At 43.2% G+C, this 144,179-nt stretch overlaps 6 protein-coding genes across 11 annotated transcripts in view; 1 reads left to right on the top strand and 5 right to left on the bottom strand.

Moving 5' to 3' along the window:
- wdtc1 (WD and tetratricopeptide repeats 1) overlaps positions 1 to 10,590 on the bottom strand; it is a 16,379-nt gene extending 5,789 nt beyond the window's left edge. For 2 of the 3 annotated variants that reach the window (XM_042338771.1, XM_042338773.1), the window contains exons 1-13: positions 10,396 to 10,458; positions 10,089 to 10,278; positions 7,354 to 7,437; positions 6,614 to 6,660; positions 5,750 to 5,861; positions 5,071 to 5,258; positions 3,714 to 3,896; positions 2,835 to 2,929; positions 1,988 to 2,103; positions 1,249 to 1,324; positions 1,058 to 1,154; positions 602 to 775; positions 1 to 31 (exon numbers count right to left, since the gene is read on the bottom strand). The exon at positions 1 to 31 is cut by the window's left edge and continues 205 nt beyond it. In XM_042338771.1, coding sequence (XP_042194705.1) covers positions 1 to 31; positions 602 to 775; positions 1,058 to 1,154; positions 1,249 to 1,324; positions 1,988 to 2,103; positions 2,835 to 2,929; positions 3,714 to 3,896; positions 5,071 to 5,258; positions 5,750 to 5,861; positions 6,614 to 6,660; positions 7,354 to 7,437; positions 10,089 to 10,136 — 1,251 coding nt within the window. In that variant the 5' untranslated portion in view covers positions 10,137 to 10,278; positions 10,396 to 10,458. Of the gene's footprint in view, positions 32 to 601; positions 776 to 1,057; positions 1,155 to 1,248; positions 1,325 to 1,987; positions 2,104 to 2,834; positions 2,930 to 3,713; positions 3,897 to 5,070; positions 5,259 to 5,749; positions 5,862 to 6,613; positions 6,661 to 7,353; positions 7,438 to 10,088; positions 10,279 to 10,395; positions 10,459 to 10,564 lie in introns of those variants that run through there. The other variant, XM_042338772.1, reaches the window with a different exon arrangement.
- A 1,227-nt stretch (positions 10,591 to 11,817) lies between these two features.
- Positions 11,818 to 29,967, bottom strand: LOC103179577 (sodium/hydrogen exchanger 1). The gene is made up of 12 exons (XM_007894944.2): positions 29,718 to 29,967; positions 22,806 to 23,266; positions 21,839 to 22,089; positions 19,660 to 19,877; positions 18,805 to 19,004; positions 17,872 to 17,961; positions 17,644 to 17,714; positions 16,889 to 17,053; positions 16,263 to 16,371; positions 15,178 to 15,279; positions 14,665 to 14,737; positions 11,818 to 13,951 (listed from the first exon to the last, which is right to left on the bottom strand). The coding sequence occupies exons 1-12, from the start codon at positions 29,950 to 29,952 to the stop codon at positions 13,743 to 13,745; spliced, it is 2,184 nt and encodes a 727-aa protein (XP_007893135.2). The 5' UTR covers positions 29,953 to 29,967; the 3' UTR covers positions 11,818 to 13,742.
- Positions 29,968 to 32,440: 2,473 nt separating this feature from the next.
- On the bottom strand, positions 32,441 to 47,334 carry LOC103179578 (synaptotagmin-like protein 1). 4 transcript variants are annotated; one of them, XM_007894947.2, is made up of 15 exons: positions 47,183 to 47,334; positions 45,115 to 45,641; positions 44,251 to 44,396; positions 43,201 to 43,387; positions 42,722 to 42,779; positions 42,417 to 42,462; positions 42,249 to 42,307; positions 41,729 to 41,833; positions 41,190 to 41,356; positions 40,160 to 40,262; positions 39,130 to 39,291; positions 36,627 to 36,705; positions 35,954 to 36,053; positions 35,278 to 35,483; positions 32,441 to 33,897 (listed from the first exon to the last, which is right to left on the bottom strand). In XM_007894947.2, the coding sequence occupies exons 2-15, from the start codon at positions 45,240 to 45,242 to the stop codon at positions 33,758 to 33,760; spliced, it is 1,686 nt and encodes a 561-aa protein (XP_007893138.1). In that variant the 5' UTR covers positions 45,243 to 45,641; positions 47,183 to 47,334; the 3' UTR covers positions 32,441 to 33,757. The 4 variants fall into 4 exon arrangements, with proteins under 4 accessions (XP_007893138.1, XP_007893137.1, XP_007893136.1 ...); XM_007894946.2 differs by lacking the exon at positions 47,183 to 47,334 and adding an exon at positions 46,595 to 46,995; XM_007894945.2 differs by lacking the exon at positions 47,183 to 47,334 and adding an exon at positions 46,101 to 46,995.
- A 1,093-nt stretch (positions 47,335 to 48,427) lies between these two features.
- On the top strand, positions 48,428 to 76,803 carry LOC103179580 (mannosyl-oligosaccharide 1,2-alpha-mannosidase IA). The gene is given in 13 exon segments (XM_007894949.2): positions 48,428 to 49,043; positions 50,005 to 50,074; positions 50,077 to 50,100; positions 52,348 to 52,463; positions 54,100 to 54,180; positions 54,712 to 54,806; positions 56,215 to 56,338; positions 63,946 to 64,039; positions 65,538 to 65,653; positions 66,152 to 66,371; positions 67,091 to 67,263; positions 68,308 to 68,423; positions 70,748 to 76,803. Coding segments are annotated over 13 exon segments (1,878 nt in total). The 5' UTR covers positions 48,428 to 48,506; the 3' UTR covers positions 70,860 to 76,803.
- A 2,901-nt stretch (positions 76,804 to 79,704) lies between these two features.
- LOC103179629 (cytosolic 5'-nucleotidase 1A-like) lies at positions 79,705 to 86,542 on the bottom strand. Its single transcript, XM_042338653.1, has 6 exons — positions 86,241 to 86,542; positions 84,693 to 84,860; positions 83,530 to 83,659; positions 82,885 to 83,007; positions 81,359 to 81,543; positions 79,705 to 81,095 (listed from the first exon to the last, which is right to left on the bottom strand). Exons 1-6 carry the CDS (start codon positions 86,298 to 86,300, stop codon positions 80,766 to 80,768), a joined length of 996 nt encoding a protein of 331 aa, XP_042194587.1. The 5' UTR covers positions 86,301 to 86,542; the 3' UTR covers positions 79,705 to 80,765.
- Positions 86,543 to 113,328: 26,786 nt separating this feature from the next.
- On the bottom strand, positions 113,329 to 125,215 carry LOC103179581 (endoribonuclease ZC3H12A). The gene is made up of 6 exons (XM_007894950.2): positions 125,083 to 125,215; positions 120,992 to 121,592; positions 117,030 to 117,169; positions 115,751 to 115,985; positions 115,321 to 115,427; positions 113,329 to 114,900 (listed from the first exon to the last, which is right to left on the bottom strand). Exons 2-6 carry the CDS (start codon positions 121,267 to 121,269, stop codon positions 113,927 to 113,929), a joined length of 1,734 nt encoding a protein of 577 aa, XP_007893141.2. The 5' UTR covers positions 121,270 to 121,592; positions 125,083 to 125,215; the 3' UTR covers positions 113,329 to 113,926.
- Positions 125,216 to 144,179: the final 18,964 nt, after the last annotated feature.

A 144,179-nucleotide genomic window follows, 5' to 3' on the forward strand; every position in this document is an offset into this window, starting at 1 on the left:
GTCTCTCAGAGCATCATAATGGTCTCCGTCCCTGGAAAACAAGAGGAACAGATCTCAACATCGCTCACATCACTGATCAGGAAGCCGTAATGTATTACTGTACAATACAATGCAATTAACATTAGAAGCTTATGTCGTTGTGAATGTAACACTACAATTCAGCATCAATTCTCATGGTACCTGGTGAAATGTGTCTCACTGCAATTTCATCCCCATGCAGGGCACCGTTTAGATTGTAAATAGGGCAGAAGGGGAGGATCCAGACAGTGAATATTTTAGTTTAATTGTAATCATGACGGCTACCGTGTGTTGCTGATTCATACACAGAGCAATGCAGACATAGCAAAGCAGCTGAACCCATGTGGCATTGTCCTGTGCTAAAAACAGAAGTTGATTCCATTTCACAACCAAAGCAAGTTCTGTCCTGAATGTGCAACATGACGGTCAGCACAACCTGCGTTTCACTACAATCAGAAATAGGCTTCTTTAAATAAAATTTCATCCAGTGCTGTTTATGAGTAACTCAAGCCTCAGGCGCAGTGACCTCACTGACCGGTAACCTCACTGACCGGTCTGGATCTGAAGCATGAATTATTCTTACCACTTGCGTTTCATGAAGGCCGCTGCTCTATTGCCATACAGCATGGCATTCCTGGGCACCTGGTACACAGCCTTGCTGTACAGCTGAATGGCTTGTGTCCACTGCTGTCGGGAGAATGCGTCATTTGCCTGCTGTTTGAGCCTCTCTAAGTATGCTGGAAGTTCACAGGCAGTACTGCAAAGGAACAACAAACAATAGTTCATGTGACTAATGAGCCACACATGAATGGTGAATCATACACTACAGTAGAAGCAAATTATAAGGCACTTCTTTACAACTCTGGCTAGTTACAAGATGAATGCTCATAGGGGGGAAATTGGCAGCGCCTTGAAAGTTGGCTTTTTTTTAAGCCCAGGAAACTGTCGGCTTTCCCCCACCCACACCCACCCAACCACCCACCCACACAGAGTGAGTGCCCCTGTGCTCCAGCCCAGCTCTGTATGTGTCCTGTGGTACCTGCTCTGTGATCGGGTGTCTGCCAGCCGAAATCCATTACTGTGGAGATGAATCCCATTTGTAACTCCATTTGTTGTGGACTTTCCATTCTGCAAATCTGTGGAACAGGAAAGAGATCAGTGAGAACAGAATGTGTCATTCCCAAGCTGCAGATAAGGAGGTAAGAGTGCTACACATGCTGAAACACTCACCACTGGATGAAGGACACTTCTTTGGCAGGAGGAATGTATATGGTTTCTGTTTATTTGTGAGATCAAACAAATAAACCTGAAATGATAAGAACATTTATTTTACTTTCTTGAAATGACTGCAGTTTAAGCATCTGACTCCAAAACAGAAACTGTTTTGTGGAACATTAATAATAATAATAATCTTTGCATTTGATATAGCGCTTTTCACGTCTTCTCGACATCTCAAAGCGCTTCACAGAATAGACTGTAAAGTGAATTGATCGTATATTTGTGGTCGAAAAGCGGCAGCCAATTGCGCACAGCAGTGTCCTACAAACAGTCTTGGATTGAAAATGACCAATTTATTATTTTTTGTTTTGGAGGGATTATTATTAGGCTGTGTGGAGAAAGGAAACTTGCCCAAGGTTTTGCCCTGCCTGGAATTGAACCCAGGTGTCTTGCTTGCAAGGCGAGTGCTCTAACCACTGCGCTACAGTGCCTTATCATGTTGCTGAGATGTCTCAAAGCGCTTCACAGAACAAATAAAAATGGTCATTCAATCCACAACTGTTTTTGGGACATTGCTGTGCGCAATTGGCTGCTGTGTTTCGCCGACATAATGTACAATCAATTCACTTGATAGTATATCCTGTGAAGTGGTTTGAGATGTTTCAATGACATGATAAGGCACTATATCAAATACAGGGATTATTATTATTAGTAGTAAATGGGAATTGATTAACAAACACTGCACCCTCACCTGTTCTCCTCCCATGTTGACTAGGAGCTCTGTGCCATCGGGACTGAAGGCCACATATGTGGCCACAAGCACTCGAAGCCTGTTGTTATAATCGGGCTGTTTTACTGGAAGATGCCCTGAAAAGGAGGAGTATTATCAGGTGTAAGTGTGACAGTGACCCCAATGCATCTCGGTCTTGGAATCCAGAACAAAGGGGCATAATCTTAAAATTAGATCCAGGCCATTTAGCAGTGGAAAGCTGGCATTCTCTCTCTCCCACAAAAGGCTGTGGATGCTGGATCCATTCAAAGTTTCAAGACTGAGGTGGATAGATTTTTGTTAGGTAAGTGTATCAAGGGATATGGGGCAAAGGCGAGTATTTGGAGTTGAGGTACAGATCAGCCATGATCTAATAGAATGGTGGAACAGGCTCTAGGAGCTAAATGGCCTATTCCTGTTCCTAGGTCTTGGAGTGCAACCACCAGCCAAGGTCTCTTGCTCATGTTCAATGACAAACAACATTCCTGTGAAGCTCTGACAGAGAATCAATGCGTTTAAAAAGAACAATTAACCTTTCTATTAAGTGTCACAAACTATTGCTTATCGTGTAAGTAGCTGAGCCGTACAATAGCCTAGGTTCAGTTCCCTGTCTGTGCTGAGTGACACATCTCAGCCAGAGATACAGTGGAGTTCAGTACCTCTGGGTTAGAAAAGAGAAGAAAATTAGCAAGGAATTCTGCTCCCAATTACAATACAGAGACCCCCTGCTGGAAGTTTTAATTTGGCGAACTGTTGTTTTCCCACTTAATTCTACTTGAGAGCCCCCCCCGCCCCTTTTTCCACTGGACACATGAAGACGCAAAGGTACCTGCCACGTAGTACTGGACAGCTCCGTCTGGCACAGACTTATACCGGTCACAAAATGTGTGGACTCCTGCTGTAGAGCTCGGCTTCACTGCCTTCCTACAGAACACAAAGCAGGGAAGATTGTAGAGACTGTAGAGAAAAACACAGTCAGGACCGGAACACAGTGGGGAAGGGGTAAAAGGGAAACCTCGAGGAGGAGAGTCTCTGCTCTGTTCCAACTTCACTTCACAAAATTAATCCCAAATTGTAGTTTACGTGAGGCCTTCACTTTTAAATCTCATTGTAATAATAATAATCCTTGCATTTGGTATAGTGCTTTATCACATCTTCGAGACGTTTCAAAGCGCTTCACATAATATATTGTAAAGTGAATTGACTGTATATTTTGTGGGCGAAACGCGGCAGCCAATTGCGCACAGCAGCGTCCCACAAACAGTCATGGATTGAGTGACCAATTTTTTTTAAAAAAGGAAATATTACCCCTGGCAAAGCGATACCCCAGTCAACTGACAACTGGGTTCCTGCTTATTGCTAGGTAAACAGAGGTGTGCGGAGAAACTCGAAACCATTCTGCACTCAGCGTTCTTGCTGTAGCTGCCACTCTGCATTATCTTACAACATACAGTCGTGGCTGAAATGACAAAGCTCTAACAGGACATGAAAGTGTCATTGTCATACTCTACTAGTGAATGCTCTGCGAAAATTACCAAATTGTGCGAATGCAATATCCCCCTCGAGCCTCAACTCTTCTCATGAAAACATTTAGCCTCTATTGTAGGCATGATATTTTAAACCTTGGGTGGGGGGAACGTTGTCCCCTGATTTCCAGTTTGCTTTGTGACCAACGTAAAAGTTGCAACTTACTCCAGCCACACCTTACCTGTGATTGTGGATCATGCGAACATCATAGACACGGACAAAAGGCCCACTGGCTCCCACAGCCAGGTAATTATTGTCCTGAGGATTGACAGCCAAACACTTGGCTTCCACGTGCTGTCCACAGTACTCGGTCAGGTCCACCAGCACCTCCGAGCGCTTACTGCTTTCTCTCAGGTCATACTGTCTGCAACAGCAAAGCACATGCAGCAGGTTAACAGACAAGGAGTTGCATCTTTATTATCCCTCTGCATTTGTCCGCCTGCTCTCGTCCATTGGAAACTATTCCTTAGCTTTGCACCACTCGTGGTAAATGCTTTACGCCAGACCAGGGTATTCCGAGATTAATCTTATACAGAATAATAATAATTCTTGCATTAATATCACAACTTTCACAATGGGAGGGCCTCTTACACATAGCAAATTTACTGTAAAGTGTAGTGCTGAACCACCTGTACACAACTGTTCCAAGCTCTGCCTGTCAGAAACGAGAATCTTTGATCCAGAGCATTCACTGGCACAATTTGGTAGACAGTTGTTAATAGAGACGAGGAGTAACCAAACTGCATTCCTGAATGCAGAGTGACCGATGCTGAGGAGAAGCAGGAAGTTGTGACCCTGAAAAGCCACCACCTGAGTCTGACTCACAAGTTCACTGCTACCCCCTCCCTCTCTCTCTCTCCAATACACACACACACACACGAAAGGCACTAAAGTAGTACAAGATGTTGTACTGTCTAAACTGGCAGAAACTGTGCAAACAGAAACCAATTAATTCAACTCTCTAGAATTGTTCAAAGTTGATGAATTAAAATCTTTAATTTGTAATTTTCAAACTAGTAGTGTATCCTCCTTATTACCTATCTGCAGCTATGAGCTCCACAGTACGTATAGCTTCGAGATTATCTCTCCATAATACAATTGATATTGACATGCAACATCTTGCACGTCAAAGAAACACCTCAAAACTTCAAAGAATGAGATTCATTAGAAATGAAGTGAACAAAGATGGAAAATCAATACCGAGGTTGGATCCCAGGCCAGTAGACCATTTTATAATTTGTGACATTTCTTATTGGGGTTTCATAAGAAATTCCAGAAAACATAAACTTTGCTCCGGACGTTAATCCTGAGTTTCCGCTAGTTGGTGTGACATACTTCCAGTTACTTCCAATTCCCATTCATGCAACATTGATTTATTTTGAAGCAATCCCATTAAGAAATGCTGCAGTGATACGGACTGAGACTGATCCCCACAGCAACAGGAAGCAGCACCAAGAACCTCGCTCTCGTGCTCTGTCGGGATTTGAACCTTCCTCGGTAAGAATTGGGAGATTCTGGGGCTGTGCCCCATCCCATACCTGACTGTCCCGTCCTCTGCAGCGCTCCAGAAGGTGTTGGGCCACATGGGTGCCGCTGCAATGCGTTTTACTCGATTGGTGTGTTCCCCAAACATGTGAATGGTTTCTTTCACCGTCAGGTCATGGACGTGCACTTTGGAGTCAGCGGCTCCGGTAATGAGGGTGCGATCGCCAGAATGTGGCAGAAACTAGCGGAAAAGCAAAAGCAATTTAGGTGAGAAGAGAGAATAAGTGCAGTAACACGATCAACCCTGACAGCTAGACACTAACTACACTAACCCACAGAGACAGAGCCCCACCCTCAGACAAACACGTATTATTAATTGGCCAAAATGTGGTTCCAATTAGTTTTTATTTCATCACATTCAGGACAGGGTCATTTCAAATTACAGTGGAATTCTAGAATTTAGTCAAACTGATGGTTTAGGGCAAGTGGTTTAGCAATTTGCATTTATAGAGCTCCCTTCACATAGAGTAATGGCGCCATAGCACTTTACACAAACGGTGGCAGCGTTCAAACTCAAGTATTATTATTAAATGAGATGGTGTTTCCACACCGTATCCTCTGCCCCTGGAAATGAAACAGCTATTCCACAATGAACCTCCTTGCACTGAATTTAACAATAATGACCAAAATGACCATGGAGGTACAGAGTTAATGTGAGATCAGTGGTGGTACCTTGACTGAGAAGATGTTAGCTGTGTGTCCAGTGTGCATGGTGAGTAGTTTCTTACAGCTAAAAGGATCCCAAAGAATTGCGTGCTGATCGTCCGAACCAGAGGCCAGCAACCTAACACCAAAGGAAGAAAGAATGAGTGTCTAAATTAAACGGAAATAAAGTGCAGAGCTGAGGCTTTCTGTGCAAACTCTTTGCACCAGAAATAGCACTATGCTGTTTGGTGAAAATCACTGTAATGTTGTACTCGTCTCCGGTCCGTACCAGGTTCTCCCCTGCCTGAGGCTTGTGTCCTGCATTGGGCCCATCCACTGATCTGAGCCACTCTGATCCTGAGTGGCTGTATCCAGAAACCTCTGAATTCTATTACGTTCAGCATCAGTGAATGTACAACACCCTGGGATACCTGGTATTCTTGGGATTACTTCTAAACCCAACCCCAGACACTGTGGAGTTCTGTAGGTCAGTGGTTAGAGCACTTGCCTCACAAGCGAGAGACCTGGGTTTGATTCCCGGCAGGACGAAACCTTGGGCAAGGTTCTTTCCTCCACACGCCTGATAATAATCCCTCAAGAAAGAAAACCCACAATAATAAATTGGTCACTTCATTCCATGACTGTTTGTGGGACACTGCTGTGCTCGATTGGCTGCCGTGTTTTGCCCACAAATATATAGTTAATTCACTTTACAGTATATTCTGTGAAGAGCCTTGAAGACGTGATATATCAAATGTCATATATCAAATGATTGTTGTTATTATTATAGGTATAGTTAGCTTATTAAAACACTAACTGTTTTCTATTTCTTTGGTACTTTACTGCCTTTAAAGTAACAGTCCAGGAGCCGAGTGTAAGACCAATACTTACTGGCCCGTCTCATTCCATTCAAGGCAGTTCACACACCCAGAATGACCCTGTGGCACAGAAAGAGACAGAACGATTCTCATTTAATAAAATTTAAAAGGATTGCAAAGGTTTGTTGAATACAGATTGCCCTGCATTACAATGTCAAATGTGATAAGGGCTATATCAAATACAAGTATTATTATTATGTTGAAATAATAAACACATCAGAAAAAAAGATTTTCTCCACACTAGAGGCCATTCAGCCTATTATGTCTGGCCTACCGGTCTGAAGAAGCTATTCATCGCACACCCTTGCCCTTTGTATTTTTATTCTTAAATATTTATCCAAACCCTTTTGAAAGCCATTACTGATTCTGCTTCAATAAACAATACATTTTCTGTAAATATACAGCAGACCGTGGATTACTTGCTGCTAAATTTGTGTTAATTTACTTTTGGATAAAGCTCCGGTCATTTTACCAGTATGTTAGTGCAATGTGAGCGAGCAGCTGTCATGGGTGTGTAATGCAGGATTTAAACTTACAACCTTCAGAACCAGAGTAAAAGTTCTACCAACTGAGCTAAGCTGATTCTTTGCAATTTAACCTGCAGATTGCAGGGAGTAATAGCAAACAAACAGCTGATATCTCTTCATATCACCAGATATATACAGCAGTGTTTGAATTAGATACCTGATCAGTGCTGCCACAGGAGCAAAGCTACTCTTGAAGATAAAGTTAAAAAATGCTCAAGAATCTCACCTCTAACTCGGACTCCAGGCCAAGACGCTTTATAAACGGATCCATCACATGATAGCGGCGCTCAAACCACAAGGCACTCTTCTCCTGCAAACACAGTCACACAGTCACAAAACCCAGTTAGCCATCAGTCTCTCCGTACATGGATTTTCATTATAAAATTAGCCTCCTGATGTCTGCCAGTGCGTGTTGGTCTGGAAGGGAAAGCGCCACCCTTCAGATGAGATGTTACACCAAGGTCCCGTCTAATCCCATCCTAATCCCTGACTGTTCAGCGCCTTGGGACGTTCCCCCGACATGAAAGGCACTTTTACAAATGTAATTTTGTATGTATTTATCTGCCTGTTCAAATGGACGTTAAAGATCCTATGGCATTTGAAAAGAGGAGTGTTTCTCCCCATGATTATCATTATTGTTGTTGTGATTCTTTGCAACAATAGTGAAAAACAGAACAGGGAAAAGTAATCAAACTCCATTCAACACAGACCAGCTGTGTACAGTGTGTGTCCCTAATTCATGTCTCTGAAACTTACTTTACTGGAACATTCAAATGGGCATCTTAGCCACACATATCTGACTTGTTTCCAATTTTCTTCAGCAGATTAGTCACTAAATGGCACGCAAATCTATGGCAGATGAGGCAACGTCAAGCAGTCCAGTTATCAGGAACCCTACAAGTAGCACAACCACTCTGCATGCTAATAGACTCCTAGTGAAAGCATCTCGAGCAAGTAAGCCCAACACAGATAGGCAGTGTTACAAAGGCAGGGTCAGCGCTTAGACTGGGAGTGTTACTTGGGTAGGAGAGGTAAGCTAGGGCCTATCCCAATTATCCCAACTTCATTCCCAATTTGAACAAACTAGCAGATCAAAGGCTGGTGTCCTGTTTTATTTAAACACATTTATATAGTAAGCTTCACACAAAAAAAATCTTGAAGCCTTAAACAGAATAAGGTTGTAACAGAAGCATTTTTAGGCAAATCTTAGAATGTTGATTGACTTAGAAGGTCGGTGCCCTGTGGATCCCATTGGGTTATATGCTCCCCCTTGGTGACATCATCCGCAGACATGGAGTTAACTTCCACATGTATGCGGATGACACCCAACTCTACCTTTCCTCCTCTACTCTCAACTCCACAACCACCGATGTCCTGACAGCCTGCCTGTCCGACATCGAGTCCTGGACGAGAGACAACTTTCTTCAGCTCAACGTGCGAAAAACCGAGGCCCTCCTGATTGGCTCACGTCAGCGCCTCCGCACCTCAGGCGCTGACACCATCAGCATCCAAGGCTGCACTCTCCACCTCTCAAAGCCAGTCAGGAACCTCGGCGTTTTGTTCGACCCTGAGCTGTCCTTTCTCCCTCACATCCGCACTACAACTGGCACCGCCTTCCATCACCTTCGGAACATCGCCAGACTACGGCACTACCTCACCCCTCACGCTGCTGAAACCCTGGTCCACGCCTTTGTCACCTCAAGGCTGGACTATGGGAACTCTCTCCTCGCCGGCCTTCCCGGCCCTCCCTCCACAGTGCAGGTCATTCAGAACTCTGCAGCTCGTGTACTGTCCCGCACCAGGCTTCGGGACCACATCACTCCCACCCTCGCTCGCCTCCACTGGCTCCCCATCCCCCAGAGGATTGATTTCAAGATCCTCATCCTCACCTACAAGGCCATTCACGGCCTCGCTCCCTCCTACCTCTCCAACCTACTATCCCCCTACCTACCTGCCCGTACCCTCCGTTCCTCTGGCTCTGGTCTGCTCCACGTCCCCCGCCCCAACCGCCCTACCATCGGTGGTCGGGCCTTCAGCCTCTCAGCCCCCAGGCTCTGGAACTCCATCCCCCAGTGCCTTCGCCTTGCTTCCTCCCTTTCCTCCTTCAAGGCCGGTCTCAAAACCTTTCTCTTTGACCGTGCCTTCAGCTCCCCTCTCGACTCTCTTCCCCCTCCTCGCTCCCTCCCTTCCCTCCCCTCACCCTGACCATTTCCCCCTCCTTGCTCCTTCCCTCCCCTCACCCTGACCATTTCCCCCCTGCTCGGGTCATGACCCAACTGTGCAGCGCCTTGGGACGTCCTCCTGACGTGAAAGGCGCTTTATAAATGGAATCTTGTTGTTGTTGTTGTTGTTGTTGTTGTTTTGGTGTCCAGACCGGTTTCGCAGAAGCTAAAAATGGCTGATTTTGGGGGGATAATTGGGCTTCCACCAACATCACTTACTGTGCACTTAACAGCAAACATTGGCATTCCGGTCATATTTACAGGAAACAAAGAAACTGTCCAAATTGAAGAGGGAAGAATGAAGGAAAAAGGGTTTGAAGCAGCAGTCAATGTGTGCCTCGATCAGATACAGTCCATCATAACTTGACCACTCTTTGTCTCATCTTAATTTTTTCTATACTTTTAAGGTGGTGTAGATTCGCTCTCGAGTTTCGTAGAATCTCGCCGCGCAGAACGAGGCCATTCGGACCATCGCGCGCCCGCGCCGGCTCTTTGAGAGAGCAGCTAGCCCAGCTCGTCTCGCTTCCCCCGTCCGGAACCCGGCGGCCCTGCAAAAACGTCTCCTTTTCGAGTACCTGTCCCAATTCCCTTTCGAAAGCGGCATCGAAATTCTTTCCCAGCCCGCGCGCGGGGGGGGGGGGGGGGGGAGGAAATAAAAAAAAAATCGGGGAAAGAAAAAACCCCAAAACAAAACCAAAAAAAAACCCCCGATTTATTTTTACGAGAGTTTCCTGGGCACCTTTATCTGTCGCTTGATGATGTCCTTTGTGATGTTGAGAGCCTCCATGTTGGCCGCACAGATGCTGAACTGCTGGACGGCTCAGGAGGGCATGTCACCACGTTCCCCCTCTGCGCTGAAGCCGCGACGACAGGTCTCCTCCCGGGCGCCGCGTGAGACAGAACGGCTCCGGGAACGCACATCCAATGTCCTGCAAACAATAGCACAGCACAGAGGAAGAATAAAGGCGATGAGGAAGAATCCGGTGCCCGCACCACTTGCTGCGTCCCCCCCCCTCCCCCCCCACACCGGTGAGAGAAATACGTACAGAACAGCCTAGAAACCGCACTGATTCCCCCTCAGAGCAGAGACCGGCCCGCGGGCCGGAGAGCCAGTCACCGGACCCGAGAGGGAGGGGGGGGATGGGGAAGCGGCGAGACCCGGGGGTCAGACTCTCCCTGCGGCCGCCGCCTCCGCAGCTGAACACCGTACCGTACCGTGCGGCGCTGTGCCGAGCCCTGGCAGGGCGGGTGGGCGGGGTGGGCGGGATCGGGCCTGTGTCCGCCGCTCCGCTCCCGGCGAGTCCCCGGCTCTGTCGCAGCCTCTGTTCCGGCGCGCGGCGCACACTGATCGCGTCATCACCCCCACCCAATCACAATGAGAACCTCGCGACCAATGGGAGCGGCGCGGGGGGCGGGGCCTCGCTCTCACTCGCGGCTACATTGTGTTCATGTGTGAGTGTGTCTGAGAGTCTGTGTCTGTCTGTGTGAGTCTGTCTGAGAGTCTGTGTCTGTCTGTCTGAGAGACTGTCTGTCTGTGAGTCTGTCTGTGTGAGTGTGTCTGTGTATCTGTCGTCTGTGTGAGTGTATGTCTGTCTGTCTGTGTGAGTCTGTGTCTGTCTGTGTGAGTGTATCTGTCTGTCTGTGAGTCGTCTGTGTGAGTCTGTCTGTGTGTCTGTCTGTGTGTGTCTGTGTGAGTGTATCTGTGTCTGTCTGTGTGTCTGTGTGAGTGTATCTGTGTCTGTCTGTCTGTGTGAATGTGTCTGTCTGCGTGAGTGTATCTGTGTCTATCTGTGTGTCTATCTTTGTGTCTGTGTGAATGTGTCTGTGTGAATGTGTCTGTCTGTGTGAGTGTATCTGTGGCTGTCTGTGTGAATGTGTGTGTCTGTCTGTCTGTGTGAGTGTGTCTGTGAATGTATCTGTCTCTGTATTTGTCTGTCTATGTGAGTGTATCCATGTGTGTCTGTAGGTGTGCCTGGGTCTGTATGCTGTGTCTCTTCTGTACGCTATCCAGAGAATGCATTTCTGACCCATTGCTTGTCCAGCTGGACCACCTTACCCATTAAGGCTTTGGTTTGCAGGGTTAATAGGAGCCAAGGGAGAAGAATCCCTGTCCCCAGCGACTGGTCTGCTCCTGCAAGTCCTGCTCGCCAGGGTCAGATTTATCATGAGCAGTGGCCTGGAGTACTGTGGACCTGGAATTGGATTACCAAGGCCACCAAAGAGGGCTGCGTTGATTTCAGCATTTCATTACTAAGTAGGTCACCTTGGAGTCAGCTCAGCCTCAAAAAGATCCCGCTTACCGACCCCATCCCAAAAATGGTCATCACTAGCATTTGACACCTGACAATTCAAGGTTTTTATGCTTTGGGAGACAACTGTCTGATTGAACATTGATCATCAGCATCAGTTGATGTCTCAGAATTTTGACACAACTTATAAAATATGTGGAGCTTACTCTTAAAAGAAATAAAAAAGAGAGTTCATGGTTTTATTATATTTTGTAGTGTCTTCTTATATACACAGTATTAAAAATAAGGATTTGCAATAAGGGACACAGTAACTATTTACAATGATTGCAGTGGGAAAACCAGGTGCAATAATCCTAATTCATGGGCAGGCTGATTTGCTGGTAATAAAGGCACAAGAAAAAGACATTTACAAGGTTTCTCAGAATTGACAGGCAACCAAAGGAAGCCCAAGCACAATTAACAGAAACATTTACAAACAAAATCGTAATGAACTCCCAAGAAGATAGAAAGTATAGGATGATTACTCATTGCGTAAACTGTACAAAGTCGCTTTTTATTGCGTGCGTACATGTGTGCGTGTGAGGGAGGGATCACGCTTCACATATTCAGTGTGGCGGTGGGACCACTGCACATTTTATTTATGGTCAGCCGGGCGTCTGACACCTATGGAAACCCATCACCATGCTTATGAGTATCCAAACCAAGAATTCCATTAATTCCACCTATACAAAATGATGATAATAATCCTTGCATTTGATAGCGCTTTATCACATCATTGGGACATCTCATAGCGCTTCACAGAATGTAAAGTGTATTGACTATATTTTGTGGGCAAAACACAAATCAATAAAAAGAATATTACATATTACTCTCAGAACGTAATATGGGAATTGAAATTCCAGAGATAGATTGTTGGGAAGAAATGCGCACTCTCTCCCTGGAGAGACACATCCTGCTTATCTAATTCTGGAAAGTATTAGGGGCATGTTGGTAAGAGCCAAGGCTGAGAGACTCCGGAGGGTGTGTTGAGGTAACTGCTGAAGTCTAATCAGCTAAAAACGCATAGCTTGCCATTAATATTGCTGCCTGGCAAGCTCTCCTGCTGGTTGTCTAGCTACAATCTGTTAAAACTTTGGCTTGCAGAGTTTAACAGGAGTTGAGTGGGATGATTCCCTGCCCCCAGTGATTGGTTTGTCTTTCCAGGTCCTGCCGATGAGCCATGCTGGCTGCGTTATGATAATTCTCAGTATTTGACTACGTTACAAAAATCATTTGGTGAAAGATTGCAGCACTGACAACTATGTTGAGTATTACAGCACACATACCTCTGCCTAAAGTTCTCAAAATACAAGTTTTGGTTCTGCTGAACTGGATAAATTAACATGGTATTATGAAAATAAATACCTTTTACTGAAACTTTGAGATTAACAAAAATGACAAGATCTAAACAAAATGATCTGAGATCCTAGAAATATGTGGAAGAGATATTTGTAGTGCGAAAAGCATTTTTAAAAGGTAATTTGGATTTACTGATTGCAGTGAAAATTCAGAATTTTTACTTGTCCTTTTTGCTCCCATTTTTCCTCCACAAATTTCCCTGACTTGGGAAGGGGATGTGGCTATGAGTCATCAGTGTCCCAAGTCAGTCCCCAACGCTAACTAACCAGCACAGGCACAGCAGTACTGGTACAAAACGTGGCATACAAATAGTAATAGTCTAATGAGGATTTTGCATTTCAATGCTTTTTGCTTAATTGATTTTTGGTGTAACCCAAACTCGGTCTCTGACTAACCCCCCCCACCCCATTCCCTACACCCAACCTCAGCTCCTGACTATCTGTTTTAGAAAGTCTACCCCGAATGAGCAAACAAAAAACTAATAATTAACAAATTGGCAACAGAAATATCATTACACCAGACAACTGCACAAAATTAACACATACAGGTTTTTACAATAAGTGCACTGTCATATTATGGTTTAGCATAAGCCACACCCTGATTTGTATCCTCTGCATATCTGCATCAATTTCCCATTAAGAGTAGATGGCTTCATCCATTAGAGTTGCTTTGTGAAACAAGCTCCTGTCAAACAGAACAATTGAGTAATGCTTAAAGGTGCAGTGGTTCCTGTGCTCTCTGAGCCCCTAGCCATTGGTGGTTAGGAAGACATCGTTCTCAGATTCATTGCTGGGCCCAGGGTCACTCAGGCAGCGAGCAATACATTGCTTGGTCATTTCCGTGTCCAGGGAATCATTTCTCTTCTGGCTGAATTCAGAGCCCTCCCTGTCAGTTAAAGATGCCAAGTCGAAGGTAATTTTTGGCATGTTCTCCAAAGTATCGATCTGTACAGGATCTAAACAGATCGAGCAGTGTTAGCCACAGCTGGTATTATAAGGCACCAGAGAGATACTGCGCGCACACACAAGCTCTTCCTGAAACATTGGACTTGTTACAAAATGGATTCGAATTTGAAAAAACTAATTTTTTCCCCAAAAACCATTTGACTTATTCGTGTTTTACCGAAGTAAATTTCCATACATCCTGGTAGCTTGGTCGGGTGACTATTCTTTGTTTATGAATCAAGACAGGATCTCTGGTTGTGTTTCTCTCCTCAACTGTTGCTGTGACTGACATCAAGTCAATCTCAGGTCTTCCTTCTCTCCTCCACCCTGCTTACGTGATCATATAATCACCCCTTTCTCCAACTAGCTACCTTAACTTCCCTTCCCTCCCCTCACCCTGACCATTTCCCCCCTGCTCGGGTCCTGACCCAACTGTACAGCGCCTTGGACGTCCTCCCGACGTGAAAGGCGCTCTATAAATGGAATCTTGTTGTTGTTGTTAACTTCCTTATTTCTCTTGCAACTGCTACTTGGGTTATTGTACCCTATTCCACTCAATTGTTCATAGTCTCAAATCTTCTCCCTTCTTCCTAACCACTCCTTGTCCACCAATCTCAACAGACCCACCAATCTACTCCCCATTAGGATGCAGTGCCAGGTCTCCGGTGGAGCCAGGCAGTCAGTAGAGCTGAGCCAGACATCAAAGAGATCAGCAAATTCTCACCTGAATAGAGACGAGTTCTGGATACTACGGGCGATCCTTCTTTTGCTGTTGGAACTGTCAAGTACTTTGCCTTCTGTAAAGAACAAGAAGAGGCAGATGGCTAACAGGTCAGGGGTAAAAGGGCACAGGGCAGGCAGAGAAGGGTCCAACATTAGGCGGGGCGGGGAATGGAGCAGGATAGTTTCTGCAGGCTATTTGTCGTGGGGTATTAAAGCAGAACCTGGCCTTATCTTCCAAAGTCTGGGCACAGCGTTTGAGTGCAGTGTGCGAGTGGGGGGGTGGGGGGTCTGCATACTCTGAACGCAACATAAACAGGTTCAAAGTAATTTCTGCGGAAGTTGTGATTTGAGTTGTGGGCTTTCCACCCCTCACAGATCTCCACTGTTGCACTCAGGGTTAGTGAATGTCCCCTTGTGGACAGGACAGGGATTGGAATCTTGTCTGAGCAAATAAACCCGTGGGAAATACATTATGTTCCTCGTCTGGCAATTGTTCGTACGTCACTGCCATTACCTTTTTCTCCATGGCCCAGACCTTCTGCCGTCTCAGAAGAATTTGGTTCCACTGATCTTCCATTGGATCAGCCATTAACGTGTGCCTGTTATAGGACTGCAGCTGGAAACAGAAAGAAAACTCATCAAGTCCCAACCACCAGGAATACTGGAATCGCCATGCCGTCCTTATAAGTAACCAACCCTCACAATCGATCTCTCTTTGACTTATTTTTATTCAGCTGAGCATTCTGTACACACACAAGCCCATCATCAGGGCCAATAGAAACATTCTGAACTATTTGCCAAAAATTGAGGGGAAATTTGGCAAAATTTAGCAGAAAATTGTAGGGGCTTGAATGGTTCTATTGAGAGGCACATTTTATTGCATCTTTTCAAAGCACATAATCAGTTGAGACAGTGGTGCAAGACAAGACAGTAACATTTTCTAAGTGGGGTCCCATTCTTACCTCTACAGATGTCACTTCCAACGATCCCTCTTCCAGCAATGCCCTATTAGGCCAGCCCAGACACTAAAGAGAACATTAGCATTGCTCTCCAGTATCCTGACTGCTGGATTCCAGGAGGTCACCACCTCCTGCTTCTTGGGGCCGACACCACACACAGACACACAGGCACACACCCCCAGAGAAAGAGAGGTAGAGAGACACACACAGACACACTCACAGACAAAGGGGGATATGCACACAGATATCCAGAGGCACACAAGCTTAGAGAGAGAGAAAACACTCACAGACCGAGAGATACACACATACACTCACAGACAGAGACACACACACACATTCACAGACACACTCATAGACAGAGACACGTACACCCACTCACAGATACAGACAGAGATTGCAGGGTTATCAGGAGTCAAGGAGGAACTATCCCAAATCCTGGGGCGTGATTAATTTCTCCAAGTCCTGCAACAAGCCACACCATCTGATCCATTATCAGCAGTGCCTTGGGGTGTGGAGGATTTGCCTGACTCAGAAACTCGAGCTCAGCAGAGTACTTTGGAGTCAAATCAGTCTCAAAGGGACTAATTAGCTCACTCCCAGGGTGGAGAATCTCACGATGCCCTTTAAGTTACAGAATTACCCTTTGTCTTGTTTTCTGGAGATTTTCCCGAAGAACCTTGCGGATTTCCTCCTCTTTCTCCTGGGAAAGTGCTGGAATCAGACGTTCACTTTGGGGTCCATGGATGTTCCTGGCAAAGAGAGTGATGGTTTGAGTCTTTGGTGTTTTCCTCAGTGTGAGGAGTTTCGCAGTACAACAAATCCCATTCTCCATTAATTAATTAATTGTTAGACCCATTCTCCGGTCTAACAGCTACTCCTCTACCTCCAGCATAGCATCATCCCCAACATGCTCTTGCCTTAAGAAACGGAGTGGTTCTTGCATCATTCAGCTTGAGGTGCATTTTACACCCTGAATACCAGATGCCCTCTGTTATATTTTCCCTCCTGTACCTCACAGCTAAAGGGGAGAGACCCACAGCATTTGGTTCCAAGATCTCATCGATGTCTGTCTCGAGTGTGCACCCCCCAAAACATGTCCCCCCCTCCCCCCAACAATACGTCCCCCACCAGGCCTGGCACGTGGCTAATCATTACTTTTGCAGTGCTGAGTCCCCACCCCACCCTCGCCACTTCAGCTATGGTCTCTTAGTCCTTCCCACTGAAATCCCACTTGAGGCTACAACTAGTATCAGACTTTCCACTTACTGAAGAGACACAGATGAGGGTGACTTGGGCAGTCCTCCGCTCACAACCAGATCAATAGCGTTTTTCAATTCCAGCTTATGGTAGAACGCAATCAGGTGAGGCTGTTTCGATCTTTCATTTGTGACCAGTAATTTCCTAATGTACCTTTTATTGAAGCGAGACAGCCTGAAAGTAAAAAGAACATCTCTCAGAGCCTGCAAAGCTGTCTGAAGCTCAGGCTGAAATCCCTGACTGTCCAGCGCCTTGGGATATCCTCCCGAAGTGAAAGGCGCTGTGTAAATGAAAGTTATTGTTGTTGAAGCAGAAGGTGGGTACAGCTGTTGGTAATATCTCCCAATGGTCTTAAGTTTCAAATTACATACCTTACAGACAGAAATGTTACATACATATAATCTCTCTCTATATATATATTATACTCATTTTTATACAGTAAATTTTAACTCATTTTATTTAATATTTATTTTCTTGCGTTGATCTGGGCAGGAGAGGAGAAATCCATTCTTTTTGACATGGTTACTGGAGTAACTAGAGATGTCTCACCGACGACTTGAGGCGCTATGTCAAATGCAAGGATTACTATTAGGTTATTCTATAAAACAACAATGAGATGGAAACGGCGATCACTGCGATGATCAAGTTTGAATGAGTGAAAAGGACCGCTCTTCCTTGGCAACGGTTCATCGCTTAATGCGGGGCAGCAGCATCGGCACGGGGAGGGAATGGAGCACCCATCAGCGGAAGATACTAAAACATACTTTTCTTTCCAGTGATGCTGTCCAGAGTGGCCACACACATCTTCTATTCCAGTCAGGAGATGGTCAAGGAACTGAGAAGGAGAGAACATGCTGTTAGCAATGCCACCATCCACCACTGGGAGATGCTGTAAACTAATGATTCACATTAGCACCAAAATGAGGTGGTGGGAAGGAAGGGAGGTTTGGAGGAGACAGGATGGGTCAGGGAGTTGTGGGTGGATTCAGTACCTGGCTGTGGATTTGTTCATTAATGGAACGTTTTGTTTCCCGTTTCTTTTTCACAGCGAGCAGGTCCACCAAAGGCCGGATGGTCATCCCCTGGAGAAAACATCTTGTTACCATACACCCTCACCCAGGGGCTCACAAACACCACCCACCCCCGTAATACACGCTTATTCCCACTTTACACATTGTAAATATGCAGTCAATTCACTTTACAGTGTATTCTGTGAAGCGCTTTGAGAGGTCTCATTGACATGGTAAGGCACTGTATTATTATTGTTTTGATACGCTCACTGATATACACACGGCCATGTTACACTGATGGGTAAGGATGATTGAAAAAGCTATGGGCAAGAGGATGAAACAATGATCTCACATTTCATGCTAAGTTAAGTTGCTCACCAGAAAGCTTTCGGAGATTTGCCGGTACCACCTAGTGAAAGCTCAAACCTGCCTGTCAAGATGTTCTATCCGGGAGCAGAGTGGTAGGAAGCTAAGCAGAGCCTCCCAGCTGAGTTGATCCCAAGGTGAAGCTCTTGGTAATGGAATATCAGAATTTAGTTCACTCTTTGGCAGTTAGAAACTCAGTTTCTGAACTAAGCATCAGATTCACAGGACTTCAAGGCAATGCTGATGACAGACCAGCCAGCCTGGTTTCAGCTGGTTAAACTCCAGCAGTTAATCCAACAGGCACTCTGGGGTGCCCAAGCATTAGCTCTTGCCAACCTGGGCTTAATACATGGAATTAGGTAAGCAGGGGTACATCCCTCCAAGAAGAGAGCAGGCTTCCATTCCATACATGGAACTCTGTCTGGTTTGGATACTCTTAAGCATGGTGATGGCTTTCTGCACGTGTTAAACACCGGTCTGACCAAGAAACTATCACACACACATACAACACACACACATCACACATATTATTTGAAACAAATTAAATACCTGAACAAACACTGTGAAAAAGATGACGGTTATGATGGCAGTGACAAACAAGTTGCGACGGAAGCAATTAGGATTGAGCAGGTACCCGAGGGAAAAGGCAATGGCACCTCGCAGGCCTCCGTACGAGATTATAAACTGGTCTTTTGGTGTCAGTTTCACGATGCGGAAGTAGTTGATGATCAGAGTGAGCCCCAGGACACCTGAAATCAAATTGTACAGTCATTTGCGTCAGATATACCATGCGACAAGTTCCCTCCTTAGCCTATCCCCTTCCTACATCTGAACAAGAGGGAGGAGTTAATATTTCACACTTGTCATTATAATGGGAGGGAGAGAGGGAGTCGGAAGGATGGGATTGTTAATGTCCACTTGAACATGCAGGTGGAACCTCAGTTTAAAGTCTCGTCCAAAGGACAGCACCTCTGACAATGCAGAGTACCGTCAGCACTGTAGTGTCAGCCTAGACTTTGAGCTCAAAGTCCCGATGTGGGGCTGGAACCCATAACCTGACTCAGAGATGCTCCCAACTGAAGAATTTTACCAACTGAGCCAGGTGGGATTTCTCTCGGGAAATTACAGACACAGAGTGGATAAGGGAATGAGGCAATAAATGTCATTTATCTGGAGTTTAGAGAGAGGCATTTGACACTATTCCACATAACAGAGAGTGAGAAATGTATCACAGCACCAAAATATCTGCTAATTCCTGGTTTACGCTCAAACCTTCAAATCCATCAATGCTCCTGTATTTTGTGGGTTAAACGTGTTCAATGAGTTTGTTTGGTTAAAGCAGAGCTTCTCCACTCCCACCCACTACTGCTATTCCCATTGTTTCTTGGCTGGGTTTGTTCTTACCGAGTACTCGAGCAATGAGACAGAAGAGGAGCGTGCAGGAAACAAACGTCCAGTTCCAATCGTGGGGCCCAACCACCGTGGACACTCCGAGGAAGATGAAGATGAGGGTCTCGCTCACACTGCTCCACATTTTCAGAAAGTATTTGATGGTTGTGTGAGACTTATGGGAGATATTTGCCTCCACGTAGGGTCGCATGACTACACCACATGAAATAAGGCTGCAAAAGACAAGCAGGTTGGACTGAATACATAGAACCCATCGGTTCTCTGTCTCTCTTGCTCCGTTCCTCTGGAGGGAGAATTGCATCTTACAGCAAATTATATACATCGTGTTTTAGGTGTTAAACTACCTGCCACAGGTGTATTCTCCTGATTATTTCAGTGTAATTCAATATCCACATACAGTCAATACCCTGTCCTCAAAAGCAGAGCACCTGCAACACTGACTCTGTAAGAGAGATACACTTTGCCCACTATTTTCATAGTTCCTCTGAGACACACACCTAGGAAAGGACACAACTGAAACGTAACAGTGACCAACAGGGCACTGGAACACTAGGTAATTCACTGCTGAAGTACGGAACATTAGAACAGTTTCCTGTTGAACCCCAATGTAAGCTTCCTTTGATGGGAGGATTGAAGAGAAGACAATTTGCTGGAGTCAGCCGCAACAGCTCTTTGCTGAGATTGGACTGTTTCACACTACTGGAGATCACATTAGAAGATAATATGATTAGTCCTGACTGGGAGGGCACCAGTCGAACTCAGATCATTTTGGCATCAAATAAAGCTAATTCAGCTGGGAGCAGGAAAGCCAGAGAAAGATTTACCAAACCCCAAGAAGCCAATCAAAAACACAAAACGAGATTCTCAAGCTTTGATGGATGTTTATGTACAATGAAGTGTACATTCGCTTGACAGCCCTTTTCCTGTTTTCACAAATTGCAGAACAAGTACTGAATGAAGTCAGACATGAAATAGATGGGAAATACGACATGAAGCAAATCCCCGAGGCCAAGTCCTTTCACCTCTTTAATGACGGAATATCCTTTCACATGGACAATTTAGGAAGTTAGTGATTTCCACTGTGATACGTCAAAAGGTGCTTTAGAAACTCATCTTTGAATGCAGCCTTAAATTAAGATATCTTCACTGGTGTTGGATACAGCAACATGCAATGGGTAATTACACTACCCGTGGTCTGTTAGTCTCCCCCTCCACCAAGCCAGCTGGATTCTGTAGCCCCCAGACTGCTGTTGCCCAACCCATTGCCGGTTTATTTCAGCTCATTCTTCAGATAACTAACATATTTCCAGGGGTCCCAAGTCATTGTCAAACTCCATCCCTGGATTCCCAATGCAACAATCGTTAGACAGGCTCAATGGTGCTGGCTGTCGCCTTGGCCCCAAGGTCTAGTTTTATTAAGGTATGAAGAGATTAAACCTATTGAGTCATATTCAGTTTCCTTTATTAAGGACTCCCACTTAGAGGTGGGTGGATACTGACAGGAGTATACGTCTCTCCTGTTAAGCAGTGCCAAACTGCATTGCCAACATAGTAATTAATCTGAGACCAGATTTGGAAAATAGCCCAGTTGGAGAACATTGTGTATCTCTCACTGAAAGAAACTAAACATCCTCAAAGTGTAATCTATTGACTGATGTACGGCAACAGTGATATCCAGGATATCTTCCAAACTTCAGTGTCAATTGAGGAAAACCTTGTCATTCTCCGATCCTCTCAGATATTATAAAACTATCCTGAAATGCTCATTGTTCCATCAATAGTTCAGACTCTGTCACCTTGTAACAGCTTTAACAGCTAGGAACCAGTGCCTCAAACTATCTAAATCGTATGTAACCTTTATTCACTTTGGCACTTCCTCTCTCCACTGATTAAACTCCACTTTGGTGAATGTCAATGTGTATCAATCATCCTCACAGTAAACATGACATATGATAAAGCAGCCTGGCCTTGCTCTAAGGAGCCACATTATTATTAAATTGAAAATGATTAGTTACTAAAGTTAATAATAACCATTACTAATGGTAATTAATACCATTAATAAAGGTCAGCATCTTCTCACCCACCAACATGCTATCACAATTACCCACATGTAAATCCCCAGGCATGTAACATACAGCATTTCTCTTCCAATGTAACAAGTTAAGATACTTACGCCATAATTCCTGAGACGCGGAAGATCTCAGAGGAGAGATAAGCGAGGTAACTGTACAGGAAAACAAAGAGGGGCTCGATAACTCGAATGTGAGCTGTGAAGCGGGAGGTAAAAGCAGCCAAGAAACCGTAGAGAGCCCCAATGAGAATGCCGCCAAAAGACACCACGAAAAAGGATATAATTCCCAGGAGCACGTCTGTAAAGCTGACAAAGCCAGCGGTGGCCATCTCGTCAAACAGGTAATAGAGAACCTAGGGATTCAAACACACTGATTAACAGAATGATAATGATAATAATAATTTTTGCATTTAATGCAGCACCTTATTACGTTTTCAAGATGTCTCAAAACGCTTCACAGAATATACTGTAATGGGAATTGACTGTATATTTTGTAGGCGAAATACGGCAGCCAATTGCACACAGTAGTGTCCTACAACAGCTGTGGACCAAATTAATATACATTATTTTGAAGAATTTTTAAATTTTATTTTAGATTGAAACATCTTCCAAACTATTAAACACTTAGATCCCTGGAATTAAACCAGGGAGGGAGGACAGCAGATGAAAACAACAGATAAAACAATTAACAAATGATCACAATCACATTCTGCTAAATCTCCAATCTACTGTCTCAAGATTACTAAATCTAATCGGGGGGTGGGATTACTTAATATAATACACAATCCGCTTCGGCTTTTACACAATATTAATCCCAACTTTGGCAATGAGAAGCAATGGTTTACGTAACTGATTATCTACCTATTAGCAAAGAATATTTGACTGTATCAAGCAGTAGAATTTAGTCTCACAGTTGTTGCTATCCTATTCAGGTACTGTGAATGACCACAATATTATTATAGCGCATTTCACTTCAGGAGGAAATGCCCGAGGCACGTATAAATGCATGTAGTGGCTGGCTGTTGTACATACAGAACAGAATGCCAATCCAACCACTGCCGCAACTCACCACAGTCACGGCGTCGTTCAGCAGTGACTCCCCGAATACCAGGATGTGGAGCAATTCGTTGATGTGGATCTCCTCGAATACGGCCAGCACAGCAACCGGATCCACGGCAGAGATGATGCTGCCAAACAGCAGGTTTTGGAGCAGCCCCACGTCCTGCAGCACTCCTCCGCTGAACTGACACACCACGTACAGCAGCGTGCCGATGAAGAATGCATTCCATATCGTCCCGATCACAGCGAAGCTCAGGATGGTTCCCAGATTTTCTACGAAAGGTCCAATGGGTAGGAAGTAGCCAGCGTCTAAAATGATGGGTGGGAGGAGATACATGAAGAACACCTCAGATTTCAGGCCGGGTGGAACCTTCCCCACAGCTTCGCTCAGTCCGCCCAACACCAGACCCAAGGACACCAGCAGACAGCTTTCGGGAACAACTGAGGACAGTTTTGGGATTAGATGAAAACCTGGAAACACAAAGAATTAATGAAGAACCGGAGATACAGTATTTGAATTAATTCTGTGGAACAAGTAATCACACACGGGGCAGAAAATTAACACAGACACAGAGCTGGCGAGCAAACTCAAATTAAATTAAGGCATTCACCCAAATTACAATATCCCCCCACACTGAATGCTGCTGAAACCCTGATCCATGCCTCTGTTACCTCCTTGCTGGACTTTTCAAATTCACTCCTCGCTGGGCTCCCTAGTTCCACCATCCATCTACTCCCAATTTATCTCAAATTCTGTTGCTCGTATACCTATCCCCAGTATGAAGGATGCTTTATAAAGCACTGTAACCATAGATACACTCAATTTTTGCTGGTTTAAAGAAAAAAAATCTCAGCATGTAAACAGACAATTCCTGTCAAGTGTAGTGATTGTTTATATAGCTTCAGCATGGAGCACAAATAGCCAAGGGGTAAATGACAAAATGATTCAGAGGATTGTTTGCCAGAAACTTCTTTTTCTTCTCCATGAAGAATACTGTTTTGTTGTGTCAGCCTAGACTGTGAGCTCCAACCCAGGGACGGGTCTTGAATCCATAACCCTTTGACCCAAAGGCAAAATACAACTAACTAAGACAAGCTGACACACTGATAGAGATCAGAAGCAGGTACGTATCTGCCAAGCATAATTAATAATTATAAAATAATAATCGTGGTACTTCATAAAGCGCCTTATCACATTGTTGAGACGTCTCAAAGTCCTTCACAGAATATACAGCATTGTAAAGTAGATTGACTGGGTAATTTCTGAGTGAAATTGAAACTATTTGTAATACAGGCTTTTGCAAGCTTGAAGTTATTGTATTTGTCAACATCCAATCATTTCCCAATCTCACAGTGACCACCTACACCAAAAATTACAACAAGACCGTTTCCTTTTTTCTTTCCTGAACATGCAGCTCGGGCTTCAATATAGGGTCCAAATACTGGGAGTCCTCAAGTGCTCTGCATTACTCTAATCCACTTTACCACGTATTAGCAGGTCGGACACTGGACGTACTTCGATTAGCTTCTCAGAGCACAACACCACTGTAATAACAACAACCTCGCGCAGGGAAACCCCACAGAGCGCTTGTCACTGGCGGAGCACGACCTCGAGCCGGGGAGGGAGGTGACCGTAAGCTTCGTCGAAGAGGAAGGTCTTCAGGCGTGACCTGAAGATGGGGAAGGAAAGGGCAAAGCGGAGGGATAATATAATAATCCTTGCATTTGATATAGCACCTTATCAAGACGTCTCAAAGCACTTCACAGAATACACTGTAAAGTGAATTGACTGTATATTTGTGGGCGAAACGCGCCAGTGAATTGCGCACAGCAGTGTCCCCACAAACAGTCGTGCGTTGAGTGACCAAATTATTATTTTATTTATTTTTTCTTGAGGGATTATTATCAGGCGTGTGGAATAAGGAAACTTGCACGAGGTTTCGCCCTGCCGGGAATCGAACCCAGGTCTTTTGTTTGCGAGGCGCGTGCTCGCACCGCTGAGCTACAGGACTCCATGGAGGAAGAGTGTTCCAGAACAATCATTCAGTGGGTCTGTGTAACAGGCACATGGAAGGCTATTCATAAACTCAATGTTTTCTTTCTGAAATAATCTTGAGGATACTGAGCGTCTAGTGGAGAGCTGACAAAATCGTCACCGCTACAGCTGCCATCTCATGTCACAGACAGGCAGTCCCAGCACTCGACCTGCGTATAATATCTGGAGATCACACTCGCAATAAGCGCTTCACTGACAATATGGCTTATAAATACACAATCCTCTCATACACAGCAGCTCCAGCTTCAGCTGCATAGAAGCCACTAAACAACCAGCCATTTACATTGTACCAGCAGATGGATACGAGTCAGTCATTTGGCTATCATTGAGCCTATGGAAACTCCAATCCCCTTCGTTTCTCTCTCCTCATCCTCTCCAAACGCGTGGGACAGGGGGAACTGATATTTCTTCCCCCTCATATGTCAAGCTGCCATATTTTCACTGGAAAAATATCTGTAAATCTGTCACTGGTTTGAAACAAGCTGTGATTTATAAGCAGTTATAGGTGGCAATTTGGTGGACACCCACACAGTAAATTACTACATTTAGTTTTTGCCAGAGAATTTGGAGAATGTTTGTGACTATTACTGAAAATCCAACCATTACCTCGACCGCATGCTCAAACTCACCAACACACATATACACACCCTGACACACACACCCTGACACACACACCCTGACACACGCGCGCACACCCCGACACACACCCGCGCACACCCTGACACACGCACGCGCACGCCCCGACACGCACGCGTACGCACACACCAACACACACACCCACACTGACACACGCAGATCCTGTCACACACACCCTGACACTCATCCTCTCTGATAAACACACACACACACATTCTGACATACTCATACAGACTCTGGCACACACATCTACCTGAAGAACACGCAGATGGGACCTTGGATAAATGTCTCATCCAACAATGTAATGCTGCAGTAATACTACACTGGAGTGTCAACCAAGATTATGAGCTCAAATCCTGATTAATCAATAACCCTTTGACCCAGAGGCAAGAGTGCGACCAACTGAATGAACCGACAAAAATAATCCTGGAAATAATGAGCAATAAAAATACTCCTTTTTTTCTTTACAAGATTTATTCAAACAAGTTGCCCTTAATATAGTAACAGAATGAGTGAGGATCCATCTCCAGTCACGCAGTGAATGGGGCATTCTGTGTATGATAAGCAGTGAATTCTGTGTATAATAGCTCTGTCCCAGACAATGTAGTGCTCTAACCAGCGAGAGAGACATTGCTGCCACCTGCAAATTAGACCCACTGCAAATATTCTAACGTTTCAACAAAACTTGTATAGGGGTCAGTTTAAACTATGAAAGCCTGTACTTGTGTATTTAATTTGGATCGTAAATGTCAGCCTGGCTCATTGTTAGCACCTTCACTTGGGTATCAGGAAAGCTGTGGCTTCTGGCCCCATGTCAACAACAACTTGCATTTATATAGCGCCCCCACCCCCCCTCACGCAAGGTAGCGTCCGAGAGCGCTTTTCAGGGCTTTCAGGTCCTATCGTCTAGGCTCCAGTGCGGTGCTGGGAAAAAAAGGGAGCGCTGCCTGTGAGAGATGCATACTTTGGATGAGACGTTATGCTGTAGCCCCGTCGGCCTGTTCTGGTGGACTTTAAAAAGGGAGTTTCTCCCAGTGTCCTGGTCAATAATCCTCAAGATAAAATTGGTCATTCACTCCATGGCTGTTTATGGGACATTGTGTGCAAATTGGCTGTCGGGTTTGCCTACAAAAACACAGTCATATATCCTTTATAGTAAATCCTGCGAGATGCTTTGAGACGTTTCAACTATGTAATAAGGCTCTATCAAGTGCAAGGATTATTATAATTTACTCACAAAATGACTAGCTACAGTACCAATTACATTACAGATGGGAGCAGGGAATAATCAGATGGCTGTTCTAAACAAGCTAGATTAGGAATAATTTTAAATAAAACGGCTTGATTTGGAGCTCAACCCATCTTTGGCAGCTGGTGAACACTGCACACTGTGTGGATACTCTCGGTTTGGGTGTTGCAATCATGCAGCTGGTAACTTAACAAAAATCCTTGCTTCAAGCCCTGTGATCATATTTCAAACCCCAGCAAAGCGTCTGATGTGCCGCAACAAGCATCAAGCTCCTTCAGTGACCCACGCCCCACAAAGGCTGATAACCACCAATGAGGAGGATTAAGTGAATCAGACGGCGCTTCGGAAAGACATTCATACCATGTGTGAACTCGCCAATAAATCATTTCAACACAGAGTATGAAATTACCGTCTGAACAAACTGAGAGTCTCTGGAATGCAGATGGAATTATACACAAGTCACCGTGTAATGCCAGTGTCACCCCTCACCGACCTCCTCCCCTCATAAACCGCCCCCCTCCCCCACCCCTCCGCTCTCACTCCCCATACACACTCTGTGCATGGCTGTAGGGCAAGAGCGAGCAAAAAAAAAGCAAACAATAATTCCATTCCATTCCTTTCCTCCGGATCTTATGAGTCTGAACAGTGTGTGGGTGGAGTTAGCAAGCTGCAGAATGAGGAACACTGCAAACTGATAAAGCTGTGGTCAATTTGTAAATTGCCACACAAAGATTACTCAGAACCAGTTACCAGATTACCAGAACCTGAAAGCCCACAGCAGAGAAGGTACAGTGACATACCAGCGATGACTCCCCACTTGCGCTGCCCCAGCAGGAACTGACATTTCACAAACATGCAAAAAAGCTCGTGCACCTAATATGGCGATGGCAGAGTGCACTCAGGTCACAACAGGCAAGACAGAAAATCTATTGTAAAAACAGTCATCATAGCAGCCCACACCACACAGACGCAGACACAAACATTGGAATAATTGTACGTCTGTCCCGCAGAGCCAGAATCAGGCCTTTACTCCCTCTAATTCTGCAGTGTTTGCTTCCTTCTGACAACCCTGCCCTCGGCTCAGTCGCTACAGGTGGACTCGGTCGCAGTTCAAATCTCTTATTAATGCAGCACAACTTGCATTTAAAAAGCCACTTGACGCGGGGCAGTGTCATCGAGTGCTAACATCTGGACATCTGGAGAAGTTTTGTGCACAGCAATGTCCCTTAATCATGAAGCGATGGCCGATTTTAACTGGGGGTTTGGCAACCAGGACACTGGGAGAAACCCCCCTTCCCTTTTCAAATAGTGCCATAGCATCTTTAATGTCCACCTGAACAGGCAGACAACACCTTGTTCGATGGCACCTTTGACAAAGCAACACACCATTAGGAATGCATTGGAACGTCAGGTTAAAGAATTAGAAAAATAAATATAACTTCCTCCTTCCTCTGAACATCAATTTGCAAAGTACTGTTGTTGCTGGTCACTGGTCCTGGTGGACTCACACACACACACACACACAGGTGGAGACACACAACACAGTGAGACACAGTGACCCAATAATGGACAACTGGACACAGTGATAGACACATAGACAGATACACAGTGACAGACACACACACACACACTCAGACACACAGATACAGACACACATTGTTAATTTGCTACACTGTAGGTTACACAGTGACAGCCTGACACGGACACACAGCGACTGACTGACACGGACACACAGCGACAGACTGCCACAGACGCACAGCGACTGACTGTCACAGACACACAGCGACTGACTGTCACAGACACACAGGGACTGACTGACAGACACACAGCGACAGACAGACACAGACACACAGCGACTGACTGTCACAGACACACAGCGACTGACTGCCACAGACACACAGCGACTGACTGCCACAGACACACAGGGACTGACTGACACAGACGCACAGCGACTGACTGACACAGACACACAGCGACTGACTGATAGACACACAGCGACTGACTGACAGACACACAGCGACAGACTGACAGACACACAGCGACAGACTGACACAGACACACAGCGACAGACTGACACAGACACACAGCGACAGACAGACACAGACACACAGCGACAGACACAGACACACAGCGACTGACTGCCACAGACGCACAGCGACTGACTGACACAGACGCACAGCGACTGACTGCCACAGACGCACAGCGACTGACTGCCACAGACGCACAGCGACTGACTGCCACAGACGCACAGCGACTGACTGCCACAAACGCACAGCGACTGACTGCCACAGACGCACAGCGACTGACTGACACAGACACACAGCGACAGACAGACACAGACACACAGCGACAGACAGACACAGACGCACAGCGACTGACTGACACAGACACACAGCGACTGACTGACACAGACACACAGTGACTGACTGACACAGACACACAGTGACTGACTGACACAGACACACAGCGACTGACTGACACAGACACACAGTGACTGACTGACACACAGTGCCACACACAGTGCCACACACACTGACCCTCACTGACCCACACAGACACTGACCCTCACTGACCCACACACACACTGACCCACACTGACCCACACACACACTGACCCACAGACCCACACACTGACCCACACAGTGACCCACACAGACACTGACCCACACTGACACACTCACAGACCCCCACACTGACCCCCCCACTGACCCTCACACTGACCCCCACTGACCCACTCACAGACCCCCCCACTGACCCCACTGACCCTCACACTGACCCCACAGACCCCACACTGACCCCCCCACTGACCCTCACACTGACCCCCACTGACCCACTCACAGACCCCCCCCACTGACCCCCACACTGACCCCCACTGACCCTCACACTGACCCCCACACTGACCCCACTGACCCTCACACTGACCCCCCCCACTGACCCACTCACAGACCCCCCCACTGACCCTCACACTGACCCCCACTGACCGAGCTTCATGACGGAGGCCAAAAGGATCCACAGAGACACCTCGAAAGCGTCGCTGACGTGATGGTAATTGAAGGTCACGACGGGGAAGGCTTTTTTGCTGCTGTTACAGTCCATGTAGGGCTCCTCCTCGGTCCCCGAGGCCGCGGCCGCCGACACCAGACCGACCACACACAGGCCCCCGAGCAGCCGCCGCGACAGGCGGCCTCCGGCCAACAGCGGGAGCGGGAGCGGCATCGCGAGCGGGAGCGGCAGCCGAGCTGTCGTGAGGCGACCCGCGGAGGCAGCGGAGGACCAGGAACTGGCATCAGGGCGTCCGGGCGTCAGGGCGGGAGGGAGCGGCCGCGCGGCGCCGCCTGGCGGTCAGCCCACCGCACCGCACCGCACCGCGTGTCGTCGTCGTCGTCCCCCCCCTCCCACCGCCCCCCGCGCGGCAGCGCCTCCTCCTGGCGGGCGGGCGGGGCGTCTCGATCCGTGCACAGGCCCCGTCATCATCATCATCATAATGATAATAAATAATAATAATGATAATAAATAATAATAATGATAATGAATAATAATAATGATAATAAATAATAATAATAAATAATAATAATAAATAATAATAATAAATAATAATAATGATAATAAATAATAAATAATAATAAATAATAATAAATAATATAAATAATAATAAATAATAATAAATAATAATAAATAATATAAATAATAATAAATAATAATAATGATAATAATAATGGTAATAAATAATAATAAATAATAATAAATAATAATAATGATAATAAATAATAATAATGATAATAATAATGGTAATAAATGATAATAAATAATAATAATAATGAATAATAAATAATAATAAATAATAATAATAAATAATAATAATGATAATAAATGATAATTAATAATAATGATAATAAATAACAATGATAATAAATAACAATGATAATAATAAATAATAATAAATAATAATGATAATAATGATGATAATAAATAATAATAAAAATGATGATAATGATGATAATAAATAATAAAAATAATAAATAATAATAAATAAAAATAATAAATAAAAATAAATAATAATAAATAATAATGATGATAATAAACAATAATAATAAATAACAATAATAAATAAAAATAAATAAAAATATATAATATTAATAAATAATAATCCTGGCATTCGATTCAGCGCCTCATCACGACTTCCGGACGTCCCAAAGCGCTTCACAGAATATACCGCACAGTGGTATACCGCACAGTGGCTGTAATATATTTGGTGGTCGAAGTGCGGCCGCCAATTCCGCACGGCCGTGGTCCACAAACGGTCGCGGCTATTCTGGAGGGATTATTAGGCCCCAGAACCGATCCACCGATCGACCAAAAACTGGGTTCCCATTTATTGCTTCCACTCGTAAACGGGGGCGACCGGAGTAAGGAAACTCGCTGAACGTTTCTCCCCACTCGGCAACCAAACACGGGTCCTCCTGCTCGCGAGGTAAGCGCACTAACTGTTACGCTACGTGACTCCACTATCAATAATTAAAAATATTCAAACCAGAGTTTCTCGCCCATGTGCATTACCTACCAATGGAGTCTAATTCCAGAGAGTATTGGGCACAGGTTGGCACACGCCAATGCTCGGGGACCCCACATTGTGCACTGTGGGGTACCTGTTAAAGAGTTGGCTAAAACCACATCGTTTGCCACTGACAGCACTGTTTGATGTAGTTCCTGCTGCTTGTCCAGCTATGATCAATTGAGCTTTTGTAAGATTATATTTGTGATGCTTATTGTTTAAGGTTTTTTTTTCTATTTAGTCTTTATATACTAGTTAGAACGTAACCAAACACTTAGAATATTTTTAGAATAGCATTCCTTAGATACTAGATAGACCTTGACAGAGTGGTGTGTTTTAAATGACTAACCTAGGGCCCCCGAGAGGGTACATGTGGTAATCAGTGATAACAAAGTTATTTAAGACTCTGGCTGAGGTCTGATTTCATTTCTTCTTGAGAAGACGATCACTCCTCTGAGATAATTGATCATGTCCTTGAGCACAGATGTGAAAACTAGTGGCATCAGAGGGAGAAGTGAACTCATGGACATCTGCTTATCTCAATTCTGTTCTTAGGGACAGGTAGAATCCTCCCAAGAAAAACGGTCTGTCTCTATTTCTCCATATCAGTTCTTCACCCAGAAAAGAGGCTGCTGGAAATCGCTGGTAGTTTACGAAGGCTGGTTATCTCTGTGACAAGGGAAGGCGAGTTAGAAACACATAAAAGATGCAACTTTGGAATAGTTGGAATTACTGTAGGAGGAACAGTTGTGAACAGCTGGTGGTCAGCGAGTTCCCCAATGGAACTGGTTATTATTGGTTTCGTTGAATCTTACTGCTTTAATGTAACTTAACAATATAATAATTTTGTGTTAAAGCATTAATCTTTGTACATGATATTAAAAGATCTGTAATTTACACCACCTGAATTGGGTAAAGTCTCTTTCTGGGGAACCTTACACTTTGGTTCCAGAGTTAAGAAAAGTTAATGTCGATTCCGACATTCTGTTCCAAGAACATCACCATCCTAAAGCCAGCTCAGGCCCAAAGAGAACCCACTTGACACAACGTAGAAACCCATCACCATGTTTTAGAGTATCCGAACCAGACAGTTTTATATTAATAAAAGAGATACATACTGAACAACCAATGTAATAACTACAGACAAATTACTCACAGAACAAAGACCACTTTAGTTTCGCAAAGATGGCATATTAGTACATTAACAAACATTTATTACATGAAATGTTCAGGCTTTTGGTCGGCAGAATTGCTAAATTTTACAGAACAGAAAAAAAGCCATCACGCCTGCACTGTTGTTTTCCCTTGAGTTACCTTATCCCAGTCTCTTGCTTGTTCCCCACCCCCTTTAATATTCCTCTTTTTCAAGCATCTAATTTTATTTTAAAACATTTGCTGGAATCTGCTTGAACTGCAGTTTGCAGCAGAAATTTCCAAGTTCAACCTGTAACAAATTGTTTAATATATACAGTACTTATAACAATAATCCTTGCTTTGGTTTAGCACCTTATCACGTAGAAAGGACATCTCCGAGGGCTTCATATGATTTACTACTTTGAGCTGCTGGTTCAGCCTCAAGACTTGGCTAAATCCTGCATGAGCACAATTAATCTTTTTACCATTATCACCCTCCACGATACATGTGCCGTCAGTGTGTGGATACACAACATTGCACGATATGGACTGAGCAAGATCTTGTTCTACATTATTTTTGTTTTTGTATTCTATGTCTCTTGAAATAAAACCAAGGATTCTGTTTTTTATGGCTTTATGGCTGTATAGCCACCTTCAATGACTTTGTGTATCTGTCATCAAGGTTCCTCTGTTCCTCCACTCTATCTAAAACTTTAACCTATTCTTAGTACCAAAAAGTACCACGGATTGTTCATGTTTCAAGTTTCAAGTTATCAGGTTAAATTTTAACCCAAATCTTCCTTCACTGTACAGTATTGATATTACGTTCACTCAGCAGTGCAAGATTTTACAAGATAGAATTTATTAAGTACTTTCTGCCTATTTGGTTCGATCTGGCTTCACCGTGTGCTACATGCAGACATTATGTCCTCACTGTATCTCCCAGTGGTGGACAGTGGATATCCTGATGATTGTGAAGCAAACCTATTTTTACTCTACACCCTTTAATGTTGAGCATCAAGATGTGGTTCCAAGTACAAAATCTGTATCTGCTTTGAAAGCAGTCATTGCATCTCCAACTAATATTGCTCTTTCTGAAGGCTGTTTGCAAATACCCATTATTATAATCACTCCCAGGTCTAACAAGGGAGCTACGTTTTCTCAAACCACTGTAGTATTTCGTCCCTTCCCCTCCCATCAATTGTTTTCCTGAAAGCATTCCACAATCTCATTACTTAATAGGAACATTCTTTCGCTGAGAAGTTACTTCTGCACCAATTAATTTAAATTCGCTAATTAAATTTCTGCGTGAGTGAAACTGATGAACAGTTGCAATTATTTCCCTGGGTCCACATTGGATCTCAATGGAAGAATGGAGTCTACCCATTCCAGGGGTCTGGAGATCATGTTCTGCCAGACCGCAATCTCTTCCTCAGTTGAATCCATCCAAGTGACAGATTTCCCATAGCTCAGGCCTGGAATACAGAAAGATTTTGTGTGAACAGTGATTTCCATCAGTCATGCAGTAAGCTGGGAAATGGGTAATAACCCCTTCAAAAAAAATAATTTGGTCACTCAATGCACGACTGTTTGTGGGCACGGCTGTGCGCAATTGGCTGCCGCGTTTCGGACACAAAATATATATAATCAATTCACTTAACAACATATTTTGTGAAGCGCTTTGAGACATCTCGAAGATGTGATAAGGCACTAAGTGAATTGCATCTATTATTATCACAATGACTCCCATTCCAGTTATGCGTCAGTAGCTGTTTCAGCCACTCTGTGTGACCAACAAGGATCAAAGCCTTGGTCCATCCTCAGCAAAAGCTCTAACTGGGGATGGACAGTAACTTGAGGAGCTTTTGCACTTGCTCCATATTTTGAAAGGTCAGGATTATTCCAAGTTGACATTCAAAGAATCATACAACACCGAAGGAGACCTTTCGGCCCATTGTGTCTGTGCTGGATCTTTGAAAAGAGCTATCCAATTCAATCCCATTCCCCCACGCTCTCCCCACAGCCCTGCAAACTTGTCCTCCCCAAATAATTATCTATTTCTCTCTTAAAAGCTGTTATCGAATCGGCTTCCACCACCCTTTCGGGCATTCTAATAGCTGCTTTCGTACCAGACATGAAATTTCGTGCTTTAATTTGCATCTATAATAAGAAAAATACTGCCATATAATAACAGTAATAATAATAATCCTCGCATTTGATATAGTGTCTTTCACGTTGGGAGGACATCTCAAAGCATTTTACGGGATGCTATTTTTAGGTGAACTGACAGCCAATTTCTGTATCGCGTAATGATCTGAATACCCAATTTTCTTTGGGGGATTGTTGGCCAGGACACTGTGAGAAACTCCCTTCTCTTTTTAAATGCTGCCATAGAATTTTTATAGTGTGGGCCCCCTGTACAGCCAGACAAGAGACCATGGGTTAATATCTCATAAAGGATGAGCCTCCAACATTACAGCGCATCCCAGCATTGCCCTAGAGTGCTGGCTGGACTTTGAGCTCCAAACATGGGACTTGAATTTACAATCTTATGGATTAGAGGCTACTGAGCCAGACTGAAACTCAACTGCATTTTGGAAAATTAAATAAATACAGGATTACAACAAAGGGGTGTCCATCCAATGATTTCCCATGTGTACATTTGTACAAGTATAAATGGTTTCATTCAGGACTGATGTAACAGGAATTTGCTCAGGTTAGTATTCTGGAAGCTTGAGATCAAATGGGTAAATCAAACTACACAGTGAATCACTAATTATTCAAATAGGCTCAACATAAATTCTCTCTTTTAAAATCAGATTAAACTAGGTTTGGTGCGCTGATCGTGTTGTTACCTGTTCCCATGCTGAGCCGCACTCCTCCCAACAGCCGAGTAGAGAAAGCATCGTGATCCCATACCGTGAACTCAGCGCAAATCTCTCTCAGGTCCTCGGTCTCAAAACCGTCATACACCATTGTGTGATTATAAACAGGGTGCAAACTTTTCTTAATCACTCTGGTCTTCTGTCGGCTGGACTTACTGGTATCTGGGAGAATGTAACTGACAACGAAGATATGATAAAAATCAGTAATATTTTATAACATACAGGAATCTATAATCCTCCAGGTATTTCACCGTGAGTTGCAAGCAGAGACTGTGGCCTTACTGCATGTTCTAGTGATGGGTGATGGATACACTGACAATTGTGAAGCTAACCTATTTTTATTGCCCACACCACAACTGCCGCCAGTAACAATACCCGAGGTTGATGAGTAATGTTTGTGGGACATTGCTGTGTGCAATTGGCTGCCGCGTTCACCCACAAATATACAGTCAATTCACTTTACAGTGTGTTCTGTGAAGCGCTTTGGGACGTCCTCCGGACGGCTGTATCAAATGCAAGGATTATTATATCATCCACGTTATGAGCTAGGATAGATGTAAACTGTCAGCATTAAATCTATAAGATGTAGACTGCACAGTGAGAAATTAACAGTGAGCATATATATTCGCTCTAAATAAATCCTCACCATTTGGCAAAGGAATTGACACCTTTGGATCGGAGTGGAATGAGATTCCGTGCGTCTCTCAGCCAGATATGAAGTTCCCCCGAGGGTGGCTTTCCCGGATCTAAACCCAGAGTGTCAACATCTTCAGAGAAGAGCATCAAACACTTTCTGCTCAGTGCAACCATACACACTATTCCAAGCAATTAAATACGCTCAAAGAAATCACACAAATTCCCACTTAAAATATTCCCACGTTAGAAAATAATAAAGAACGCAGATTCCTGATCCTGGAGAAAGCAAATAAATACTGTACATTCATGAAAAATTTTGGCCATTTCTTTCATTTTGCCTTCTCGTCCCCTGTTCCTAAACAGTTCCCTCTACTGTCCCTCTCTGTCTACATTCACTTCTCTTCTAAGATAATGTATTGTTGAAAACCTAAACTAATGCCTGAAATCATAAAATGGGAATGTCTACTCTTCTGAGGGTGGTCTTAGATTGAAGTCAAGGTCAGATTAAAGGGGCCTTTACTTTGTATCTAATTTGTTCTCCAAGTGTTCTAGCAGTGCTAATGTACAATAAATGTTTAATTCCTCAATCTAATGAGCACAAAATAAATGAAAGATTTACACAAGACTGAATGGAATGTGTCTAAGGAGTCATTGCAACTGTTGGAAGAGGCGCTGAAATTTACCTTTGGATGCTCTAGGGATGAATTGCAGTGAGAAGGAAAGTTGTCCTCTGTTCTGGATTGTACTTTGTGCAATCGCAATCTGAGCAATTGAGCAGAAGATTAGTACACAATTTAATTGTCAGCCTAACACGTGAAACAACTTTTAACGAGAATGGGACATTTTACTTTTTTGGCGGTCAGCCGAATATCTAACACCTGCAAGCTTACCATGCTTAAAAGTCTCCAAATAATCTAATGAGAGTTCCACATATGTATAGTTTCCCTTTCTATTGTATGGAATCAGCATTCTCTCTCTCTCTACAGAGGGACACAACCTGCTTACCTAATCCTGAAGAAGCTGGCAAGAGTAAAGACTTGGGGAGCCCAGAACATGCAATAAGGCAATAATCAGCCAATGGAGTCACCAATAGAGAGGATAACGATGAAAGGAGATTTTGAAAGAAAAATGATGTGGAATCTATCAGCCAAATAAGTTTTTTTTTGAGAGGGGGAATTAGAAAGATAAAACAATCGCCTCCAGCTAAGAAAGTGATGAAAGGTATTTTAGTAAGAAAGAAAGCTTATAAAAGGTTTGACATTCAGTCAATGAATAGAATAAATAACTTGTGGAGGGAAGAACTGGGTAATCCGCTGAACAGTGCGTTGGAATAATTGAGTTTGGACATGATGAAGGCTTGGACAAGGGCCTTGTCAGTCAGGGGTGACAGTGTTAGAGGAAGCAAATCCTGCGGGTGCGAGGGCAAGCTGAATGAGCGAGAGCCCAGATATAGGGCTTGAAGGATAGTTGGGTGTCAAACAAGACACACTGAGGTTCTGCACCTGTTCATCAGGTTGGGTGAGCATCCTTTTAGGTCAAAGTGATCAGTGCGTGAGGTGAGAAGGCCTTGCAAAATAGTAAGAAGTTTAGAAGGCAGCAAGGAGAAACATCTAGCTAAAAGCAAAAAGGAGAACAGCAAAGCTTTCTTGAAATACTAAGTGTGAGAGGCCACTAAAGGGGTGCTGGGCAGCCAAGAAATGACAAGAGGGTTATGGTATTTGTATGGTAGGATAGGGAAGTTGCTGAAATACAAACCGCTATTTCACAATGTGATTACCAATACAACAGGGGAAGAAATGTGAGAAATAGTTTCAAGTTGAGGGTAGATGAATCAATCTCCTGAGAGTTTATCATCACTTAAGAGAAAGTATCAGAGAAGTTGCAAAGCTCAAGGCAGATGAGTTTCTGACAACTTGTATCTCAGAGTTCTAAAATGAATAGCTAATGTGATTGTGAATCAGCCCCAGACGTCACCGTAGTTGGTGTATATTCCAAAGAATTGGAGAACAGGAAACAACTCCCATCTTTATAAAAGGGTTGGGATAAACTGTCCAGATAAGCCTGTCCAAGAACAACACCAAATTACATTTATAAAGTAGAGACTGATAAACTCATACAGATTGTAGGAAACATGTTGGAATCAATCACTGATAAGGGACAGTATAAGACATTACCTTGATGTGCCCAGGTTAGTCAGAGACAATAGTGTGGATTTAGAAGTAGAAGCCTGTGCTTAAACAGAAAAACTTGACCAAAAACTCAGTCAAAAAGGTCAATAAGGGCTTTAAAAGTGAGGAAGGAGGTGGTGGAGAGTCTCTAAGATTGAAGTTCAAGAGCGAGGGAAGAATAGCTAAAAGCTTGCTCACCAATAAAGGGGTAGATCGGGCAGAGGCCATGTAGCAGGCTAGTTTTAGCTGAGTGGAGAGAACATTTGAGGCGGTTGCAGGGTTTGCAGATTAGGGATGAGGCCATGGAGGGACCTGAATGTGAAAACTAGAATTTTTAAATCAATCTGCTGGGGGATGGGGAGCCTGTGGAGCTCAGAACGATGGGATGAGACATATGAGACATAAGTTGCAGAGTTCTGATGGTCTGCTGTGTCCTTATGGAGGATCTGGCAAGCAAGGCGTTGGGAGGAATTAAGCCTGGACATAAATTAAGATCTGGGCAGCCTGGGAGAGAGGTAATGGCAGAGGCCGACTATGGTACTGACATTAGTGAAAGGTGAGATGCTGGACTTGAAGGAAAGTTGGGGGTAAAACAAGACACCCACACTGGTTCCGTGAGCATCTGTGCAGATGGATGCAATCAGTTCCTGAGGTGAGAAGATCCTAACGAGAGCCAAGCAGGGAGAAAGTTGACATTCTATCAAAGAAATTTTCTGATTATAACCAGCTGAACGACAGATAGGTTTTCAATGTGGACAAAAAGTAAAAGGGGCAGGACAGGTCAAATAAAAACATGAGAAATGCTAGATGAAAGAAAGACCAAGGTCCATCTAGTTCACCTTCCCGGCGATCACATCCACATATGTCCCAAATTACCTATGTAGTATATCCCATAAGTTTCCTAAATGAAAATGTCAGTAAAGATTTTGGTTATAAGTATCAATGATTGACTGTAATGAGGCTTTTAGCCCACATTGTGTGGTCAATTTCAGGCTAATGTTCATAGTAGTCATATTACCCGTGGCTGTAGGCTGAGCGATACAGGGTTGGTGTGGCTCCAATCCCAAGACTCCAATGGAATCTCTACTTCTCCAAGAAAGATATTATGTCTGAAGCTGTCATTGTGCCACACAGAGAGATTCAACGTCCGAGTCTGCAGCTCAGATTTCTCCATCTTGTACTGTGGCAAAAAAAAATCAGGATATCATTCTACAGTGAGTGAATGAAGAGTCATCTTTTCCTGCATTAATGCTGCTACATTACCTCACCAGAAGAAGACAGAAAAAAGAGACTAGAATAAAGTTCAATCAGATTGACAAACACCAAATCTATATTAATTGTTGGGATGTTGTATGTTGTCATCTACGTATTCTACAGAAGTTACATTAGCAGGATGTGTGTACATACAGGATGTGGGTGTAGGCGGAATATTGCATTTAATATAGTGCCTTATCATGTTGTTAAGACTTTTCAAAGCACTTAACCTAATAAACTGCAAAATAAATTGACTGTGTATTTTGTGAGCGAAACCCGGCATCCAATTGCGCAGAGCAGTCCCAGTTGAGTGACCCAAATTTTTTTTTTAAATAATTGTTTTTAGTGTAGCATGCAGAGAATGCAGGGCTCACAGTGGAGGATTGTGTGGGTTATGCAGAGGTGTGAGGGGCACAGAGGGGTTTGATACATTCTTCTCACTGAATTACAAGTTACATCTAGTTGCCTGAGAGCTGATTATGGGAAAATTACTAGGTCATACAAGATTAAGTGCTCCATGCAGGGCTTTGAGACATCCTTTCAAAGTGAAAGGCATGTATAAAATGTGAAATTGTTGTTGGATTTTGTAGAAATTCAGGAATAAGTAAATGATGGATTAGGGATATTAGGTCTTGCAACCACAATCACACAATCTGTGAAGGAAATTAAGATCTTTTCGCTTCAGTGATAATTTATTAATCTGCTCAGAAGTGGATTATCCCCAAATTATTGCAGTACTAACTGTCCCAGTAGGAGGCAGATTCCTCAAGATTTAACAACATTATTACTATTACCTTTAACCAATCATTAAATATCGGATTTAGGGTTTTCTTTTTCACAGAGGTCTTGCGTTTGCTTTCCGAGGTGTTGTCTGGGAGTAAGTAACTCTTCACGTATCTGATATGCAAGAGAAAAGTAAGTAACCTTTATTAGGAAAGGTTTAACAGTTCACTCACTTTGATGTCTGACATGCAGCGTCACATACTCAAGACCTCACTGTAATAATCACTAATCCTTCTCATACCCCAGTGGTTTTGGAAGAGGACACGGATTATTATTATTATAACAATTAACAACAAATCACCTTACAAATAGAATAAACGTTCGTATCAGAGAATACTTAGATAAGTGGGATTGCAGAAGAATGCTTAGGTAGGGAGGGGAGAGACTGTGAAGGCATTTGAAGGTCAGGTTAAGATTAAAAGATTTGCCACTGGTGACCTATGAACCAGTGGGGCTAGCGAGGATGGGAATACTGTATGTGTCGATTCTTTCAAGAACAAATTAGGTAGATTATTGTTAGGAAATGATATCTCCGGATACAGTATATGGTTTAAGACATATGTGCATGCACCTGTCGGGATGGTGAAAGAGTCTTCTTCTGTATAGCAGTTCTTATGTTCTTATGAGTCTGATGTAAGGGAGAATATGGGACTGTAGAGTTTTATTAGAATAAGAGCTTGTGGAAATTAGGGCTAGGGAGGCTATCAAGAAAAGCATTGGAAACATGTATCTTTGAGGTAAAGAGACAAAGGGGGTGAGGTGTTCATAATTACATTTGGCTTACAATAGACATTTTGGTGTTGCATTGCACTAAGCCTGTCTCTCACAGTCAGTTCCCAAATGGCACTAGGGCACTCAAGGAAGCAATGATGAACCATTTGTTCAGTGAAGCAGAATTTGAGAGCGAGTTAGCTCACATCCAGGAGAGGAAGAGAAGCCTGAATACACTTACTCAGTTTTAAGGGAGGAAACGAATAATAAAAATAACCGGTGAAATGAAAGAGAAATATTTTCGGTCACGGGAATAACAAACAAACTTACGGATCAGAACGTTTTTTCTTGGCTTCAGCAAGATCGTAACATCGATCCACTAGAATCTGAAACTCCTGACTGTCATTGTCGTAATGCAGAGAGAATTGAATACTACCTTTGACATCAACACACCCAAAGTCAACATTACTGTATAAGCTCATCATACTGCCACTGAGCTGCAAAACATAAGGCATAGATCACTCACAATGAGGTAGCTTACCCTGTGTCCCCTCCCCCCGAGCAACAGCAATTTATATTTAAATAACACACACACATATATATAAATAAATAATGTACACACATTTGTACAGTACCCCTCATGTTGGATAGCCAGAGTGCTTGACAATGGCTGAGCACAACACTGAGCAGGGGGAGGTGACTGTAGGCATGGGCGAATAAGAAGGTCTTCAAGTGCAACCTGAAGATGGGGAAGGCGGTGGGCAAGATGGAGGGATAGAGGAAGACTTTTCATGCCAGGAGGCCATATTAAAGTGCTCCATACAGCTGACTGGCACCCGAGCTGGTGGAGAGTACCTCTGGGCACTTACATTGGAGGACTGAAGACTGGAGAGTGAGTTGGTTACATCAAGATCCTTGTTTGTCCCCGAGCTTGGCTCTGAACACACGTCATCCTCACTCAACTCGTCCTGAATCTGGAAAAAAAAAACACTTGGTATCGAAATGTCACCAGCAACTCCTACACCCATCGCTCCCTCCCCACCGATACCTTACCACCCTCACAGCTTCATCCCAACCCGGGTCTTACTAGATGTATTCTCACTTTAATATTATAAGAAACCTTCCTCTGTCACATCTCCCTAACATTGTGAGTGCAATGAAACATGCTCAAGACCATGCTTCGTGTACACTAACCAACCTCCCAAATTACCTGTATCAACACTTGAGGACCCCAGCACTGTCCAGTACTTCTCAATCTCTTTTTTTTAAGCTTATATAAAAAAATCAAGCTCTTTGTTATTTGGCAACTGTGATATCTAGATGCTGCTCAGTGCTGAGTATCCCCCGACATGAAAGGCGCTATATCAATACAATTTGTTGTTGTTTTACCTGAATATCTGGCACCAAGCTCTTCTCTCTGCATACCAGATCATCACTGGCCCCTGGAACTGAAGAATAAAACAGACACAGATCAGACCACACAGATAAAAACAAATTCTGTCCAGTCAATTTTTTACACTGGAGTCAGCTCCTATCCCCATCGTGGAAATAATTTACCTGTTATTTCAGCTTCAATATCGTCTCCAAACTCATTTTGGTGGGACTGAGAGGGAAGAACAAGAACATCAGTAAGTGAATACCAGGCCACTAATATGTGATGTTGAATTCTTAAGTGCACAATAATTTGAATCTTTCTAGTTGCAGCATTTGAACTGAGAGGTAAGCTGCTCTGTCAAACATAATACATCCACCTGTGCTGCTACAATACATCACAATAAAATCCTAGAAACACTCTGAGAGGTTTTGACGATGTGATTATGATTATTAACTGGAGAAATTGTCAGCTTAACATTAAAACAAACCTCGGATGTCACCTTTTTTTCTTTTGATGTCGAAAGGTTATCACCATGCTTCTCTACCCTGTAGAATACAAATATAAAGGCACATCACTGAGAGTCCTCCCATTAGACCACCAGCATATCTATTTCCATTATCCTATTACAAGCCCCATCATTGCTCTCATGCTCACAGTGTACAATCAACCCATCAACAACAATTAATATAATAATCCTTACATTTAGTATAAAGCCTTTCACGTCAGGAGGACGTCTCAAAGTACTTCACAGAATAAACAGTAAAGCATGGAGACTAAATAGGCACATATCAGTAAACATAGACAAATATGACGTTCCACAGTGCACAATTAATCCACAATCACACCCAGAGCCATTGAAAATATCACAATCAGATCAACAACAAAAGTCAGCAATAAATGATTTGAATAGTAAGCTCATACTTAGGGCATTTTGGCTTCTCTCCAGTACAGAACGACCATTCTTACCTTTCATTTATTTGTAATTCTTCCCAGTCTGTCCTATCCTTTCCATCTGTGTTATCCTGTTCTGTAATGGCCATTTCGCTGTTGACTGTGATACTCTCAGGAATTTTCTCGCTCAATGGCTTCTGCTGCTCCTGTTCATTTATAATGATTTTCTCATCATTAATAGTCACTTTTTTCTCCCTTTCACCTGTAAAAAAACAAACATTTTACAGAAAATATCACCACCAAATACTAACTGCTTTATATTTGATTCAAGCTCAAACAATCTTCCCTGCACGTCTGTCTGAATAAGCCTTTATATCAGCACCAGAAAGTATACCCACAACGTGCTCCAGATTCACGACAATTTCCATGTAAGATGAGTCCAAAAGGGGCATAACTATAAAGTAGCCAGGAGCAGATCTAAAAGAGTTTTTTTTGATGGTTAGGGTAGTAAAAATGTGAAACGCACTGCTAGAAACTGTGGTTGAAGCAGAAAGCATTAATGACTTAAAAGGAGAATGAATGCACACATGAAGGAGAACGGATTAGAAGGGGTGTAAACTCAAGTGGAGAATAAACACCAAAAGGGACTAGTTGGGCCAAATGGCCTGTTTCTAGGCTGTATGTATATTTGTATTATATATATATGTGTGTGTGTATGTTTCTGTTCTGTGTAGAAGTGTGTGTATGGATGTGTGACTGTATGTATGCACGTGTGACTTGTATATATGCCTGTGTGAGTGCGTATTCCCTTATAATTGTGTGTGTATTCCTGGGGTGACTGTGTTTGCGTGTGTGGTGTGTATATTCCACCAATATTTTGATTAAACTCTGAACAGAAATGTAATATTTATGCTTTGATATTATCTAAAAGCTCTGTGGTGCTGGGTTGTCTTTTCTTATTAGACAAGATAATTACTTTGGAACCAGACAGATGGACTGCAAGCAATGGTCACTTCTGGTCTTGTAATTATCTTTAGTTATGTTTGTCATAAGAATTTGTTTTCAGTATTGTTTAATTGTTTTAGCAGATAAAGGAAAAGACATTCTGACAGATTTCAGACTCACCTTTCTTTTTTCTCTTTCGGATAGAAGCTCTGACAATATCTGATCCAAACTGCTGGTCTTTGTGGCGCTTTGCTCGCACATCCTTGAACCATTCACCTGATGCTATTTTCAGCTGTTCGGGATCCAAAATTGATTGCTGTAACTTTCTGTAGAGTTCAGAACAACAACAGATTAAAATGATCTCCAAATTGGCCTTAAGATGGTTGCTGATCTAATTTAATTTTGACAGAAGCTGGTATACTGTGTCAATGAGGTGAGGCACACAAGATGGATATAGCAACAAATCGTACAAAACCATTACTAACTAAAATCTCTGCACACATTTCTATTGATTATTCATTTGAAGACAGTGTGGCCCTCTTGGCAACAAAACAGGATTCCCTATCAGGAAAGCTCGAGACCTGGTAGCGTAGTTGATGCCTACAGGTGAAAGACCCAGTTGATTGTGATGCTTTGACCAGTAGTAGTATGTCCAATATGTTATTATTCTGCTAGCTTGTTTTTGAAAATGACAAGTATTTTAAAAAAATAAAAGCACAGAATCAGGGTGGATTCACAACCGGAAGCACTGCTTCAAAGCAGCAACCCTCTTTTAGCAGCTATAAAGGTCTAATCTTGTGAATGAAATGAGAAAGATAATAATCTTTGCATTTGATGCAGTGCCTTATGATGTCTTTGAGACATCATAAAGCATTTCACAGAATATATTGTAAAGTGAATTGACTATATAATTTGTGGGTGAAACAGGGAAGCCATTTGCGCACAGCAGTGTCCCACAAAGTCGTGGATTGAGTGACCAATTATTATCTTTTTGAAGGGATTATTACCTCTAGAAAAGCAATCCAAATATAACCATTAGCTGACCTGATTCGGTTCTCTTCCAGTGAGCGCAGCTCAGCATCTCGAGACAGAACTGCGACAATCAAATCCTGCTCCTGCTCCGTTAGAAAACTCAGATCAATCAGATTCTCCACATCAAAGCCCAACTCCATGGCTGGATATCTAGTAGTGGACAGTTCATGAAGAGAGCTCCAGCTTGAGTTTGTGTTGAGGTTTGCTGTAAATTCCACTGTCTTTACAGAAAACTGTCCAGCATTCTGTAGTTGCCTCCCAAGGTTCAAAAGGGTTACAACAAGGTTGCAATGCGCAATGCTACAGCATCTAATACACTTAGTCTCCAAGGCATGAAATCACAAAGATGGGAAATCTCCCTCTGGTTCCACTTATGTGCCTTCCTAATCTTCTGTCTGGGGAAATACTTACCGCAACCAGAGAAAATATTGAGAATCTAAATCCACCTTTTGCTTGGTGGCACCGAGCCAGATTGATAGATTGCAGCCTTGCTTCCTGTGCTCAGTCAGCCAGTTTCAGCTGGGACAACAGTTGAGAAACTGCAATAGAAGACGTGATAAGGCGCTATATCAAATGCAAGGATCATTATTATTATTATTATTGGCCTCTGCAAGTTGAGATAGGGAACAAAAAATAAAAAGGTCAGCACCTGAGAGGAAGCGCGGGTGGGAGCCTGAGCAAAATATCCTCAGTGTTGTCAACACGGGGAGGAATTGCGGGTCATCCAGAACTTGATATCTGACAGGCAGTCTGTCAGAACAGCTGGGGTCCCAGAAGAAACTTTTCCGTCCACAGAGACGGTTTGGAAAGTTTTTTGGTTGGAAATTAAATTTGGAGGCCTAAGACATACTTCGATCTGATCAGACACCAGCATATGCATTAATGGTGGCGTATTTAATATTTGATACAGGAAGTGGCCACAGCTTTGCATCGGGGCTGTTGCAGACTGACACTATTACAGGCAATCCACAACAGGTGATCTTACTTGCAATATTTACCCGTAAAATTCAGACCAGTTGCTCAATTCTTCGAAAAAGGCTCCAGAAGCAGCGTGTTGGATCAGGCCTCCAAAAACATCAATAGTTAGGACTGTGAGAGGTGTCAGTTTAGTAAGTTTGTGTTTGCATCAGCACACACAAGAAATCTCACCACAGAATGCTGAATAAAACAAGGACTGGAATTTTGTCAAGATGGATTGGCTTTTAACTGTTTCTTCACTGATAGCTCCACCTCTGTCAGACATCACCACTGTCAAGCGCTCCGGGACGATACCCCCAGTAAAGGGCTCTGTATAGATGCAAGTTGTTGTTGCAGCTCATGGTCATAAGTGTATAGCAGTGGACCACCAAATAAATGTTTCTTGAGTGAATACCTCTTGATCTTTGGCATGAATCTATGCTGTTTTGTTATTTCTATGATTATTTTGTTGTCCGAACCAAAAAGACCAACCTTGCAAGCTTTCCAGCTGTTTGTCAAGCTAGGACCACCTTACCTGTTATGCACAGACATCAGGTGCCTTGGGTTAGACAGTTCAGCCAGCTCCCATCCCCTAAATCTATGTGCAGCTCATTTCTTTAAGGAGGACCACAACCATTCCTCTGCAAGCCCCAAACTGTAAGCCCCAATCCACAGACCTGACCCGCAGACCCTTTTGCCCATCCCAACTCCTTGGCAGTACCAGACCTAGTGGGCTACTCAGCAATAGTGTCCTCACTTCTGATTGTAAAGAAGAGCTGTTGGTTCCACTAACAGGTCTACCAGCCAATCAGAGGCGAAGATGCCCCAACAAGTTTTACTCAGCCACAGCCCCCACCCCCTCCAAGAATGTTTTCACCTGCCTTCTTAGGGCTTTGGCTTGCAGCGTTAATAGGAGCTGAGCGGATAGAATCTGTCCTCAGTGACTGGTCTGCCCTTCCAAATCCTGCCAATGAGTCAGCCTGGCTTGTGCTGTGATCGGAAGTGCTCTGGAGTACCATGGACCTCCCTGGCTCAGGATCTGGACTACCGAGGTCTGGCTCGATTTGAACATTCTGTTCCAACTGTACCTTACAGCCGAAAGCCTCGTCTATGCATTCATTACCTCCTGCCTCAACTAGTCCAATGCCTCTCCAGCTCCACTATCCGCAGAATCCGGTCAGTCCAGTATTCTGCCATCCACTTCCTCACTCGACCTAAACTCTTGAAACTCCATCACACCAGTTCTTCAAATCCCTTCAGGCCTGGCACCTCCCCGCTTCTCCGACCTGCTTACTCCCCCAACCCTCTCCTGGTCAGCTGACTCCGGCCTCCTGCTCGTCCCTCATCTCCACCATCGGAGGAGGGGCTTTCAGACCCTACGCCCCCGAAACTCTGGAAAACTTCAGAAGCCGATTCGATAACGGCCTTTACGACAGAAGTAGATAATTATTTGGGGAGGACAGGTTCGCAGGGCTGTGGGGAGAGAGCCCCCGGGTGGGGAGTGGGTTTGAAGTGGGGCAGCTACTTTTCAAAGAGCCGGGGACAGACACGATGGGCCGAATGGCCTCCGTCGGTGCTGTACGGTCCTGTGAATCGCTCGGCCTTGCCTCCTCCTCCTCCTCCCCCCCTCATCTTCAGCTCCTGCCTGAAGACCTTCCACTTGGTCCGTGCTTACGGTCACCTTCCCCTCCCGCCCCACCCCGGGATCGGCGTCGTGCTCCGTCAAGCGCTGCGAGAGACTCCCCTCCTCCCCCGCCCGCCCGCCCGCCGCCTGAGGGCTGCTATATAAATGCAACTCGTCGCCGAACACATGTCCGCCCTGGAGCCATTTTTAGCTCCAAAGACGCCCACTGGCACAATCCGGTCTGTCACGCCCGGTTGCCCTGCCGATGCTCCCCAGGTGGCCGAGGCGCCCGAGGGCCAGGCGCGGGCCGCCTGCTGTCCGTTGCTACGGACGTCACCGGGGAGCGGCTCCACCCACCCCCGCGCGCGCGCGCGCGCATGTCGCGGAGGGGGGGCGGAAATTCGCGTCACGGCAGGTGATTGACAGACAGCCATCCGGCGGGCCGACGAACCAACCAGGTGCCGGCAGAGCAGAACGAGGGGGCGGGCCTTCCGGGTGGGTAGGGGGCGGGGCGGGGGGCGGGCGAAGCAGCGCGCGCGCGCGCGCGTGCGTGCTAGGCGTGCGCGCGGGAGCGCGGTTCTCGCGCCCGAACAGCAGCGAGCGGACGGCTCCAGCGGAGCCCCTGCAGCCGGGAGCCCCGCCGACCCACGTCGCCGCCTTCCCGCGCCTCCCAGGATCCGTCCCCGTCAGCGAGCGGCCGCCCCCGGGGAGACGTTACCCTCACGAGTGGATTTCTGAGGGAGTGTTTTTTTTTGGGCGGGAGGAGGAGTGGAGGACTTGGCCTGATGCTCAGCAGCTGAAGCAGGACCGACTCCCAGGGCTAATGATCCGAAAGCTCTGCGCGGGGTCGGGGCTCGGGCTTGGGAACCGCTTCGGGGGCCTCCGCCTCTCGCAGCGTTTCCTTTTCCTGCTGCTGCTCAGCGGGTTCGTCACCGTCTGCTTCGGGGCGATTTTCTTCCTCCCGGACTCGGTTCGGCTGCGACGTTTTTTCTCGCTGGCCACCGAGCTGCAGCGCGCCGACGCGGCCGGGAGCGGGAGCGGGAGCGGGCCAGGAGTTGGTGGAGAAGGAGGAGGAGGACAGGCTCTGGTGTCGCCGCGTCGACCGTCGACGGATGGTCGCGTTCGTCCGATCCACAGACGCCGGAAAGGCCAGGGAGAGCGGGTCGACGAGGAGACGGCGGAGGAACACCTCGGGTTCAGTGAACCTGCATCCGACGTCGGGAATCGTGGTCAGGGCAGGACAGACCTGAATGCCTCCAAAATGGAACCTGTCAGTCGCCCGTCTCGGCCGGCACCAGCAGCCCAGCCAACACCGTCGACGACGAAGGATATTGGGAGCTACCGGGAGAAAGTCAAGGAGGTAAGGAATTTGGTCTTCAAAAGAAAGAAGAAGGAAGACGACGACGTGGGGAAAAGCGCTGCTGTCAACTGCCAGGATTTGTTGTCGTCGTTGTTTGTTTGTTTGTCGTCGTCGTTGTTGTTGTTGTTTGTTTCGTTGCAAATTTAAAGAAGGGCTAAAATTAGGAACGTTTCGGTTGGCGTAATCCATTTTATTTTGGGGGGGAATGCCGCGCTTTCCTGTCACCAAATAGACCGCTCTGAGATGCCGTCCGGAGCGAAGGGCGCTGCGCATGTTGTTGTTGTTGTTGCTGTTGTTGCTGCTGTCGTTAGCGCGTGTTTTGCTCACGATTCAAAAGTATCGTCGAGCGTGAAACTCGCGAACCAGATTTTTCTGACAACTTGCTTTCTGCCATAATCCTGGCATTTGACACAGTGCGTCTTCAAGACGTCTCAAAACGATTCACGGAATATACTGTAAAGTGAATTGACTGTATATGTGAGGGCGAAATGCGGTAGCCAGTTGCGCACAGCAGTGACCCGCAAACAGTCGTGGTTTGAAGTGACCAATTTATTCTTTTTTTCTTGAGGGATTATTATCAGGTGTGTGGAGTAAAGAAACTTACCCAAGGTTTTGCCCGCCGGGATTTAAACCCAGGTCTCTCGCTTGCGAAACGAGTGCTCTAACCACTGAGCTATAAAATATTTTATGTTTAATGTCCAGGGAACTGAGGCATTGGTTTATCATCTCATACGAAGGACGACACCCCCAACAGTGGAGCACTGCATTAGTATCATCTTGGACTATATGAGTTCCCAGTCCTAATATCTTGTCTGCCTGCTCAGGTGGACATTAAATATCCCATGGCACTACTTGAAAACAGAAGGAAATTTCTCCTGATGTGCAAGGTGCTACACCAAATGCAAGAATTATTATATACAGACAGGTTGTACAGTATTTGTCTGCTTTTTCTGCTTTCTAGATGATGAAGTTTGCCTGGGATAACTACAAACAATATGCATGGGGAACTAATGAACTCAAACCAATATCTAAAGTGGCCATACAAGTGGCTTATTTGGTGAGTGATTACTTATTAATTATTTCTTACATAAATTATTTTCATTAGATTTAAGTATATATCACAATAATTTCATCAAAGTAATGCATTAGCTAAACAAGATTGTTGGTTGATGTTGAGTATAGAATTGTTCAAAGTGAAACTTTGCATAAATCTAGCCAAAAGCACTGATTAAGTGATTACATTTGCTGGTATGAGTTTTGTACCTCTATATTCTGAGATCTGCTGGTGCATCTCTACGGTTAATAGAAAATAAGTCAAATAGCCCCAAACCATCTTGAATTCTTGATATAAAATATTTTATGTGCACTCTCCAGCTTAAATGAAGTCAACTCACTCCCTCCTTAAGTTATTATAAGCATTTCAAACATGTGTCTTACACATAATGGCTATGATCAAAGCATCGATTCTTAGCCACATCATGTATTAATCCAGACATCTGTCTTGTTTGGAGTTTCTGTCAAGATTAATGAGACTTCTAGCTTTATTAATTGAATTGAATATACTAAAGCAATAATTTAAAGAACCATTACCATCTTCGCTCTACCGGGTCTGGCCTTCTCCTTGTCCTCCGAGTCCTCCGCTCCACCATTGGCGGCCGTGCCTTCAGCCACTACGCCCCGAGGCTCTGGAACTCCCTTCCCCACTCCCTTCGCCTCGCCCCCTCTCTTCCCAATTTCAGGTCTTGGCTGAAGACCTTTCTTTTTGATCCCGCCTTTGGTCACCTTCCTCCCCCTCCCACTGGCTTGGCCCTGGGACCCGTTACTGTGAAGCGCTCTGAGACGCAGTCTGGTGTGGTTTGGTCCACAATGTTTACTGATTATTGTATTGCTGTAAACTAGTTACAGTTGTCTGATTGATTTATTATCTCTTTTGTTCATCATTTTTATCAAATATACTTTCAAAAGTAAAGTACCAAAATGTTTTGGGGAATATTTGTTGAATAAAGCATTATGTTTATTGTATTCTTTTCTCCTTCCCCCTAATACCGTATTTTTCAGGTAACTTGAATCTTGATCACTAGAGTTTGCAGTTGTAATGCTGAGATCAGAATTCTGAACGCTAACTACAATCTTGATTATGTAATATCTTCTTTGCCACCCCAGTATTTTATAAGATGCATTTTAGAATATGTTGTTCCAGTTAGAAAATGGAAGGTGGGTGTAAAAAGTGCACCTGCCAATGATAGTAAAGGTAATGGTTCTTTAAATTTCTTCTCTTGGACTGTTTTAGGCTACTGCAGGTTGTATGAATGGTATCAAAGAGAAAAGAGATAAGAATGGCATCTAACTAGTCAACCCCCCCCTCTTGGACATTCCTTTTTAAAACTAAAGAGCCCTATCTTATCTAATTAATTTGTATAGCTCACCTCTCTCACAAGGGACAATTTACATTATTCTCCTCTGCACCACTTCTAGGGCCTGTAAGAAAAAGAGGAAGGCCTTCTTGAAATACATGGTATCCCCTGAGCATAAGATTATAGTTAACTGTATCCACCTAGCAATAAGAGCTTGTTTCGTGCCTTCAGAGAGCAGGAAATAAATCGAAGGATTCCACATCATGAATGTTTACATGGTCTGAGATTATAATAGTCAGACCATATATCTTTGCAGCTAAATTTCTTGTCAGAGGTGCACAACTCCTTCCTACATACTCCACTGCATGTTTTGACAGTTTTATTGGAGGTCATCGTGTTCTGTTGACTTGTTTGTGAAGATAGTCTTCTTGTTTACTTTGCTGAACAGACCAAATGGATAGGGATGAGTGTAATGCAAATAAACCAGTTAATATTTAGACAGGTCTATGACGATGTTCCACTTAATGGATATTGGAGCACGGTTCTGTCTCTTAATATAGATGGTAATGTATTCAGCTGGATTAGCAATTCACAATTTGGTTACAAGTACCATGCAATGGGGAGATATCTGATATTATTTGCAGATCACATCGAATTTGGAGAAGTAACAAATAGAATATTGATGAGCACAAATTCAGGAGAATCTGCAGAAGCTGTGTTAACAGATGCAGTTTCATACCGAGAAAAGTAAAGAGTGATGGTCATGTAGAGCAAATAGTGGCTTAAAACAATACAAAAAAATTAATTACATAGTTTAATCCAAAAACACTAATGATGGAATATTCAATAGTTATGTTGATTTAAACCCGCAATCTAGTATTCATAAATTAAATTCTCCATATGAAGATATTTACATCTGGCTAATAAGGTTTCACTATTTCTCTTTACAGGAGGGCTTCAGGGAGCTACAATTGTGGATGCTTTGGATACACTCTTCATTATGGATCTTCAAGATGAGTTCAGAGAAGCCAAAGAGTGGGTGGAAAACAACCTCGCTTTGAATGTGGTAAGCTTGCTGTATTGAAGCAGATTTCAGATAGAAATCTGTTGCGGTATTTATAATAATAAAAAAATAATCTTTGCATTGATATAATACCTTTCATATCGAGAGGACGTCTCAAAGTGGTTCACAGAATTTACTGTAATTTGTAATTACTTTGTATTTTGTAGGCAAATGTTTCTAACTATACCAGCTTCTGTGCAGAATTGTATGCTTCTGTATACAGAACTTAATACAAGTCCACTTTTAGAGCAGTTCTGTACTGGAAGCACAGGGATTCAGTCGGCTCCAAAGCACTGTTCACAGTCCAGAAGTGCTAATTTCTTAGCACATTTCCTTATAACACAGGTCTGATTTTATGCACCCAAACTGCCATGTGTATCCTGCAATAATAATAATAATTCTTGTATTTGATACAAAGCTTTACCACAACGTTGAGACGTCTCAAGGCACTTCATAGGATATGTAGTAAAATGGATTGACTGTATTTTGTTCCACCAATAAGTACCAAATAGCAGCATCATGTTTGCTGCCTGCGTCATAAGTGCTGTGCAGCTGACATCGATGGATCACAGTCTCTAGCACAGAAGAGGGAAGCGGAACAGATGGTTCAGATGTAATTATTTTATGAAGAGAGGTGAATATATGCAATGTGATTCTAAGAGATAGTGGCAGACTGTGTTAACAAATTCAAGAGAAATTGGATATGTGTTTATTGTAGTATATGTTTTTTTGACTGGCCAATGGATCAAAATAATATTTTCCAATTCTGCATATTCCTATGTTTCTAGGGCTACAGTACAGTAACTTACTGAGACAACTGGCTTAGTTTGTAGTATTTGTCCAGGAGTTAGATTGTGAGTTGAAGCCCCATGTTGGGATTTTGAGTTCATAGCCTAGACTCATAGTCCAATGCAATTTGAGGGTGGGCTACATTGTCGGAGGTGCCGTCTTTCTACTTGTTAATGTAGACACTAAAGAGGTAAAATAACATTTAATGGCCTCTTGCTATGTTGGATTTTCTACAATTTCAGTGTTCTTTGTGATTTTATAATAATAGTGGCGTCCTCCAGCGTATTAGTTAGAGTCCTCACCTCCTAAGCAAGAGTATCCAGGTTCAATTCCCAAGCAGAGTTGAAACCGTTGGCTGGTTTCCTTACTCCACACACCTCTGTTTACCTAGCAGTAAGTAGGAACCTGGTTATTAGTTGATCGGCGGATCGCTTTCCAGGAGTAATAGTCCAAAACAATTGGTTACCCATTCCATGACAGTTTGCTGTGGGCTGTTGGCTTTATTTTAACCCTTGCATTTAATATAGTGTTGTTTATATCAAGAGGATGTTTCAAAGTGCTTCATGGGATTTCCTGTAAAGTGTGGTGACTGTGTATTTTGTAGGCGAACAAAGTAGCCAGTTATGTGCACAGCAGTGTCCCATAAACAGCTGAGAAGTGAATCTTATCTGGGTGGGGGATTGTTGGCCAGAGCATCATGAAACCTATTTCTCTTTTTAAATATGCCATAGTTCCAATGTGAGGCATCAGCCATGACCTTCTGACTCCAAAGCGAGCATGTTACCAACTAAGCCAATTTGAGACCTAATTAGTTTCTTCAAAGAGAATAAGTTCCTTTTTCATTTCTCAGAATGGCGAAGTGTCTGTGTTCGAAGTGACGATTCGATTTGTTGGTGGGCTGCTGTCAGCATATTATTTGACAGGCGAAGAGGTGAGACCCATTCACATAACTGATCCATTTCAGTTTCATTACCTGCTGCGTTTTTATAGTATTGAATTTTGAGAGGTAGTAAATTTACTAGATTTTTTTATATAAGAGGGAGCCAGTATTACTAAAGCAACAAACTAACTCTATTTGGGAAATGTTAATAATAAAATGTGGGTCCAGGCGCAGCTAGCAGCAGGTACATTCAGTGAAAATGACTTAGTTATACCACCTATTATTTCTCTGGAAATAGGTAAGCACGGTGTGTCTCTGGGGACAGAGTGCACATTCCACGTGTAGGTGGCACAAAAGGAATTGTTTTCTGGTTTGGATACTCTTAAATGATGTTTCCACATTTGTCAGACACCAGGCTGATCATAAACAATTATGATACAGTTTGAGATTTTTTTTGGTACCCCAACAGGGCTGTACTCTAAAATGCTATCAACATGATCCTGAGGAAGTGAGGAAGAAAAACACTTTGATGCTATTAGATTTAAATCATAAGGGATCAGTTACTATGTTTTTTTTTAATAGTTATTCAAGACTAAAGCAATTGAATTGGGTGAGAAGTTACTGCCAGCATTTAACACCCCTACAGGCATTCCATGGGCCTTAATAAACCTGCGCAGGTAAGAGATTCTCAATAAAGTGGAATTCACTTAGTATGATAATATCTGTCAGGATTACATCATAAAGTTGGCCTGTTCATCTTGGAGGAAAAAAAAGGCAACTGCAACATTGTCCTTGCATGTGATATAGTGCCTTTCACGAATGACAACGAATGAAAGCACTTTACAGGATTCACTATAAACTCTAGTGACTTGTATTTTGTAAGTAAGCAAGCCAGCCAATATCCCCACTGTAGTGTCCCACAGCCATGAATTGAATGACCAATTTTAATTGAGGGGATTGTTGCCCAAGACACCAGGAGAAATTCCCTTTTTTCAAATAGTGCCATGGGATCTTTAATATCTACTTGAACAGGCAGACAAGATTGATTTAACATCTCATTGGAGCACAACACCTCCAACAACACAGTGCACTCCCAGTAGTGTATTGGGAATGTCAATCGAGTGTGAGTTCAAAGTCACAAGATGTGGTTTGAACTCACAATCTTCTGAGGCAAGAGCACTACCACCTGAGACAGGCTGACATTACAGGGCAAGGATAGTTCAGAAAGAATTTAAAATTATGTTGAAATGGAGGGTAAATCATCAACATTTTTTGAAAAAACTACTACTTGGAGGATATTATCAGAGAGGACAAAATAAAATACAATCCGTCATCCAATTGGTTGTGTTTTGGGACTCCGACATGAGGGAAGCAGAGATTCTATATAGCCTCAAGGATTGATAAATAATAAACCTCCACAGGACAGATAAATTGAACCCCAGGATTCTTAAGAGAGGCAAATCCACGCTCCCTGACCATATTTGAGATTTGGAATCACATAGTCTAAGCTGGAATGCCAATGTTGTGCTGATGGGTTGTCGCATTGTTGGAAGTGCCATTCTTTGGATGATACATTAAACTGAGGTCCTGTCTGCCTGTTCAGGTGGATATTAAACATCCAATGGCACCATTCAAAAAGAGAAGGGAGTTTCTCTCTTCCGGTGTCCTGACACACAATCCCTCAAATAAAATTGGTTACTCCATGGTTGTCTGTGGGACATTGCTGTGGGCAAACTGGTTTCCGGTTTCGCCCACAAAATACGCTATCACTCCACTTTACAGTATATCCTGTGAAGTGCTTTGAGACACTTCAACGATGTGATAAGGCTATATCAAATGCAAGAGTTATTATCTCATTACTGCAATCACCAAGATTATTACTTTACAGAAAAGAGGGAATGTCACTGAGATTTTTTTCTTTTGCTGCTTTAAATTATTCATGGTGTGTTGCAGACTGTATACCGTATCATTTCTCAATGTATTTTTCCAGGCATAATTTTAAACCGGATTGTGTTATGAATTATTTGTTCTTGATACGTGTTACATAGATGGAACTATTATCAATCTTGAATTTGTGATCCACAGTGGAGTTGGACGGAATTGGGGTTGGGCCTCTGGGGGAAGCAGTATTCTAGCAGAATTTGGCACCTTACACCTGGAGTTTGTGCATCTGAGTGAGGTGTCAAATAATCCAAAGTTTGCTGAAAAGGTAAGTCCTGATAAACTGCCAGTCATAGTTTCAAACCTATTGCCTTTCATACCATATCTACAATATAGAGGCTACACTTCACTGATAATGCCAATGAATTAAATGATAAAATCCTGCAGGATCTAAGACCCTTGAGTTTTGTTTCTGTATTTAAACTTGTTACGATTTGTTAAACCTTTGACACAGTACTTATAAAGTTAAAGTATCTCAAATATGCTTTAACAGGTAATTTAATATATTGATAAACTTTCATTAAACTAACAGAGGAAGACCCAGGTTTAGAATAAATAAACAAATTATAATTCAATGGAACACATGATGGCATCGTGCATTGAAGTGGTGTGATTTGCGGGGTTCCTGGTTCCGCATCCTAGCCATGTTGCATTAAGTAAGGAAAACATGATTATGGGTGTAATATAGATGGGTAGAGTGACTATACCCAGGTTATCTTCAGTGTGCTGCTTTTATACACTTCCTAGTGGCTATTGTTTTGTTGGTAACTGCACAGCATCTTGGGCTGCCTTTCTCAAAAGGGTTGGGATGCAGGATGGAGAACATATCCATACCTTTGATTACTGTGGACCTTTCCTGGTCAAGTGTATTTCCTCAGGCAGTTTAATCTCAAGATCCTGTACTATTGATTGGTGTGTATACCTTGTCATTAGCAATTTCTGTGAAAATGCTGATCTGTTCTGGAAATAGTTTCAGATTTGGCAAGGGAAGAGTCACTCAACAGTTGGTATCACTAGTTCTAGGTAACACTAAAATTTAAAATTCACAAAGAAAACTTAATTACCTGCATTATGTTCTGATTAGACCAATCTGTTCAATCTTCACATCAAATGTGCGTCTCTCATTGTTTACTTCACTCCAAGCAGTAAACTGGAATTGCAGTTGGCAAGATTGAATTTTGATACCCCAAACCTCCCTGCAAGTATAAATAACTGTTTGGAGTGGAATGCAGGCTGAGGTGTATACTTTATATATTGATGCAAAAAATATAGTACTGTATTGTAGACTGAGCAGTATATCTTGTGTATTGTCTTCCAGCTACTCTGATATTGTGGGCATTTTAATATTTTTTAAGTAATTTGTTTTTCTAGAAACTAGAAAACCTTTGTGTGGGTTTTTACTTCTGCAGAGGTCGAAGATTATGTGACACAGTGCTGTGAATCTCAATGTATGTTGTTTGCTGTCAAGCATATTTGTTGCCTTTGGTTTCACTGTTGTGTCATCTAATGTACAAGATGTTCAGGAGGCAATGCTGCAGATTCACATTACCGGATGTGTACATTGAGTAAGCCAATGATGACACGAATATCTAATGAAGAAATGAGCACAGGTAAATGAAATGAAGTGGTTAAGTAGAACACAAATTATCCCATATGTAAGGACCTGGATCAGGTTGTGTGATGGTTATTTGCATCAGTGATCCTGGCACTATGAGATTCTGTTTTTTTTAAAAAGTCAGGTTTTACCCACGTGTGCAAAGAAGGATGCAAGAGGTTGTTAGGGATGCAATTTAGCCATACGGTGCAAGTAGCTTTGCAGACATGTGCACAACTGAATTGTTTTTGCCAGTATCTTTTTACACAGTAGATCACATTAGATTGGATTCAGAGACATAACTATGGAGATGGTCAGTGAAAATACAGAGATAGCTGTAAAGAGAGAGACGATTGAAGAGAGGTTTAGCTAGCAAGAGCGAGGGAAAATTTGATTGAGAAAAGGTAGTTAGCGAGAGTAAAAGAATGGCACAGTGTGGTACAATATTATCGGTATGACGCCTGATGAATTTTTTGATTAAAACTGTAAGCAGTTGGAGTTCTACATGATGTCCAATTATTGTATTGTTCACTTACCCATGATGAGGTTTTTTTTTCCAATGAGGGCAGTTCGCCTCACTACTGTAACCCGTCAGGCGCTGGACAGTTAGTTACTGCTGGCTGCTGAATTGGATGACTAGGCATCGTCCAGAGCTTTTTTGGAGGGGAAGGGGAGCAGGATGTCACCCAGGTATCCTTCATTTTGCTCTCCTTTATCCCTAAATTTCCTCTTATAACAGCTCTATGGGAAGGATAGTGGTGACATCCATTGAACCAAAGAAATTTACAGCACAAAAGACTACTCAGCCCATCATGTCTGTGAGAGAGAAATTCATTGAGTACCATGCCCCTCGGAATTAGTCCTTTTTAGATATCTATCTAATTTTCTCATGAAAGCTAATATAGATTCTGCTTCGACCAATGCAATTGGCAGGGCATTCTACATCTTAATGTCTTATCAATAAAAAAAATTGCTAACTTGTGGCCTGAGTGACTATACTTATGATTAATGACATTAGTGTATTCTACACGTGCACATGACATTAGAGTGCCTGATCAAATGGTCTCAGTTCCCATTTTTGATCACTGTCTAGTGGCCCGTTAGTTTAGTAAAAACGGGGTGGGGCTTAACTTTAAATTCTTCTGATGTAGAAGGAAAAAAAATAGTCCATTGTTCAGTTAAAGTTTTTATAGGCTTGTAAAACAATTTTTTGTGGAATTGCCAATGTGGAGAGACCTATTGCTGGCAGTTGAGCAAGAATCAATGTATAGAGATCAATATATTCAGCAAACTTTGTAGATAATTCCTGCTTGGATCCGTAGTCCACTTTTGTAGAATATATTAAGAAAATTTAAATGTAAGATGAAATGGTAATGAGTCTTGGGGTTATCTTGAAACAAATGAATTTATCCAAACACGAAGTGCGTTGAAACCCACATTTCATCATTATTATTATTGTGAAACCAGGTAATAATGCCAGGTCAACAGATTCGTCCTCTGATGCTTTTGGAGACCATCAGAAACAAATCTATTCGACTATTACTTTAAAATCTCTTCCTTACACAGGTCTTGCAAGACTCCCCGAAACAGCCTGATCTAATCCATGCACCTCAAAAACATTGAGACTATGGAGGGAATCTTGCAAGCATCCCCAGAGCTGGATACCTGGATAACCCAGGTACTATTCTGAACGTGTTCTGGTCCTCCCCAGTGATTTTATCATTTTGGAATCCAGCTTGGTAAGAAATTCAGTATTGATATCCCAAATAACCTGGCATTATCTCTTCTAGGTCCTTCATCTAGCATCTAGAGTTCAGACTGAGTTAGATAATTACGGTATCTATGCTCCATCCTAGGGTTCATATATTTTATATTTTTTAAATTGTAATTATAATGATTCTCCTGCATACAATATTCATGGTTTTTTATGTAATTTTTTTTCCTGAGTTCATGCCAAACAAGATCTAGAAATTCAGATCTTGAGAAATTGTAAAAATTCTCTAAAGTGGAAGACTGATTCATGGCTGAATTCTTAAGGGTTATTTTGGATAGGAATAAATGGTCCACAGACCCTGTTTATCAAAAGCAAACAGAAAGTGAGTCACTTCCCCACATTATCTCCAAAACCTCATGACCAACAGTTCACTGCTTGACACTAAACATAATTTGTTCAATCTTGTAAGTATATGAAATACTCATTACAGAAATTATAATCATAGAAATTACAGCACAGAAGGCGATTGTGCAGCCTGTCAATCCTAAATTGGAGTTCCCTATTATAATCCCATTTACCTTTGCATTCCTTGTGAGCTTTAAAAAAAATTCCATTTCCTTTTAAATATTATGGTCTCAGCCTCAATGGCCACTTCTGGCAAAATATTGTACATTCTAAAAACTCCTTGTATAAAATAACTTCCTTCCATCTAAGTAAATGATGAAATGCCATAAACTTGAAAGGTTGGTATTTTATTTGGTAGATCAGAAAATAAGAGTCACAAGATAAATTAAGGGGCACAGATGGAAATTAATAAATATAAGGAGACCCATTATAAGGTGCTCCAGTTTAGTGCAAGTTTGCTTATATTATGACTGTGCTGTATACACACACACTATTTTGGAAGCATGATATCCCAGTTTTCAGGTTTCATCGGGCTGCAAGACACTGATCCACACATTCTACAGGTCGAGGTTAGATTATCTTAACTCTCTGCTGGCCAAACCACCCATCCTTCCTTTCACAAGATGTAGATTATTCAGAATTCTATATCTTTGTGTCCTTTCCTGCACCAGGCTCTATAAGCCTATCACCCCATCCTCTCCTTGATCTACTGGCTCCCCATTCCCTGGTGGATCGAGTTCACATCCTCATCCTAACCTTTAAATCCCTCTATGGTCTTGACTCACCCTATCTCTGTGACCTCCTGAAACCAAACAGGCCTGTTTCTGTTCCCCGTCCCACCATCAAAGGTTGGGCTTTCAGTTTATCTGCCTTCATTCTCTTGAACTTTGTCCTGGAGTCCCTTCAGCTCACCGCCTTTCAAAGTTCGCCTCACAACCTTCCTCTTTGACTGTACTTTTAGCCATCTTTAATCCTCACATCGCTTTTTCATAATGTCTTTCACTGCGGGAGAACGTTGTATTGTACTGTCCGGCATCCTGCACGGCTGCCATCTGACAACCTGACGACCCAGTAGTTGACCATTTTTCTGCATTTCGTTTTAACCTAGGGGTCTGAGCTTATGGACCCAGACCACCAGGTTAAAATTGTGATCTGTAATTGAATTATAGCATAGAGAATACCGGAGGGATAATTGTTAATTTTTTTCCCACTGATTCATAGACTGAATGTAATGACTAAAATATTAATTTAACAGTAAATACACACCGAGCCTAAAATGCAGCAACTTGTAGAATTCCAGGTCAGGACTCTTTCTGGGAACAGGAAGTATGTCATGTAGTCGGTCCTTTCCCTTTCAGGTAAAACAATAAGTTGCATTTATATAGTGCTCTTCGCATGGGGTAGATTAAGTGGTGTGTGCTAGTGATATCAAGGCAGTTCATTTTCCTAGCTGGTGCAATCCCAGTTTTCCCACCTATTGGGAATATTTTACGGTTAATGCAGTTAATGCAATCAAAATCTGATTATTTCATCTATTTATGTCATGAAAATGAAATCTTCCCAATGTAACACACTATTTGGAACATTCTTGGGACTGCACAAAGATTTTTACTAGACTCAGTGAATTTAAAAAAAATACTGAAACAATATCTTCGCTGTGGAGTACATGTTTGCATTCAAGGGTGTGTGTGTGTCTCTCTTTCTTGGTTTCTAATGGTGACATCCAATAGCTTCTACAGTAGTATATGTCCAGTGTACTCTTGATTCCTAGGAGTAAAAAGCTGTAAAGCTGAATTGCATTTATGCTCTTATTAGAATGATGCGCATTTATAATTGCACACTGGCTTTGGTATTGCATTACCATACGAGCAAAGCCTCTGAAATGGCACAGTAATTTATAGCCCAAAGCAACTATTATTTTATTCACCATCTGATTGCAGTAGAAAAACTATAATGTATACAATATAAAAACAATTAAGTTCTTCATGGAAATCAATAACAAAGAACAGGACCGCAAAGGATAATTACAGATTATTTGGCTGGCTTCAAACGGACAAAAAATCCATAAGATGCTCTAAAAATCAATCTAGCTACGTCTCAAATTTCTCTGCCTCTGCTGTCTCCTTAAGAAATATGGAAAGGTGAATATGAACTGCTTGCGTTCATGCTTCTTGAAGTTTGTGTTTACGCTGAGCTCATTCACTTAACATTGGGACTCATTGACATAAGGGGCCTGAGCAGCCCCCCAATGCCTCTAAATGAACTAAATCTGTCACAGTAATTCAGATGCAACTTCACCAAAGCTCTGTGTCGCTTGAACATTCTGGGGATCTTAACTGAGTCATCAATACAGCCCAACATTGTTTTGTTTATTTCTGCCCTGTACTGTAGATATGGTTCATAAGTTAAAGTTCATAATGCACCCATTTTCTGTTCAGCTTTCATCTTGGTATCTTTGGTTTTCTGCATGTATTAGGTAGGCTCAGTTGATACCACTCTGTGTCAAAAGACTAAGTTCAACGTCCAGGTCAGGACTCTTGAGCTCATAATCTAAGCTGTTCCATACAGAGGAAGGGCTGCATTGTTGGAGGTCCTGTCTTTTGGGTGATGTATTAAACCGAGGCCCCGCCTGCCTATTTAAGTGGTAAAGATATTTTATATAATAATCCTTGCATTTGATTTAGTGCTTTTCACGTCTTCTAGACATCTCAAAGTGCTTCACAGAATCACTGTGAAGTGAATTGACTATATTTGTGGGCAAAATGCGGCAGTCAATTGCGCACAGCAGTGTCCCACAAACAGTCATGGATTGAAGTGACCAGTTTATTATTATTTTTTCTTGAGGGATTATTGTCAGGCGTGTGGAATAAAGAATCTTGCTCAAGGTTTTGCCTTGCTGTGAATCGAACCCAGGTCTCTCATTTGCAAAGCGAGTGCTCTAACCACTGAGCTACAGGACTCCATGGTGTTATTTGAAAAGAGAAGGGAGTTTCTCATAATGTTCTGGCCAAGAAGCCTCCAGATTCATTTGTTAGTCACCTCACAGCTGTTTGTGGGACGTTGCTTGTGCAAATAGCTGCTGCATTTGTCTAGAAAATGTCATTATATTTAATGACAATTATCTGTGAAGCATTTGAAATGTTTTGATGTGAAAAGTATATTTTTGGTTCCTATGCAGAGTATCTCGACTTTATTGAAGTTTATTTTGTTAGTCATAAGCCTAGAAATGAATGGGCAAATGGCTAGAGAATGGAACTAAATGGATAGCTCTTTCGTAGATGTAACTGAGGTAATGATGAGCCGAAATCTACTTGAACAGATGACTGAGACTGGCAGAATGGGTCATGGCATGGATGTGGAGTTTAAAGGACAGTTGAGGGTCGAATAAGTCACCTGGATTATGTACTGGGTGAGATGGAAAGTGGATCCGTGAATAGTGAGGCTAACAGTACCTGAGGTGAGGAGATGCTGATGAGAGCTACGTAGGAGGGCCTCGGTATTGTTGACATTCAACTAGAACAAGCTGGCTCTCATCTAGCACTTCATGACAGTTCATTAGGAAAGCAATAGTCCTGGAGTCGAGGGAGGGCGCAGAAAGATAGAGTTGGGTGTCGTCTGCATACATGTGGAAGTTAACCCAATTCCTGCAGATTATATCACCAAGGGGGAACATGTAAATATTAAAGAGGAGAGGACCAAGGACAGAGTCCTGAGGAATGCCACACGCAAGGATGGTGCAAGGACTGGATGAAAAGCCTTTAGTGAATACAAAGTGGAGAAGGTGGAGCTGAGAGGAGACCTGGTGGAGAAGCATAGATTGGTCAAAAGTGTTGATGGTGGCAGAGGAATCGAGAAGGATGAAGAGACCGAGAGCCCTGGTTGCAGGGAGACAGGATCTAAGTGATCTCAGCGTTGATGGGGGAAAAAAAATCAGAAGATGAATCACTAACTAAGCACAAACATGAAAGCCCTGGACAGCAAAAAATTTAGCTTTCGTGAAAGATTATAAGAAAATGATTTAACCAGAAAAGAAACTATGCAGCTGTCAAATGATTTGAAGATGAAAACAGTATCAAATATGCTGTTGGTGTATCATTGTTATTGAACTGTTTCACTTAATTGCTTAAAACAGCAAACACATATTCTATTTGTATATTTACAGGTGATGGCAATCCGTAAAGTTCTGAATCGGTTAGAAAAGCCTCATGGACTTTACCCCAATTATTTGAGCCCCGTCACTGGTCACTGGGGTCAGCGTAAGTAACAGTATTATTTCAGTCATGAGAAATGCCCTTTGATTTCAATATTTCAGTTTCCTGCAGGATTCCTCCTGTGGAATTCTCTCTTGAGTTTTTTACCAATGTCATCTGGATAGTTTGTTGCATATATTCACCCTTCTTTCTGTAAAGTAGGTGAACAGTCTGTTCATTTTGGCTCTTCTGGATTTGAGCCTGAGATCCTTGTAAATTGAGTGGTTATATCAAACATTATTTGGGCTCAAAACACAAAATACTGCAGATGCTGGAAATCTGAAAGAAAAACGGAAGTCTCTGGGAACACTCAGCAGGTCAGGCCGCATCTATAGCGAAAGGAAAATCAGTCAACATTTTGAGCTCACGGCTCTTCGTCAGAACTGGGGCATGTTGTGAGGGAGAGGCTTTAAAGGCTAACAGAGTAGGGAGGCAGGGCTAGGGGGAGACAAAGGAGAACATGGGGTAGAGGACATAGGATGATGGGGTAAAGAAGTGTTAATGATGCACAACAAAGGGTGGGGGGAAATTGCAACAAAATAGGCAGACCAGAGAGAAAAGGTGTGTCTGGGACCCAGATGATGTGGTAATGGTCATAGAAAATAAGCTCAGTTATTTGGGCTCAATTTAACTATAATCTTTAGGCCGGTCTCAAGACCCTTTTATTCGATCGTGCCATTAGTCGCCCTCCCACCTCTCTGCCTTCCCTCACCCGTACACCACCCCTCCTCCATGCTCGGGCCCCAACACCTGACTGTTCAGCGCTTTGGGATGTCTTCCCGATGTGAAAGGCGCTCTATAGATGTAATTTTGTTGCTTTTGTTTAGGATTTTGAATAGTTGAATAAGATCTCTCTCAGTCTTTTCTCCAGTATCAGCAATCCCAGTTTTCATAGCCTCTCCTCGTAATTCAGGTGCTCCAATTCTAGGTATCAGTTTACTTTCCCTTGAGGTATCTTTTCATAAGAATTTGCTAGGCAAAAGAAGACTGAGGTCCATCTAGCTCGCCTTCCACCATCCTGGCAGTCGCTTGACATGTCGTGTCCCAAACTATATACTGAATATCCAAAGCCAGAATGTCCCTGCTGTAGTACATTGATCATCAGCTCAGAAGGTAATGAGCCACCTCAATCTAGGAGAACAGATTGGCTACAACTATGAATACAACTACAACAGAATGGCTACAACTCCGTACCCCGACCACAGAAGTTCTTACCAGGCTCCATTGGCTCCTTTCACAGAACGGATCGCTTCCTTTTTTCCATAAAGTTATAAATCACTTCCTTTAGAAGCAAGAAGCCTCTCCAAGTGTGTTTTTAATCTGAACTTTTGCCTTCCTACCATTTTCAAATATATGCTGGCATTTTTAGCATAAACAAGGGTATGACTACTTCTGTTGGAAATGCTTCCCCACTTTATCATTGAAAGAGTTTGACATTTTAGTGGATAATAATCCATATACCTCACTGGTTAAACTCACCTCCTTCCCTACTTTTGTTTTCTAGATCATGTCTCGATTGGTGGTCTTGGAGATAGTTTCTATGAGTATTTGATCAAAGCCTGGTTGATGTCTGACAGTACTGATGAAGAAGCTAAAACAATGTATTATGAGGCTTTACAGGTACCAAACTCCATTTGTAAATAATAATCCTTACATTTGATATAGCACCTTATATTGTCAATGTCTCAAAGCACTTTGCAGGAATCTAGTGCAGTGACTGTGTATTTGTAGGCAAACGTAGCAGCCAATTTTGGTACAACAATGTCCTACAAACAGCCATGAATGGCCAATTTTATCTGGGGGTTATTTGAGGATACCAAGATAAACTCCCTTCTCTTTTCAAATTGTGCCATAGGATCTTTGACTTTCACCTAAGGAGGCAGATGGGGCCTCATTTCTCATCTGAAGGATAAAACCTCCAGCAGTGCAGCACTCCCACATCTCTAAACATTGCAGTTTAGGGTGTTAGCCTAAACTGTAAGTCAAAGCCCTGATGCAACCTTCTGACTCAAGAGGCAAGAACGCTATCACTGAGTCAGTCTGAAATCTGTAACTGAATTTCTCTTTAAGGTCATGTGAAATAATGGGCTGTCTGCTCCCTTTCATTTGTTTCCAAAGGCGATAGAAACAAACTTAGTAAAGAAGTCTAGTAGTGGGCTGACCTACATTGCAGAGTGGCGAGGTGGGATCCTGGACCATAAGATGGGACACCTAGCATGTTTCTCAGGAGGCATGTTAGCCATGGGAGCTGATGATGCACCGGCAGAGCAGTCTCAACACTACATGGAACTGGCAGCAGAGATCGCAGCTACCTGTCATGAGTCATACAGAAGATCAGGTGAGACACAGAGAACAGCAATTTGCTGCAAGTACCTGCTCTGTCATCTACCAGATAGTATTATACAAATCCGAATTCAGCTGAACAAAATTAAAATAATTGCAGATGCCTCTGTAGTCAAGGTAAGGAGGTGGGGGGAAATAAGTCTTTCTATGATTGACATCTGAAAGTAACATAGGACGATCATGTTATCTTGTCAGAAGTGCTAATACACAGAATTTGGGCTGAATTTTCCCAATGGAACATTTTGGTCTTTGTACCTCAGGTGAACTTAATGCACCTGGTTTAAAGGTTTACATCTATCTTTTAACGTTTGTAATTTACAACAATCATGGCATACAGATTTGGCAAGCAAGTCGTAAAGGTAAAGCAGGGATAATCATTTGGAACATGGATCTATTTTCTATATAAATTTGGGTTTAAATGGGATTTGAACTGTATTTTATGGTAGTTTATTAACTTCAAGGTCAGAAGCTAGACCTCTTTCAGTTTGTATGTACGCGTATGGCTCCTGAGAACTCTATCCTTATCTATCCAGTATATAATTAATTCAGTGAATGGTTCTCTGACAAAGAAGCAGAAAGACTCATTTTGAACCTAATTGACCTTCTTTGGAATAAAGCATTTTTTTTTCATCTCAATTGTCTTAAACCTTCAGTTAATCAAGATGCTGAACAAATGTGTAGGTGCATGCTGATGAATTGTTGATTGATTTTTAGCTACTAAACTTGGTCCTGAAGCATTCCGTTTTGATGGTGGTGCAGACGCAGTTGCTACAAGAATGAATGATAAGTATTATATCCTGCGACCCGAAGTGGTGGAGACCTACATGTATATGTGGAGATTTACCCATGACCCCAAGTACAGAGATTGGGGCTGGGAAGTTGTGCAGGTAGGTCAACCTTTTGTTTTTATAGCCTATGATCTTTTGAGCTTGTAGATTCATTTGTATTTACATTAAAACCTGGGCTAGGGGTTTTAATGTAAATACAAATGTATCTATATGTGGGGAGGGGGAATGTGGGTTCCATCGAGCTGGAATTTCTGGCCAAGTGTTATTATTACAACAAGATTACATTTGTATAGCGCCTTTCACGTCGGGAGGACATCTCAAGGTGCTGGACAGTGTATAGCATTTCAGACTTGAGCTGGGGTCAGGGAGGGAGAGGGAAGGGGAAGGGGGGTGACTGATGGCATTATCGAAGAGGAGGATTTTGAGGCTGGACTTGAAGGAGGCGGCGAGGCGGAGTGATTGGGGGATGGAATTCCAGAGGTTCCAGGGGTTAGGAGGTTGCAGAGGTAGGGTGGGGCGAGGCCATGGAGGGCTTTGAAGGTGAGGACTAGGATCTTGAACAAGATCCTCTGAAGGATAGGGAGCCAATGGAGTCGGGCGAGAATGGGTGAGATGGGGTCAGGGAGTTTGGTGCCGGAGAGGACACGGGCTGCAGAGTTCTGGATTATCTGCAGCCTGTGGAGGGAGGAGTTGGGAAGGCCGACAAGCAGGACGCTTTCGTAGTCAAGCCTGGGGTGATGTAGGTTTGAACAAGAGCTTCAGCGGCTTGAGGGATGAGGTAGTGGCGGAGTCGGACGATGTTACGGAGGTGAGGGAAGGCAGATACAATGCTGCCATTTACCAGAATTTTTCTGGGCTGATTAAATGAAAGTTTCACAAGCTTTACAAACTGATCGATATTGACAGTGGATTGAGAATGGTGATGTATATAAATAATGTTTGCACACTACCTCCACAGTATAGAAAAAATAAAACTAATCTTGCTTTAAGATTGTCACTTTAAGAATGCAAATATGTTGCGTTGTTACATGCTGACTATTAGGTAGACAGTAGATGTGAGGGTGTTTCAGTTGTGTAGCAGAGAGGCTGAATAAAGCCTTTAGATCCAAAAGCCCAAACATAGCCTATTCTCTATTTCCATAGGCTCTGGAGCAGCACTGTCGAGTGGATGCTGGATTTTCTGGGATCAGAGATGTGTACAGTTCCCCACCATACCACGATGATGTACAGCAAAGTTTCTTCCTTGCAGAGACATTGAAGTAGGTATTTTCTCTTATAACTGTGGAGGTGTGGGGGTGGAATACTGGCTCATTTTTTTTGAAATTACAATTAGGTAGAGTCACAGTGAGTCCTTAAGAATGATATGTACGATGTTCATACCATAAATTATGAAGACTCATAAAGGTGAAGTCTCATTCCTTCAGGGGGGTGTGTAAAATGCATTCAGAATACTTCAATCCCTGTCCCCAGCAGGGAGCTTAAATGAGTTGAGGTCCTGGGTACTGCCAATCTTTTGAATACAGTGGCACTCTAATATTACACTTAAGACGTTTGGATGCCATGTTTAGTGGCATTAATATCAGACCCATTAGGAGCTAAATTATAATTGCATTGCATTATTAATAGAGCATCAAAAATGAGAGCAAAGTACTAAAATTGTTCCACTAGAGCCCCGACTAATTGCTGCATAAAATAGTACATTGCACAAAGTTTTAAAAAAATGGATTTGCTTAGAAACGCTGCTGTTCAAGCATAAAGCAGTGTACTCAGTACAATAGAGAGCCTGTTATTCACAGTAATTAAGTCTAATTAAACTTTCCTGGAGTTAGAAGCACTTTAGAGAGCGGTTCCAGTTGATTGGTCAGCATCCTGGAAATTACATGAGCAGCAGCCTCACAATCTGAAAACTAGGCCAGAGATCATTTTTTTTGTCGGTCCTTTATAACATAAGGTCTAATTTTATGGACGTCAAATATAGTCAACCCTTTATGTAGCAATACTATTACAGCAGAACACCATTTGTGTCGTTTTTTTTATCCACATGGGCCGCAATGTGTAAGTTGGACACTGGTCTACAGGAACCTGGCAAAACTAATGCTGTGTACTACATGTGCAAAATTGCTAATATGCTCTGACCCTGGAACGTGGCAATGTTAGCAACCTCATGAATGTATACAACTTCAGGCCCATTAGGAATTTTTTAGCCAGTAGCAAAGATAATTCTTATACCTTTACAATTTTGCACAGTTCAGGGTTAGAGCTATTGTAGAGATAGAAATCGGAGAGATTCTCAGAGAGAAATCGGAGAGATTCTCGGAGAGATTCTCGGAGAGAAATCGGAGAGATTCTCGGAGAGAAATCGGAGAGATTCTCAGAGAGAAATCGGAGAGATTCTCAGAGAGACAGCAACAACAACAAAATGACATTCACATCGGGAGGACGTCTCAAGGCGCTGGGCAGTCAGGGGTCAGGACCTGAGCATGGGGAAGGGAAGGCAGAGAGGTGGGAGGGCGACCGAAGGCACGATCGAAGAGGAGGGTCTTGAGACCGGCCTTGAAGGAGGCGAGCGAGGCGAAGGGATTGTGGGATGGAGTTCCAGAGTGTGGGGGCAGAGAGGCTGAAAGCTCGGCCACCGATGGTCAGGCGGGAGACATGGAGCAGCTGGAGCCTGCTGAACGGAGGGAGCGGGCAGGTTGGTAGGGAGTCAGCAGGTCAGAGAGGTAGGAGTTGACAGTCAAAGACAGAACCTTGGTGGTTGAGGTGGGAGGAGAGGTAGTGGAGAAGGATTGAATGATCCACAGTGTCAAAAGCGGTGGAGAGGACAAGGAGGCAGAGGGAGCCCTGGTCACACATGGTCAGGATATCATTTGTGACCTTGACTGTAGGCAGCACGGAAACCCAGTTGGAGGGACTCATGGATGGAGTGGGAGCAGAGGAAAGAGTGAAGCTGGGAGGCAATGGCTGTCTCAAGGATCTTGGACAGAAAAGGGAGGTTGGAGATGGGCCGGTAGCTGGATAGCTGTGGCAGGTCAAGTGAAGAATTCTTCAAGGTGGGGGTGATGGTGGCTGTTTTGAGGGGGTAGGAACAGTGCCAGATGACAGGGAGAGGTTGATGATGTCGGTGTGTAGTGAGGCAAGGAGGTGGAGCTGGGATTTAAGGAAAGGGGTGGGGATGGGGTCCTGGGAGCAGGTGGTGGGCTTCATGGAGGATATGGTGGTGATAGAGTAGGGGGTGACAGGTTGAAAGGTGTGGAAGGAGGGACGGGTGGTGGTCGGAGTGGGTGTAGGGAGGGGGTGGAAGTTGAGAGGGCAGTGGCAGCTGAGCAGAGAGGATAAAAGAGAAATACATTACTATGATGACATTATGAGTCCCGGTGGAACAATGTTTAGTTGGTGTTGTAGCCAATTTATATTTTGCCTGATGTCTGATTTCTTTGCACTGGGGTAAGTTTCAATTAGTGTGGACTACTGGCTCTCTGCTTTTTTAGTTCCTCTGTTTCGTAGTTACCGACAGTATAACTGGCCTTTTTATAATAATCCTTTCCCTCATCTATTTCTGTTGTTGTATTTCCTAAAATATTAGGTATCTCTACGTGCTGTTCTCTGAAGATGAACTTCTGTCTCCGGAACATTGGGTATTTAACACAGAGGCACATCCACTACCTATAATACATGGGAGCAGAGAGCAGAAGTGATCGCATTTGACCAGTAAACCTTTCTCTGAAGAAGGGATAATCTTTTGTTCAGTCTGTTGGGTTGAAATATATTTCCTTTCCAGAAAGGACCATTCTTGATGTAGATAGAACTGAGAAGAGATTCAGCTGTCCAATCAATTGTTGTAGTATTTGACCTTCAGTGGGCATATTAATTTCCTCCATGAGGAGTTGCATGGCCTAATTGGCTGTTTATAGTGGGCCGCACCAAAAAGCAAAGGCTCTGAAATGTATTGTTCATATACAAGAATTGACGTGGGGAGAATGCAAACATCAATTTAACTCTGTTCTTTCTTGACCAAAGGATATAAATTTGACATATTGAAAAGATGTAAAAGCAGTTTTTATTTTGTCAGTCTTGTGTCTGACAAAATAACCAATCAGTATGCTTAAAAAATTATCCAAATCAAACTGAGAGTTCGATGCATCCCTACACATAGAAATTACAAGAGATATTTGTTGGAATGGAATGTGCATTCTCTCCCCAGAGGGATGCTTACCAATGAGGGCACTGCTTGGCAAGCTTTTCTGCTGCTTGTCCAGCTAGGACCACTATCTCTTAGGGCTTTGCCTTGCAGGGCCCAGGAGCTGAGGCAGAGACCCTCTTACCATTAACTGGTCTGCTGTTCCAAGTCTTGGTGATGAGCCAGCCTAGAGTACTGCAGACCTACCTGGCTCAGGAATTATTTTAGCTGGTTAAACTACATAACTAAACATGACCCGATTTCTGGTGTCCCCAAGCCTTAGCTTTTGTCAAACTATATCCAACTACATTCAGGTTTAGGTAACCAGGGTGCGTCCCTCTGGAGAGCAAGTGTATGTTCCATTCCTGACAAACCGAAACCATACATTTTATGGAACTTCCAGAAGTTCAGTTTGGAGACTCTTAAGGATAGTTTAGGGTTTTTGGCTGTGTCAATTACCTGACTGACTAAATAAAAACTCTACCCTGTTATGCCTCTTCATCCCCTACCCCTCGGTGGGAAATTAGGTCGTCTATTATCATACATAGTCTTGTTCCCAGGTCCACTGATGTCCATCCACTTACCTGTCGTACATCAAGACCTGGATGAGCACCAACCTTATGCAGCTAATCATGGACAAGACATTAGCCATCCTCCTTGTCTTCCTCCAATGTTTCCTGACCTCAGTCTCTAATCTTTGAAACTCACTGAACCAATTGCAACCTCAGCACTTGTGTTCGATCCCCCATTCTATCCCTGATTAGGACTGCTGTTCCTCTACCTCCACCATATTGCTCACCTCCAATCTTATCTCACACCAGATGCTGCGAAAACCTCATCCATGCTTTTGTCACCTTCCTGCCTTGATTTTTCAAACCTATTCCTTGCTAGTCTCTCCAGTTTCGCCAGTCATAGGGTCCAGCTAATATAAAATTCTGCCACCTATACTTATTTTCCAGGAATGCAACTCAGGAGAAATAGGATAATAGGGTGTTAGAAATCCATTAAAGATTATGAATTAAGAATTATTCCAATTGTTAAAAAAAGTATGTAAAATCTATTTCACGTCTTTTGTGATCCAAAGATAGCATCACGTGAGTGCCTAATATTTGTAGCTTGAGAAATTTTATTTTTATTAACCTGAAGAACAAAGTTCCAGTGGATGAGGTGGCACTTTTAGCGATAGCTTCACATTTCTAAAGTGTATTCTTATCCCACAAGCACAACAAACATGTGTTCTGAGAGCTCTGCAAAGCTATAATAATACTTGCATTTGATATAGCGACTTAACACATTTTTGAGATGTTTCAAAGCACTTCACAGAAAATACTGTAAAGTATAGGGACTGTATTTTGTGGGCGAAACGTGGCAGGAAATTGTCCACAAACAGCTGTAGATTGAGTGACCAAATTATTATTTTTCTATGGCAAAAGCCCACTTCAAAAGGCCTGATGTTTAGGATCCATGAGATGGTGTATTCAATGATAGAGTTGTATTAGCATATTTTAGGAGGCTTTCTCTTTCCCTTTCGAAATAAAGAAAAGCAAGAAAGAGATGCAAAAAAAGACGATACAACATAAACAGAAAAAGCATTAAAATAACAAATTACTATGTAATAAGATTGCAGCACATAAACACCAGAGAAAGACTTATGTGCAATACAGATTTGTTGACTGAAAAAATGTGAGCACGAATTTATAACCTGCAAGGTAATAAGAATGAAAATGGCAATTAATGATATTGTGGATTGAGTGACCAAATTATTATTTTAAAAAAATTAAAAGTGCAATGACTAACACGGACCTTGAGAATTTGAAATAGTATGTCTTGGTTAGGATGCTTTTGAATCTTTTTGTCAGATAAATTGTTGAAAATATATTGGTATACAAAAATAGTATTGCAAAGGATTCTTAGAAAGAGATGATAAGCAACAAATAGTTCAAATATTGTACCGTGTTTCATAAAGATATATTCATTACATGGAGCAAATTAATTCAATTATCAATAATGGCTTATATATAGTGAGATAAACTTAAGATTGCAAGAGACGGCAGAAATAACTTGAGCAATTAGCCAAAGTAATGGCGATTAAATATCACTTGTCAACTGTTATCAACCATCAGCTCAAAGTGGAGAGTTGACAAGTTGTTTATGCGAGACTGGGAGACTATCAAATCTTATTGTATTTGTCAGAAATAATTTTAAATTATAGATAATATGGAGAGATCATAGGCAATTGTGTTAGAGAGTTAAGAGCATAAAAGATCTTGAGAAAATGAGTGTCTGTTGACACAGTTGAAGTGGAGCATTAAGGTAGATGCTATGCAAGTTCTCACGATGACATTCAGCTGGTTGGAAATATTCATTAAAGTACTCACTGTGAAATTTTACCGCCTTCGTATTCCAAGAGTCTCAGAAATGTGGATGAGCCGAGAACTAATTTAATTGGGCTTGAAATTGAAAGGTAACTAACCAGAGTGTAGGAATTTGAGAAAATCAAAATATATTTTTGTTTTGATTTATGACTGTTCATTGAGTTAGTTCATTTTAACAATGGATGGATATCAGGAAAAAAACAGTTAATAATCCTTGCGTTTGATATTAATTTATCCATAATAGTCGTAAAAGCAGAATTAAAAGAATGGAACTTATCCAGCCAGGTACTTACCTGTCTAAGTTACTGGAATATAAGGTTCGCACTTCTAAGAATTATTTATAAAGGCTGAATGTTTACAGTAACTTGGAGCTCAGTATTTTCTACTAGTCTTCAGGCACCTCTTTGACCACTTCACACACCCTCCTACTCAGTAGGGTAGTCTCTAAGACATTATTCCACTTGAAGGTTGCTGTAAGGCTATCTACGTGTTTCTTTGTATCTGCCCCTTGTGTGTGTATCTGTGTGTGTGTGTGTGTGTGTTTCTTTCTGATCTCTCCTGTTATCAGTCTGAAAGTGATCACCCATCAGTCACTTTCAGTCAGTAACGTGAGAGAGACCTGCTAACCAGCACCTTGCTGGGTCAGAGCAAGCCTGAGCTCCGGACACACATTACGACTGTTCGCGCCCGGAGAAAGATCTCCCCGGCTGAATGCCACCCACGAGTTGCCAATTGAATTAATGGCAAATGATAAATTGGCGCCATCAAATTTTGCCTTATACCCAGGTTAAGTCAAACCTAGAGAGGTAATGAAGTAAGTGAATGGATAAATCATTTAAGCATCATTCAACTTTGAAGGTATAAGATTATACTAGCCTAGAGAAGTTATTTGTCCAGAACATTAGTTTCTTTTAAAAAAAAGCAATATATGAAAGAAATAGCACCAGTAACCCAGCTGATGAAGAAAACTACATTCTGCTATGATACAAATGTTTGGTGTTTTTTAAGATAGTAATTATATTGGGTGTAATTATTCTGTTCCTCTTAAATAATATTGCATGCTTCATCCTTTATAAACATTTGCTTTTAAAGATGCTTGATTTGATATTGGATAATTATAACTTGATTGCAATTCTTTAAATCTTTCACAAGGCAGATTACTATCTAAATCCAACTTTATTATATTCCATTTATTATCCCGAGTGGAGTGAACGTTCATTGTGTTACATTTGTTTCAGTTGATGTACGTTAGAAAATGTGTCAGAAATACGCTGCAAATATCACACTGTCATGCGTTTTCTGGCTCAAAAGCAAGAGTTTCAGTATTTTGTGTTCTTGGTCTTGAGTGCACACATATGGTTGCCTTAAGTCCACAGATAATTTAGGTGGGATTGCTGAAAATGTTGTGCCTTGTAGCCTCAGAGTCCTAAGAATTATTTGGTGGTTTAATAAATCAAAATGGAATCCAATTGAAAGTAAACCCACCCACCATTGAGGTCAATTTTGTAAGGTAGACTCGATCCAATATTCTATAATCATATAATTCAGGCTGAATTAGGTTTTGCACAACCTTGACATTCACCTTGAGCTGAGTTTCAACTCCCAAAGAACAACATCACCAGCACTGCTTTCTTCCACCTACAGACCATTGCCTTCTCAACCCACAGCTGCTGAAACCCCTTATCTGCTATAATTGCCTCAAGGATAGGTTTTCCCAATGCTTTCCTCAATGTCACCAGAAGTATCAGCTGACCAGAACTCAGTATGGTTTTTCATATACCTTAATTCTCTCCAAGCTCCTTACATCCATTACCTGCATCCACAATGGGTTTACTTTCTTTGACTCAATCCCTCAGTGGATTGATATAAGATTCTTGTTCTGGTCTTCAAGGTCTTCTGTGGGCTAATCCCATTCTATTTATGCAATCCAGCGCCCTGGGGTGTCGTCCTGACGTGAAAGGAGCTATAGAAATGTAATTTTGTATTGTATCTTCTGGATCCCTAGTCCCAACCTTTACCCTCAACTCTTTAGGCTCTGGTTTATTGCTTGTTCTTCACTTCCTTTATTCCGTCACAAACCTGAGACTTCAACCATCGTGCCCCTATTTTCCACATCACTCCTCCGAAACCATTTTTGCCTTGCAATGTCTCTCCTTGCCTCAAAAACCTAAAATATATCTGTTTCAGTGCATTTGGCTAATTGCCTTAATTCTCTTGAATTTGAGATATTCTTTGATATAAAATCACTATTGAGCTAATCCTCCACATAATTAACTTTTCGCCCTGCCACATCTTAATCTATCTTGAAGTGTTCCCAAACAAAGTGGTTTTATTGCTATTAAAGGTTGTCATTGCAGTGTTTCTTGGATCAATTGAGAGAATTAATCCTGGTTAGATTTATACCACTTAGAATTTCGTCACAAATCAATGATCGTTATTCTCACAATATAGAGGTGATGTTTTTGGTGTATTTTCTATGGAGCATTTAAAGTATGTAGATAATATTAATAGTACTGGGAGTGGTGTGGGTTTTGCAAGACCAAAATTAACCGATTTATTCTGATAATTTATTTACTTCAAACCAGTGTCCCATCTCCTAACTCATTTGTAGTTCGTCTACACACCAGATGTGGGTATGTGTGGCTTACTCTGAATTTATTGTATGTTGATTGAAAAATAAAGTGACCAACAGAATGCTGCACTGCAGCAGCCATTCACCACAAATGATTCTCAGTTTTTTCCCCTCGATTCAGGACAGTGCGATGATGGTACTCGGTGTCGGGGTTATTTACGTGAAAACTTTCATAGTAACTTTTTATAAATTTTTCACAATACAACCAACATTGATTTAAGAAATAATATTAAGATGAGAATGTAATATAATTTGAAAACTGTGATTGATATGTATTTAATCACCATACAGACTGATATGTTAACTGTGTCGGAAATATCTTGATGAAATAATAAGTGGATGTGTTGACTTATTGATGATATTGATGACAGGTTTGTACGTTGGCTCCTCACATATGCAGTTCTCAGCAGGTTTGTGTTCATATGAATAAATGAATAAAGCAATAATGTGAAGCACATCACTTTTTATTCACACTTTGGAGATGTATAGAGTTGGAAAATAATGTTTATTGTATTTTCTGTTAAGCAGCATGAGTTTCCATTTAGTATTAAAGTTATCATTTTCTAGGTCTTGCAGTTATTTGATTCAGAACCTTTGCCTCCAGCAAACCAAGAGACATCACATTCAAATTTATTTGGACCTGATTTTTAATACTATTTGTGATGGGCAAACATCAGGTCGCGCCTGAAGACCTTCCTCTTCCCGTGCTTATGGTCACCTCCCCTCGGCTTGGCATCAGGCTCCGCCACAGTCAAGCGCTCTGAGTCACTGCCCTGTGGTAGGGGTGTTATATAAATGTAAGTTGTCTCAACTATGTGATATGGGGCTATATCAAATGCAAGGATTATTTTTAACCAATATCTACTTGGAAGGGAAAGCATTTGTATACATCAGCTCATTTAAAAAAAAAGGTATTTGGTTAAACTGCTACTCAAGGTTACTAAATGTTGAACGTTTTGAACAGCTTCACAGGATTTACTGTGAATGGTAATGGAGTCCTGTAGCTCAGTGGTGAGAGCACTCGCCTTGCAAGCGAGACACCTGGGTTCAATTCTAGACAGGGCGAAACCTTGGCAAAGTTTCCTTACTCCACACAGAGCCTAATAATCCTCCAAAACGATAATAAATTGGTCATTTTCAATCCACGACTGTTTGTGGGACATTGCTGTGCGCAATTGGCGGCTGCGTTTCGCCCACAAATATACAGTCAATTCACTTTACAGTCTATGCTGTGAAGCGCTTTGAGATGTCTCGAAGATGTGAAAAGCGCTACATCAAATGCAAGGATTATTATTATAAGCAAATTATTAGTAGCCAGCACAGCTCCAAGGATATCCTGCTCTCTCTCCCCCCCCCCCCCCCCCCCCCCCCAACACCCAGACAGTCACTAGTTGGTTATTCAACAGCCAACAAGTGCAGATTTATACCTGCACTGGGTGGATTCCGGGTACCAGGAACTCCCTGCAAGTTTTCTGGTGAGCAGCTCAGCGTACGTAAAATGCCTGGAACATTATGTATGATAATTCCACTAGATGGAGTTGTGGAGCTTGAGCAGCTGCTTACAGCGACTTGATTTATATAGTGCCTTTTCTCATGCAAGGTAGTGTCTCGGAACACTTAATTGCTTACGTAGGAGTACTTGCCTCTGCGTACCAATCAAAGTGCAGATCAAGCATTGGGGGGGGAAATGTGTGTATATACAATACATAAATGTGTATTCAAGAACCAGACCCCAGGTATCACATTCTTAGAACGTGCCTGGACAAATTTAGCTGCTAACTAGTAAATACATATAGCCACGGCTTGGTATCCACCTTGGTTGGAATACAGTGAAGTTACCACTAGGTAAGCAAATAAGTGCTCTGAGGCAATACCTTACATGATCCCTCCAAAAAACAACAGTATTAAATTGGTCATTTTCAATCCACGACTGTGGGACGCTGCTGTGCGCAATTGGCTGCCGCGTTTCGCCCACAAATATACAGTCAATTCACTTTACAGCATATTCTGTGAAGCACTTTGAGATGTTGAAAAGACGTGAAAAGCGCTATATCAAATGCAAGGATTATTATTATAATGAGAAAGGCACTATATAAATCAAGTTGTAAACAGCTGCTCTTCAAGCTCCAGACCTCCATCTAGCGGAACGATTGCACTGGCAGTATGTGTGATCTACTATTTATATTTTTTTATATATATGTGTGTGTACCTCCAAGCAACCCACATTCTTTTCCATGTGCTGAACCTTCAATGCACCCATCACCTGATGAATGAACCATGTACAAATTCCGCAGGTACCTACTTTCCTCAAGTGAAGCCACTTCACCTTTGCTGAACCAGTCCCTTCCCAACAGGCCTGCGGGACCTGTATTGATTGAAACTGTTTCATTTCCCACAACTGTACTACCTTCTAGGATTCAAAATGATGGCCAAGTTCAACAGTAACATTCAAAATACAGACACCCGTCAAAGGTGCAGCGGAGCAACAGGGAACTCCTCTTAGCAGCATGGAGTATATCACTTCTGTCTTGGTAGATAAAACCGTTCCCCCTCTTAAGTGCAAGATACAACCTGTAGCTGGTCAATCATATAAGGTGGTTGAAAATGACACCCTGCTCATAGCTCATGTCTCTGATTTCAGAGTTCAATTACTTGAAAACGACTTGGCCATTGCTCTTGACTCTGGTTGAAAGGTTCCAGCACTTAAAAGATTTGTCTTCAGTTTGTTGCGAAGAGAAACACATTCCACCTTTCAAGAACGACTGCAGTTTACCAGTGCATTACTGGGTGAGACTGCTGGTGGCATCACAATTGTCACAAGGCTACCATTATTTCCATTCTTCAAATGTTTCTGATTATTTTGGGGGCAAGTTTACATTTCTGTGTATTTGCGTAACATCAATACACTTGGGCTGCTCTTTGTTAGTGAAGTATTTATGCAGAGCACAATGGTTGCAAAGACTATTTTATTTGGATAGCAATGTACAATCTTTGCAATGATACTTCAAGTTCAGTGAGTTTCAAAATAGATTTTGTTATATATTCATATGATATTTAGGCATGCAGTTAGTATACAGTGGAGTCCTGTAGCTCAATGGTTGAGCACTCGCTTTGCAAGTGAGAGACCTGAGTTCAATTCCAGGCAGAGGGCGAAACCTTGGGCAAGTTTCCTTACTCCACACAGAGCCTAATAATATTCCCTCCAAAACCAAAAACAATAATAAATTGGTCATTTTCAATCTACGACTGTTTGTGGGACATTGCTGTGCGCAATTGGCTGCCGCGTTCACTCACAAATATACAGTCAATTCACTTTACAGTGTGTTCTGTGAAGCGCTTTGGGACGTCCTCCCGACGTGAAAAGCGCTATATCAAATGCAAGGATTATTATTATTTATTATTATATCCGTTCCTAAATATTTTCTGTACTTCTCACTGAGGGCATTTGGCAAAATGTCTTTCACAGATTATTGTGTCCTACGGGTAATGAAGTACTGAATTTGACCTCATAAGATGTCCGCAAGTATTTCAAACTCTCGGGTGCTGTTCAGAGCTGCTACGTCAAGGCTATATTCTTGTCCCACAGTTCACACAATAAAGGTGACCGAGGCAGACAGCTGGCTTCTGGAGGGAAACTAAGATTCAAATAATTTACTCTTTATGCGGTTAGTTGATCACTCTGTGCTCCATCTTTGGGTAACTCTTCCCTATTCCATAGTTCTTGTTGGTCTTGCAAACTAGATTGTCAGAGGGCCACTTAGATGTCAGGCTGTGATTGTCTGCAGCACTTCCCATTCGCTGTAAATTTCTGAGGGAAATGTACAGAATAGTTGAGCGCAATTGAACTGGTATAAAAAAACAAACTGATATTAACTACTCCAATATTTGGCTCCCAGAATTTCAATCTTATATAATAACAATAATATAATAATCCTTACATTTGGTTTGGAACTTTCATGTCATCAGGACACATGCTGTAAAGTGCATTAATGAACTGAGTTTTAGTTTTTGTAGTGAGCACATATGGCTCCAGAGTGTATTCAATTCAATTAGCTGAAACCAGACACTGCACAAAGTTACAAGAGGGGTTTTGGTAGAGGATGAAGAGGCCATGGCCACTAAAGTAGGATTGCTGCTCCACTACCATATTTTCACTCTATAGCAGAGAAAATACTGAGAAACGTCAGCTATTACAGTAATACCATTACAATTCATCTTATGTTAATTATATTGCACTTGTCTTTTTTCTCTGCCATGAACTCCGGCACAGGACATGTATTGCCACAAGATTCTATCAAACCTGCCCCTGACTCTTTAAGGCCCTTTGACTCTATTCAAAGCAACAAACAACGACTTGCATTTACAGAGCGCCCTTCCACGCGGGGTAGTGTCTCAAAGCACCTCACTCGGACGTTATTCACTTGGGCCTTTTCACAGCCCCGTAGGGAACATGAGCTGCAACAGTTCCCATTGCGTTTGCTCCCTCGACGTGGAACATTTGGTCATCAAAGAAAATATGAGGACGAATTTTTTGCAGCAGAGGTCCTTTGGGAGCACCAGCAAGGAAGAGAGCTTCGTCCGTCTCCAGACCCCAGGTGCGGAGCGTCTTCAGAACCCTCGCTCCTGAACTGGCGGCATTCCTCGCTGTCACCAAGTATGTACGGATTGGGCAGTTTAAACGCTGGCCTTTATCATAAAATTTCTTCTGCAACTTTCCCAACGATTCCAAAAAGCCTTTTAGTGGTCCCTGTTTAATGATAAAGCAGACATTGCTGGGAAAACGGGGATGGTGATAATCCTTACATTTGATAATAATTCCTACACAATAAGAGCAGCTGGCGTACGGATTCACTCCCTGGCAATTCTGTGCCCCACAAGTGCTCACTGCACCGAAATCATCATTCTCCTGGTTAACAACTCATGACAACAACCAGAAGAAACATTCATAAGGCACGCTTTGCAGAGAATAACATCTGCTGTTCCCATTTATAATTCAGGAACAACTCTTACCTTTGCCAATGGTTCATTTTCATATGCTTGTTCATGTTCAAAAAATTTATCTAATCCAAGTTCGTTAACGATTTGTTCGGATTCGTCTGAGAAAAGTACAGCATCTCCATCGAAAGCAACCCTCAGTTGATTCTCCGAATAACTCAGATCTTGATTTGGGCTAAAAATAGTGGCAGCTGCAATGCCTGGTAATCAAATCAGAAGCTCCTGGTTAGTCTACAGCACTGGTTTACCCTACGTTTTCAACTGAACTGCTACACAGCTCTCAATATAGTCACTGTACCCTTCATTATACATCTCATCACGTCTGACCAGCTTCATCAGACTTTTTTGAGAAGATGACATCCCAAATTGACTGGGCTATATGATGTACATCTTGACTTCCAAATGGCGCTTCACACAGAACCGCATAAAGAACTACTTCACAACCTGATGTCACTGGAAATCGAGGGAAAGACATGTGCATAGATTCAAAACTAGCTGACGGGAAGGAAGCAGAGGATCGATGTTAGGGGAGCTAGGTCAAAATGAGCACGGTATTAGGGGAGTTATCTCAGGAGCTGTATTAGGACTCCTGCTCCTTGTATACATTAATGAACTGCCACATTACAGATCCAATGTAAGGCAGTTATATTTGCAGATGATATAAGGTGGGGGTGGAATCAGTGAAGTGAGCAAAGTTCTTACAAAGAGATAGGGTAAGCAGATGTGGGCTGATCATTGGCAAATTAAGTTCAATACAGTAAATGCAAAGTACCTCATACAGGAAGTAAGAATAGGAAACACATGTGCTCCATGGATGGGCTAGAACTTGCCGAGGGGGAAGCTGAAAGAGATTGACAGGTGTTAGTCAACTCATCGCTCACCGTGTCAAATCTTCCTGTCCCTCTTTTAATTCCCTCAACTGATTCCTTATTGTTGGCTTTCTGGGATAGCGTGAGAAGAAATTTCTTTGGAACATTTTGATTAAATCACTCGTCAGGTCCACAGACTAAATCTTGTATCTATCTGCCTTTCACCAGTTTAGAACCACCCCTAATGCATCCCAGCTATTCCTGTGACCCTATGACTCTTTCCAAAGCCAATATATTCTTCCACGTAATACAGAATACAGCGACCAAAATTGCTACAATATTCCAGGGGCAGTCTCATCAGTGCCCTCCCTGTACAGTCTCCACAGTGTTTACCTGCTTTCATATTTTAAGCCTCTAAGAATGAACTATCTCTGCACCTTTGTGCTAACATTTAGTGATTTGTTTACTTGATACAATTTACATTTATATAGCACCTTTCATGTTGGGAGGATGTCTCAAAGCACTTGATAATGTTGGATTGGCTGGGGTGGTAGCTGGCGGAAGAGGGTGGGGGATGTAAAGTTGACCGAAAACGCAGTCAAAGAGGCATATTTTGTGATGTCCCTTGAACGAGGGATGGGAGATGTTAGAAGTTTGTCCAGACATCTATCCCACCAGAGCTTACCTTAACGCTGCACAATATAGTGTATTGTGGCTGCTATGGAGACTGACCTTGCTGAATGGCATCCTGTACTTTCTCGGAGTCTGCGGACAGATACAGGTCAGTGTGCGAAGCTTTCAGATAGTCAATTGGACTCCGGCCGCCAGTCATATAAAACCTTTCCACCATGAGCCCTGCAAGGGAGACATCATAACAGAGATTGTGAACTCACCCACTACACACACACATACACAATGTGGAATACACCCGCATACACTTGGCGGGGAAGTATACGCTCACACTTTAGTTTTACAAACCATACTGGATATCCCTTGTCAATTCCATCTTTTTTAAATGTTCTACACAATATAGATAATATACTATAATAATAGCCCTTATTATTAAGATACGCCTTCTCTCAAGAATGAAGAGCCTGAGTTCATAGCTCATTCCTACAACACTGAAAGATCATCCTCGTTGATTTCCTCTGCAGGAGATATTTCTTTACACACAAGGTAATCAACAGATTATCAGGAAGGATGGCTGAGGCCAGGATGGTAGAATCATATAAGGACAGTGGTGGGGGTGGGGGGTATTGTGGATAGATGAGATCACATGGACTTCATCATCCAGATCTCTCTTATGATCTTCTGACCCAGCAATGGACCCGAGAATCGCTGTGAATATCAGAGGTTGACGGAACCGCAGACACTTACCATAGTGGTTGATGGTGTTGATCAGCCGGACACCCACCTGTGCGTGGTTGTTGGTCACCAGCACAATGTCAAAGAGCTGCTCGCTTTCTGGGTACAGCTCTCGCAGCTTGGCATTGACAACTTCCAGAGCCTAGACATTAGCAATCCACATTAGCATCAGCATCCCCGACATCACCCAGCGCACACCGCCTGCCCAAGTGTCAGGCTGACACCAATACAGATCAGGCTAAATCAACTCGTGCGTGGATATTGCTGTGGCATTTAGCCGCGTCAATAATAATCCTGGCATTTGATATAGCACCTTATCACGTCTTCGAGACGTCCCAAAGCGCTTCACAGAATATGCTATAAAGTGAACTGATTGAATATTTTGTGGGCGAAATGCGGCAGCCAATTGCGCAAAACGAATGGCAAACTGCATTTGATGCAGCGCCTTATCATGTCTTCTGGATGTCTCGAAGTGAATTGACTGCAGATTTTGTGGACGAAACAGCAGTGTCCCACAAACAATCGTGGATTGAGTGACCAAATAATTATTATTAATTAATTACTTATGAAGGGATTATTACTCCCAGAAAAGGGATCCACCAATCGACTTACTGCTAGGTAAACAGGGGCATGTGGAGTAAGAAAAATTTGCCTAACATTTCACCCTGCCCGGGAATCGAACCTAGGTCTTCTCACTTGCGAGGCGAGTGCTCTAACCACTAAGCTACAGGACTCCACAGTTTGATGAGGATCAATCAATAGGCTTTGAATGATTCCTTTAACTGCACTGAACCCTTTGCACTTTATATCTTAAACTCCTTCACACGCTCCTGCTCGGCAGCTGCCCTTCATAACTGAGCTAAAATTAACACCAATACATGGAAATCCAAAAATAACCGGGCACTATTAGACTTTCCTCTATTCAGAACTCACTTAAACACATCCAACATGTGTGTCAACTTAGTTCAGTTGGTAGCACTTTTGCCTCTTTTGAGTCTGAAAGTTGTGGGTTCCAGTCCCACATTGGGACTTTAACTCACATGGGCTAAGCTGACACTCCAGTGCAGTGCTGGGGTGTCCGAGGTCCTGTCTGCTTATCCAGGTGGATGTTAAAGATCCCGTGGCACTCTGGGGGCTGGGGGCTGGGAACATTTGGGGAAGGTGAAGTTAGACACCTGGACAAAGGGAAAGGCGGCTCCTGGGGGAAACGGCTCATTCTCATGCAGCATCTGGTACTTGACATAAGGCTCGACCCCCTGGTCCTCGAATATCTTTGTCTCTTTCTCCATGTTGAAGAGGGCTCTGGACGACACTGCGATGGTGGTGGCATTCTGGGGCTTGGGCTGAAAGAGAGGTCGAGAAAGTGAGTCATGAGTGTTAGAAATAAAATGGGTGAACAGGACACTGTTGGGATTGGGATGGGGGATTTAATATAGTGGTATCAGCTGAAACGTGGCTTTAGAGCAGGCAGGATTGGGAACTAAACATTCCTGGGTGCGCACTTTCAGAAGGAATAGAGAAGGAAAATGTGGCCGAGAGTTGGGGCAATTAATCAGAGACTCCTTTACAGTATTACAGAGCAGGAATATTGCAGAGTGGAAGGGGAGTTCTATCCCATTCAGTGAGTACTTGTGTTTCCTATTCTTACTTCCTATATGTAGTGGAGTCCTGTAGCTCAGTGGTTAAGAGCACTCGCCTTGCAAACGAGAGACCTGAGTTCAATTCCAGGCAGGGCAAAACCTTGGGAAAGTTTCCTTACTCCATACGCCTAATAAAATCCCTCATTTTCAATCCACGACTGTTTGTGGGACACTGCTGTGCGCAATTGGCTGCTGCGTTTCACCCACAAATATACAGTATATTCTGTGAAGCGTTTTGAGGCATCTAGAAGACGTGAAAAGCGCTACATCAAATGCAAGGATTATTATTATTATTATTATGCAGTACTTGCAATTATCGGTATTGAACTTCATTTACCAGTTCTTAGCCCATGTGTACATAATAATAATAATCCTTGCATTTGATATAGCGCCTTATCATGTCTTCGAGTCGTCTCAAAGCGCTTCACAGAATATACTGTAAAGTGAATTGCTTGTATACTTTTGGGGCAAAACATGCCTATCCTATCAAGCTCTCTTTGTATATACGGCCGTTGCTGCCTCCGCTGATTCCACAGTGTCTCCAACTTGATGTCACCTACAAATTTAACCGGGTCTGCGAGTCCAGAGCATTAATGTATACGAGGAACAGTGAGACACTGCGGGTCTGTCAGACCCGCACTTGATACCTCTCCCCCTTTTCGACCCAGCTCCCCTAACTGCAACCCAGCGCCTTGGGACGCCCTCCGAAGGTAATACGTTGTCGTCCTTGTTGGCTCCCTTTGCTTCAGCCAATTCTCAACCCAGTTGGATGTCTCTGCCCTTGACACCCAGTGACCTCGGTTTGCCAGGAGCCTCTGATGCCCCGCTCCTGGGCTCACCCTCTCCCAGCCTTCAGAAAGGTTTGATTTGCTCAACATCTCGCATCTCCCCAAGACTTAGCAGATGCTCAGTTAATCCATCATCTAACGTGAGTGCAAGGCTCTGGATCCTGCACACAGCTGCAGACAGGAGATGCTGCAGTGGAGCAGCAATCTCTACCCCACCACCCCCCCCACTTTAAGCCTTTCCCCCCCCCCCCCCCCACCCCTCTGTTGTCCCCCCGACTCCCCCACTCTCTCTTACCGGGATGGGCTTCCTCCTTGGACTGGCCCCGAGCTCTGGCTGAGCTGCTGATGGCTCCATCAGCCTTCACACAGCCTCCACTGCAGAAGATGCTGCGGTTGAGAGGTACCACTTCTCTCTCTCTCTCTGTCTCTCTCTCCAATACACACACATACAATCTCTCTCTCTCTCTCTCTCTCCAACACTCACTCTCCGACCACTGTACAATGTGACTTCTCCACTGAGACCTATTGGTCACTGCTCAGACAGCATTTTCCTAACGTCACTTTGCACAAATAGAGTCACTCACATCACTCCCTCCCTCCCTCCCTCCTCCAGGCAACTGCTACTGACTGACTGACTGACTGACTGAGAGATGTGCTATCAATGCCCCACTGTGTGATCTGATAGATTCCATCCCTGGCTCTGATGTATCTGTGCCTTTACTGCCTCTGTTCCTCTCCCCAAGGCTTTTACCATTAAGAAATTCCCTCCTCCCCACCTCCGCCAACAACAACAGATAATAACAGCAAATTGTACTTGTATAGCGCCTAGAGTACTATGGACTGTGAACTCAAACGTATCACACTGCGATGTAATGCTGGGCGCACCCTGTATCGTGGCGTCCTGTTGCTCAGCGGTTAGAGCGCTTGCCTCGCCACGAGAGGACCAGGGTTTGATTCCAGGGCAGGGCGAAACGTTAGGCAAGCTTCCTTCGTGCCACACGCCTCTTGTTTACCTAGCAGTTAGTAGGAATCCGGTTGTTAGTCGATTGGCGGATCGCTTTCCCTGGAGTAATAATCCCTTAAAAAAAATACTAATTTGGTCACTCAACCCACGGCTGTTTGTGGGACGCTGCTGTGCGCAATTGGCTGCCGCATTTCGCCCGCAAAACATACAATCGATTCGCTTTACAATATATTCTGTGAAGCACTTTGAGACGTCTCGAAGACGTGATAAGACGCTACGCCAAACGCAAGGATTGTTATTATTATTATTGCTGTTGTAGTTGCTGTGCTTTGGAAGAGACATTAAATAGAAGCCCCGTCTGTGCCTGTTCAGGTGGCTGTTAAAGATCCCATGGTAATTTTTCAAACAAACCAAAAAAAGTTTCTCCCAGTGTCTTAGCCAACAAACCCCCAAATAAAATTGGTTATTCACTTCACAGCTGTTTGTGGGACATTGCTGTGCGCAACTTGGCTGCCGTGTTTACCTCCAAATACAGGTGAACGGTGAGTCAGTGACAAGAGGGCGGGCATCAGTTTACGATGGTTAGCAAACGAGCAAATTTTACGAGATGTACTTCACGCGAAGAGTGGTTAGGATATGGAGTGCCCTGCCTGACCAGTGGTTGAGACAAAGTCTAATATCCGAGGAGCAAATTACAGGGGTGCGGGGAAAGGGCAGGTAAATGGGACGGAAACGACTGTTCTTTAGCCAGCACAGCAGGATGAATGGCTTCCTTCTGTGCTGTAAATTTATATGATTCTATGGAACATTATTACTACACTTAGTACATCCTGTAAAGAGCTTTGAAGTATCTTGAAGATATGATAAGGCGCTATATCAAATGCAAGGATTAATTTTGTTATTGTAGCTTGAGCTTTCTATTGGGTGCATTTTATCTGTACATTTCTTCCATTTTGCTGTCTAGTCATAACGACAGAAGGTTTGCAGTGATGCGGTATGAAAGGGAATGTCATAGAAAGGAAAGCAAATACTTATTTCCATTACTTGATGTGTGTTTTCTCCCCAAATTCTTATGCATTTGGTAAGAAAACATGCGTTAAGAGTAATGGGAACGATTTGTAGATGATAAGCAATTTAGACAAAGAAGTCCCTTTGCTGGGGTCCTGCAGCTTAGTGGTTAGAGCACTCGCCTTGCAAGTGAAGACACATAAGTTCGATTCCCGGCAGGGCATAACATTGGGCAAGTTTCTTTACTCCACGCACTTCTGTTCTCCTAGCAGTAAGAACCTGGTGATTAGTCAATTGACGGATCGCTTTCCTGGGGATAATAATCATTTAAATTGATCACTTAATCCATGACTGTTTGTGGGACATTGTTGTGCGCTATTGACCGCCACAAAATATAGTCAACTCACTTTACGGTATATTCTGTGAAGCGCTTTGAGATGTCTCGAAGACGTGATAAGGCGCTATATCAAATGCAAGAATTATTATTATTATTTGCTTCATCTGATCTCACCCTTCCAGTCCTACCACTGGATCAAGCTGCTGCTCAATGAATCATCCCAGCCTCTCCCAATTCCAGGCAACACATTCGAATCATTGAAACCCCGTGGCATAACGTAATTGCTAGCCCAAACTTGCCCTCATGATTGTGAGGCGAGGGCCCTTGTGCTACTGCCTTATTCTATCTGATAGTTTTGCTCTGGGTTTAGTTATTGCTTCCTCATTAAGCGTTAGAATGATTTGCATAACATCATAAACTATACTGGCTGACAATTCGCCCAAAATCCCTCACCTCACGGTGGTTTGTAGGACTTCGCTGTGCACAGTTTGGCTGCTGGGTTCGCCCTCAAAATACAGTACACAGTCGTTACACTTTCCTTGAAATGATATCAAGTGCTTTGAAATGTTTTGATGATATGGTAATTCTCTATATCAAACACAAGGATTGTTACAGGAATAATATAACAGAAGTCTTTGAAAGTTTTTGATCAAGTAGACAGGGAGAAATTCGTTTCCACTGGTTGATGAGTCAATAACTGGAGGCTATAGATTTATTATAATCATCAATAGAACAATGGTGGAGGTTAGGAGACACATTTTTTAGGATGTGGAACAGCCAGTCTGGATCCATGGTTGAGGCAGAATCTGTATTAGGTTTTAAGAGGGAATTAAATAAATATCTGAAAAGGAGTAACATAAAAGGGTATATAGGGAGGAAGGAGAATGGGACTAAGCAGAGAGCAGTTTTAGAGAGGAAATGCAGGCACCATGGGCTGAATGGCCTCCTTCTGCGCTGTAAATTTCTATGGTTCCATATTAGTTGTTGAAGGCCACTGTGCTCAGCAGCCAATGATAATTGCCGTACATCTTAACAATACAGTAATATTAAACAAGTATTTTTCTGCAGTCTTCACCGTAGAAGACACTGGAAACGTACCAAAAATAGAGGACCAAGAAGACAATGTTAGCGAGCAACTTAGGGAGATTAACATTAGTAAAGAGATGGTTCTAGGTAAATTGTCGGGTCTTAAAACCGATAAATCCCCTGGACCGGATGGCCTGCATCCGAGAGTTTTAAAGGAGGTGGCTACTGAGATAGTGGATGGCATGTCTATAATCTTCCAAAAGTCTGTGGATACTGGAAAAGTTCCCATTGATTGGAAGATTGCAAACGTAACTTCACTATTTAAGAAGGGTGGGAGAGAAAATAGGGAAAACTATAGACCAGTTAGTTTGACGTCAGTTGTAGGGAAAATTCTTGAGTCCTTAATAAAAGACGTAGTTATGGGATACCTGGAAGACCATAAAAAGATTAGGCAGAGTCAACATGGCTTTACAAAAGGGAAGTCATGCTTGACTAACCTTTTAGAATTTTTTGAGGATGTATCCAGCAGGTTGGATAAGGGGGAACCAGTAGATGTGGTATATTTGGATTTTAGGAAGGCATTTGACAAGGTGCCACACAAAAGGCTGTTACTCAAGATCAAGGCCCACGGGATTAATGGGAAAATATTAACATGGATAGAAGAGTGGCTATCGGGTAGAAAGCAGAGAGTAGTGATAAACGGATCATTCTCGAATTGGCAGGATGTAACTAGTGGAGTGCCACAAGGATCAGTGCTTGGGCCTCAGCTATTTACCATTTACATCAATGATCTGGACGAGGACATTGAATGTAATGTGTCTAAATTCGCGGATGATACTAAACTCGGTAGCAGAGTGAGCTCTCAGGATGATGCAAAAAGATTGCAACAAGATATAGATAGGCGCGGGGAGTGGGCAAGTAGGTGGCAGATGGAATTCAATGTTAGCAAGTGTGAAATTATTCACCTTGGTAGCAAGAATAAAAGAACAGATTATTTTCTGGAAGGGGAGAAGTTAGATAGTGTTAGTATTCAAAGGGATTTGGGTGTCCTTGTACACCAGTCCCAAAAAGTTAGTTTGCAGGTGCAGCAGCAACTAAGAAGGCGAACGGCAGTTAGCGTTCATTTCGAAAGGTTTAGAATATAAGAGTAGGGAAGTCTTGCTGCAGCTGTATAGGGCTTTGGTGAGACCGCACCGAGAGTATTGTGTGCAGTTTTGGTCTCCTTATTTAAAAGAGGACATACTTGCCCTCGAGGGGGTGCAGCGTAGATTCACTCGGTTAGTTCCTGGGATGAGGGGACTGACCTATGAGGATAGGCTGAATAAACTAGGGCTGTATTCTCTAGAGTACAGAAGAAGTAGGGGAGATCTTATTGAAACTTATAAGATTCTTAAAGGGCTGATAAAGTAGACACTGAGGGACTGTTTCCCCTGGTAGGAGAATCTATAACCAGGGGTCACAGTCTTAAAATTAAGGGTCAGCCTCTTAGAACAAAGTTGAGGAAACATTTCTTCACTCAGAGGGTAGTGAACTTATGGAATTCACTACCCCAGAAGGCTGTAGATGCTCAGTCCTTGAACATTTTCAAGGCTGAGACTGATAGATTCTTGAAAAATAGAGGGATTAGGGGATATGGGGATAGGGCAGGTAATCAGAGTTAGGTGAGAAGATCAGCCATGATCTTATTGAATGGCGGAGCAGGCACGAAGGGCCGAATGGCCTACTCCTGCTCCTAATTCTTATGTTCTTATGTTCTTAATAATCCTTGCATTTCATTTCGTGCCTTATCACATAGTTGAGACATCTGAAAGTAAATCCCACGATTTTACAGTCCATATGGTGACTGTATTTATAGGTAAACTAATTTGTGTACAGCAATGTTCTAAAAGGCATGAAGTGAGTGACCAATATTTATTTTTGATGGGTGATGGGCCAGCACACCAGGAGAAAACTCTCTTCCCTTTTTGAATGTGCTATGGGATCTTTAACATCCACCTGAACCGGCAGATGGGTCTTGGTTTAACATCTCCAATAATGCAGTGCATCTCCACACAACATTGTGATTTTTTTCACTAAATAAACATAGTTAGCAAATGTTGATTACTAGGATTTAAACAAGTCAGCCCCAGCTCACACTAGTGTGTCAACAGAGAAAGGGGGATTCACCAGCAGTGACCAGTGAGCAAGAAGTAATGGTAAATGCACTTGTAAAATGTTTTGGGTGATAAAAGGATTCTTTTCTTCTTTTGAAAAAGAAATACGATTCTTTTTTCTGAACTTTGAGTGACCAGTTCACCCAAATGGGTGTTTCCGAGTAAAACCCAGCTAATCTCAATGGGCGTTACTTAAACCAGAATTTACAATGCAAATTCACTGAAACAATTTAAGGTTTGATTTCCTCCTGAAAATTGGGGCATCTGAATCCTTTACAGAACGAAAATCGCAAACTACGGGGAAAAGCGTACAATAAGAATAGTTGCATTTGATAAAGCACCTTATCATATATTATTATATTACTCATCATATTCTATATTATATTACTATTACTTATCATAACAGTAAGTAGGAACCCGGTTGTTAGCTGATTGGCGGATCGCTTTCTGGGAGTAATAATCCCTCCACCCAAAATCCCCAACTGTTTGTAGGACAGTGCAATGCACAATTAGCTGCCAGTTTTGCCCATAAATACAGTCAATTCATTTTACAATATATTCTGTGAAGCGCTTTGAGATCAACGACCTGATAAGGCGCTATATCAAATGGAAGGATCATTATCGTTATTATATCACATTGAAGCATTTCAAAACATTTCACAGTTTTCTTGGCAGTTTAGTGACCTGTGTATTTTGTAGGGCAACGCGACAGCCAATTTGCAGACAATACAATCCCACAAACAGCCAAAGGGTAAATAACCAAGTTTATTCTTGTTGGCCATGATTTTTTTTGAGTATTGCCGTCAATCAAACCTTAATCCATCTGAAGGGAGGGAGGGAGAAAGAGCGCACACCCCATTCCAAACAAAGGAAAATTTCCATGTGGAATTCAGCATAATTTGGGGACTTTTAAGCGTGTGTGTCAGACATCCGGCTAACCAAATAAAAACCTTGGCAATCCAGGTACGTAGCTAATTACAGATTGTTGATATTGCCTTGTTTTTTTTTCCATGATGCACTGATACAATTAAATCACTGATAAGCTTCCTGATCAAAAGTGACGCATTTTGAATTTGAAAAGTTGCCATGGCGACCTGCTTCAAAACATGTAGGACTGAACAAGGGCGCTTGGAGTCCTGTCGCTCAGTGGTTAGAGCACTCGCTTTGCAAGCGAGATAACTCGGTTCAATTCCAGGCAGAGCGAAACCCTGGTAGAGTTTCCTTACTCCACACGCCTAATAATAATCCCTCCAAAACAATAATAAATTGGTCATTTTCAACCCACGACTGTTAGTGGGACACTGCTGTGCGCAATTGGCTGCTGCGTTTCGCCCACAAATATACAGTCAATTCACTTTACAGCTTATTCCGTGAAGCGCTTTGAGACGTCGAGAAGACGTGAAAAGCGCTATATCAAATGCCAGGATTATTATTATTAATATTATTACATGTGTTAGATAGATGAACAATGAAAACAACAATAACAACAACTGTTATTATATAGCGCCCTTCATACCGGACTGAGGCAAAACCTCAGTTGTCCCATTGTTTAGCTTAGAATTTGGCTTTTCACCATCTTCCTCTTATTTTACACGATATGTCAACCTTTTTTTAGGTTGCCAACAGAAAGCTGTGAGTTTTCTTCTTTTGGGTTGTGTTTCTCTTTATCAGTTTGAGCTCAAACTGTTGGCTTGAGATCTTAAATATTCTGATATCGGTTTACCCAAATTAATTGTTTGAGAACACAATTTATTTTCTTGTGGTCAAGATGAAGTCAATTACCAACCGCACAAACCTTGGTGGAGAGAAATCCTACTCTGTGCTTTGACTAAACCTGGAAATGAATAGCTTATTCCTATTACAATACTATGCTCGTGGATTAGGTGCTACGTGCTAGCCTTGGCATTTCTGAACAAATAATACTGTGATTATTGCCTTTGGGTTTAATATAGCGCCTACAAAATCAAAATATCAAAGTGCTTTGCAGGCAGTTGCTGTCGGGCTTGGACAAAGTTGTGAGAATGCAAAGACTTATAATCACTGCAATCCATAGGAACCTAAATTCGTGCATTTAATTCTCTTTCATGGCAGACTTAGTGAGACGTATTTAGCTTGGAAACAGGTAACTACAGTTAGTTGCTTCACAGAGTTTCTCTCGGTGTCCTAGCTGACAGTCCACCAGATAAAAAAAAAATTGGTCATGTATTTACTTCACGACTACGTGTAGGACTTTGCTGTGTGCAAATTGGGGCCACATTTGCCAACAAATAAAGCCATTCTACTATGAGAACTTTTGACATGAAAGGCGCTTTACCAAAGGCAAAGATTGTCATTGCTTCAGAACAACAACAAAATTGCATTTGTGTAGCGCCTTTCACATCGGGAAGACGTTGCAAGGCACTTCACATATTTGTTGGATGCCCTGCTGTGCAGGATGGCCCATGATTATTATTATTATTATCTTAGATTCGAAACAACAGTAAGTGCAGAATGCCCACAAGGTGGTGGCGGTGAGTTTCATATGTTCTGGGTGATTAAACTCCCACAATGAATGGGAGGCCAAGCCTTTATGGTGTCAAAGGTTGGGGGAATCTCACCATTACGTAGACGAAATAGCATCTCGATGAGAAGATAAAATTTATGATTATAGAATTAAGGACTGCATCATGTCCTCCCTGGTGCAACGGTAGCACTCTCACCTCTGAATCAGAAGGTTTTGGGTTCAATACCATGTTGGAACTTGGAATCACACAGTCTAAGCAGTCACTCCAATGTAGTGCTGGGGGTGGGGGGGTGGGGGTTGCATAGTGGTAGTGCCATGCTTCGAATGAGACATTAAACTGAGGTCCCATCTTCCTGTTCAGGTGGAAGAGAAGGTATAGGTTGGCAAGAGCCAAAACATGGGGACTCCAGAATTGTTTGGAATCCTGTAGCTCTGGGGTTAGAACACTCGCCTCACAATGGAGAGACGTGGGATTGATTCCCGGCAGTTTCCTTACTCCACACACCTGATAATAATCCCTCAAGAAAAAACCCAATAATAAATTGGTCACTTCAATTCATGACTGTTTGTGAGACACTGCTGTGCGCAATTGCCTGCTGGTTTCGCCCACAAATATACAGTCCATTCACTTCACTATATTCTGTGAAGCGCTTTGAGACGTCTAGAAGACATGAAAAGCGCTATATCAAATGCAAGGATTATTTTTATTATTATTTGTGGGACATCGCTGTGTGCAACTAGTAGTCACATTTTGTTTACAAAATACACAGTCAGTCTAGTTTACAGTATATCCTGTGAAGCACTTTGAGGCGTCTCAATAATGTGATAAAGGCGTGTTATCAAATGCAAGGATTATTATTATTATTGTCTACTGAAAACATGGACGTTTCCCAAATAGGGCATCCGAACCTCAGCAGCCAAAAGATTGGCCCACCCTGGATCAGAGCACTGTCCTACTTTGCTGGAATCGCTGTCCGCTGCAGACAGATGGGGAGTGAGTAACCCAAAATGCAAATCCGGGCAACAGGAAAATCTCAAATAAACCTGAATGCAAATCCGATTCCAGGCAATTGTATTTTGTTGTTGAAGATAATTCCCTCCCCTTTAAACACAATTCAATAATCCATTGCCTGCACTTTGGAGTAAAAAGAAAGTTATCTCTTTTTAACCATGTTTCTGTTTAGTCCCGCAATTTCAGTCGCAGTGGGTTTGTCACCTTTAGCAAAGAGCTGATGGTTCCCCAGTAATTCCCGAAAGGGAAGGTTTGGAAATTCCTTCAGAGCTTTGAGAACTTTGTGTCAACCTTTGGATTCAACGACAACATCTGTAAACCACCGAGGAACACAGCCTCAGGATGTTACAGCACTGCAGCAGGCCAACAAGCCTCCACTGGTATTATCCTTCACATAAGCTATTTAGTTTTGAGCTCTATAAGATACAATAAATCCACAGTGCTGTGTTGTGAGGCATCAGAAACAACAAACTTTTGTTGTCATGAGGTGTCAACTTGTATTCTCTGTACAATCTCTCCAACTTTCTTTTCTTGTCAAATAATGCCACGGGATCTTTAATGTCCACTAGGACAGACGGGACCTCGGTTTTCCAAAGTTCAACACTTCTAACAACCCTGTGATCCCTCACCCCTGTCGCCCCAGCACTGCATTGGAACGTCGGCCGAGACTGTGAGTTCAATGTCCCAATGTGAGGCTTGAACCCACGACCTTCTGATCCAAAGTAAGAGTGCTACCAAGTGAACCAGCTGACACTCTGCAACTTACATTTATATAGCGTCTTTCACGGAGGGGGTAGCGTCCCGGTAAAACTCACATAAGTCTTATCAGTCAGGATCATAATATGACTTATGCAAAGTCCGAGTTTCAGGCAAATTCTATAAATTGTATAAAATCTGATTTAATCATAGAATCATAGAATCGCACAGCACAAAAAGAGGCCATTCAGCCCATCGAGTCTGTGCCGGCTCTTTGAAGAGAGCAATGTAATGTCAATCCCAGAACTGGGCGCAATATTCTAACTGAGGCCTAACCAGTGTTTTATATAGGTTAATTATAATCTCCTGACTCTTGTGCTCTATGCCCCTATTTATAAAGCGTAGTATCCCATATGCCCTTTTTACCGCTTTATCTACATGTCCTGTCACCTTCAAGGATTCATTTACCTGCCACTGTCCCTTTTATACCATGGGCTTCTATCTTTCTTACAAGTCTTTCATGTGGCACTTTGTCAAATGCCTTTTGAAAGTCCATATACACTACATCAACTGCACTCCCTTTATCCACCCTCTCCGTTACCTCATCGAAAAATTCTATTAGCTTTGTTAGACAAGATTTGTCTTTAACAAATCCATGCTGTCTGTCCCTAATTAACCCATATTATTCTAAGTAAAGATTTATTCTGTCCCGGATTATAGTCTCCAGGAGTTTCCCCACTACTGATGTTAAACTGACCGGCCTGTAGTTTCAGCTTTGTTCTTCTATCCCTTTTTGTACATGGGAGTCACATTGGCCACTCTCCAGTCCTCTGGCACCATCAGAAGATTCAAAAATTGTAACCAAAGCATATATGCTTTTATGCAATCAGTAAGATCATTACTGCAGTTGGTAAGTGCATGAGCGGCTGTGAGTCGAGACTATGTCTCCCACGATTCAAAGCATCTTGACTCTCACTTATTGCCAAGTGTTGAAATCACATTGATTCGCGGAAAATGAAGTTATTTTGTGCATGTGGTGATGGATCAAGACTACGTTTCTCGCGATTCAACGCAGCTGGTAAGTGCGAGAGTTACGGAGGGTAGGGGAGAGGCATTATGAGTTAGAGGATGATTAATACGAATAGTGCACTATTTCAAAAGAAAAGGGAGTTCCTCCTGATGTCCAGAAAAAAAGTGTAATTCACTGCTGTTTGTGGGACATTGCTCGGAGCAAATCGGCTACTGTGCTCACCTACAGCGACACACAGTAAATCCTGTGAAGTGCTCAGAGATTACCCCCCAACTCGTAAGGTGCAGTGCCAAATGCAAATGATTGCAAGCAATTGCATGTAATTAGTAAAACTTGAAAAAACTTGCACCTGATCCCACCCACCCCCATCCCCCAGCCCCCATATTTCTGTAAATTGTTTGAGTTACAACGTTAAAATGTGCATCGAAGAGTGCATTTCTGAAACCTGAGTGTTTCCCAGTTTGTGTATAGGCTTGTGTTCTCAATTGGATTTGCAGGCAGCAAGGTAGATTTTGCATGCAAATCTATTCCAGATTATGAGTCTGCAAAGACTGGTCACAGGCCACATGATCCGTGCCTCATAACCCTGAGCTACTTGATTGTTTTATTTCAATAACACAGACACACGGTCAGATTGGTTTTGAAAAAAAATAGTTCAGATAAAGAAGCGGCGTTATATAATAATGATAATACCTTGCATTTGGTTTAGCGCCTCATCACATCGTTGCGACGTCTCAAAGTGCTTCATAGATTATACCTTAAAGTGAATTGACTATATTTTGTGGGAGAAATGTGGCAGCCAATTTCGCAGTGCCCCATAAATAGTCATGGACTGTGAAATTGGCTGCCATGATTCGCCCACAAATACACAGTCAATTCACTTAACAATATATTCTGTGAAGCACTTTGAGATGTCTCAAAGACGTCCCAAACTGATAAGGCTCTACGTCAAATACAATGATCATAATTATTATTACGAAGTGAATGCTGAATTCAGGCCAATCCGAGTTGTACAAACATTCATCAATAAGGCATTTGACAAAGTGCCACATAAGAGACATATAAACAAAATAGAAACCCATGGTATTAAAGGGACTGTAGCAACATGGATCCAGAACCGGCTAGGAGACAGAAAGCAGAAAATAGTAGTAAACAGATGCTTTTCTGATTGGATGGAGGAGTGTAGTGGTGTCCCTCAGGGGTCGGTATTGGAACCACTGCTCTTTCTGATCTATATTAATGATCTGGACCTGGATTTCGGGAACACAATTTCCAAATTTGCAGACGATGCTAAGCTAGGAAAAGTAGTTAATGGTGAAGAGGATAGCACCAGACTCCAAGAGGACTTAGACAGATTGGTAAAATGGGCAGAAACGTCACAGATAAGGTTTAATGTGAAGAAATGCAAAGTGTTGCATTTTGGTAGGAAGAATGAGCAGAGGCAGTATAAGCTGATGGTACAATCTTAAAGAGGGCAAATGAACAGAGACCTGGGGGTCCACATAAGCAAATCTCTGAAGGACAGGTAGATAAAGCTGTTAAAAAAGCTTACGGGATACTAGGCTTTATAAATAGGGGCAAAGAATTCAAAAGTCAGGAGGTTATGTTGAATATTTATAAAATGCTGATTAGGCCTCAGTTGGAGACTGCGTTCAGTTCTGGGCACCTCACTTTAGGAAAGATGTTAGGGCATTGGAGAAGGGTGCAAAGGAGGTTTACCAGGATGGAATCAGGAATGAAGGACCTTAGTTATGAGGAGAGGTTAGTGAAACTAAGATTATTCTCCTTAGAGCAGAGAAGATTAAGAGGGGATTTAATAGAGGTTTTCAAGATCATGAGAGGCTTTGATAGGTTGAACCAGGAAAAACTGTTTCCACTGGCATGTGGGTCAGTAACCCGAGGCCAGCGATTTAAGTTAGTTGTTAAAAGAAACAGAGAGGCAGTTAGGAACATTTTTTTCACCAGCGAGTTGTTCGGATCTGGAACGCATTACCTTAAATGGTAGTGGAAGCCGATTCAATAACAACTTTTGAGAGAGAAGTAGATGGGTATTTGGGGAAGACAGGATTGCAGGGCCATGGAGAGAAAGCGGGCCAGTGGGATTGAGTTGGATTGTTCTTTTCGGAGCTGAATCGACACGATGGACCAAATGGTCTCTTTCTGTGCTGTATGATTCTATGATTCTATAATATTGTTTCACCCATAGCAACAGAAAGCTCTATCTCACTGCTAGAAAGTCCAGAGTTACATAACCATAGCACTGCAAGGATTGCAACAGGTCTCGTCTTGTGTCCAAATATTTGCTGAATTCACTGCTGTAAGAAACTTGTCCAAACCCATTTGTCCTTCACTCACTAAAGCACAGGGAAGACATGTCAAACTATTTTGAGTGATCATCAAACTTGATATTGGGGCTAGTCTCCAGAAGGCATCCATTTAAGATATTTAGCAGATGAGCAAAGGGGGAATATTTTTTTACACAGACTGTTTGTTCTTAGGATTGCCTTGCTCAGTGTGTTGGTTGAGAAGGGTTCCATATTAACTTTCAGGAGGGAACTGGATAGATACCTAAAAAGCAATATTTATAATTTGCAATAATTAGTATGGGGGAAAGGCAAGTCAATGGGACATCACAGATATGAAGGGGTGAACAGCCTTCTTCGCTGCTAAATAGTTCTAAGGTTCTATGGGACTTGAGCTCACATCTTGGCTAAAACCTCATTATTGGGTATTGAGGTATTCGGGGACGAGTTGCATTATCCAAAAAGTAATCTGTTCAGGTAGACGTTAAAGATCCCGTAGTTAAAAATCCTATAGGTCTATTTAGGATAGAGAGTTCTCCCTCTGCCCTGGCAAATATGTCAAAATTAATCGATTAGAAAGACAGACATTCGTCTGATATTAGCTGCAGCCCTCATTCCTTCAGAATAAATGGCTCATTCACTTCCTGTCTGTCTGTAGCGCCACACTTTACAGTAAAATCCTGTGAAGTGCTTTGAGACATTCACCTGATGTTAAAAGTGCAATGTCATGTTCAAAGATTATTATTATTACTTTAAGCAATAATAATAATAATCTTGCTCCTTTCTACCTTTGCAATCTCCTCCAATTCTATTTTACAGCCAGAGCCTCTGTTCCTCCACTTCTGATTGCATCCTCATACATCAGCCTGAGTTCCACCACTGTTGGCCAAATCCTCACCTGCTACTCCCCCTGCCCTCGGCACCTCTCTCACATATACTCTTTGCCTCTCTTCTTCTCTCTGCAGCTTCAAACCTCTCCTCATCAGATCCTCATCGACTGTTCTTTTTTTCAGTGTTTTTTATTCTCCCTGCTCAGTGTTTTATTTATTAAGACATTTGAGATCTTCATCCTGTGTTAAAGGCATCACATAAAATCAGTTGCTGTGTTACAGGGGAACCTTGTTGTGTTGGACCAATGTTTCACCGACCTTGTTATAAGCGTAGCGCTAAAAAGTGGACAACTTCCAACTCATCAGGTCACTGTTGATTATACTTCCTGCACACTGCTTGAAAAGAGAAGGGAGTTGCAAGAGGTCTTTGAGATGTTTCAGTGCTTCCAGCTGGGGAGAAGCACCAAATCACCGGGAGGAGGGAGGGCGAGAGTACCATCTTTTTGATGAGACACTAAAATTAAGTTTCATCTGTCAGTACAGGTGGACGTCAAAGACCCAATGATCCTATTTAAAAAGAGAAGGGAGTTTCTTCTGGTGACCTGGTCAATAATCCCTTAGACATTGCTAAGTCATACTGACTGTCGCGTTCACCTATGAACACACTTCACTGAAATATTCCTGGAGCTATTTGAGACATTCTTGGTGCTGCAGGCCCTATGTCAAACCCAACCATCAGGATGATAGTGTCAAGAGCTTTGAGACCTCCTTCCAAAGTAAAAGGCACGAAATCAATGTAAATTGTATTGTATTTCTTCACTTGTTCCCAGGCGAATTTGGCTGTGTTGATTTAGTCCGGTCATTCGATTCGGAATGCCTGCAAAAAACAAGGATACAAAGCTTCTGGGTCAAACTGTTCAGGGTCGGTCCTGGCAGGTTTTGTTGGCAGTGATGTGTTTGTGCAGATCATAGCAAATCAGTCACACAACATGGCTTTAATTACTTCCTTGTTACAGGAACAAAATGCTCGGCATGCAAATTTCGGGAGCAGCCACTGAGCAGAAATCTGGATATCTGTCTGATGCAGTATGAAGCAATAAAATTTGCATAAAAGCAATGGGAATCAGCTCACTTATAAGATCCTGTTAGGCAAGTCAAGTCGAAGGTTTGCATAGAGAGCACAGACTGTTCTTGTAACCAGACAAGCTTTGGCTACAATTAAAGGCTAATCCTTGCTTCTCATGGGGTCCCCGTAAATACCGAAACGTCTCAAAGAGTTCCCGCAGGTAAATGCTGTCAGGTGGAGTACCTGTGTTTGTTATTGCAAACAGCCACAAAGGATATTAACTATTTTATGTGGGGATGCGTTGGGCTGCAGCGGAGGGGGGATTGTTGGCCAGGACCCTAGGAGAAACTCTTTACTCTTTTCAAGCAGTGCCACGGGTTCTGTAACATTCATCCGAATAGGCAGACAGGACTTGGTTTTATGTTTCATCCAAAGATTGGCACCTCCAATATTGCAGTGCTCCCCCTAGTAGTACACTGGAGCTTCAGTCTGGTGCATCAGGTCAAAGTCGCATCATAGGGCATGAACTTACCGCCGTCTGAAACAGAGCAACCAACTGAGCCAGACTAGCACTTGGGTTGGAATGGCTTCACTAAAACTCTGCGTTGAACTAACCGGTTGCAGTTGAATTTCACCAGCTTAATGGAGCTGAGCCAAGCAGGAACTTATTCTTGACTTTTTCAGAAGGTAACATGGTTCTACCTCAGTGCTGCACTGGAGCGTGAGCCCAGCTGATATGGGGCTTGGCAAGTGTGCTCTCAACAGAGCTAGTTAAAGCCGATGGGCAAGCTCTCTGGTGCTAGGATGGTCAAAACAAGAGTGCCAGAGAATCTAATCCACTGAGTGAGTCATGATGGCTCTGAGATTTGCTAAGCAGTGAATTTCCCGGAAGGTCTCAGAGAGCTTTGTGTCCTTCTCCACTTACGTGGATAACTGTTCTCACCCCCACATTCTTAGACGTGATACCACACTATCCAAAGCAGAAAGGAAGCTTTCACATCTGCTTTTTTGCCCTGGTAATGAGATATGAGGAAGTAGCTTTAAGATTTGAGGTTTTCTTTTCAACTGAAATGCACATTTGTTCAATTTTACCACTTATTTCATAATAATCCTTACATTTGATACAGCACCTTATCACATCATTGACGCCTCAAAGCGCTTCACAGAATATCATCGAATCGTACAGCACAAAAAGAGGCCATTCGGCCCATCGAGTTTGTGCCGGCTCTTTGAAAAGAGCAATTAATCAATCCCACTCCCCAGCCCTTTCCCCATAACCCTGCAAACCCGTCCTCCTCAAATATCCGTCCACCGCGTTTTTCAAAGTAGTTATCGAATCGGCCTCGACCGCCCTTTCAGGCAATGCATTCCAGATTCGAACAACTCGCTGCGTGAAAAGATTTCTTCTCACCTCCCCTCGGCTTCTTTTAGATACTATTTTGAATCTGTGACCTCGAGTCACCGACACACCCACCTATCAAATCCCCTCATGATTTTGAAGACCTCTATTAGGTCTCCTCGTAACCGTCTCTGCTCCAATGAGAATAACCCCGGCCTCTCTAGCCTTTCCTCATAATCAAGGTCCCTCAATCCTGGTACCATTCTTGTAAATCTCCTCTGCACCCTTTCCAATGCCCTAACATCCTTCCTACAGTTTGGTGCCCAGAACTGGGCGCAATATTCTAATTGAGGTCTAACCAGTGTTTTATATAGGTTAATTATAACCTCCTGACTCTTGTACTTTATGCCCCTATTTATAAAGCGTAGTATCCCACATGCCCTTTTTACCGCTTTATCTACATGTCCTGCCACCTTCAAGGATCCATTTATCTGCACCCCCAGGTCTCTCTGTTCTTTTACCCCCCTTAAGATTTATTACCAGCCTATATTGCCTCCCCTCATTCTTTCTACCAAAATGCATTACCTCGCATTTCTCCACATTGAAATTCATCTGCCATGTGTCGCCCATTTTACAATTCTGTCTTTGTCTTCCTGCAGTTGGCTCCTATCCTTCTCACTGTTTACTACCGCACCTAACTTTGTGTCGTCCGCAAACTTGGAAATGGTACTTGCTATATCCAGGTCCAGATCATTTATGTATATTAAGAAGAGCAGTGGTCCTAATACCGATCCCTGGGGAACACCACTGTACACTTCCCTCCAGTCAGAAAAGCAGCCGTTCACCACAACTCTCTGCTTTCTGTCTCCCAGCCAGTTCTGGATCCGCTGCCACTGTCCCTTTTATACCATGGGCTTCTATCTTTCTTACAAGTCTTTCATGTGGCACTTTGTCAAATGCCTTTTGAAAGTCCATATAAACTACATCAACTGCACTACCTTTATCCACCCTCTCCGTTACCTCATCGAAAAATTCTATTAGATTTGTTAGACAAGACTTGCCTTTAACAAATCCGTGCGGCTGTCCCTAATTAACCCATATTCTTCTAAGTAAAGATTTATTCTGTCCCGGATTATAGTCTCCAGGAGTTTCCCCACTACTGATGTTAGGCTGACTGGCCTGTAGTTCCCAGGTTTGTCCTTCTGTCCCTTTTTGTACAGGAGAGTCACATTGGCCACTCTCCAGTCCTCCGGCACCACTCCTGTGTCCAACGAAGATTGAAAAATTGTAGCCAAAGCCTCCGCTATTTGTACCTGTGCCTCCCATAGTAACCTTGGCTGCATCCCGTCCAGACCTGGCGACTTATCTACCTTCAGCCCAGTCAACCTTTTCAGTACTTCTTCTCTGTTTATTCTTATCCTATCCATTTCCTCTTCCCTCTCCTCTGATACTGCGGCATTTGGTGCATCCACTTCTTTTGTGAAGACAGATGCAAAGTACTCATTCAGTACATCAGCCATGCCCTCTGCCTCCACAATAAGATTTCCGCCTTGGTCCTTAATTGGTCCCACCCTACCTTTGACTAACCTTTTTTTCTTGATATGTTTGTAAAATATTTTAGAATTCCCTTTAATGTTACCCGCCAACCTTTTTTCATATAATCTTTTTGTCCATCTTATTTCCTTTTTCAAACCTCTTCTGCACTTCCTATATTCTATTTTAGTTGTATATTGTTAAATGGATTGACTGTGTATTTTGTGGGTGAAAGGCGGCAGTCAATAGCTCACTGCAGTATCCCACAAACACTCATGGATTGTGTAATCAATTTTTTTTTGAGGGATTATTACCTGCAGTAAAGCCATCCTCCAACCGACTGGCAACTGGGGTCCTGCTTACTGTTAGGTGAACAGAAGACAACTGCTATAACAAAGCAAGAATTATTATTATTATTACTTAGGTTGTCTGATTGTGGCCCCCAGCTCATTCACTGACACTGGGAATCATCTTCGTGGCTCGCCTCTGCAGTGCAGTGCCTTTAGGGTATAATTGACTGGTAATCACATTCTTTCAGATACTTGTTAGGCATGGCTGTAAAATACAAGACTAAACACACTCTTTTTTGTCATTCCATTGTTAATTTATTCCAGAGGGGAAGGAACTCCTGATTTCACATGGTCTCAATCCCATCCTTTGCGTTCCGGATACGGGTGAACCGCCAGTGAGCAACGAGAGGGCTACCAAAGCACGGCTGGAGTGAGATGGTGAGATGCCAGCGACCCAACATTAGGAACAGAAACACCTACTTAGTATCAGTATCAGTGCAACTGCTCAGCGCTGCTATGATTCGGTGGTTAGCAACAGAGATAGGCTTTTTCGGAAGACAAAGAAAAAAAGTCTTATCTTGTTAAAAGGTCAAGATAGNTTTTTTTATCATTTAGACTGTGCTCACTTGCTTTCTTTCACAGGAAATGAATGCAGTGCAGCAGGTATGTGGGTTTAAGAACCTAAAAGAACTTGCTACTCTTTGATGTTGAGATATTGATCCCCAAACATTAGATTGGGGGGAGTGTAACAGGATTGGGGGAAGCAGCCATGTTATACAGTTTGACTACCAGAGGCAAACTAGACACAAGATCACCTCATCCGTTAGATTTAATTGTTATGAAAATGGAAAACAAACTCACTTCCTGTTTCAAAAAGTCCAACTTTTATCAAAACAGGATGTAACGTCACTGAGAAGTCAGTGGGGTAACATTTTCCACCGGGGTCGAGATTGATTCTGATTATGTAGAGTCCAGAATTTCGCAAATTCTTAAAAAAAACACTCCATAGGTTTAAGTTTGAAGCCGTTTCGTTTATTTCTTAAAAGAACCACCTCGATACCATCTTGAAAATGATGGCTCTATCTTAAGACAGTGCTATTTTTACATTTTAATAAGTAAATTTTGTTTAATAATCTGTTTTTCAAATGTTAAAAAAAATCTTCAATTGGAGTCCATTGAATAATAATAATCATACCTGCACTTTTGCCCACAAAATACACCTTACAAGTCCGAGGCGCTGGACAGTCAGGGATCTGCACCCGGGTTGGTGGTTGGGATCAGGAAGGATGGAGGGCGGGGAGGTAGAGATAGGAGGGTGACTGAAGGCATGGTCGAAGAGGAGGGTCTTGAGAGGGGGCATGGGTGTGGGCTAGGCGGAGGGACTGTGGGATGGAGTTCCAAGGGTGGAGGCAGAGAGGCTGAATGATGGGGCGGGTAAGGTGAGACGTGACGTGAAGCCGGCCGAGCCCGCTGAATGGAGGGAGCGGACAGGTTGGCAGGGGGTTAGTAGGTCACAGAGGTAGGGAAGAGCAAAGCCCCAGCTCTGCACTGGAGCGTCAGCATAGATTGTGAGCTCAAGCGAGAAAGTTTGGCAAGAGAGCGAAAAACAGAGTATGTGTATACTGTAATACTGTAACGGTGCCGACTGAATACACTGATGGGGTGGCGCACAGCATACACAAAGATGTCCTCCCGATGTGAAAGGCGCTGTATAAATTTAGGTTGGCGGTGTTTCCTACAAGGACTAAAAAACTGCTCATTCCCCTGGGATTGCCCAGGACTCGATCCCCACATGATGCTTCACCCGAGTTCTTTTTAAGCAGTCAAGGAGATGACATGAGAAGTGAGTTACTCATTATCTAATCTAAACATGGATTTATGACTTCTTAAAGCACTTAGGCTCCAAACAGTGACATGCGGATGGGAAAAGAGACGATTTTGAAGACGGAATGGAAATCATTAACAGAGGTCCAGGATTCTAGTTTAAAATGCGAAAGAAAACCAAACCCCTTATTGATAGACTTTGGGCTTCACTATCAGCTCGTTCTTGTAGAACACGTGCTTAATTCTGATTAACATTATTTGCTGTTGACTGGTGTTTTTCTCAAACACAAGGAACTGCATAGAGAGATTATGGCACAGAATCATCCGGGCCGACTAGTTTGTGTTGGTGTTTATACTGCACATGTGCCTCTACCCCTCCTATTCCCCTCTATTCCCTTCTCCTAATGTTTGCATCAAGTTTCTTCTTAAAAACATTGATGATTCAAATAAATTGAACATGGGTTTTGCATGGTATAAGATGGAGCCTGTAAAATGCAAAACCCTGTAAAACTGCAGTATTTTGTATTGATACACAGCATTTTTACAAAGAATAATATCTTGGAGCGCTTTACAGTGTTGAGGATGATTGCCGAGCAGGGTAGGGTAAGGAGGGAGTGGGATCTTTAACACCCACCTAAACAAGTAGATGTTAACCTTTGTTTAATATCTCATTCGGACAACAAGGCAGTGCATCCCAACACTGTGCTGATGTGTCAGCCTAGACTGTGAGCTTGAAGTCCCAATAGTAGACTTGAACCCACAACCTGCTGCTTCAGAGGAGAGGGCACTACCGACTGAGCGAGGCTGACACCTGAGTTGCAGTGTTGGAGGTGTCATCATTTGGATCAGATGCTAAAACTGAGACCTGTCTGCCTGATCAGGTGGACGTTAAGGTTTCCACTATTTGAAAAGAGAAGGGAGTTTCTTACAGTGAGATATTAAACCAACGTTAACATCTGAGCAAGAATCCCTCAGATAAATTAATCATTTACATTGTCACTGTTTGTTGGATTTTCCTGTGGGCAAATTAGCTCCACCCCTCCTCTCCCCACCACAAAGCTTTGTGAGATCAATTTATTATTTTTAACTCTTTCATTTCCTTTTAGTAGCAAAATGGAGGATGACTAAGCTCATTCTGTCAGCAAAATACAACCCCTGAAGCCAGGCTTATCATTTTGAGTGGAAGCCAAATTGTATTGATTTCCCTGCGTACTACCTGTTTCAGTTAAACAAGGAAATGGATATTGTTACTGACAACAGCAGCATTCATAAACACACTTTAGAGTGATGATAGTCCATTTAACAGTGAGGTGGCCGATCGCATGGTCGAAGAGGAGGGTTTTGAGGGACTTGAAGGCGGCTAAGGAGGGGGCGAGGTGGAGTGATTGGGGGATGGAATTGCAGAGGTTGGGGGCAGAGCGGCTAAAGACTCTCACACCAATGGTGGGGCGAGTGGGTCTGGAGAAGTGGAGCAGGCCAGAGCCGACTGAGCAGAGGGAGCGGGCGGGTTGGTAGGGGGTTAGGAGGTCTCAGGGATAGGGTGGGGCGAGACCATTGAGGGCTTTGTAGGTGAGGACTAGGATCTTGAACTGGATCCTCTGAAGGATAGGGAGCCAATGGAGTCGGCGTGAATGAGGGAGATGGGGTCACGGAGTTTGGTGCGGGAGAGGACACGGGCTGCAGAGTTCTGGATTATCTGCAGCCTGTGGAGGGAGAAGTTGGGAAGGCCGACAAGCAGGGCGTTTCCATAATCGAGCCTGGAGGTGATGAAGACATGAACAAGCTTGAGGGATGAGATAGTGGTGAAGTCGGGCAATCTTACGGAAGTGAGGGAAGGCAGAGCGGGTCATGGCTTGGATGTGGGGAAGAAAAGACAGTTGTTAGCCTGGCTCAGTTTGTAGCACTCTCGCTTCTTAATCGGATCGGTTGTGGATTCAAGCTCCTACGCATCGGATCTTTAAGTTCTTGTCGTCTGGACACTCTACACTCTAAACACAGGGAAATCACATGGGCTTTCTTTCGGATGAGATGTTAAACTGAGGAGCCGTCTGCCTGTTCAGGTAAATGTTAAAGATCCTGTGAGCCGACATAAAAAGGAAAGAGGGTTTCTCTGGTGTTCTGGCCAATAATCCTCGAGATAAATCAATCATTCACTTCATTGCCTCTTGCGGGAAATTGCTGGACATATATTGCCTGATATGTTCATTGACAAAACACACAGTCACTATATTATGAAGTGCTTTGAGATGCCCTCCCAATGTGAAAGGTGCTACATCAAATGATGTAGCGTCTTATCATGTCGTTGAGGCGTGCGTCACAGAATATACTGTAAAGTGGATTGACTCTGTATTTTGTGGGTGAAACGTGGCAGCCAATTGCACACAGCAGTGTCCCACAAACAATCATGGATTGAGTGACCAAATAAATATACACTCACACTGCAGCTAGCGAGAGAAATTTCAAAAAGTCGTCTGCAAATATATTGCCCAATACAGGAAATCCTGCTTGCAGACTTCCTGTCCCGGCCGAGAGAAGCAGCCCATTTTATGTCAGAAATTTTTATTTCTTTGATCTAAGGATCAGGTCATCTCCTAGTGTTGCGAACCAGAAGTTCCTTAAAAGGATGTTTTTTGTAGTCAAAACGCCTCCTGCGTACAATGGTTTTAGCTGGTTAAACTCCAACAATTTACACCCATCACAGACTCTGGGGTTCCTCAAGCTTTGGTTCTTGCCAGCGTATGCCCAGTGCTCTGCGGGATGAGGTAAGCAGTGCAAGACCTTCCAGGGAGAGAGACTGTGCATTCCCTTTTGCACACAGGGAGATGTCTATGTGTAGGTGGCAAACATACGTGGAACTTTGGTTTGGAGCCTCTTAAGCACAGTGATGGGTTTCCACATGTGTCAGACACTGGCCGACTCCCCCCACCATAACAACCTCCTACAAGAAACAAATGAATTAAAGAATTCTCAGTCAAACAAGGAATAGGTCTAAGGAGACCTCACCTCCTGACACACCGCTACACAAGTAAAATCCGTTGCAAAGTAAGATCAGAAGCTAGACATAAATCACGCCTCCGTTGTGAGGACAGTGGATATATTTAGTTCGTCAAGGGTGCAGTCAAGGTCCTTTTACAGTGTTGTGCACATCAGAATGAAACCTGAACTCAGACACGTAGGGGTAGCATTATGTGTCATTCGCTCAGGGTAACATGAGAGATCAGAAAAAAGATTATTTGTGCAGAACTATTGTACCTGACAGCTGTTGCTTGAACAGACAGTGCAGAGTCACTACTCTGCTCAGGAAAATTTGTGTGTAGTTCTTCCGGTTCCTGAGCCAGACAGGTCCACAGCAATCCAAGGCTCCATTGATGACCAACCATGCTGCCAGCCTTGGTAGCAAACAGGTCTTGGAAGAGCAAATTAATCAGTGGAAGCCTGGGATTCTTCCTGCTTGGCTCCTGTTAATCCTGCAAGCCAAAACCCTAAACGTGGAGTGTGATCCTAGCTGAACAAGCAGGGGAAGCTGGACATCTCACTATTTTAGCTGGTTAAACTCCAGCAGTAAGTCCACTTCGCGGCCCGAGGCGCCCATACCAACCTGTGCCTTGCACTTTCTTGCATTAGGTGAGCAGGGAGTGTCTTGCCCTCTGGTGAGAGAACGTGCATTCCACTCTAAACACAGGGAAATTACATGTGGGAAAGTATTGAGTTTTTCACGATAGCTTGACCAAAATACCCTGAGTACCCTAAGTAAGCAGCCAACACAATCCACGTGACGCCAAAAGAGCACAGAGTGTCGTGGGATGTTGAATCTCAAAACTAAAGCCAAAACGAAAAAGCAATTTCTTTTGTAATTCATGGTTTATAACTCACGAGAGAGCTACAAATTCGGAGCTACCATCAGCTCTTTAGATCTTGGCTTGTACCAATTACATTGTCAAGTTGTTTGTTAAACGAGCCTTGTATTTGATATAGCGCCTTATTACGACAAAGTGTCTCAAAGCACTCCACAGGATTTACAGTAAAGCGTTGTGACTGTGTATTTGTAGATGAATTCAGCAGCAAATTTGCACATGGCAACGTCGCATAATTAGCCATGAAGTGAATGAGCAATTTTGTGAATGAGCAATTTTATCCAGGGGATTGTTGGCCAGGACACAGTGAGGCTCTTCCTTCTCTTTTCAAACAGCTTCAAACAGTAAATTACCCTCTAAATAAAAATGCGTTCCCCGGATAGTGCGAAGCAACTTTGTTTTTTGCACTTTGCTGCTCTCTGAAGCTGAAACCCTTTTTCTAAGGAGGGTGTGTCGCAACATGAAAGGCGCTATATAAATGCAATTGTTGTGAATAATAATAGTACTCCTTGCATTTGATACAGTGCCTTATCACAACAACAACAACTTGGATTTCTATAGCGTCCTCCACGCCGGACGGCGTCTCAGAGCGCTTACGCTCACGTCATTGAGATGTCTCAAAGCGCTTCACAGAATATACTGTAAAGCGAATTGACTATATTTTTTGAGCGAAACCCAGCAACCAAGTCATACTTACTGCTAGGTAAACAGAGGCATGAGGAGTAAGGAAACTTACCTAAGGTTTCACCCCGCTCAGGAATCGAACCTGAGTGCTCTCGCTTGCGAGGCGAGTGCTCTAGCCAATACATTACACCTTGTTGTTGTATGTCTCACTGCAATGCTGGACAAGTTTACTGGAAACTCCCAATGGAACTTAATTAAAGGTACAAGCTCTGACTTGCAGTGGGTTGCACCAAGACCTACTTCTGTTTGTAATCGGCTAGTGTTTGACATGTGAAAGAACTCTCCCAATGATATTGTTGCTGCTGGTTCTCATTTATTGCTGAAGTGGACCAAGGTGGATCAATGGGAGTTCATATTCATCTTCCAGGTAACCAGTTCTGCAACGTGTTTAGGAGGTGCATGTAACCTACCCAGCTGGGCGAAGCAGGGCAAAGCTCTTTGTCCAAGGAATTTCAGTTTCAAAATCAAGATTCAAGATAATTGGTAGAAGAACCAGAGATGAGATTTTTTTACTGTAATTTGGGGGTGAAACGTGGCAACCAATTGCACACAGCAGTGTCCCAGTGAATTGTTACAATCTGGAATTCGCTGCCTGAAAGGGTGGCGGAAGCAGGTTCCATAATAACGTTCAAAAGGGAATTGGATATTTACTTGAAAAGGAAGAAATTGCAAGGCTATGGGGAAGGAGCGGGTGAGTGGGACTAGTTCTTTCAAAGAGGCATGATGGACCGAATAGCCTCCTTCAGTGCTGTAGGGTTCTGTGATTCTATTCTACGATTCTATAAGCAGAAGCTGAGAGAGGAAATGAATGTAACCTTGCTCAGTTGCTAGCACTCTCGCTAGCTGGGCCAGATGCTTTGGGGTTCAAGCCCCATGTTAGGACTTGAGCTCACAGTCCAAGCTAATACTTCTGTGATATTAAACCAGTACTCCTGTTTAGGTGGGCCATGAGGTTTTAATGCTCTTTTAAAGCCATGAAATCTTTAGTGCCCATCTAAACAGCCAGTCAGGACTGCAATTTAATGTCTCACAAGGAGTACCTCTAATAATGCAACGCATCCCCAGCATTGTACTGGAGCATCAGCCTAAATAGACCATGAGTTCAAAGCACTGACGTGGGGCTTGAACCCACAACTTGACTCCGAGAGTGTTACCAGATGAGTCGGGCTGACACAATATGGTTCCACAGAGAAAAATTGATTGTGAATGAGGCTTTGGTCAAAGTGGAGGCAGAGAAATACAAAGTCTTACAATCTCTTTTTTTTTAATACACACACATATATATATATATTTAAGCAGTTTGCTTAACTAAACAAAACCATCACAAATGATTTTGTAATGCTGTCTTTTTTTTTTCCAGGCACACCAGTACAGCTTCAATTACATCAGGTTCTCAATCTCCACAGACTATAGACTTTGGCACATGGTGCCAACACAGTCATTTTCAAATGCTCTTCAGTGGTGACTGCGAGATGACTTCACAAGTTTTTGGGAAAGTATTGATAGTGAAACCCAATAATATCAAATCATCTCAAAAGGGAATTCCTGTGAACTGTAGTGACTGTATTTTGTCAGCAGCCAATTTGCACACCGTAATGTCCCACAAACAGCTGTGAAACGAACGACCAATTTTTTTTAAGCTGGGGGATTGTTGGTCAGGATACCAGGAAACACTCCCTTCTCTGTCCCACTTGTGCTGTGGGATTCAATTCAATTGATTTGTGAAGAACATTCTTCCAGAATCCCTATCCTCTCATTACAATATTGAGCTGGCTCTTAAATAAATCCCTCCCGTTTTACTATCTGGTAACCCCCCCCCCCCCCCCATCATCCAGCTGATAATTACCCCCTGCAGAAAATACCATAATAATGACAATCAAACATTTGGTATAGTGTTTTTCAGAGGATAACTTCACAGAATATACTGTAATGTAGAAAGTGTAGTGACTATGTGTATTTTGTAGGTGAATGGGGCAGCCAACTTGCACACAGCAATGACCCACAAATAAGCGTGAGATGAATAACCATCAAATAACCAATTTTATCTGGGGGGATTGTTAGCCATGACACCGGGAGAGAAGCTCCCTTTTCTTTTTAAATCGATAAAATTGCGTTGCCATTGACAATCACCACTAATTGTAGCCCTTTGAGAGATTTCCAACACCCTTACAAACAAATAACTTGGTAGCGATACAATATGCATCAACATTATCCAATGCTTCTGGCTTGAGCGGTGCAATTGTATTGACAACAATTTAAAGAATATTATACAAAATTAACCATCACCACGGGCCAGAAGTGATTTCTTTTCAAACACTCAGCGCTAGCAGTTTGCGCTGATGAACGTACATTTAACCCTGTTCTGCCCATATTATTGGGACTGCAATTTCTGCTCCTTGCACTTAAAATAAAAATAATAATCCTTACATTTGATACAGCGCCTTTCATGTTAAGAGAACATCTTAAAGCACTTCATGGGATATACTATAAAGTGTAGGGACTGTGTGTTTGGTGGGTGAATCCCTCAGCCAGTTTACACACGCAAATGTCCCACAAACAGCAATGAAGTGAATAACCAATTTTATCTGGAGGATTGTTGTGCCACGACACTAGGAAAAATACCCTTCTCTTTTTGAATAGTGCCATGGGATCTTTAACATCTATCTGAACAGTCAGGGTTGTGGAAATCTGGAATTCTCTGTCCCAGAAGGCTGTGGATGCTGGGACAATAGATTTTATAAGACTGAGGTTGATAAATATTTTTTAGGTAAGAGTATCAAGAGATATGGAGGAAAGGTGAGTATGTGGCGTTGAGGTACAGATCAGCTATGATCTAATTAATAGAATGGAGGAACACTCTTGAGGGGCTGAATGGCCCATTCCTGTTCCTAGTTCCAGACGGGACCTCAGTTGAACATCTTATCTGAAGGGCGGCACTTCCAACAATGTGTGCTGTCCCCAGCATTGGAATGTCAGCAAAGACTAAATGAGTTCCATGTCCCAAAGTCCACAACCATCTGACTCAGAGCTGACAGTTGTACTAATTGAGCCAGGCTGGAGTTTGGGATGTCTAGAGCTTCAACATGAACACCCAAGCACACGTCAGAATGCAATACTTAACTGCCCTGAGTCAGCAGGAATCACAACAGTGATGTGAAATGTGAGGATTGCATCATCTACACTACAATCTATCAGTCTTATACAATGCTACTCGTTTTACACAATTTATATGCATATGCACAACATTTCCGACTGACTTGATGACCAAATGATGCGCTTATTCTTTAAAGAAAAACGCGGGCAATGCTGTGATAATCATCACGTCAGCTATCACCGTCATCTATTAACGTTTTGTCTCAAAATCCATTCGATTCAAATCAACTTGGCCAGCAAGCGAGCGAGCAATTTTCTTTTTACATCCACCCTTTCTTCTTTGCAACGGTGCAATTGAGTCAGGCAGGGCAGGGCGGACATCGCGGGCTGAAGGGCCCTTCTTCTGGTGTTTTACACGTTGATGGTTCTCTGTGGTTTAAGCGTTGGGGTTTCGGGATTTGTAAGCCAGAATCTCCGCTGCGAGCTGCTGGGGATCAAGGATTTGTGGGTATTGGTTCATAACTGTATCCACCAGACTGGGGTGGAAGATAGCCTGGAGCTTCATGCGGACAGTCTCTCGCTCTTCCCTGTAGGGCTCAGGCATGTGCCACTGGTTACCTTTCCAGTAGGGTTCCTGCTGGTGCTGCTGCTCACGTCCCTGTCCCTTCCCTGTCCATCTCCGAGGGTCTGGGAGACTCCTGGTCCCTTCGCTGCTGTGTGAATGGTGGGGATCAACCCAGCAGTTATGCCTGCTCTGGCCACCAAGCGAAGGGAAGTCATTGGGAAGGCTGTATTGGGTCTGGAGTATTCTGTCCATGTGAATGCAGCCCTGGCATGAGCTCAGTAGATGTTGGTGAGGGTACCCACCAAGCCCTAGAGATGGCATTGATTCATGGGAATTATAGCTGCACTGTCTGGATAGAGGTGGATAATACTGTCCATTGTTAGAGTAGGCTTCAGTGTGGCCACTCAGCCAAATTCCTGACAAATCTTTATCAAGCGAGGCGAACCCTTCATCGTAACTTTTGGGTGAGTTGGAGCATATTGAATCATTGACCGCTGGGTGAGTGAACTGCTCGTTGCCGGGCATCCCAGGGGCTCTGCTGCGGTGGGCCATGGACTTGCTCAGCGCAGCCTTGCTCTCCAGACAGCTCCCGTTCTGCAGTGAGTACTGCCTGTCCACCCGGGGCCTCTCGGACGGCAAGAGCCCGCTCATGCCCACATCGGAGTGATACGGCCTCCTGTGGGGACTGCAGCGTTTCTCCTCCTTGTGAGGTCCTGTGGACATCAGGTTCTTGGTGGGCGAGGACCTCGCATTGGCACGGAGCTCATCCGCCACCGAGCGCTGGGGGTGGTTGATCCGCTCGGGATGATAGAATTTACACTTAATTCCGTATGTGCACTTTTTACCTATAACAAAGAAAACACAGATTCACAACACTGTCTCATGTCGTTTGTGGTCCTGTCCAAGTCCAAAGGAAACATCTCAAAGTAGCGGCAATTCGTGCGGTTGCTCAATGATGTGCTACGAAGCCTTTGTGGGCCAGGCAGAAGGAGGAGGTGTTTGGAAGAACATCTCCCCACTAATGGAATTATGAGGGTGTGGAATAATTTGCTGGGGGGGCATTGGGGTGTGTGTGGGGGGGAATAGCAAAGTCAATGAAGTAGGACAGTTGAAAAATAATTGGATTATTTGAATTGAACATCTTTCAATCTAAGGCAAAAGGTTCTTGCAGGAGAAGACTAGACCTGGGAGCCTCTGAATTTCTTAAACCGTGTTTGAAGTCTGTGACTCATTAAGCAGCCCGGTAGCGTAATGTCAGGACTCACCGTAAGGGCAGTGCTGCCGTTTGTTTTCTGGAACCACAGGCTTTTTCCGTAAGAAGTTGTCAAGACTCGGTCCGTGACGTCCAAGGGGATCATCGGGTGGCATGAACCTGCGGAGCAGAGAAGGAAATCCATTCTTAGTGAAAAATCCAAAGCAAATCCCTCACAGGAGATCAATGGGGTTAAAGGTCCTTTACATTTTCACTAAAGGGTCAATTTCTTAACTGTATTCAAAATGTTCTTGAATGAACTTTACAAGGTCTTTATCTCATTTTTAGCTTTGAATGGCTCTGTGCCCTCACCCCAATGACCTCAGCTTTGAAACGCTGTGTGAAGGGCGCTGTATGAATGCAAGTTGTTGTTGCTGTTACTATCCTGTGGCAGATTGTGAGGATGATCTGGAGGGGGCTTTGGGAACAAATTATCCACTTACTTGTCGCTCACGAAGGAATACATCAGGAGACGTTCTTCGATGAACTTTTTCCATTCGGCCTTTTCATTCTGCAGGTCCCGGTACGTGTCGTTGGAGACAATTATGCCGTCAGATTCGTGCGCCAGTTTCACAATAAAGCGGTCGTCGTAGCAGACAATCCTCTTGCCACCAATCCGCCGTGAAGGGGTGAAGACAAGAATCTTTCTCTTTTCCAACTCCAGAAGAACGTGCTGATCTAAATGGGGGATTATTGATCGATTAGCAATTGAAACAAGAGAAATGTATTACAGTCTTTCTTCTTTCTCCAAACAAGAGAACAGCTCTATATACAGCAATAGGTTTCTTTTAAGCAATAGGGGGGATTGTTGGCCAGGACACTAGGAGAAACTCCCTTCTTATGTCACCATCAAATCACAGCAGGCTATCCATGTTTGTAATATTACCCTTTTTGAGTAGAGCCATGGGATCTTTAACGTCCACTTGAACAGGCAGATGGAATTCGCTTAACGTTTCATTCACTTCCGACAATGTGACACACACAGCATTGCACTGGAGAGTCAACATAGACTATATAACTCTCTGATGTGGGATTTGAACCCTTAAACTTCTGACATCAGCGGAGATGTGACGGTGCAGAAGTTGACCATTTCTTAATGTAGGAAGCCAATTTGTCAGTAACTGAAGCCAGGTGTGCTGTAGTTGCAATAAAGCATGGTTTGCAGCAGATAGTAAATTAACTCAGGCTCCACCTAACAGGGCCTTGCAATTGGAACAACTGAGAATATGCTGAGAATATCCCAAACTGAAAGGACTGAAATCGATGCTTTTTTAGTCATTTAAACAAAAGATACACTTATGTATCGGACAAGTTCCACTGAATCAAAGAAGATTTACATGCCACAGAACTACAGACATTTACAGCACAAAAGAAGGCCGTTCAGCCCATAGAGCCTGTGCTGGCCACTTGAAAGAACAATCCATTTAACTCCATTTACTTGATTTTTCTCCTGTTGTTATCTAGTCCCTATTGAAAGCCAACAAGGATCCCATCTCGACTCTCTTAGAGGAATCGGTTCCATAGGCTAAGAGTAGGTGGATTTTCGTGTTCAGTGCCCCACGGCATCACAAGGGGCTGAGAATCTGGTTAACACTGAACAATTCTTTGAGAGCTATTTCCCTTCAGTGGGGAATACAATAACTCATTGTCGAGAGGAATGGGGGAAGTGCCAGACTGAAAGTGCTATAAATAGAAGAAATGGGAACAGAAGTGGTTGCTTACCTCTGATTGGCACGTCAGGTCTTGACTGTTCTTTCCTCCAAGACGGCACAAACACAGTGATATCTGTGTGACCTCGCTCCAGGAACCAATTCACAGCCAGCTGAATCCCATGGCATGAAAACACCTCTTTATTCCCATGACTGAAAGAAGAGCAAAGTCACACCGGTTAGGTTACTTCACCTCAAACCTCACCCCGTGTTTAGCGTTCAACAATAGCATTAATCCTGAATAATCCCTGTAATAAATCCGGTTCACAGCCCCTTTATACTATTTGTCGCAATGATACTTTCCTCGCATTTCAACAACAACAGCAACAACTTGCACCTACATAGCGCTTTCCACGCAGGATAGCGTCTCAGAACGCTTAACAGTGGTGGCCAGACTCTGAGCCGGGGGGAGGGGGGCATAAGCACGGTCGAAGAGGAAAGTTTTCAGGTGGGACTTGAAAGAGGGGAGAGTGGGGGCAAGGCGGAGGGATTGAGGGAGAGTGTTCCAGAGATTTGGGGCGTAGTTGCTGAAAGCGCGACCTCCGATAGTGGGTGCGAGAGACAAGCAGGAGGCCAGTGCCAGTCGAGCGGAGGTGCCGGGTGGTGGATTGGGGAGTGAGGAGGTCGGAGAGGTAGGGAGGTGCCAGGGAGTGAATGGATTTGAACATGAACACTATTTCATGTAGTGCCTTATCATGTCATGTGACAAGATTTACTGTAAAGTGTAGTGACTGGGTCTTTGTAGGTGAACACAGCCTCCAATTTTGTGCACAGCAATATCCCTTAATCATGAAGTAATGGCCAATTTTAACTGGGGGATTGGCAGCCAGGAAACTAGGAGGAACTCCCTTCTCTTTTCAAAGAGTGTAATGGAATATTTAACATCCACCTGAACAGGCACAGATGGGATCTCGGTTTACTGTCTCTGGCAGGCAAAGACAGGAAAATCTGCATCAATAAGTCCATGACTCATCGCTCCATCAGTAACAAGTCACAAACCACACAATGGGCAACCTTTGGGGAGAATTTTCTCTGTGGGTCTAGATTTACTTTCTTTTCGAAACCTTTCACAATGTAAAAAATTGGGCCAATTGTTGAAATTAATTTTTTTTGAAGGCTCTCTCTCTCTCTCTCTCTCTCTTTCTGTGGTTGTTCTGAAAAAGAACTTGCAGAAGCCCAGTTTCATAATTAAAGATTGTGCATCGAATTCTGGACGCTCAGAAATGCTAAATTAATAGAGTAAATCTAGACCCAAGTGGAATTTCTCCTAATTTATTCCTCTTCCACCAGTTCCAGGGAAATCAAAGCTCCAGAACTATGGTGTTACATTGTTACATTCTGCAGTTGGTTGGATCTGAGTAAATAGAATGCAAAATTATATTTGTATAGCGCCTTTCACACCGGGAGGATGTCCCAAAGTGCTGGACAGTCAGGGATTATGAAATGATCAGTTTCAAGGTCTAAGGTTTGTTAAGTGCGTCAGAATGATCTGTTATTCAATGAGAGGTAAAATTGGTCTGTGATAGTGTTACCGTGTGTGTGTGTGTGTGTGCAACTGAACTACTCAATGTGGAATTCCTTAAAAGAATTGTGATGGGTTTCTGACTATCAGACACCCAGCTGACCAACAACAAACCTGTGTCCACAAAATCTCCCTTTGTTTTTGTGCAATACTCTTAAATACTCAGTAAACAGTGAAATAGCTTGTCCATACTTATCTGATTTCAATTCCTCATTACTGAAAATAACTTGTTCAAAGGTCAGTTGTTCAAAGATCAGTCACTGTATCTAGTATAGATTACCCCACTTGTAAGTACGAAGAACTAATCTACCGTGTTAAGGGGGTTTGCACTGCAGTATATCTACTGTATGTGTGTCTCCTCTTTCCATGTGGCAAATCCCATGTTAAGTAGATCACAAGTTTAACATTTCGCAACAGAGACTGAGAACTATGCTACGAAGGCATAGCCTCGTTAAACATTCTGTTCACAAGGAAGTGAGGGCAGTTTGGATCCAGATTTACATATGCTTTGTTTAAGGTTTATAGAGATAGGCACCTGGTGCTTCATTTAATAACACACCAAGATATAGAACTAATGCAGGAAGAGGGGAGATCCCAAGTGAAGCTATTCCAGGAAATGTTTAATCGATCTTTGTACCAAGCTTTATCTTGGTCCAAAATTTCTTCTTTAATTTCTGGTTTATGGTTGGAAAATGACTGATACTATTGTCCTCCAGTGTCAGGAGCCTTGTCAGTAGCCACTATGTCCTGAACCTCTGGGATTGTCTGCCTCAATCCCTCTGCCTTGCTCACTCTTTATTTATCTTCAAATCACCCCTAAGACTTTCCTTTTCGACCGTGCCCCCTGTCTCCCCATCCGGGCGTCACATTCTGCCATTGTTCAGCAATTGGATCTGGTACCCTGTATAAAGGCGCTATACAAATGCAAGTTGCTGTTGTTGAGAGAGATTCAGGGTTCAAGCCCCATGTCGGGACTTCGAGCTCATAGGGCAATACTGTTGCAGGGGCAATAGGGTTGGAGGTGTCCGTCCTTTGGATGAGATGCTAAACTGTGGTCCCACTCTGCCTGTTCAGTGGAAATTAAAGGTCCTGTGGCACTATTCGAAAAGAGAATAGAGTTTTCCTAGCGCTCTGACCGACAACTCCTCAGATAAGATCAATCCTTCAGTTCATGGCAATTTGCGAGACATTGCTGTGTGCAAATTGACCACTGACTTGGACTACAAAATAGTCAGTCACAACACATTACAATAAATTCTGTGAAGTGCTTTTAAGCATTTTGATAATATGGTGAAACACGGTACCAAATGCAAGGATCGTTAAGTACAACGTAAGGTTAGAGATAGAGAGAGAGAGAAATTCAAAGATAGAGAAAAACAGAAAGTTAGAGGGAGAAGAGCCTCAGAATGAAAGGCACTAGGAGAGAAAGAGTCAACGAGTGAGACTCAGAGAGAGAGAGAGTGACAGACAGACACATAGAGAGAATGTTACATATTCTGCTGGCACAGACATGATGAGCCGAATGGCCACCTTCTGTGCTGTATAATTCTATGTATAATTCTATGTTAGGGACGTGTTAGAAGAAGCAAGGAACATGGTATGAAACACCACAAACTGTACAGTAATAACTGCATAAATAGGAACTTATTTGTGAACACGGCAGCCAATTTGCATACAACAAGGTCTCATAAATGGCAATTAAGTGAATTTATCTGGGAGATTGTTGGCCAGGACACCGGGAAAAACTCCCTTCTCTTTTCGAACGGTATCTCCTAAACATTATCTTGTTCAGGAAGAGATAATAAATTAGCACATAAGCAAGAATGCCCTGTGAACTTTCTGATTATTAAGCCAAGACCCAACCCTATTAATACATCCTTGAAATAGCATCAGATTCTATAACTTCCTCCTAGGTAGGGATACATTTCCCCAGAACGCAGGTGACTCAGTGTCCGGAACCAGTTCGCAACAGGACAGTTAGAGCAGTGACGCCCAGTGTAGGGGAAGCTAAAACTAACAGCTGTATTTAAGAATTCGTTGATTTCTGGATACTCTAATTCTAAATAACTAGAGCAAATCTGGACCTGGGTGCATTTTTTTTTACGCCTTAGTCTTAAGGATAAAACAACTAAGGAACCACTGAGAAAAACAGAAGGTTAAGGGACCTTACATTCTGGGCTGTGAATTTACTAATTGAGACAATAACAACAGCAACAACAAATCACATTCGTATAGCGCCTTTCATGTTAGGAGGACGTCCCAGACAGTAGGAATCACTCATTCACAGCTGTTTGTGGGATGTTGCGGTGCGCAAATTGGGTGCCTCGGTTGCACATGAAATTCACAGTCATTTCACTTTACGGTATATCCTGCACAGCGTTTTGAGACGTCCTCCTGACACCATAGGTGCTGCATTTGATGTAAGGGTTAGATTATGTAAAATATCACCGTACCTCATTGCCACGTTGCTACCATCGATGACAATCGTCCTCAGGTTGTTCTCCTGCTCTTGGATTTCTTCGGTGATGGGGACGTTGGATGGAGTTTTGGTTGAGGATCCCCCTCGAGGTATTAGGGTGGGACCCCAGAGCTCCTCAGGAACACTTTCTTTCTCCACCGTGCCTTCCGCCTTCACTAACTCTCCTAGAATGGTGTTGGTGTCGGCACTGAGGTCCACCTTCTGGATCTGATCTGGTGCGTAACCCAATTTACGGAAGAAATCCACCTTCATCTGTAGCTCGGTGTAGGCGAGTGAAGTCAGTGAGGAGCCCTCAGACTCCAGTTTCCCTGTCCTGTGCTGGGCTGGGATTCAGCTTTGCTGCTCGTTCCCCTTTCTTTTGAACCAATAACGTTCCAGCCAAAGCTGCTCATGTTCGTTAAGTTGTTGGAAGACACTTTGGCATTGACAGGACAATTGGCAGCCTGAAGAGAGTCTCTCAGGGGAATTCTGCCCCAATTGGGGAAATCCAAAGAGGATTTCAGTTCATAGCCTTTGGATTCTGTCAAACTCATATCCTTGTTCAGCAAAGCTTCACGTCCTTTCAAATTCAGATCCTATAAAGATAGATTTACATTACTAAACATAGTAGGGTGAAGGTCTTTACCAAAGTCATGGTTTTCTAGCCAGAGGTCACAAGTCGGAAGGTCAGTCTCATCTTCAGGGTGGGTAGGCATGGAATCTGCTGAGTTCAAGATACGAATTATCATTTACACTTCACGCTGATTGACCCTTGCTGGCCAACTTGGTCCAAACACCTTGAAAAATCCCTGATGTTCCTGTCATAATATTAATAAGAATTCTTGCATTTGATATTGCGCCTTTCATGTCAGGAGAGCGTCTCAAAGAGCATCTCACAGAATCTCACTATAAGTAGGCATTTGCCTGTTGTATACTTTTTTTTATATAAACACAATTACAAACAAAACATTCACCCGTGTCCGTGAGTTCTAATCAGATGATTTATTAAGATGCACTTTGCTTCCTTACAACAACAACAACAGCAGCAGTAACAATGACAACAACTTGCAATTATATAGCGCCCTTCATGGGGGGGTGGGGGGAGAGGGGGTGTAGCGTCACGGAGAGCTTAACAGTGGTGGATCCTGACGCTAAGCACGGTTGAAGAGGAAACATTTAAGGCAAGCGATCATTTTATGTAAAATTGTTATCTCCATCACAGTGCGTGTACCTCATAGGCTGATTTACCACGCCTCAAATCTTGTTCTGACAGGACACAACATGATGCGAAAAAGAAGAACAACTTTTGGAATTTCCCTGTGACTCTTCCTCCTAGTTGTTGTGTCTTAAACCAAGCCTTACGCTTGGTGGAATCCACACGGCCTGTTACACAATAATTTTCCTCAGTGTCATTTTTTCTGACTTCTGCGCTCTGCTGTTATTTTAATGATTTTTATGAAGAATAAAATAAATGAGGGGCTCTAAACGCAACTGATTTACCAATATATGTTTCGCCCACAAAATACACAGTCACTCCACTTTATTCTGTGAACTGCTTTCAGATGTCTCAACCAGGTGATAAGGCGCAACATGCAAGGATTATTATTATTGTGTAGCCCAGTATCCTGTTTGCCTTGTTTATTGCTGCCTCACACTCTTGTGATACAGTGAGCGACAAGTCAACTAACTCTCTTTCAGCTTCCCCTCAGCAAGTTCAAAATGAATAAATAGTCGGTGTCTTCATCATCAGTATTGATCTGAATCCCCCAAATGGTCGATTTTAAATGATTTCATCCAATATTAAACTATTACTCATTGAATTGGACACGCTGATCTCACTTTCAAAGTCTTGTTTTCCGAGAATTTCCCTCTGTTAAATGTAACAGAATGAAATACGCCACCGCAGCCTACCAACCCTTGGCACAGCCCCAATCTCAATATACTGTGGAAAGATTGTTTGGGTGTAGGCTTGCAATCGCCCTGATTTTTTTCTTTATATTCCAGGAGTAGTTCGGGGCTTTCCCACAGGAAGCAGAAATTCCGCAAAGAATGAATAAGTTTCCTTCTGTGCTGCAAACATTGCTTTCTTAGAATGTGCTCCTACATCAACAGGGCTATATCAAGCGTAATTGTTTACAATAACAGGTGTCAGCCTGCCTCAGTTGGAACTTTTGCTTCTGATTCAGAACACTGTGGGTTCAAGACCATGTCAGGACTTGAACTCACACAGTCTGGGCTGACACTCCAGGGCAGTGCTGGGGGAGTGCTGCATTGTCGGAGGAGCCGTTCTTTGGATGAGACGTTAATGCCAGGTCCTGTGTGCATGTCCAGGTGGACGTTAAGATCCCCGTGGATCTATTCAAAATGAGAAGGAGGTTTCTCTCTCCCGGTGTCATGACCAACACCTCCCACTCCACCCACCCCCAGTGTGTTCGCCTACGCATTCACTGCACGCCACATCCTGTGAAGCATTTTGAGACGTCCCAATGACACGATAAGGCTCAATATCAAATGCAAGGATTATTAAGTATTTAACTTCAATTTAGTATATAAACAGACATAACTGAGTACTTATTACCTGCCGCTGCCCCCTCCCTCACTGTTTTAAGAATGGAAGCAGCTTCCTATCCCTCTCCCCTTTCCTCTAATCCTTCCCCCCCATCACTCAGAGACCTTCCTTTGAGATGGGGGAAGGGGGAGAAACAATTCCATCAGGAATTAACAGCATTTCATTAATGATCTACAAAGTCCTATTGCAGCACACACGTGATTTCTGCACACATCCAGGAAAACATTAGAACAAGAGATTTCCTTAAGGGAATTTAACCTTTCTGCTAGCACAAATTCTTTCCTTTCCCTCCCTCCCCCTCTCCCCCCAACTCGGGGCCTTGCCAATTTACATTTCACTTTGAGGCTACCAGAGGGGAAGTTTTTTTTAAAAAAACCACAAAAAAAACGACACTACAACAAACAGAGAAATAATAGGGCGCAAACTCACCAACTCTATATGTCGTTTACAACTTCCTACGTGATCACAAGCTCAGAGTTTCTGCCAGGGGACAGTTAACGTAACCTTCAGTTGAGACTAAATTCTTACTGAACTTGCTGGAGCTTGCAAAGCAGATTCCACCACCCAAAAAAAAATAAGAGCAATAACTGCTGTACACATCTGCACGTGGACACACACACACATTCACACACACTCACAACACACACATCCTGTCACAGACATGTTGGGGAGTTTCCTTGGCAAGTACTGATCAGCGCATTCATCATTCAGTGTGCAGGCAACTAACTGACACAGAGTGCTTTATTTCCCTTATCACGATAAAATATTGTATTTGGCAGACAACAACAAGAGTACATTTGTATAGCGCCTTTCACACAGGCAGCGGCAGGTAATTAGTACTTAGTTATGTCCCAAGATGCTGGCAAGTAAGTCCACTTGCTTTCTCTTTCCCCACATAGCCCACCCCTAACGTGGACATAAAGCAAACACATTTGTGTTTGGCTTTCATCAATCATCAGCATTTCAGTGACTCACACCCCATCATATGTTGGATTCAATGGAGAAATAGTTTAAGCCATTGCCTCGGCTGCATCTCACCACGAACCCTTTTATACAATAATCTACTGATAACTCAACCCTGCCTTAATTTGTCACTAGCACTTAACCATCCAGGGATCCACCAACAGATTTTACCTTCCACTTGTTTCGTCTTGGATCTGAAGAACTTTCAGATCCCAAAATATTTAAACTTACACGAGCAATGGCACAAGAGGCAGACAACAATTTACTATTTAAAACTATCTTTTTTTTTGTGTGTGATCAGATATTTGCTCAATCGTTTTGGCAGCAGCTTAGCTCAAATCCCAAAGTTACTGACTGACTACCTGGCTGAGAAGTGGTTGTGCAGAAAGCCAGTGACAACGAGTGCTCAAGACTTTGCTGTACCTACACGTTATAAACTCCCCCCAAAAGACCCTTTACAAAAAGAGTCGCAAATCACCAGCCACCCCCACCCCTGAGTAGACAATATCACCCGTTTTTCGGGAGCAAACAACGGAAATCAGCGCGATTCTCACCGGACTCTGTATACATGGACCTCCAGCTACTAACTGCAGAGAGAGCATTCCAACCTCGACCACATCCACTTGTTCAACTCATGACATCTCTGCTGCCTGGGGTTTATATATGTATATCGCAGGCAGACAGTGACGCCACTGAGTTGTATTCGTTGCTAAGACACAGCTAACACTCCGCAGGTTATTCCCCTTCGCAGTTACTTCCTGATTCTCAGTAACAAGCAGCAGCTTTAGAGGAATCAGGAAGCTCAACTTCAATCCTGCGCTCATTTTCCTGCTGCACTTTACTTCTCTGCATTAGTCCTTTGTAATATACTGAAGCATCTTTTTTTTTCTCTTTCTCCCTTCCTCCCTCTCTCTCTCCCACTCCTTTAGCATTCAGCACAAGACCCCTGCTTCAATTTTTTTTTAAACCTCTTACGAGTCCTGCAGCTCAGTGGTTAGAGCACTCACTTTGCAAGCGAGACACCGGGGTTCAATTCCAAGCAGGTTAGGGCGAAACCTTGGGCAAGTTTCCTTACTCCACACGCCTAATAATAATCCTTCCAAAAAAACAAAAACAATAATAAATTAGTCATTTTCAATCCACGACTGTTTGTGGGACACTACTGTGCACAATTTGCTGCTGCGTTTCGCCCACAAATATACAGTCAATTCACTTTACAGTATATTCTGTGAAGCGCTTTGAGACATCGAGAAGACGTGAAAAGCGCTATATCAAATGCAAGGATTATTATTATTAATGCACCTTAGCTCTTTGACTGTACTTTGGGTTATCTGCAACACCCCCCACCCCACCGCCAACACAACCCCTCTATCCCCTTTTCCTCTCTCCTATCCTTTCCCCCTCTCTCCCTCTCCACTTCCCTCTGCTCTTCACTCTCTCTCTTGAATGGCTTTGAGATGTTCTCCTGGTATGAAAGATGTTGTATCAAATAATAACCCTTGGGTTATTACATTTTTCACACACACACAAGTGTGACAGCTGTTACTGCAAAGCCATCAAGCCTTTGGGTGTCTGTGTGTGTGTAAAAGTATTGTCACAGTGGGACATTGCTGTGTCCAAAATTATCTGCTGTGCACACACTATATAGCAATCTGTAAAATGTTTTGAGGTGATAGGCGTTTTATCGAATCCGAGGATCCTTATTAAATATTTGATTTTATTGAATTTTTTTTGAAAAACATAAAAAGTTTGGTTTCTTTTGTGCGCACCTTAGGTCGTCCCTGCTCATCAAATATCAGTCCCGTACACGGAGAGGGTGCAGCCGTCTTGTCCCGCTGCTCTTGGTGACATTCTGTTGTGCAAAATGGTTTCACTTGCAGGAGGAATGCCCTCTATCTCTTTGATAATTGTTCCCTGCCCCAGCCTGACCCAGATTAGCAATCTGCACTGCAACCATTGCCTTCATCGAAACTGCTTGTTGCACAACGCAGCACATCGGTGAGTAAAAGATTAAGTGAAAGACCTTCTGCTGTGTTTATTAAGCCTCATCATCCAGTGTGACGTCCATCTCCGGGTGCCTGATAGCAGTCATCAGCAGTTTCAAGGCCGGGTTCTGGTCTGTGGCTGGAGGCTGTTACTGATACTGTTTATTCCTCTCTCTCTGGTTTGACTTGGGTTCGTCACCGTTGTCAACAGGTAACGGATATGTTTACGGGCTGGAAAGGACATTTCTTGCTTTTCGTTGTTGATGACTAAATGCATTAATATACATATATGCACAAAATACACAGTCAATTCACTTTACAGTATATTCTGTGAATCGCTTTGAGACTTTTGAGACCCGGAGAAGTGATAAGGAACTATATCAAATGCAAAGATTATTATTATTAATCATCTGTAAACCCCCCCCCCCACCCCGAAAACAAGACTTGATTTCGGCTGCTCACTTCATAGCTGTTTGTGGGACTTTGTTGTGCACAAGTTGTGGCTGCCGTGTTTACCTACAAGATACAAGGTCACTACACATTACAGCGAATCTCACGAAGAGCTTTGAGATGCTTTCCTGCTGTGAAGTACGCCATGTCAAAGGCAAGGATTAGGATTCCACTTCTTCTTAATTCGAAAATGTTCCTCAAAGAATTCTAAGTTCTTGCATTTTTTTGCATTAAAGTCAGAGAGGTTGGCGGGAGGTGGGGAGAGGAATTTGGTCAGTGATAATTAACACAGCACATGTCACTTTTTTTACCCACAGAATAATACGCGCTGTGTCAAATAACAAACAACACAACAACTTGCACTTATATAAGCGCCCTCCATGCAGGGTAGCGTCTCAGAGCGCTTCACAGAGGCGGAGCCTGACTCCGAGCCGGGTGAAGTGGGGGGGAAGGTGAGGTGGCTGTAAGCACGGTCAAAGAGGAAAGTTTTCAGGCAGGAGAGGGGGGGGCAAGACAGAGGAATTGAGGGAGAGTGTTCCAGAGCTTTGTGGCGTAGTGGCTGAAAGCATGACCTCCGATGGTGGGGCGGGGGTTCGAGACACGAGCAAGAGGCTGGTGGCAGTTGAGCAGAGGCGCCAGGTGGTGGATTGGGGAGTGAGGAGGTCGGAGAGGTAGGGAGGCGCCAGGGAGTGAATGGATGAAATGTAAAATAATTATTATTAATTATAATAGTATATAATAATCCTTGCATTTGGTAATGCGTCTTATCACGTTGTTGGAAAGCCTCAAAGTGCTTCACAGGATTTCACTGTGTATCTTGAAGGCAAACACAGCAACCAATTTGTGCACAGCAATGCCCCACAAACAGCTTCACAAATCTGTTTGGTAAGGGAAGCATTGTACTTTTCAGGCACTATAATTGGGGAATTTGCATTAAGTTGGGGGGTTCCAACAGGCCAGAGTAAATTGCATAGAGTGAACCGCAAATGTATGTGTAAAGCATTTCAACTCACAATCTAGTTATCTAAGGTCTATTCTTAATTTTGTACATTTCTGATCAAAATCACAGCATTTACTCCTTTTGATAGCTGGTTTCTTCCTTTTCTTGGTCAGTTGGGTGTCTGACACAATTGGAAAGCTATCACCAAGCTGAAGGGTATCCAAACCAAACAGATAGTTCCATGCGACCCACCTATACATGGAAATTCCCGAGATATTTATCATAATGGAATGTGCACTCTCTCCTTGGAGGGATGCAACCTGCTTACCTAATTCCGGAGAGAATTAGGCACAGATTGGCAAGAGTCAAGACTTGGAGACCCCAGAGTATGTGTTGGGGTAATTGCTGGAGCAGCTAAAACCGCACAGCTTGCCTTTGAAAGCACTGTCTGACAAGCTTCCTGATGGGCAATGCAGTTCAGCATGAAATGCGTGGGAACATCTTGCTTTCGTAAATGATCAGTGATTTGTAACTCTTCGCTCTTCGAATGTCCTTCCTCTCCGATCTCCCCGGATCCTCTATCCACAAGCTCCAGCACACTGTTTCGACACAGTGAGCAATGAGTCAATATAACACCCTTAGATCTCCATCAGCTTCCCTGTGGCAAATTCTATCCCATTCATTATGTAGTGCTTGAATCCTATACGCAGTAACTTGCGTTTATCTGTATTAATAATAGTATTAGACTCAGCCCATGTGTTTACCCTTTCAAGGTTGCTTTGCTGCATCATCTGATTACAAAGTTCTCTCCAACTTGATGTCATTTGCAAATGTAACTACCGTAAACTTTGTCGGCACATCCGGGTCATTACTGTATACAAGGAACAGGAAGGGTCCCAGTACAGACCGCTGAGGCACCTCATGTAATACCTCTCCGCATGGCGAGAAGGGACAAAGAGGGGAAGGGGGAAGGGGGAAAGGGAGGGGAGGAGGGGAAGGAAGGGGAGAAGGATAGGAGAACGGAAACAGTGAAGAAAAAGCAATTTATGAAACAAATGCTTGTATAATGTTACCTGAATAACCTCAAGTGCTGTGCTGAAATTTTAAGATCTGAAACTTCATTACATTGAGGCTCGACTATGCAAAGTCACTGCTTGTCGGCCTCCCCAATTTCTCCCTCCACAGGCTGCAGATGATACAGAACTCCATGACCCCATCACCCCCATCCTTGCCCACCTCCACTGGCTTCCCATCACACAGAAAATATAGTTCAAAATCCTGGTCCTCACCTTCAAAGCCCTCCACAGTCTTACTCCCCCCAACCTCTCTGACCTCCTAAACCCCTACCACCCTGTTTGCTCCCTCCGCTCAGCGGGCTCCGGCCTGCTTCACGTCCCCCACCTTGCTCGCCCCACTATCGGCCGGCGGGCCTTCCGTCACTCTGCACCAACCCTCTGGAATTCCATCCTGCAGTCCCTCCGTATCGCCCCCTCCCTCGCCACCTTCAAGACCCACCTCAAGATCCTCCTCTTCGACCGTGCTTTCGATCTCTCTGCTTCCCTCCCTGCCCTCCCCCCCCTCCCACTCCCTGACCCCCAGCTCGGGTCCGAAACTCTTCTGTCCAGCGCCTTTGGAAGTCTTCCCGACGTGAAAGCCGCTATAGAAATGTAATTTTGTTGACGTATTTGGATAGCTGCTCACTCATCAGAAAGAATAAAACAGGAAATCGTCCTCTCCCTACATGGTTAATTTCCTAGTGTGAGCCACAATCACAGTTGTACATCAGTATGAACTCAGGAATTTCCAGTCCAGAGAGAGGATGAGTGTGAGGGAGGGGAGGGAAGGGACGGGAGGCGAGCCAGAGGTTTGGAGCATTGTGGTGTTAGTTAAAGAATTTTGTAACAATTTTGCAGTACCTTAGAGTATTCCTTTTCGTGAGGACAAGGGATATTTTTAGGAAACCCACTAATTTTGTCAGCAGGATTTGTACTTTATTGAAATCAAGTTTCATTGGCCATCTAACTAATGAGGGGGTCAAACCCGTGCCAAGGTAAACATTGTTTGGTAATGATATGTTAGAATCAACCCTCCATGGCAGTCTTGGTAATCCAGGTCCACAGTATTCCAGGGAACTGATGATTACATTGGAAGGGCAGACCAGTCACTCAGCTCCTGCTACTCCTGTAGGCCAAAGCCCTAATGGGTAGGATGGATGGTCTTAAGCAGTCTGTGTCAGACGCCCAGCTGACCAAAAAGAAACAGGTTTCGATACAGATCAGAACAAAAGCATTCAGTGAAAGGCAGCTTAAATGTAATCGGAGATTGATGAGGCTAACCCAAGAATGTACTTCCTCCAAGAGACAATCTGAGAGCTGAATCCACTTCCCATTTGCTATATCCAGATCGATCCTGTGTTAAGCAGGTTTTCTGAGAACAGTCTTTTCATTCACACGCCTTTAGCACCATGTGACAAAACTGTTGCAATGTCGATTTCATCTGAGATGTCACGAGATCGCTCGCAGCAGTCAGCCTGGCTCAGGCTGTAGCACGCTCACCTCTAAGTTCGAATTCAAGCCGCACGTTGGGACTTTGAACTCACAAGTCTAGCCCGACTCTCCTCTCTGGTGCATCCTATGAATAAGACGTTAAACAGAGGCCTCATCTACTTGTTCAGGTGGATGTTAAAGATCCCATGGCACTTCTCTAAAAGTTAAGGGGGTTTTTCCCGGTGTCCTGCCCAACAATCCCACAAATAACGTTGGTCATTCACTCCATAGTTGTTTGTGGGACATTGCTATGGCAAATTAGCTGCTGCATTTTGCCTACAAAGAATACAACAACAACAAATTACATTTATATAGTGTCTTTCACATCAGGAAAACATCCTAAGGTACTGAAATAAAACTAGGAGGAACTGTCAACACAGAGGATGACATTACAAAAATGCAGCGAGACATAGATAGGTTAGGTGATTGGGCAGGTAGGTGGCAGATGAAATATAATGTAGGAAAGTGCGAAGTCATCCACCTAGGTAGCAAAAACAGTAGAGCGGGTTATTTTTTAGAAGGGGAGAGATTGGAATGTGTTAGTCTGCAGGTGCAGCAGCAATTAGGAAGGCGAACGGTATGTTAGCATTCATTATGAAAGTATTAGGGTATAAGAGTAGGGAAGTCTTGCTGCAACTGTATAGGGCCCGGTGAGACCACACCTGGAATACTGTGTGCGGTTTTCGTCTCCTTATTTAAGGAAGGATGTACTTGCCTTGGAGGGGGCGCAGCGTAGATTTATTGGGTTAGTGCCAGGGATGAAGGGAATGAGTTACGAGGAGAGGCAGACCAATTTGGGCCTATATTCTCTAGAATATAGAAGAATTAGAGGGGATCTTATAGAAACCTATAAGATCATCAAAGGGCATGATAGAGGAGATAGTGGGAGATTGTTTACCCTGGTTGGAGAAACTAAAACCAGGGGTCACAACCTGAAAATCAGAGGCAGCCCTTTCGCATTGAGTTGAGGAAGAACTTCACTCAAAGGGCGGCGAATGTATGGAACTCACTACCCCAAAGGGCTGTTGACGCTCAGTCCTTGAACATATTCAAGACTGAGATGGATAGATTTCTTATTGCAAAAGGGATTAAGGCAGGGTTATGGTATTAGCTGGAGTTAGATTAGAAGATCAGCCATGATTGAATGGGGCAGGCTCGAAGGACCAAATGGCGTACTCCTGCTCCTACATATTATGTTATGTTAACACTACTTTTTATAGTGTATCCTGTGAAGCACTTTGAAACATCATCTTGACAAAAAGGCACGATATTGAATGGAAAGATTATTACTATTATAGTAAGTCATTTAATACCGAACAAAATAATCACATGACAGTGAATCCAATGGAAAAGGTGCTGTATGATACAAGAGAATTTTTTTTCATACGTATATGGACTCTCACATCAGGAAGGACTTCCTTCACACGGATACTGGGAGTGTGAGCTGGGAGGCGCTGGGGGTAGGGGTAGCTGATTGAGGGAAGGGGAGAGGAAGGTAGATATTAAGATGGACTTTGAAGGTGGGGAGTGAGGCAGAGTGTGTTGGAAATTCATGGTAGGTGAAACCAGGCCTGAACATTAATGAAGACCTTCATTTATCACATATTTGTTTAAATGTTATATTTACATTCTTGCTTGTTCTCCACTCCCTGAGTATGTCAGGAATCCACTCGGTAATGAATAAGCCAAAACTGTTCACACAGCATGTCTCGAATACAGAAATTCCTAAAGTATTTTGAAGTGTTGCAGTGTTTAATAGCAGCATTCTCGCTTTTGCGTTGGAAGGTTGTGGGTTCAAGCCCCAGAGTGAGAACCCCCCAATCGAGGCTGAAATTTCAGCACAGTGATGGGAGAATCACATTGTTGGAGGCACTGTCCTTTGCATGAAGACATTAAACTGAAGTCCCATCTCTGTCTGTTCATTCATTAAACATCCCTTAATGGTATTGAAAAATAATAATAATTTGGTCACTCAATCCACGAACTGTCATTGAGACACTCTGAACGCAATTGTCTGCTGCGTTTCGTCCACAAAATATACAATAATTCACAAGCCAGTCAAGAACCTGGATGTCTTGTTCGAGCCTCAACTCTCTTTTCTCTCATACATTCAAGCCATGACCCGCTCTGCCTTCCCTCACCTCCGTAACATTGCCCGAATTCGCCACTACCTCACCCCTCAGGCCGCTTAAACTCTTGTTCATGCCTTCATCACCTCCAGGCTCAACTATGCAAACGCCCTGCTTGTCGGCCTTCCCAACTCCTCCCTCCACAGGCTGCAGATAATCCGGAACTCTGCAGCCCGTGTCCTCTCCCGCATCAAACTCTGTGACCCCATCTCCCCCACTCTTGCCCAACTCCACTATCCTTCAGTTCATGATCCTGGAATTCCATCCCCCAATCACTCCACCTCGCCTCCTCCTTAACCTCCTTCAAGTCCTGCCTCAAGATTCTCCTCTTCGACCATGCCATCGGCCACCCACTTCCCCTCCACCCCCCCAACCTCAGCTTGGGTTTGAAATGCTGTAATCTGTCCAGCGTCTTGGGACATCCTCCCGACGTGAAAGGAGCTGTACAAATGTAATCTTGTTGTTATAGTATATCCTGTGAAGCGCTTTGAGACGTCTCGAAGATGTGATATGGTGCTGTATCAAATGCAAGAATTATTATTATTAAAAGAGAAGGAAGTTTCTCCCGGTGTCCTGGCTAATAATCCCCATAGATAAAGTCGATCATTCATTCCATGGCTAATATAGAACATTATGCATCTGGCTATAAATGCTCAGTCACAACGCTTTTACAGGAATTACCTGAATTGTTTGGAGGTTAAAGAGGGGTGGAGTGATTCGTACGTTCTTTGAAGGCTGGTCCTTTGAATTCAGCTTATCACTGGGTATATTTACTTTACTATAAACAGAATGGTTTGGAGTGTACCATCACATTTACAGTTAAAGGTGTGTCACACTGCCTCACCTCGTACAGCAGCGACCACACCTTGAATGTGCTGCACAGTGGAGCTCAGTGCTGGGTTCGCTAGAGCAGAATAATGTACAACAACGACGACAACCACAACAACAAAATGACATTTGTATCGAGCCTTTCACGTCGGGAGGACATCCCAAGGCGCTGATGTACAGGCCGGAGCCGCATTATAAGGTGCCTTGCTGGAGAATGAGTCCGCGTAGAAGGTGTTCTGTGGAGGACAGGGGAGGTGCGGTAACCTTCTCATGTGGACTGACTCATGCATCAGCCATCACGTACGCAGTGAACAAGTGTTTACCTGACCCACACGTGCGAGCATCTGTGACCCTCGCGAGAAGCTGCAAGTGGCATCAGTGGCAACCTATTGACCAGGACGCTGGGACTGGTGGCCATTTTGGTTTTCCTCAGACCCATCACTTTGGAATCCAATGATTTAGTTCCAAAACACAGGGTCAAACACAGCAGTGCCCTGTGCAGGCGATGAATGCTCTTCAGTCCATCTGATCTTGTTCCTTCGCAATCCCCACCCAACTGTTCGCCCATTGCAGAATCAAGCTGTTTATTAAATGAGTCACCCTCTCTGGGAGACAGGTGTTTTTCTTAAGAGCGATAGAAAACCATCTTTAACTTTAAGACCGAACCTCAAAAAATTTCTGCAATTCCTGATAAAGTTTTCAATTTTCCAGGGAAACTGGCTCCCATGTGTCCAAGTTATGGTGCAGTCATGAAGCAGTTTTTGAGGCCTTATTAAAGCTTGCTAGATAATTACCACTTTGTCATCTTGGATCAATTTATGAGAAGCAGAGTGAAAACTGAATGCAAAGAATGTACAAGAGCAGGAAACTGAGGCAGAAGGCAATCAACAAGGAAATTCAAACTACACCCACTGTTTGCTGACAGGAACACGTTATACACTAACTAACAGCATTAATCATTAATTCCTGACTGACACAGCCTTCAAAACGGGAACTAACTAATCCCACTCCGCGCTCACTGCATCTGATTGCTTAACTTGGACCAGCAGTTCGTCCCCTGCTCCCTTCCCTCCGCATGTCTCCTGTGCCCCCTCCCTCTGCGTCATCATCCGAGCCCACATGCCACTCTGATCCTAACCTCTGTAACTCCCTCCCTCTCCCTCTCTGCCTTGTCCCCTCTTTCTGTCTTTAACATGTACCCAATAACCTACCTGCCTGACTGTGATCGTCTAACCATTCCCTTGCTCCCTTCTCTCTTGCTCAGCATCATTTGCGAATTTTTAACCAATGTCTTGGCAACAAATGCCCAAATAAAACTGGTCATTCATTTCATAACGCTGTCATAATGATATGTCATTATCATCCCAAAGCACTTTGCAGGATTTACAGTGAAGTAGAATATTGTATTTGTAGGTGAACTCAGCAGCCAAACTGCTCTCATCGGTGAGTAAAAACTTTATCTAGGAGATTGTTGTCCAAGACACTGGGAGAAACTCCCTTCTCTTTTTGAATCGGGCCGTGGGAGCTTTAACGTCGAACTGAACAGGCAGCGGGACTTCAGTTTAACATCTCATCCAAGGGATGGTATCTCTGACACTGCAGCACTGCATAGGAGCGCCATCTTAGACCATGTGAATTCCTGAGATGGGGCTTCAACTCATAACCTTCTAAGCCAGAGACGAGAGTGCTACCCAACTGAGCAAGGCTGACACACGGCCATTGCCTGTTGTGGGACATCCCTGTGCACAAATTGGTGCCGCACTCATCTGCAAAAACACACAGTCACTGCTCAAAATCCAGTGAAGCGCTTTGAGAGGTCCACTCGAGATATCAGATAGAAGGATCATTATTCCCTCCTGTGATGATGTAATCAATGACTGAAATATATAGGAAGTGCTCACGGCCTCTGAAGCTTTTTGATAATTAAACGTTTCGAATGGCACATAATGCAAACTGGCTACACTTGATATTTTGCTCTCCTTTGCGAAAATGCAGCCTGCAACTTCGGTTGAAACGAGAATGTTGCTAAATACTCTAAACTTTTGGAAAGAAACAGCTATGTATGTGCTTGTCCTGTCTGATAGTCCTCCCTTTCTTCTCTAATTTATGGTTTATGTGTAGGAGTCTGAGCCAGAGGTGTTCTGGCATCAGGATAGCTCTCCTCACCTGTTGCGTAGCATTTGTAATAGATGACAAATTACTAATAAGACAGTACTTGATGTATCGCCTTATTACATCAGAGCATGTCAAAGCGCTTCACGGAGTTTTTCCCGTAAATTGTAATGACTGTGCATTTGTCGGTGAACCTGGCTGCCAACTAATGCACAGCAATGTCCCACAAACAGCTCAGTGTTCTGCTTTATGCAGTAAAGGACCTTTGATAACAAGGACATTTCCCCAAGTAAAGGTAACTCTGCCTGAAGAAATTGTGTGGACTAGTTGTTCGGAAGAGGAACCATCTGGCAAGCAGCGTTTACTACCACTCTGTGGCAAGTTTCAGTTACTGCGTGCAGAGATGGCTGGAATTTCCCAGTTCATTTCTGCCACGGTCTCCTGGGGTTCTTGGATAACACCGATTGTATCTCTCCCTTTCTATCTCACCACCTCCTCTCCTGAAGGCTCTTTCTGAGGGTGTTACACTCTGAAATGCTACGTTAACAGAGAAAATCTAGAACCAGTTGGAATTTCTAACCCCAAGTACTTCAGTGCTGCCCTGCCCTGTGGAGAGGATCATAGACTGATACAGCACAGAAGGAGGCCATTCGTCCCATTGTGTCTGTGCCGGCTCCTTGAAAAGAGCTTTCAAATCAATCCTGCTCTCTCCCCACAGCCCTGCAAACTTGTCCTCCACAAATAATTATCCACCACCCTTTCAGGCAATGCATTCCAGATCCAAACAACTCGCTGTGTGAAAAAATTTCTCCTCACCGCCCCTCTGTTTCTCTTAACAACTATTTTAAGTCAGTGTCCTCGGGTTACCGACCTACCCACCCGCCAGTGGAAATAGTTTCTCCCTGTTCATCCTATCGAATCTCCTCATAATTTTGAAAACTTCTATTAAATCTGCTCATAACCGTCTCTGCTCCAAGGAGAATAATCCTCGCTTCTCTCGCCTCTCCTGATAACTGAAGTCCCTCACTCCTGGTACCATCCTGGTCAATCTCCTTTTCATCCTCCCCAATGCCTTGACATCCTTCCTAAAGTGTGGTGCCCAGAACTGAACAGTCTCCAGCTAACCGGTGCTAACCAGTGTTTTGTAATGGATGTTTATAAAGCATGTTAAAGAAACAAGCTGTGAGCAACGTTCAGAAAAGCTCGGCCTCCTCAGCCTTGAGAGAACGTGACTCAGATGGGGCCTTATGACTCAGAGGGTTCATATGAAAATTTAAATGAGATTGAAACCATAAAGGCAGAACAATACTTTAGAATGCAGAATTGACAATAGAACAAGGTTTAGAGTCCCTCGGGGCAATTTCAGAACAGACATCAGGAAGTATTTTTTTACTCAGATGTTAAATGAGGACTGGAATAGTTTGCCAGGAAGGATGGTTGAGGTCAGGTTGCTGTGACTCATTTAATACACAGCTTAATTGTGTGATTGGAGAATATTAGGGCGGGCATTCTAGAGGGATAAGATCAAATGGGCAAAAGGACTTTCTTCGTTTGCACTGATCTTAGGATCATTTGAGATTCTGCACTGTGTTTAATCCTATTTTTACTCTCCATTTCATTGCATTGTCAGTCACTCTATTTCATTCCTTTTCCCACATTAGCTCTGCTGTTTTTCTGTTTGCCTCTTCAATATATTATTCCTTATAAACACAACAAAATCTCCCTCTTGATTGTGTTTCTTAATGGTTCCCTGTATTTGCCTTAAATCTATTTTCATAGCTCATTTAGTTGGACATTTTGCTAAATGCAATTTCCATTATTTTTTATTTCTATTCAATTGCTCCTGGTGTCCAGGCTAACAATCCTCCAGATAATTTGGTTATTATTGGCTGTTTGTGGGACATTATTAATTATCTCCCTGTGTTTTCTGGAAAGCAGACAGGAGACACTACACCTGATAGCAAATCCCTGTGAGGCCTTTCGAGGTTACATTAAGATGTACTTCTTTGACCGGGCTTTCAGTTATGTTTCCCCTCCCCACCCTCTTTGACTGCCATCCCCCAAGCTCGGGTGCCCAGCCAGCAGTGTGAAGCGCTTTGGGACGTCCTCCCGACGTGAACTTTGTTGCGTAAACGTAAATTATATTGTAAAAGTGCATCAAATTCAAGGAGTATTAACATGAGAGCAAGACCGTAACGTTTCCGACTGCAGGGTACAATACCACGGGAAGGCCAGTGGGTAGCGCTCTTTGGTGACTGTCTGCAGATGATATTGGCAAGTTCCTCGTTGGGTAGACGTGCCAGATTCTGCTGCTGTTTCTCTTCAGGGTTTTTTTCTGTTGCTAATGAAGTGCCAAGATGTGACTCGTGGCTTCAGATAGAAACGTCTGGCTTCGGTGAAAATTGGCGGGAATGCTTTTATCGAAGTGCTTCACAGGATTCACTGGAAAGTGGAGTGACTGTGTATTGTAAGCGAATGCGGCAGCCAATTTGCCCGCAGAAATGTCATCAACGTTAGAGATCGGAGCAGACGGGAAGGACCTCTTTGTGGTAATGGGGATGGAGAGAGGTGGGTATGGGTGGGTGGGGTGTGGAGGGAAGATGCTGTCCCCTAGTGTTCACTTCATGTTAAATACATAAACAAATTCTGCCCTGGTGATAATTAGCATGTTGAATGCTTAGAAACTCCCAAATTTCGCCATCGTTTATTTGGCAAAAAGAGCTGCAAAATATTGCTGGGAAGGAAATTTCAGCTGAAAGAGAAGATTAAAGAAAAAAGCACCTCCAGTGATACGTTTCATTTGAAAAATTATTGAACGCCCTGATGTATCTATCTTCAAATCAGAATACACCCATACCTGCGGTGACCTTCTCTCTGATTCATCATCCAACAGCAATAGCAACAACGTGTATTTATATAGTGCCCCTCAAGCAGAGTAGCGTCTTAGAACGCTTGACAGTGGCGGAGCACGAAGCCAAGCCGGGGTAGGTGCGGGTGGTGTGTGGAGCGAAGAGGTGACCGTAGGCACTGTCAAAGAGGAAGGTCTTCAGATGGGGATGGGGAAGTAAGGGGCAAGGCGGAGGGATAGAGGAAAAGTATTCAAAGTTTTGGGGCATAGTGACTGAAAGCGCGGCCACCGATGGTGGAATGCAGGGCACGAGGGACATGCAGGAGGCCGGAGCCATTCAAGTGGAGGCAACGATTAGTGGGTTGGGGAATAAGCAGGTCAGAGAGGTAGGGAGGTGCAAGGGTATGAGGGATTTGAAAACGAGTGTGAGGATCCTGGAATCGATCTGTTTGCCGATAGGGAGCTAGTGCAGCCTGCCTGGAGCTAGTGTGATGGGGATACGGAGTTTAGTGCAGGTGAGGATGCGGGCGTTGGAGTTTTGGATCCTTTGGATGATGGAGCGGGGAGACCAGTGAAGAGGGCATTTGAAAAGTCAAGTCAGGAGGTGACAAACACATGGTCAAGTGTTTTGACTGTGTCTGGGCTAAGGTACGGTAGGAGGTGGGCAATGTGGCGGAGATGGAGGAAGGTGGTCCTGGTCAAAGACAGGATGTGGGCAAGGAAGGACAGCTGTGGGTCGAACCTGACGTCTAAGTTGTGCACTGGTTTGATGAATCTGCCAGGGAAGGGTGCTTTAAGATGCCTCGACGATGTGATAAGGCGCTATATCAAATGCAAGGATTACTATTATATTATTATTGTATCGAGTTTTTAGTTCGAGCAAGAATAACAATGCTTCACAGAAAGAGCAACGACAGTGAATTACAACAGCTTGCAATGATATAATATCCTTCATGTAGGATAGCACTTTACAGTGATGGATCGGATGCTTAGCAAGGGAGAGGAAGGAGGTGAGATGGAGAGGCAGAGATTAGTAGCTGAAGGCACAACCACCAATGGGGCAGAGAGGGCGGGTTACCGTAAGGCGATCAGGGATGATGGATATGTGGAGTTTGGTGCAGGTGAACGTGTGTTAGAACTGGGCTGGATTAGCCGGAATTTGTGAATGATGGTGGAGCCGAGTAGAGTGTGTTAGGAAATCTAGGTACACGTTCACAAAGGTGTGAGTGAGAGTTTCAGTCATGTGTGTGAGGTGTGATAGGAATTACAAAGAACCTGGGTTTGTCACGAATTTAAGAGAAACAACTTTAATATCAGTGAAGAGTGACAGGTCTTTTTAAAGGAGTTCAGTGCTGTGCGAGAGCTTTTCCCACACGCAATTTTTGTTTTGAAGAAAAAGTTGAATAAGAACTCAATTAATTTTAAGGTCAAGTAAGTTATAAAATAAATGGAGCGTCTGGAATCTCTGAAAACGGAGTGTTTTGCCATCGGAAGTTCCTTTTCATTTGAACGCACCAGTTGTACCGTAGATGAAACCTTTGGTTATAGTTCAGAAGGTTTCAGAAGCACGCACATTAATTCTGCCGTTTCATCCACCTCCATGTTTCCAAAAGGAATTAAAATCTGAAAAGGGAATTTACGTATTTCATTGAATTTCAATGTCCTTCAGAAGGCGACAAAGTCGCTTTTTGTCTGTCAAGCGTTTGAGGTAACGAGCAAAATGGGATCTTTAACATCCAACCTGAACAGGCACAGACCTTGGTTTCAGATCTCAACTTACCTGCCCGTACCCTCCGTTCCTCTGGCTCTAGTCTGCTCCACATCCCCCGCCCCAACCGCCTCACCATCGGTGGTCGGGCCTTAAGCCTCTCAGCCCCGAGGCTCTGGAACTCCATCCCCCAGTGCCTTCACCGCTTCCTCCCTTTCCTCCTTCAAGGCCGGTCTCAAGACCTTTCTCTTTGACCGTACCTTCAGCTCCCCTCTCGACTCTCTACCCCCTCCTCGCTCCCTCCCTTCCCTTCCCTCACCTGACCATTTCCCCCTGCTCGGGTCCTGACCCAACTGTACAGCGCCTTGGGACGTCCTCCCGACGTGAAAGGCGCTCTATAAATGAAATCTTGTTGTTGTTGTTGAAGGACAATGAGAAGTGCACCTCCCAGCACTGGACCCTGGATTGTGAGCTTAAACCTGTGATTATTCTGAATTACCCATTTCCATAGAGTCACAAGGAGTGACATGGCAAGCATGTAGGCTATTCGGCCCAACTAGTTGATGCAGGAGGTTGATGCTCCACAAGAGCTTCCACCCTTCCTATTTCATTCTCTTATACCAACCCTTTCTCCCCTACCCTCCAGCTTGGTATTTAACATTAAGGGAGCACTCGGAAGCAGCATCATTCTCTCTCTCTCCGCCCCCTTTAGCAAAAAATGGATCTTCCCATCTTCTCCCATCTCAGACATTGATGACATTGCTGTTGGCAAATTGGCTGCTGCGTTTGCCTGCAATACACAGTCACTATACTTTCCAGTGTATCCTGTGAAGCACTGTAAAGCTCTCTGAGATGTTATTCTTCTTGAAAGGCACTATCTAAAGGCAAGTTGTGGTTGATTTCTCATCTGTTCCCTTCTCCCTCATATACACATGAAGTTTCCTTTTAAACACATAAAGGCTCTTTGCTTATTCCAGCTTTTAATTTTTGTATTAATAAAATCCCACACAGAATTAATTGGTATTCAATCTTTGTACGGACACATTTTTCATCTGAGCATTTGTTAACTTCATCAGCATTAGGTTTCATTCATCTTATCATTGTTATATTCTGCGTTAGACTTGATGCAGCGTTTATTCTTTTGGGACGAGCAGGGCTTGATGAACACAAGTGTTACCCAGAGTGGCTGTTCTGATAACAATGCACTCTAATTTTAGTTCTGGGTCACTTTGTCACCAGAGAGAGAGAGAGAGAGCGCTAGAAGCATCAATGTACTTGAGAGAAAATTTGATGGATGCATGAGCGAGAAGAGAATACAGGGGTAAGTGGGAGGGGGTTAGGCTGTGTGGAACTTGTGTGGACTATAAACACTGACACAGACTAGTTGGACCAAATGGTCTGTTTCCTTCCAAGTGTCTATGTAACTCTTATCTCGTCATTGGAGTAAAAACTCTTTGCAAAAAAACAAACCAAACCAGAGGATTTCAGAGAATCCTTAATTTCTTTTTCCAATTATAAGACTTTTCAATGTGTTTTGAAAACTAAATCCAGGCAATTCCAGCACTTGGGGCTATATGTATTGTTGGGATCAGCTGGCGAGATAAGCATCCTCAAGCAAATCCCACTTCTTATAGACTAGCGACGTTAAAGACCTCTTGTTACTAACAATGAGTTTGTAGTTTGTATTCTCTGGAAATGTGTTAATATTTTAGTGGCGGTATCTGGCCTGTAATCTGTATGAGTTCTCCCTAATTAAAGGAGCGGAAACACAACAATGTAATGCATGGTTTATTAATTATCATTATTGCCTCGTAAAAGATAACGCCGTTTTACATTTAATTACTTCAGCAAATAGTTTGATTAATTTGCGGGGGAAGGAAATGTAGCCCAAGAATTGATTCTGCTTTGGTTTGCTATGATTTGTAGAGCCACATTGTAAAAATAATTAGAGTCCTTACATTTGATATGGAGCCTTATAACATCAAAGCACTTCACAAGATTTATTGTAAAGTTTACTGACTGTGTATTTTGTTGGTGAACACAGCAGTCAATTTGTGCACAGCAATGTCCCACAAACAGGCTTTGAAGTTAACAAGCAATTTTTATCTGGGGGAATTGTTGGCGACGACATGCAAGGATATGGGGAAAGACTGGGGGGGGAGTGGGACTGATTGGGGAGCTCTTCCAAACAGCCGCCACAGGTAAAATGAGCCGAATGGCCTCCCTCTGCGCTGTAATATTCTATGATTCTATGAGGACATCGGGGGAAACTCCCTTCTCTTTTTGGTTAACTTGGAGGAAGTAATTACGATGAACGAAAAGACTGACTGGAGAGCAATGGCATGTGTCAGCTTTAATTCTGGCTGAGGTGATGCTAAATGTTACTGCGATGAGATCAGAGGTCTGCGCTTGTCACATTCAATCGACTGTCTACCTGGACAACCACCAGGGTGTGGAACAGCGACTGTGAAACATTAGAAAATAAACTCCTGCGTACATTGCATCTCTGTGCTTTGCAGCCCAGAGCACCTTGTCAAAAATTTTTTTGACAACAGAGCACATCATTTCATGTTCTGTGTTACTGCTCCAGGTTTTTTTGTAGTTAGTATCTCTGCGCTGAAGAATTTTTGCACAACACTGTGCAGGAACCCAGCGGAGCAGAAGGTTTCCTCCAGATATCTGGAATTAAAGCTTCAGTATATTTTTTGAACCCTCATCTTTGTCATCTTTTTCACCAAAACGTTCGCACACGCATCTGATCTGCATACGGACTCGTCTCGCAAGTGAGAGGACCTGTTAGGCAAGTTGTTAGGCAGGTTCGGCAAGTTTCCTTACTCCACGCGCCTCTGGTTACCGAGCAGTAAGGAGATACCAAGTTGTTAGTCATTTTAAGTGCTCTGAGATGCTACCCTATGTAATATATAAATGCAAGTTGTTATTGTTTTTGTTTTCCGGGGGTAATAATAATCCCTCAAGTTTAAAATAAAATAATAATTTCCGCACTCAATCCATGACTGTTGGCTGCGTGTTTTGTCCGTACAGTATACAGTCACTACACTTTACAGTATATTCTGTAAAGCTCGTTGAGATGTCTCGAAGACATGACAAGGCATATATATCAAATGAAAGGAATATTATTAAGATTAATCATTGCTGCACAGAAGTTTAAGATGTGAGTCTATCCTGGAACGACCAGAAAACTCAAATGGACCACACCGTTGCCACAGCAACCGAAACATGAAGTTAAAAAGAACGAGGTCGTTTCTTTGAAGGTCAACCATAATCGAAAATTGGAAACTCATTCATTAACTTAGCAAAAAAAAACAAAAAACAACCTCACAGGAAGTTAACGAGCTGGAATGTTAATGAAGTAATCAGCTTCCTTGTCATCAATAGGCTGATATGTTGGAAAAGAGAAGGGAGTTTCTCTCTCTCTCGCTGTTCTGGTCATCAAACTCCCAGATTATAAAAATTCTTCATTCCTGGCTGTTTGTGGAACCTTGTAATGTACAAAATGGCTTTCGTGTTTACCTGCAAAACACACACAATCCTTCCACTTTACAGTAATTCCTGTGAAGTGCTTTGAGATGTCTCAACGATTATTATAATAATAAATCTTGCATTTGATATATCATGTCCTCGAGACGTCTCAAAGCCAGGATTATTATATATATATAAGGTTGCACGAAGCTGCTCTTTAGAGTTTTTCTGAGCGCAAAATTAATTCTGAGACTGAGCATCTTTCTCCCCTCCCCACCTTCCCTTAAATTCATTTTTTATTGCCCGTCTTCACAAGTTAGAAGAGATCACAGATTTCTCAAAACCAGTCCTCATGCAAAATTGAACAAAGCTGGAGCGAGATGTCTTTTGGAGTTCCGGTCGTGATTTGTACTAAAACATCACTCTGCCTCTGGCTAACATGCAACACATAGAATTCATTGTACTTTAAGCATTCCAGGAGAACATCTTGCTGTCAAACGCTCCATAGTTCTAAAAGACCATTTGTGTCTGTCACACGGCACACACTGGGAGAGGTTTTTGATCACATATTCAATTCTTCTATATTTGTTGGGTGATTCAGGATTGGGTTAGCAGCGTGCGTCCC

Source organism: Callorhinchus milii, unplaced genomic scaffold (assembly GCF_018977255.1).
Source record: "Callorhinchus milii isolate IMCB2004 unplaced genomic scaffold, IMCB_Cmil_1.0 Scaffold10, whole genome shotgun sequence".
Lineage (NCBI taxonomy): Eukaryota > Metazoa > Chordata > Chondrichthyes > Chimaeriformes > Callorhinchidae > Callorhinchus > Callorhinchus milii.

Coding starts and splice junctions, on each gene's coding strand:
- LOC103179578 (XM_007894947.2), bottom strand. CDS start 45,242: ATGGAGTTGGGCTTTGATGTGGAGAATCTGATTGATCTGAGTTTTCTA. Junction 43,388..44,250: donor CCGAAAGAGAAAAAAGAAAG/GTGAGTCTGAAA, acceptor GTTTTTTTACAG/GTGAAAGGGAGAAAAAAGTG. Junction 42,780..43,200: donor GAATTACAAATAAATGAAAG/GTAAGAATGGTC, acceptor TGTATTCTACAG/GGTAGAGAAGCATGGTGATA.
- LOC103179629 (XM_042338653.1), bottom strand. CDS start 86,300: ATGGAGCCATCAGCAGCTCAGCCAGAGCTCGGGGCCAGTCCAAGGAGG. Junction 84,861..86,240: donor CAAGGAGGAAGCCCATCCCG/GTAAGAGAGAGT, acceptor CCTCTCTTTCAG/CCCAAGCCCCAGAATGCCAC. Junction 83,660..84,692: donor CCGCCTTTCCCTTTGTCCAG/GTGTCTAACTTC, acceptor GCTAATGTCTAG/GCTCTGGAAGTTGTCAATGC.
- LOC103179577 (XM_007894944.2), bottom strand. CDS start 29,952: ATGCCGCTCCCGCTCCCGCTGTTGGCCGGAGGCCGCCTGTCGCGGCGG. Junction 19,005..19,659: donor TCTCATTGCTCGAGTACTCG/GTAAGAACAAAC, acceptor ATTTGATTTCAG/GTGTCCTGGGGCTCACTCTG. Junction 17,715..17,871: donor ATGAACAAATCCACAGCCAG/GTACTGAATCCA, acceptor TCTCCTTCTCAG/TTCCTTGACCATCTCCTGAC.
- LOC103179581 (XM_007894950.2), bottom strand. CDS start 121,269: ATGAAGGTGGATTTCTTCCGTAAATTGGGTTACGCACCAGATCAGATC. Junction 117,170..120,991: donor GGTAGCAACGTGGCAATGAG/GTACGGTGATAT, acceptor CTCTTCTTTCAG/TCATGGGAATAAAGAGGTGT. Junction 115,986..117,029: donor ACCTGACGTGCCAATCAGAG/GTAAGCAACCAC, acceptor TCCCCCATTTAG/ATCAGCACGTTCTTCTGGAG.